General features: G+C 44.9%; 1 protein-coding gene across 1 annotated transcript; it reads left to right on the plus strand.

The window, feature by feature from the left end:
- Positions 1 to 31904: 31904 nt before the first annotated feature.
- Positions 31905 to 86825, plus strand: LOC141085801 (ranaspumin-like). The gene is made up of 15 exons (XM_073571366.1): positions 31905 to 32061; positions 32152 to 32201; positions 32415 to 32471; positions 36524 to 36580; positions 40635 to 40685; positions 42105 to 42170; positions 44280 to 44327; positions 46829 to 46873; positions 47510 to 47557; positions 57300 to 57344; positions 58903 to 58953; positions 75695 to 75763; positions 78290 to 78331; positions 85577 to 85676; positions 86666 to 86825. Exons 1-14 carry the CDS (start codon positions 32013 to 32015, stop codon positions 85640 to 85642), a joined length of 744 nt encoding a protein of 247 aa, XP_073427467.1. The 5' UTR covers positions 31905 to 32012; the 3' UTR covers positions 85643 to 85676; positions 86666 to 86825.
- The last annotated feature ends 57354 nt before the right edge of the window (positions 86826 to 144179 follow it).

The raw sequence follows: 144179 nt of genomic DNA on the forward strand, positions 1-144179 counted from the left end.
CAGAGGACCCGAATACAGCGCACAGCCAGGCAGGGACACGGCAGACCAAGCCAGGAAGCACAACAATAATCAGGCACCTCCCATAGGAAGAGGTAGCCTGATATAGCACATGATCACTAGGGCTTCCGGGTCAAGTCCTCCAATACCATAGAGAGGACGGACCTGGAGACAGAGCTGAGAGGAGAGCGCGTGCGCACACAGAACATGGTGCAAACATGAACCTAAGTATGAGAGGTGCGCGTGCGCACCCGGCGGGACCCCCGGAGCGGCCGCGGCTCCGGAAGAGATGACGTCGAGACCGAGGTCCTGCCCCCAGGTGAACGCGGCGTGACAGGCGGCGTGACAGTACCCCCCTTTACGCCCCCTCTTTCTAAAGCTGGAGAGGAACTTAGACAAAATCTGGGGTGCGTGGATATTTTCCCTGGGTTCCCATGACCTTTCCTCAGGGCCAAAACCCCTCCAATCAATCAAGAACATGGTTCTCCCTCTTACCTTCTTCATGGCCAAAATGTCATTCACCTCAAACTCATCCCCCATGCCAACAGGCTGGGGTGTGTTGCCTGGAGAAGGATGAAACCGGTTAAGTACCACAGGTTTAAGGAGAGACACATGGAAGGAATTGGGAATGCGGAGCGAAGGAGGTAACTTCAGTTTGTATGCAACATCATTAATACGCCTGAGGACCTCAAAAGGACCAATGTAACGGGGACCCAGTTTGTAAGATGGTACCTTAAGGGGGATGTATTTGGAGGAAAGCCACACCTTGTCACCAGGGAGATATGGAGGAACATCCAGGCGCCTCTTGTCAGCCTGTAATCTCATTCTGTCCCGTGCTTTCTCGAGAGCGGTTTTGGTCTCCTGCCATACCGTGGAGAACTCCACAGACAGAGAATCGGCAGCAGGTACCCCCGAGATAGGAAGTACCAGTAGAGGCACACTGGGATGCTGTCCAAAGACGATGAAGAAAGGAAACTTGGTGGACGATTCACTGGAGTGATTATTGTAGGCGAACTCAGCCCAAGGAAGTAGACTGACCCAGTGTTAAGGACGGCGGAGCGCACTAATAAATAAATAATAAGTACGTTCGCTGCCCGGGGTCCACCGTGCAGTAGGTGTGTTACACCGCTGCTAGATAATTGCAGACGCACAATATGGCGGTATATCGCACACGGGTTGACCGTCACCCAGTGTGCACAGAGCGCAGGTCTGTTATCTCCACAGAGTCGCTTGGAACATAAACGTGAATACCGAGCTTGTTGACCTCACAGGACTCGGTGGTGTGCACACACGGTAATCAGTCACAAGACTAGGCCCTAGGTTCTGGGTCAAAGTCCTTCTTGACCTACCGTGAGTGCGGCGTCGCTACCACGAACGCCCCAAGTGCTGCTGACTGCAGCGTGGCGAGTAAACTAGCCGCAATACGACAATGCCCGGACAGGCGCACTTAGCCACTGGAGTGGCTTGCTGCAGGGCAGTCTGCGCTGCTATTGCTGACCCAGAGGTGGCAACAACAACCAGTCCTACAGAGCTGGTCTGAGCAGAGCGCCTGTGATGCTGTGCAGGCTCCTGAGCGGTCGGAGAATGGGACACCGCAGGATGCAAGGCTCTGGATTCCTGCTGTGCAACTGCAGGAACCCGACGCCTAACATTACCCCCCCCTAGGGCTCCCTCCCCTCTGAGCCTCGGCACACTCAAACACCGCGATCAAGAGCGGGGCGTGGATGTTCTCCACTGGCTCCCAGGTCCAGGCCTCCGGACCATGACCCTTCCAGTCCACCAAATAAATTTTTTTGCCACGCACAATCCTGTGTCCCACAATGGCGTTGACCTCAAACTCATCCGAGGACAGGTCTGATGTCCAGGCAGATGACTCGGAAAACCGAGCCATATGAACAGGCTTGAGAAGGGACACGTGGAAGACGTCAGAGATGGCCAAGTGTGGTGGAAGAGCCAGACGGTAGACCACTGAGCTCATGCACTCAAGGACCTTAAAGGGACCAATGTATCGCGGAGCGAACTTGGAGGACTCGGCCCGCAGCTTGATATTACGCGCAGAGAGCCACACCAAGTCGCCAGGGGCAAAAGTTGGAGCGGGATGCCGATGTGTGTCAGCTGACGCTCTCATTCTCTCTTTAGAGGCTCCAATAGCATCCTGGGTGTGATCCCAGATGTCGCAAGCCTCCACTGCCCAGTCTGCCACCCTGGAATCAGTGGAAGACACTGGCATCGGGACAGGGACGCACGGATGCTGGCCGTAATTGAGAAGGAACGGCGTCTGACCAGTGGAATCAGTCACTGCGTTATTCAGGGCAAATTCAGCCCACGGTAGTAAGGATGTCCAGTCATCCTGCCTGGCAGAGACAAAATGTCGCAGGTATGTGACCAGAGTTTGATTGGCTCTCTCAACCAACCCACTCGTCTTGGGATGATATGTGGAGGACAAATTGAGCTTGATACTGAGTAGACTGCAGAGCTCCCTCCAAAATTGAGACGCAAACTGGGGACATCGGTCACTGACTATTTTGTCTGGCATACCGTGCAAATGAAATACATGCTTTATGAACAGTGCGGCGAGACCACGAGCGGAAGGCAGCCGCGCGAGTGGCACCAGATGCACCATTTTAGAGAAATGATCGGTGACCACCCAGGTGACCGTGCTGCCACCAGATTTGGGCAGGCCAACAAGAAAGTCCATGCCGACCATCTCCCAGGGTCTGTCTGCGGGATACAGTAACCCAGCCGGCCTCTGCCTAGAGGACCTGTTCCGAGCACAAGAGACGCATGCTTGAATGTACTCTTTTGTGTCCCGAGCCATGTCGGCCACCAATAAGACCTTGTCAAGAGTTCTGTGGTTCGCTTAATGCCAAAGTGACCACCTACCCTGGACGGGTGTGCCCACGCGAGGACCTCCGGCCGCAGGCGAGGAGGGACAAAGGTCTTGCCCGGCGGAACTGCCTCAAGAGCGACCGGAGCCACGGTCCTCAGGCTCTCCGTGGGGACAATTAGCCGAGGCTCAGCCTCCTCTTCCTCCGCTGAGACCACCGAGCGAGAAAAAGCATCCGCACGGACGTTCTTCTCTCCAGACAGGTAATGCAAGGTGAAGCGGAAGCGGGAGAAGAAGAGCGACCACCTAGCTTGATGAGAGTTCAAGCGCCTGGGCCGTTTGCAAATAGACCAGGTTTTTTGGTCAGTGTACACCTGGAAGGGAAACCAGGCTCCCTCCAGGAGATTTCTCCACTCAGAAAAGGACAATTTCATGGCCAGCAATTCCCTGTCCCTGATGGAGTAGTTTCTCTCCGCCGGTGATAAGGTCTTAGAGAAGAAGAAGCAGGGATGCTTCTGACCTTGAGCATCCTTCTGGAAAAGGAGTGCTCCTGCTCCAACGGACGAGACATCTACCTCTAGGATAAAGGGTTTATCCATATCGGGACGGTGGAGGATGGGAGCGCCAGCAAAATGGGTTTTCAGAGACGAAAAGGCCGTGGAGACCTGCTCTGACCAAACCTTTGGATTGGCTCCTTTCTTGGTGAGAGCGACCAAAGGAGCTACCAGTGTGGAGAAGTGGGGAATGAACTGGCGGTAATAGTTAACGAACCCCAAAAAACGCTGCACCGCTTTTAGAGAATGGGGCTCCTGCCAGTCCATTACCACTTGCAATTTGGCAGGATCCATAGCCAACCCCTGGGCCGAGATGATATAGCCCAGGAACGGCAAGGACTCCTGCTCAAACTGGCACTTCTCCAGCTTGGCAAAGAGGGCAAACAGTCGAAGACCTTGCAGACGTCTCTCCGGTGAGAGGCCATATCTGGAGAAAAGATGAGGATGTCATCCAGATAGACCACCACCGAGGTAGAGAGCATATCACAAAAGACGTCATTTACGAAGTCCTGGAAGACAGCAGGCACATTACAGAGGCCAAAGGGCATGACTAGATACTCATAGTGGCCATCCCTGGTATTAAAGGCTGTCTTCCACTCGTCTCCTTCGCGTATGCGGATCAGGTTGTACGCCCCCCGTAGATCTAATTTCATAAAGAACCGGGCCCCTTGCAGCCTGTCAAACAACTCAGAGATCAAAGGAAGAGGGTATTTGTTTTTTACGGTAATGGCGTTGAGACCTCTGTAGTCAATGCAGGGGCACAACTCCCCACTCTTCTTCTGCAAGAAGAAGAACCCTGCACCAGCCGGCGACACCGATTTTCGGATAAACCCTCTTGCCAGGTTCTCCCGGATATATTGTGACATGGCCTCTGTCTCCGGGAGAGATACAGGGTACACGCGGCCTCTAGGAGGCTCCCCGCCTGGCAATAGGTCTATCGGGCAATCGTAAGGACGGTGCGGCGGAAGCGTCTCCGCTGATTTTTTGGAGAAGACATCCGCGTACTGCCGGTAGTGTCCAGGGAGCGTGGAAAGATCCACGGGCACCTCCGTGGATGCCACTTGAACATTGCCCCTCATGCACCTTCCCTCACAGTCCTTGCTTTTATAGCCGTACGGGACCTTCCAGATCTCTGGGATGGACCAATCAGATCAGGAGAAGGACCTGAGCACGTGACTCCTGATCTCCAATGGGAGATTGTCTCGTGAGCATGCCCAGTAGCATGATGAGAGGACTTAGCCACTGGAGTGGCTTGCTGCAAGGCAGCCTGCGCTGCTATTGCTGACCCAGAGGTGGCAGCAACAACCAGTCCTACAGAGCTGGTCTGAGCAGAGCGACTGTGATGCCGAGATTGCTGTGCAGGCTCCTGAGCGGTCGGAGAAGAATGGGAGACCGCAGGATACAAGGCTCTGGATTCCCGCTGTGCAGCTGCAGGAACCCGACGCCTAAAGGACCTGTCACACTAAGCGATATCACTAGCAATATCGCTATAACTTGTGACGTTATAGCGATATTGCTGTGTCTGATACTCACCTACGACCCGCTCCCCCGTTGGTTATCACTGATCGCGCGAGAACGTCCAGGACTGTTTCTCGTCGTCAGCTTCCTGCGGCGCTTCCTGTGGAGCATGGAGCCAGGCGGGAGGACATCAGGATCGCCTAGTGTGACAAGTAAGTAGTGACCCCTGTCCCCAGCGATGTCACTGGTGAGATCTGCCTGTGTGGCAGCTCACTAGTGACCACTTAGCGATGTACCAGCGATCCTGACCGTGTCATATCGCTGGTCGGGATCGCTGGTGCATCGCTAAGTGTGACAGTACCTTAACACCCAGTCATTCTGATGAGCATTTGAAAAGTGCCGGGTGTAGGATGTAAGGATCTGGTTGGTACGTTCCACCTGCCCACTGGTTTTGGGGTGATAGGCGGAAGAGAAATCCAATGACACTTTCATGAGTCCACATAGAGCTCTCCAGAACCGGGAGGTGAATTGGACCCCTCTCTCCGACGCGATGTGCAGAGGGAAGCCGTGACTTCTGAAGTTATGAGAAATGAAGATCTTCGCCAAGTCAGGAGCAGAGGGTAGTCCGCGAAGAGGAATGAAGTGGGCCATCTTCGAGAATCGGTCTACAACCACTAAGACCACAGTACAACCAGAAGAACGAGGCAGATCAGTAATGAAATCCATGGCTATGTGCTGCCATGGAGCCGACGGTACGGGAAGCGGGAGTAGAAGACCGGAGGGTGGTTGTCTGGGTATCTTGTTCTGGGCACAGGAAGGGCAAGATGCCACAAAGTCTTTAACATCCTGGGAAAGGGAAGGCCACCAATAGGAGCAAGAGATTAAGCAAAAAGACTTTTTGACACCTATGTGGCCGGCAATCATGGACGAATGTCCCCAGTTTAACACTCATTTTCGGTTATTCTTAGCCACAAAGGTTCTTCCCGGAGGTAAGGTGGTTAACTTGATAGGAGCCACACTAATTACTTTGGACGGGTCAATGATATGAGAAGGTTCTTCCTCTGTATCAGAAGACAGGAATGATCTTGACAACGCATCCGCTCTAACGTTTTTATCGCCTGGCCGAAAATGTAGTTCAAAGTCAAAGCGGGTGAAGAATAGGGACCACCTGACTTGCCGAGGGTTGAGCCTCTGTGTGGACTGGATGTACGCCAGGTTCTTATGGTCCGTGAAGATCTTGAATGGATGTATGGCACCTTCCAGTAAGTATCTCCATTCCTCCAAGGCCAATTTAATGGCCAATAGCTCTTTGTCGCCAGTGGAGTAGTTCTGCTCAGTGGAGAATACTTTAGAAAAGAAGCCACAGGTGACGAAACGCCCAGAAGAAGATTTCTGCAGAAGGACTGCACCAGCCCCGGAAGAGGATGGGTCCACCTCAAGAGTGAAAGGTCTACTAACTTCAGGACGATGAAGCGCTGAAGCAGAGGCGAAGGCTTGTTTCAGCGACTGGAAGGCGTCTTCAGCCTCAGAGGGCCAAGCCTTTGGGTTAGCTCCTTTGCAGATAAGGGACGAGATAGGGCGAACCAACAAGGAGAAATGGGGAACGAACTGTCGGTAGTAGTTCGCAAAACCCAGGAAGCGTTGGATTGCCTTCACCCCATGGGGCCGTGGCCAATCGAGAACGGCGGACACCTTTTCCGGATCCATGCGTAGACCAGAGTCCGAGATAATGTACCCTGAGAATGACAAGGATGTTTGCTCGAAGGCACATTTCTCGAGCTTGGCAAAAAGACGGTTCTCCCTCAGGCGCTGGAGGACTTGACGCACGTTCTTTCTGTGGGCCGAGAGGTCTGGAGAAAAAATGAGGATGTCATCCAAATAGACTACCACGCAGGAGTACAGCATATCCCGGAAGACATCATTCACAAACTCCTGGAACACCGCTGGGGCATTGCAGAGGCCGAAGGGCATGACCAAGTACTCGTAGTGACCGTCTTGGGTGTTAAAGGCGGTCTTCCACTCATCACCGGACCGAATGCGGATCAAGTTGTAGGCCCCACGAAGATCCAGAATGGTGAAAATTCGAGCTCCTCTAAGCTGGTCAAAGAGCTCTGGGATCAGTGGCAATGGGTACTTCTTCTTGACCGTGATATTGTTTAGCCCTTGGTAGTCTATGCAGGGACGGAGGGAGCCGTCCTTTTTGACAAAGAAAAATCCCGCTCCTGCGGGTGAGGAGGACTTATGGATAAAACCTCTAGCAAGGTTCTCCTGGATATACTCAGACATTGCTTGGGTTTCAGCGGGGATAGCGGATATATTCTACCCCTGGGTGGCGTAGAACCAGGAACGAGGTCAATTGGACAGTCGTATGGCCGATGGAGGGGCAGAGTCTCGGCCTCCTTCTTGTCGAAGACATCTGCAAAGGACCAGTAAGCCGACGGCAGACCTGTAGGTGCCGAAGACGGACAGGCAAATTTCATTGGATGGACGTGCAACAGGCACTTCTCCTGACAGAACGGTCCCCAGCAGAGTATATCGCCTGACCGCCAGTCCAGGGTTGGCTCATGAGTCCGTAACCAAGGGAGACCTAGAAGAAGCGTGTGAGACATAGTAGACAAGACGTGGAAGGGGATCTTCTCTTCCGGGTTCAGGGCTCCGATCTGCAGCTGGATCTCTTCGGTGGCCTGGGTAACGATCTCCTGCAAGGATGTACCATTGACCGAAACTATCGACCGAGGAGTCTCCAGGGATCTGACAGGAATCCGGTATTTTTTAACCGCCTCGAGTGTGATAAAATTCCCAGCCGCACCAGAATCTAGAAAAGCCTCCTCTGAATAACGCTTGGTACCCAGATTCAGTAACACGGACACGACCAGGGAGGGAGAGGAGTCACGTACACCTAGGGAGGCCTCTCCTAACAATCCTAGGCGGAGAAGTTTCCTAGCTTCTTGGGACAGGAATGAAGGAGATGAGAGGGACTCCCACAGTAAAGGCAGAGGCCAAGAGTAAGTCTCTCCTCGCGACGCTGTTCGTCCGACTTGCAACGGTCCACCTCCACAGGCTCTGAAACGGATGTCGCAGAAGGTACGGGGCGCGAGTGGAGAGGTCTGCGGGTATTCGACGGGAGACGAGAAGGCCTTCTTTCTCTGGCTGATTCACGGGCACGCTCCTGGAACCGCAGGTCTATGCGTGTCGCCAGAGAGATCAGATCCTCTAAAGAGGTGGGAGTATCCTGGCCCGCCAGTTCATCTTTGATCTGACCGGACAGGCCACGCCAAAAAAACCCTACGAGGGCTTCGTTGATCCAACCGAGTTCAGAGGACAAGGTACGAAAATGGATGGCATACTGCCACACCGATAGGGTACCCTGATGGAGGTTAAAGAGGGACTCGGTGGTAGAAGCCAGACGACCCGGCTCGTCGAACACCTTGCGGAAGGTGTCCAAAAAGGTGGAAAGCTGAGAGACGAGTGGATCATTGCGCTCTCAGAGGGGATTCACCATTGCTAATGCCTCCCCCTCTAAGTGGTAAACAATAAAGTCAATTTTGGCACGCTCGGTGGGGTAGTGCTGCGGCAAAAGCTCAAAATGTAACCGGCACTGGTTAAAAATACTCCACAAAACTTAGGGTCACCACTATATCGGTATGGCTTGCAAAAGCGCAGCAGCGGGTGCGGGACAGAGGATTGGGCAGAAACAGATTGTATGGAAAGGAGCCGATTATCTACCGACGCCATATAGTTGAGGATATGGGCCTGGGTGTCTCGTTGCTGCGTGAGTTCTTCCTGGAGGCTGGCCAACTGGGAAGCATTCCCAGGGTCAGAGGACTGTAAGGCAGATAAACGGGACTCCATGGACTTAAGAAATGACAAAATCCTAGTCTGGTTTTCCCGGAGGAACACCAGCTCCTTTTGGACGGGAGCCGCGGTACCAGCGGGGTCCATGGCCTGATTATACTGTGACGACTCCTGGAGTGGACCCTCTGGGTCATGGCACCAACCCTCCCGGGGCGAGCTGACCTAGTGAGGACCACCCCTATACAGGGAGTGTCAGGGGCAAGCCCAAGGCGGTAAGGTACCACGACTGTTGGCACCAGGTGGCCGGCTCGCAGGAGACACGAGTGAGTGTGTCTGCAGGAACGTGGAAAGCGTGGACACAGGGACACGTGGAGTACAGGACAGTACAGGGTGAGTGTAACTGCAGGAACATGTAAAGCGTGGGCGCGAGAGTGTGCTAGATACAGTGTAGTACCAGACGGGCACACTAGAGCACGTATGGCGTGCAGTGACTAGTACGTCCGGGTGTGAGCAAAGCAGGATGCATGCAAAGGAGCATGCCAGAGTACTGAGTTAGGCAGCAGGAGTGCCAGGAGGTGCAACAGAGTACAGGAACAGAGTGTGTGCCAGGAGGCACAACTGAGCACATGTGAGAGTACAGGATCAGAGCGTGTGCCAAGGGGCACAACTGAGCATAAGACAGAGCACAGGATCAGAGCGTGTGCCAGGAGGCACAACTGAGCATAAGACAGAGCACAGGATCAGAGTGTGTGCCAGGAGGCACAACTGAGCATAAGACAGAGCACAAGATCAGAGCGTGTGCCAGGAGGCACAACAGAGTACAAGGCATAGTGCAGGTTCAGAGCATGTGCCAAGAGGCACAACAAAGTACAAGACAGAGTGCTGGTTCAGAGCGTGTGCCAAGAGGCACAGCGGAGTACAAGACAGAGGACCCGAATACAGTGCACAGCCAGGCAGGGACACGGCAGACCAAGCCAGGAAGCACAACAATAATCAGGCACCTCCCATAGGAAGAGGTAGCCTGATATAGCACATGATCACTAGGGCTTCCGGGTCAAGTCCTCCAATACCATAGAGAGGACGGACCTGGAGACAGAGCTGAGAGGAGCGCGCGTGCGCACACAGAACATGGTGCAAACATAAACCTAAGTGCGAGAGGTGCGCATGTGCACCCGGTGTGACCCACGGAGTGGCCGCGGCTCTGGAAGAGATGACGTCGAGACCGAGGTCCTGCCCCCAGGTGAGCGCGGCATGTTTGTCTTAACTGAGACTTGGCACTTACACGTTTCTCTGGAGGAAGATCGTAGATCCACTGGGGGTCCTTTTGTTCTGTTGCAGTGTAGAATCTCAATAACTGGTTATACAGTTGGTCTTCCATGGTTGTCAAAATTGGAAAACTTATTTTGGTGTTGGGGGATGTTGCAAAATCACTTTACATATCTTATCAGGATAGAATAGGAACTCACACTGGAGAAAAGAGTGCATATCATAGAGAGCAGAGAGAAACATACACATAGCAAGTTACAATACAACATAACATTATCTATGCACTGATGGAAGAGAGCCATCTGCTGTCAGTGTAATGCAACTCCTCCAACACATACTGTAAGTGTAGCCCTACTTTCTGCCTTTGTAGTTATTCTGTAGAACAACTACAATAGGAAAAAACACACCAATATTCGGGCTTGGAGAGGTATAGTTTAGCCTAGGCTAGAATATACCCGGGGTATACTTTGGCCTACGCCTGTCAGGACTCTGAACATTTTTACCTTTTTGCATTACTGCCCTTTTCCAAGATGGTGTCCTTGGTCTCATGTGCATTGTGTCCTCCTGCTATAAAACTCCACCCCAGCCTTCAGTCTGTGCTTGAGTATTCTGCCTTGCATCCAGCTCCTGACCGCTGATTGCTCCCTGGCTATATACCGGCTCCTGTGAACCTGTGTGGTGATCCTGCTGCTCTGCTCTGAGTTCCTGCTGCATACTCCAGTTTCCAGAACTCTTCTTCCTCTGCTGCTCATGTTTCACTTCCATCTGCATTTGCTGGACATGTAAGCTGTTCCTGCTCTGCAAGAGCCTGAGACTATTTTCCTGGTCAAGCTAAGATAAGATTTGAACTGCCTTTTAAGCTTACCTATCTGTGTCTGGACTAAGACAAGGATTTATTCATGCCAAGTATCCTCAAGAAATAACTGTGCGTCATAGACTTTTTGCTTGATTGCATCTTCCTCTAAGTTCCTATAGACTGCTAAGCTGCTTCTTATAATTTCTCCAAGTGTTATGGACTTGAGTTTCTTTCTGCATCTGTTGTATCACCGTGTGTTAATATAGACTTTATCACTTATAAAGCTGTGTCCTGTAGTCATCTTGTTCCATGCACAGAGACTCCTGAGTTATCCACTATAATTATTACAACGCCACTTTAACCCCATGCATAGTCTGGCCCAGGCTATTTTGCTTGGACGGGTAAAGTTTAGCCTAAGCTAGAATATAAGTGGGGTATACTCTGGCCTAGGCCACTTTAACCCTGGGCATAGTCTGGGACAAGGTATATTCTGGCCTGTTACACCGGGATACCACAAACTGTACCTTCTATGTGGTGCACTTTTACATGTTTATTTGTCCAGAAGCGTTTTTGTTACCAAATTTCCTGCATCATTATCGCCTGTAAAAAAAATTGTAACACTTTTTAATCATTTTTTGTTGGCACAGCCCCCTGAGGAGGCCCAAGCGAAACGTGCGTTGGGGCTGCACGGTGTGACCTGTTACGTGGATCTATTTGGGTGAGATTTTTTTTCTTAGCAGTAGATTATTAGTTCAGTTCCAATTGTGGGTATATAGGCTATAGTGGTAACATGTTGTGAGTTTTCTTAATTTATCCCATATGGTCTCTGATGATGTACAGTTGTGGCCAAAAGTATTGACACCCCTGCAATTCTGTCAGATAGTACTCAGTTTCTTCCTGAAAATGATTGCAAACACAAATTCTTTGGTATTATTATCTTCATTTAATTTGTCTTAAATGAAAAAACACAAAAGAGAATGAAGCAAAAAGCAAAACTTTGATCATTTCACACAAAACTCCAAAAATGGGCCAGACAAAAGTATTGGCACCCTCAGCCTAATACTTGGTTGCACAACCTGTAGCCAAAATAACTGCGACCAACCGCTTCCAGTAACCATCAATGAGTTTCTTACAATGCTCTGCTGAAATGTTAGACCATTCTTCTTTGGCAAACTGCTCCAGGTCCCTGATATTTGAAGGGTGCCTTCTCCAAACTGCCATTTTTAGATCTCTCCACAGGTGTTCTATGGGATTCAGGTCTGGACTCATTGCTGGCCACCTTAGAAGTCTCCAGTGCTTTCTCTCAAACCATTTTCTAGTGCTTTTTGAAGTGTGTTTTGGGTCATTGTCCTGCTGGAAGACCCATGACCTCTGAGGGAGACCCAGCTTTCTCACACTGGGCCCTACATTATGCTGCAAAATTTGTTGGTAGTCTTCAGACTTCATAATGCCATGCACAAGGTCAAGCAGTCCAGTGCCAGAGGCAGCAAAGCAACCCCAAAACATCAGGAAACCTCTGCCATGTTTGACTGTAGGGACCGTGTTCTTTTCTTTGAATGCCTCTTTTTTTTCTCTTGTAAACTCTATGTTGATGCCTTTGCCCAAAAAGCTCTACTTTTGTCTCATCTGACCAGAGAACATTCTTCCAAAACGTTTTAGGCTTTTTCAGGTAAGTTTTGGCAAACTCCAGCCTGGCTTTTTTATGTCTCGAGGTAAGAAGTGGGGTCTTCCTGGGTCTCCTACCATACAGTCCCTTTTCATTCAGACGCCGACGGATAGTACGGGCTGACACTGTTGTACCCTCGGACTGCAGGGCAGCTTGAACTTGTTTGGATGTTAGTCGATGTTCTTTATCCAACATCCGCACAATCTTGCATTGAAATCTCTTGTCAATTTTTCTTATCCGTCCACATCTTGGGAGGTTAGCCACAGTGCGATGGGCTTTAAACTTCTTGATGACACTGCGCATGGTAGACACAGGAACATTCAGGTCTTTGGAGATGGACTTGTAGCCTTGAGATTGCTCATGCTTCCTCACAATTTGGTTTCTCAAGTCCTCAGACAGTTCTTTGGTCTTCTTTCTTTTCTCCATGCTCAATGTGGTACACACAAGGACACAGGACAGAGGTTGAGTCAACTTTAATCCATGTCAACTGGCTGCAAGTGTGATTTAGTTATTGCCAACACCTGTTAGGTGCCACAGGTAAGTTATAGGTGCTGTTAATTACACAAATTAGAGAAGCATCACATGATTTTTTCGAACAGTTCCAAAACTTTTGTCCACCCTCTTTTTTATGTTTGGTGTGGAATTATATCCAATTTGGCTTTAGGACAATTCTTTTTGTGTTTTTTCATTTAAGACAAATTAAATGAAGATAATAATACCAAAGAATTTGTGTTTGCAATCATTTTCAGGAAGAAACTGAGTATTTGTGTACATATATTCCCTTAAAAAACTTTTATTGATAATTTGAATAAAAAACACCTATTCCCGTGTAATCCACAAAGACAAAAAGCCCTAATCAAGGACTACAATAACCTATCTAGACACCTTCCTAGCCGTGGAGGTTGGCACCCTAGAATAAGTCGATTATTTGGCGCCCCCACTCGGATGTCGCCTGTCCCTATCTCCCCTAGCTTACCCTGAATAAAAAGGTGAGAAAACAATAAATGAAAGGAATGAGATGAAGGAAGGGAAAAAAAGGTTATATATAGAATATATATATTAATGGGCAAGAAACATCTTATATCATATTTGGAGTGACCCTAAAGAAGGTACTAATCTCAATAAGAGACCAACAGAAACCGCATACAGCAATGTTATTGCACCCAAAGTACAAGTGCTGATAGAATGAAATATGGATATAAAATCCAAAGGTGCATCACAATGCGGTTAATAAACAAAAAAACTATTTTTCTCCATGAAAAAAACAAACATGGCCTACATATATAATGCTCATATGAGATAACATATGGATATAATTAATCCAAAAAAAAGAAAGAGCATGTATGACCATGCAGTTACTTATCAGAGAGAGTAGAAAATCGCCTCAACGCGTTTCCCCGTTGTTGCGGTTCCTCAGGAGGCCTATAACTTTAGTACCATCAATGCTGGATATGTTCTATGATGCCCCAGATACCATGATGAAAAAGGCATAGGGGCGGTCTCAAAAGAAGGGGGTTAAATAGCCCTCATAGTAAACAATCTGTCAGCACGCCCAATCAGCATGTCTCACACTAAAAGCAGTCCCAGGAAATATAACCGCTCACTTGCCTCACCAATCAGCCATTGCTTAAGAGGTAAAAGATCCCTCTGCGTTCCATCCATAGTCGGCGTGCGTGTCAGCCCAACTGCGCATGTGTGGAAATGTCATATTCCTCCTACTCAAAGCGCCAGCTTCAAACTGCGCAAGCGCAGGGGCCGCATAGATCCGAGATCCATCAGATCAACAGCGCATGTCCGAAATGAATGCCAAAGATATTACTCATAAAGATAAGGCCTACTACGCATGCCCAGAAGTAATATAATAAGTAATTCAAGAAAAAAGAGCTTCAAACCGCGCTGGCGCAGGACACCATTAGAGGTAGATCATTATATCCAAAGCGCTTGCACAAATGTATAGAAAAGATATATAGAAAAAATATTATAGAGCCCGGGGATTTTAACCCCTTACAAATCTGGACAAATATGCTAAGCCTCAAAAATTGATATAGCAAGCAACAAAGGGGTAGAAGTAAGCTTAAATCAGAATAAAAAGATATAAATGACAAAATTAGATACATAATAATGATATTCCTCATAATTGAGCTAGTGTGCCAATAATAACACACTACTTGTAATAAGCTAGCTAAGTCCTTTCAAAACTACCAAAACCCGTTGAAAAAACAAAGGAAAACCAAATAAATCAAAATAAATAAGCATAAAAAGCAAGTATAGGATAGACATTCATTAAGGCCTTTAGGAGAGAGGGATTGGAGCCTATATATCCATTCAACTTCTCTTCTCTGTATAATTTTGTCCAAATCCCCCCTCTGGGTTTTGGTCTAAACAGCTCTATAATGCCAAATGTGATCTCCCTAAGAGATCCACCATGAACCTCATTCATGTGTCGGGCGACGGGTTTATCTCTCTTATTCTTAACCCCTTCACCCCCAAGGGTGGTTTGCACGTTCATGACTGGGCCAATTTTTACAATTCTGACCACTGTACCTTTATGAGGTCATAACTCTGGAACGCTTCCATGGATCCCGGTGATTATGACATTGTCTTCTCGTGACATATTGTACTTCATGTTAGTGGTAAAATTTCATTCAAATAACTTGCGTTTATTTGTGAGAAAAACGGAAATTTGGCGAAAATTTTGAAAATTTCGCAATTTTCCAACTTTGAATTTTTATGCTCTTAAATCACAGAGATATGGCACGCAAACAACTTGATAACTAACATTTCCCACATGTTTACTTTACATCAGCACAATTTTGGAACCAAAATTTTTTTTTGTTAGGAAGTTATAAGGGTTAAAAGTTGACCAGCGATTTCTCATTTTTACAACACCATTTTATTTTTAGGACCACATCACATTTGAAGCCACTTTGAGGGGTCTATATGATAGAAAATACCCAAAAGTGACACCATTCTAAAAACTGCACCCCTTAAGGTGCTCAAAACCACATTCAAGAAGTTTATTAACCCTTTAGGTGCGTCACAGGAATTTTTTTGAATATTTAAAAAAAAATGAACATCTAACTTTTTTTCACAAAAAAAATACTTCAGGTTCAATTTTTTTTATTTTACCAAGGGTAACAGGAGAAATTGGACTGCAAAAGTTATTGTGCAATTTGTCTTGAGTACGCTGATACCTGATATGTGGGGGGGAACGACTGTTTCGGCGCATGGCAGAGCTCAGAATGGAAGGAGCGCCGTTTGACTTTTTCAATGCAAAATTGGCTGGAATTCAGATCGGACGCCATGTCACGTTTGGAGAGTCCCTGATGTACCTAAACAGTGGAAACCCCCTACAAGTGACCCCATTTTGGAAACTAGACCCCCAAGGAACTTATCTAGATATGTGGTTAGAACTTTGAACCCACAAGGGCTTTACAGAAGTTTATAACGTACAGCGGTACAATTAAAAAATCATATTTTTTCCACAAAAATGATTTTTTCACCCCAATTTTTATTTTCCCAAGGGTATCAGGACCCTAAAAGTTATTGTGCAATTTGTCCTGAGTATGCTGATACCCCACATGTGGGGGTAAACCACTATTTGGGCGCATGGCAGAGCTCAGAAGGGAAGCAGCGCCATTTGACGTTTTTGGCTGGAATTGAGATCGGACATCATGTCGCGATTGGAAAACCCCTGATGTACCAAAACAGTGGAAACCCCCCACAAATGACACCATTTTGGAAACTAGACCCCCTAAGGAACTTATCTAGATGTGTGGTGAGCACTTTGAACCCCCCAGTGCTTCACAGAACTTTATAACGCCCGGGCGTGAAAATAAAAAATTTGTGTTTTTTCCACAAACATGATCTTTTAGTCACCATTTTTTTATTTTGCCAAGGGTACCAGGAGAAATTGGACACCAAATGTTGTTGTCCAATTTGTCCTGAGTATGCTGATACCCCATATGTGGGAGAAAACTACTGTATGGGCACACGTCGGGGCTCGGAAGGGAAGTAGTGACGTTTTGGAATGCAGACTTTGATGGAATGGTCTGCGGGTGTCATGTTGCCTTTGGAGAGCCCCTAATGTACCTAAACAGTGGAAACCCCCCACAAATGACCCCATTTTGAAAACTAGACCCCCTAAGGAACTTATCTAGATGTGAGGTGAGCACTTTGAACCCCCAAGGGCTTCACAGAAGTTTATAATGCCAGGGCATGAAAATAAAAAAAATTGTATTTTTTCCACAAACATGATCAATTAGTCCCCAATTTTTTTATTTTCCCAAGGGTTACAGGAAAAATTGAACCCGAAAAGTTGTTGTCCAATTTGTCCTGAGTACGCTGATGCCCCATATGTGGGAGAAAACTACTGTATGGACACACGTCGGGGCTCGGAAGGGAAGCAGTGACGTTTTGGAATGCAGACTTTGATGGAATGGTCTGCGGGTGTCATGTGCGTTTGGAGAGCCCCTGCTGTACCTAAACTATTGAAACTCCCCACAAGTGACCCCATTTTGGACACTAGACCCCCCACGGAACTTATCTAGATGTGTGGTGAGCACTTTGAACCCCCAAGTGCTTCACAGAAGTTTATAACGCTCGGACGTGAAAATAAAAAAATCATTTTTTTCCAAAAAAATGATATTTTTGCCCCCAATTTTTTATTTTCCTAAGGGTAACAGGAGAAATTGAACCCCAAAAATTGTTTTGCAATTTGTCCTGAGTAGGCTGATACCCTACATGTGGGGGGTAAAACACTGTTTGGGCGCATGGCAGAGCTTGGAAGGGAAGGAGCACCATTTGACTTTTTCAACTCAAAATTGGCTGGAATTGAGATCAGACACCATGTTGCATTTGGAGAGCCCCTGATGTGCCCAAACAGTGGAAACCCCCAATTCTAACTCCAACCCGAACCCCAACACACCCCTAACCCTAATCTCAGCCCTAACCCTAACCCTAGCCCTAACCCTTGCCCTAGCCCTAACCCTTGCCCTAGCCCTAACCCTAGCCCTAACCCTACCCTAGCCCTAGCCCTAACCCTAGCCCTAACCCTAACCCTAGCGCTAACCCTAACCCTAATGGAAAAATGGAAATAAATACATTTTTTAAATTTTATTATTTTTCCCTAACTAAGGGGGTGATAACGGGGGGTTTGATTTACTATTGATGGCGGTTTTTATATTTGGCAGCTGTCGCACGCTAAAAGACGCTTTTTATTGTAAAAATAGTTTTTGCATCACCACATATTGAGAGCTATAATTTTTCCGTATTTTGACCCACCGAGTAATGTGAGGTCTTATTTTTTGCGGGACGAGTTGACATTTTTATTGGTACCATTTTCTGGCACGTGACATTTTTTAATCGCTTTTTATTCCGATTTTTGGGACGCAGAATGAACAAAAACCAGCGTTTCATGAATTTCTTTTGGGGGGGTGCGTTTACACCGTTCCACGTGCGGTAAAATTGATAAAGCGGTTTTATTCTTCGGGTCAGTACGGTTACAGCGATACCTCATTTAGGTTGTTTTTTTATGTTTTGTCGGTTTTATGCAATGAAAACTATTTTATATAAAAAATAATTATTTTTGCATCGCTTTATTCTGCGAGCTATAACTTTTTTATTTTTTCACTGATGATGCTGTGTGGCAGCTCGTTTTTTGCGGGACAAGATGACGTTTTCAGAGGTACCATGGATATTTATATGCGTCTTTTTGATCGCGCGTTATTATACTTTTTGTTTGGCGGTATGATAATAAATCATTATTTTTTGCTTCGTTTTTTATTTTTTAAGGGGTTCGCTAAAGGGGTTAACTAATGGGACAGTTTTATAGGGAGGGTCATTACGGACGCGGCGATACCTAATATGTGTACTTTTATTGTTTTTTTTTTTATTTCCAAAAAATGGATTTATTTGGGGGAATATTTTTTTTTTTTTTTTTTTTACTAATTTATTTGGCGATTTTTTTAAAATTATTTTAACACTTTTTTTATTTTTTTTTTTAACTTTATTAAATAGTCCCAGGTGGGACATCACTGTCCTGTGACAGATCGCTGATCTGTCACATCACAGATCACTGTGACAGATCAGCGATCTGTCACAGGCAGTGCAGAAGGCTTCCTCATGCCTGCGCTTTGCAGGCACTGAGGAAGCCAGCTTCCTGCAGGCCCCCGAAGGCCCCCGTTGCCATCTTGGATTCGGGGGCCTGCAGGAAAGGAGCCCCCCGCAGCAGCGCTGCACATTGCGCTGCCATCGGGGGCTCAGGGAAGCACGGAGGGAGCCCCCTCCCTGCCGATGCTTCCCTTTAACCCCTGGTACACCGCGATCATGTTTGATCGCGGTGTGCAAGGGGTTAACGTGTCGGGGGCGGTCCGTGACCGCCCCTGACACATTGTGCCGGGTGTCAGCTGTGATAATCAGCTAACACCCGGCCGCGATCAGCGGTGCTCACCACGTGGGCGCCGCTGATCGCGATAGACGTACTATCCCGTCCATGGGCATAGGGGCCCGGGTCCCATGGACGGGATAGTATGTCGGATGTCAGGAAGGGATTAATATCATTTAAATGTTCACCCACCCTAACTCTGAGCTCTCTAATTGTCTTCCCAACATAATCAAGCGGGCATGTGCATGTTGCTTTGTAAACCATACCAGAAGATCTACAATTCCCAAAATCTCTAATATAATATACCTTAGCGTCCACTGAACTACAGAATGTTTTTGACTGGAACATAACTTCACATCTAGAACAATTACCACACCTAAAAAAACCTTGCGGTCTACAATCCAGCCAAGTACCCTCCTTTTTTGGTCTCTGATAAAAGCTATGGGCCAAATGGTCCCCAAGAGATCTACCTCTTCTGTAGGTAATACTAGGCATAGGAGCAATAAAGTCTTTTAAATCAGGATCAGCTAAGAGAATACCCCAATGCCTTTTAAAGATTTGATAGACTCTCTCAGCCTGACTGTCATAGGTACCTATCATCCTAGTTATATCCTTATCATCCTTTTTGTCCTTAATTCCCAAAAGGGACGATCTGTCAACAGATAGAGCTTCCTTATAAGATCTCCTCAGAACATATTCTGGATAACCTCTCGCTTTAAACCTACAGTACAGATCGTCAGCTTGGTTCTTAAAAGTATCCAAATCTGAGCAGTTTCTCCTAAGACGGAAAAACTGCCCTTTTGGTATACCTCTTTTTAGGGGAATAGGGTGATGGCTGGTCCACCTAAGTAGATTATTTGTGGATGTCGGTTTGCGATAAGTGCAAGTCTCAATATTCCCATTCTGCTTCTTCGTGATAGTTAAGTCAAGAAAATTAATACTCCTATACTGACACTCTGACGTAAAGCGCAACCCAATTTCATTCTTATTTATACTTTCCATAAAGTGGTGGAACTCACTCTCAGTGCCAGACCAAAATACCAAAATATAGTCAATATATCTGGCCCATAGAGCGATATAGGAGTTCCACCACATATCCTCATCACCAAAAATGAGTGTTTCCTCCCACCAGCCCAGGAATACATTAGCATACGTAGGGGCAGAGGGGCTCCCCATCGCTGTACCCCTGAGCTGGTGGAAGTACTTCCCATCAAAAAGAAAGTAGTTATGAGTCAAAGTAAATAATAGAAGCTCCTCAACAAAGATATTGTGGTCCCCACATTCCACTGCTCTTGACTGAAGAAAGTGACCAATGGCTCTCATACCACATTTATGTGGAATGCTGCTATAAAGCGCTTCTGCATCAATCGATGCCAAGATTGTCTTCTCCTCGATTGATATGCCTTCCAGCAAATTAAGCAAATGCGATGTATCTCGTACAAAGGAGGGAAGCGATGTCGCAAATGGTCTTAAAACCTTATCTAGGTATATACCAACGTTCTGCGTTAAAGATTCTATGCCTGCTACAATAGGTCTACCTTTTAAGGGATTTAAACCTTTATGTATCTTGGGCAGTGCATAGAACGTAGGTATAACCGGCTTGTTAGGCAGCATAAATTTAAGTTCATTCAAAGAAATGAGACCCATCACCTTAGCTTTAGTCAAAATGTCAGTCAAAGCAGCTAGATATATTTTAGTGGGATCTCCACTCAGTACCTCATAGGTACCGTGCTCATATAACAGAGAATGACACATGTCTAAGTAATTTTTGTGGTCCATTATAACCAGATTACCACCCTTATCTGAGGATTTTATTATGATTTCCTTACTATTTTCAAGTGCACAAAGGGAATCTCTTTCCCCCTGAGAAAGATTACCCACACCTTTATTGTAATCATTCTTAATTTTACACAAATCCATTTCCACCATTTTCATAAAGATATCAACACTGGTAGTATTTATGATTGGTGGCATACGGGTACTCCTATTCCTCAAGTCAGTAAAGGGACCTTTACCACGTACTTGATTATTCTCCCCCAAAAGGGATGTTAATACTTGAAAGGTATCGAAATCCTCCTCTAAAATACCCAGTCTTTTACATTCATCTCTATTATGCTGTTGAAAAAAAGAGTTTCCATTTCAAATTACGTCCAAATAGATTTAAATCCTTAACCCACCTAAAGCAATCAAAACAAGAGGTGGGCACAAAATTCAAACCTTTCTGCAACAAAAGGTAATTATTTCCAGAGAGTTCACAAGATGACAAATTAATGATCTGACCCTGATTTATACTTGTCTTCTCCTCAAATCATAACCCATTATTGGGCCCCTGTCCAAAAAAGACTGCGGTAATAATGAGGAAGGTCCAGATGATGTAGAGGGAGAATTTCTCAAATCCCTCCCATTTCCCTTCTGCCTGTGTTGATTTCTTGGCATACGCCATTTGCCCCGATTTTGTCTACCCCTTCCACGATAATAATCTGAACGTTCAGTGTCTGAGGTATCTAAGTTTGATGAGGACACTTCCGTAGCTGATTTTGTTTGGTATTCAAAAGCTTTATTATCCTTGAATTCAGCAAAGTCCCGCACAAACTGTGCGTGTTTTCTATCCTTCAACCTTGTTTGAAATTTTTCTACTGACGTTTGAAGGATATTTTCCCGTCTCGAAAAATCGGGATCAGTTTTAAACTTTTGAACTCTTTCAATAGCACTATTGAGCTTTTTAATAGATTCCTCAAACAATTTCTTTTCTTCCACAAGAATCAATTGCATGAATCTGGTGGAGGCCTCAACAGACTCCCTTGTCCAGGCTGCCAGCAGAAGGGGATTAGCTGTATGAGGTGAGGGTTGTAGATTAATTCTTAACCCTTTGGGTACTATTTTATTCTTTATATAATTTTCAAGACCCTTCACCTCCCACCAAGACCGTATATTCTCTTTATAGCACTGATACACTTCATTAAAGAGAGTTTTCAGGGAAGGATTGTCAATACTTTCTGGAGTAGTACTGGTAGAAAAAACTAAATTGGCATCCTGTGCCCATAATTCAACATTGATGGGGTTTGAAAGGAAGCTAGCCATATTACGCAAATTTCAAAACATAACAAACTCTTTAAATAAGCAAAGGAATAAATCCATATTATTTGTGTACATATATTCCCTTAAAAAACTTTTATTGATAATTTGAATAAAAAACAAACACCTATTCCCGTGTAATCCACAAAGACAAAAAGCCCTAATCAAGGACTACAATAACCTATCTAGACACCTTCCTAGCCATGGAGGTTGGCACCCTAGAAGAAGTCGATTATTTGGCGCCCCCACTCGGACGTCGTCTGTCCCTATCTCCCCTAGCTCACCCTGAATAAAAAGGTGAGAAAACAATAAATGAAAGGAATGAGATGAAGGAAGGGAAAAAAAGGTTATATGTAGAATATATATATTAATGGGCAAGAAACATCTTATATCATATTTGGAGTGACCCTAAAGAAGGTACTAATCTCAATAAGAGACCAACAGAAACCACATACAGCAATGTTATTGCACCCAAAGTACAAGTGCTGATAGAATGAAATATGGATAGAAAATCCAAAGGTGCATCACAATGCGGTTCCTAAACAAAAAAACTATTTTTCTCCATGAAAAAGACAAACATGGCCTACATATATAATGCTCATATGAGATAACATATGGATATAATTAATCCAAAAAAATGAAAGAGCATGTATGACCATGCAGTTACTTATCAGAGAGAGTAGAAAATCGCCTCGACTCGTTTCCCCGTTGTTGCGGTTCCTCAGGAGGCCTATAACTTTAGTACCATCAATGCTGGATATGTTCTATGATGCCCCAGATACCATGATGAAAAAGGCATAGGGGCGGTCTCAAAAGAAGGGGGTTAAATAGCCCTCATAGTAAACAATCTGTCAGCACGCCCAATCAGCATGTCTCACACTAAAAGCAGTCACAGGAAATATAACCGCTCACTTGCCTCACCAATCAGCCATTGCTTAAGAGGTAAAAGATCCCTCTGCGTTCCATCCATAGTCGGCGTGCGTGTCAGCCCAACTGCGCATGTGTGGAAATGTCATATTCCTCCTACTCAACGCGCCAGCTTCAAACTGAGCAAGCGCAGGGGCCGCATAGATCCGAGATCCATCAGATCAACAGCGCATGTCCGAAATGAATGCCAAAGATATTACTCATAAAGATAAGGCCTACTACGCATGCCCAGAAGTAATATAATAAGTAATTCAAGAAAAAAGAGCTTCAAACCGCACAGGCGCAGGACACCATTAGAGGTAGATCATTATATCCAAAGCGCTTGCACAAATGTATAGAAAAGATATATAGAAAAAATATTATAGAGCCTGGGGATTTTAACCCCTTACAAATCTGGACAAATATGCTATGCTATGCATTCGCTCCCCATACTGTCTGCACCAATCCCCCATACTGTTTCCTCATACATACTCTATTTTGTGTCCTCAAATCTCCCCACACATTAAATCCCCCCATCCCCAATCCCCCACACACATTAAGTACCCCCCATCCCCACTCCAAATCCCCCCACACATTAAATAACCCCCCATCCCCACTCCAAATCCCCCCACACATTAACCCAATCCCCACTCATTAACCCCCATCAGCACTCCAAATCCCCCACCCCCACTCCAAATCCCCCCACACATTAACCCCAACCCCACTCATTAACGCCCCCACACATTAACCCTCATCCCCATTCATTAACCCCCGTACACATTAACCCAATCCCCACTCCAAATCCCCCCACACATTAAATAACCATCTCCACTCCAAATACCCCCACACATTAACCCCATCCCCGCTCATTAACCCCCACACACATTAACCCCAATCCCCATTCATTAACCCCACACACATTAACCCCCATCCCCACTCATTAACCCCCATCCCCATTCATTAACCCCCGCACACATTAACCCAATCCCCACTCATTAACCCCCATCACATTAAATAACCCCCATCTCCACTCCAAATCCCCCCACACTTTAACCCCATGGCATCCCCACTCATTAACCCCCACACACATTAACCCCCATCCCCACTCTAAATATCCCCACACATTAACCGCCATCCCCTCTACAAATCCCCCCCATCTCCACTCATTAACTCCCCCTCATCTCCCATCTTCGGTGGTTCTTCAGCTCCACAGAGGAGCACACTTACCACCAACGTTTGCTTTGGGCGCCGGGGAGTGACGTCAGCAGCGTGATCACATGACCTGATCACGATGCTGACGTCGCTCTGGCCCGGCGGTCAGAGCTCCATTTGTACTGGCGTCTGTATAGACACCAGTACAATTGTTCCCTGGGAGCCGGCACGCGCTCCTTCTCTGCGCCGGCTGTCAGCTTAACAGCTGACACAGAGAACCGCCGACTCTCAGGCCGGGGGGTGCGGCAGAACGCAGCCGCCAAGGAGGACACTGCAGACCGCTGCATTAGGTGGCCCGACTGCGCCCCCCTGCTGGCTGCGCCCGGGGCAACTGCCCCGGCTGCCCCCCCTAGATACGCCACTGGTGCTGACAGAGGTGCTGGACGGCTGCAGCAGCAATTGTACGTAAATCAAACTATCTCCTCATCCCTCCCTTCTCCCCCTGTTAACGATGCCAGGGGCATATACATCCACTGCCCTTACCCCTATTTATGCCCCTGTGTGAGAGGGGGAGCATCTGGAGTGTACATAGAAATCATGAGGCCCCATAGCAGAAGTTCTCATTGGGCCCCTTCTCCCCCCCAAAAAAAGCACAACAAACTTGATATTCAGCTGGGTCCCAGAAGAGCATATCTCACAACTTTGCAGCCCTTACAAAGTAATTCTCCTCCTATAGAAGCCCGTAGATTTCCCTTTCATTTCCCTCATAAAGTATGATGCCAACAATAATGTGCCCCCCCCAAACACAGTATGATACCCCCACAGTGATTTCTTCCACAGTACCCTCCACACACACGGTATGATGACCCTACTGTACCACCCTTCACTCATTCCTTCTCTGGCAAAGTATGGTGACGCCAACTTAGTATGATGCCCCAACTGTGATTGCCAAATGGCCCTCCATACAGTATAATAGCCCCACACTTCTCCACTCAGTATGATAGACCTATCACAATCATCCACACTGTATAATGGCATCCACTAGCCCTTCAAACAGCATACTGGCTCCTACACAGCCATCTACACAGGATGGACCCCAAAAAAACTTTTACATGTATAATTGCTTGCATACAGTATAATGGCCCCCACACTGCTCCCCAACCAGTATAATGACCCCCATATAGCCTTGAAAACAGTATAATGGCCAGTCTTCACACAATCTGGTCTTTTTTCCACCTTCCTCTTCTTTCACACATCCTCACCACTCAGCTGTCCCTCACCACTCAGCTGTCCCTCACCATGCACCTGCCTCTGGTCCTCTGTACACTGCCGCCTATTTTTTCCGCCGTCCTCTTTTTTTCTGATATCTTGTTGTTTACTCTGTGCTGAGGCTTTGGAGCAGACTAAAGGCCCTTTTACATTTAGCGATGCACCAGCGATCCGACCAGCGATCCGACCCGGTCAGGATCGCTGGTGCATCGCTAAATGATCGCTAGTGAGCTTTCATACAGAAAGATCTCACAGCGATGCAGCAGCGACGCAGCGCACGATACTTACCATTCACACACAGCGATCCTGACGTCCTTCCGCCCGCATCCACGCGTCGCTCGTCGTCACAGCAGGAAGTCTCAGCAGGAAGCAGACGACGAGAAATGGAGCCGGACATTCTCGCGCGATCAGCGATGGACAGCGGGGGAGCCGGTTGGAGGTAAGTATCACACATAGCGATATCGCTAGCAATATCACTATAACGTCACAAAACCAGTGACGTTTTAGCGATATTGCTAGCGATATCGCTTAGTGTAAAACCCCCTTTAGTCCCAGATGGCGCAAACACGTCAGGACATGATACGAGATTTCACACATGCCATCATAACACCCATTGGGACATCACAACATGCACTGTGACGTCAATGGCCTAGTTGGTACCATAAATCATGGGACAATTTTAACCCCTTCATGACTGAAGGTATTTTCGTTATTTGCTCCCCTTCTTCCCAGACCCATAACTTTTTTATTTTTCCGTCAATATGGCCACGTGAGGGCTTGTATTTGCAGGAAAGTTGTACTTTTCAATGACACCATTGGTTTTACCATGTCGTGTACTGGAAAATGGGAAAAAAAATCCAAGTGCGGTGAAATTGTAAAAAAAGTGAAATCCCACACTTGTTTTTTGTTTTGCTTTTTCACTAGGTTAACTAAATGCTAAAACTGACCTGCCATTACGATTCTCCTTGTCATTACAAGTTTATAGTCACCAAACATGTATAGGTTTTTTTTTTTATTTAAGAAGTGAAAAAAATTCCAAACTTTATAAAAAAAAATTGTGCCATTTTCCAAGACCCGTGGCGTCGCCATTTTTTGTGATCTCGGGTTGAGTGAGGGCTTATTTTTTGCATGCTGAGCTGATGTTTTTAATTGTATCATTTTGGTGCAGACACGATCTTTTGATTACCCTTTATTGCATTTTAATGCAATGTAGCGGCAACCAAAAAAAGTAATTCTGGCGTTTTTACTTTTTTCTCACTACACCGTTTAGCGATCGTGTTAATCCCTTTTTATTGATACATCAAGCGATTCTGAACAAGCCGATACCAAATATGTATATGTTTGATTTTTTTAATGTTTTATTTTGAATGGGGCGAAAGGGGGGTGTTTTGAACTTTTATATATATTTTTTAAATATTTTAAAATATTTTTTTTTTTTACTTTTGGCATGCTTCTATAGCCTCCATGGGAGACTAGAAGCTGCCATAACCTGATCGGCTCTGCTACATACAGGCGATAATCAGTTCGCCTGTATGCAGCTGAACTACTCACTTGCCATGAGTGCCGACCACCTTGCTCACAGTAAGCCGGCACTGACAACCATAGATGTCTCCAGGAGACCTTTGGTTGTCATGCAAACCCACCAGTGACTCACGATCACATGGTTGGTGTCATCGGTGGGCGGATTTCCGGCATGGTTACTGGAAGCACATGTTAAATGCCACTGACAGCTTTTGACAGCAGCATTTAACAGGATAAAAGCCACAGGTGGATCGCGATTCCACCCGCGGCTATTCCAGGCACATGTCAGCTGTTCAAAACAGCTGACATGACCCCGGAAAGATGTGGGCTCACTGCCGGAGCCCACATCAAAGGGAGGATGTCCGACATCGGTGTACTATTACACCCGATGTCGGAAAGGGGTTCATGTCAATTGAATTTTTCTACCAAATTCAAGTGATGTGGTGAAATCGAATCTCAACAGATTCGCTCCTCTACAGCCACAACGAACAAGTGCATGCTCGTATTTCACATTCACTATACAGTAAGTGGACTTCTTTGCTCTCAAATGTTCAAGACTGAATTCCAGTCTCAGCTCGACAAATCATGGGTGTAGTTTAGATTTAATGAAAAATCATTAAACTTTGTCATTAATAAGAACAAACCAGAAACATTGATGTCGAACACATGAGCAGCTTTACAATGAAATAAAGATGTAGATAGAAAACAGCACCATCTGCTGGGTAAACTTGTAGAGTCATACAGTAGTTGAAGTTTTTGTTGGGTAACTTCCATTGCCTCTGTTTGATAAGGTTCAATTAATTAAAAGTTTGTGTTATCCCACAACATGTTTGCCTGTTTGGGAGGTTAATACTAACCTGTACAGGAAATAGCCATTTTTTTTGCTTTTGTTTTTTTCTTTTCCACCAACTAAACCACATTTTTTCTTTTAATTTTTCTGTCAACATGTTGACTTTGTTAACTTTGTTCTACTTCTCAGCACAGTTATGTTGTATATCAATGTCTCTAGTACCAAATACCAAATGTATAAAACTTTTTGTATATGCAGCCGTATGATATTCTGAGAATCAAAACTTTGTTTTTTTTCTTGGTCAATGTACAGTAGTTATAAAAAGTGTTTGTATTGAGATGAGATGTAGGTTCTGTTGGTACCAAATTTAGGTGCACATTATGTTTTGATTAGCTTTTGTTACATATTTTACATAAAAAAAAAACAGAAAATCTGGTATTTTGATTATTTTAAGTCATTCACTATTACGTATCTCCCTCGGCTCAGTAGGGCTCCACGACGTTCCCCTATGGCTGCTGCCCTCTGCTGTGCTCCACATCAGTTTTTACAAGTGTCCCGGCATGCTCCAATGACTCTTAGTGCTGTTTTTTTTTCTCTTGGTCTGGATCTGCCTGCGCTGTTTTGGACTTTCCTACATCCTGTCTGCCTGTGGCCTCCAGTGTTCCAAGTCCTCGTTCCACACATGGCTTCCTACTGTTATATCAGGCCCGAGATCTGCGTGCCCACCCGGACCTGAGGCTTAGAAGACCCAACTCGCCTGATGAGCCTAACATTCACTGTGCAGGATAAATTCTAATTTTACTATTTTGGAATGTTATCGACTAGGCTACACCCAATATGCTCCTTTTTCTTATATTGAACTTGTTTTTTGTTTACAAAGTTCACAATAAAAAATATTTTCTTTGGTTTTTCATCCAGTAAGAAACTTGAACCTGTTATCACTTGTACTATACACCTACACTTCTATGAAGACATGCATGAGAGCTTTGATCACAGCAGTTACAGGCTGATGTCTGCTGTATAACACAGCCAGTACCAGCCTCCTGAGCCTTTCTGCACACATATACTGTACATTTAGGGCAGACAGGGTCGGACTAGGTTGTCTGGGGATCACAGGGGGAATTGACCCAAGGGACCCACCCTACAGCTATATGCAAATACCTGTAAGCCGTTATCCCTGTTATAGTGGAGCATCGACTGTAAAACACAGGAGGCTCCTGCACATCTACTGTGCGCCACCATATCTGGGATGTACAATTACGGTAGTTTACATTAAAAGGGTTCTTTGGTTAAAAGCAAGTTATAACCGATCCATGGGCTCTACAGGATAGGTGATCACTTAGGTCCAAGCATTAGAAACTGCACTGATTGGAAGAATGAGAAAGTGTTATGCCTGACAGGACACTTATCCCCATTTTAAAATGCAGCGGCAGGTGGAATGTCTGGAGCAGGTGGATCAGTGGTCAAGTCGCACATGTCACTCCAGTCTAATAGGGATAAAAACTTTACATTCTGATGATTGCGTCCAAACAGTCAAACCTCCACCAATCAATACGATATTGCTTATCTTGTGGACAGGTGATTACATTTTGTATGTACAGGTAATACGGTGATCACCAGTGATATTATACACAGGAGCTCTGTATGTAGTGTATAGTGTACAGGTAGCACAGCATTCATCAGTGACATTATACACAGGAGCTCTGTATTTAGTGCATAGTGTACAGGTAATACAGTGATCAACGGTGACAATATATACAGGAGCTCTGTATATAATGTCAGTGCACAAGTAATACATTGATCACCAGTGACATTATACACAGGAACTGTGTACATAGTATATAGTGTATAGTGTGCGTGTCCATGTAATACACTGACTCACCAGTGACGTCTGTAGTTGAAGTCCTTCATCTTCGCTTTTCTACTTCATCTGACACAGACCGCCATCACTTCTTCCAACCAGGACTTGTCTCTGCAAAAAAAATAACACAGTCATCAATAGCTGAACGCTTCCAGAGCACATTCCCCACTTTTTCCCTGACTTCTTCACTAAGTCTCATGAAGAAAAAAAGCCCCGCTTTGCACAGTAACAGAACCCCCCTTTTGTTCCCTCCATGGAAAACAGTTTCCTAAAAAGTAAATTATATCAAAGTAGTAATAATGTCCCTAATTGGACCCTAAAGAAATTATATTCCACACTTGTCACAATAAACTAATATAGCATGTTCCTCATTCTAGCCCCCAAACAGTAATTAAGTCCCCTATTCTGGCCCCCTTATTTAATAATATCGCCAGCCTAGCATCTTTTATTTTATAATATGCCCCATCCTGTTCCCTTGTCCTGGCCCCTCTCTATCCATCCTGCTCCCCCATATATCCATCCTGGCCCCTTCATATATCCATCCTGGCTCCCCCATATATCCATCATGGCCCCTTCGTATATCCATCCTGGCTCCCCCATATATCCATCATGGCCCCTTCCTATATCCATCCTGGCTCCCCATATATCCATCCTGGCCACTCCATATATTCCATATATCCATCGTGCCCCCCCATATATCCATCCTGCCTCTACATATATCCATCATGGCCCCTTCGTATATCCATCCTTGCTCCCCATATATTTATTCTGGCCCCCTCTACATATCCATCCTGGCTCCCCCATATATCCATCCTGGCTCCCCCATATATCCATCCTAGCCCCCCATATATATGTATCTTGGTCCTTTGTCCTGGCCCCCCATATATCCATCCTGGTCCTTTGTCCTGGCACCCCATATATCCATCCTGGTCCTTTGTCCTGCCCCCCATATATCCATCCTGCCCCCCCATATATATGCATCCTGGCTCCCCCATATATCCATCCTGGCCCTCCATATATATACTTCCTTGCCCCCAATTATACGCATCCTGGCCCACCATATATCCCATATGGTCCCTTGTCCTGGCCCCCCTCATATATTCATCCTGCGCCCCAAATATCAATCATGACCCCAATATATGTGCATCCTGGCCCCCACATGTGTATGCATCCTGGCCCCCATATATATATTTGTACCAAGGACTGTGACAAGAACAAGGGTGCATTCTCTTCGTTTGGAGGAGAGACAATTTCTGCACCAGCATAGAAGAGGGTTCTTCACGGTAAGAGCAGTGAGGCTCTGGAATTCTCTTCCTGAGGAAGTGGTGATGGCCAACTCACTGAATGAATTTAAGAAAGGAATGGATGCTTTTCTTGTGAGTAACAGTATAGAAGGTTACGAATAACAGAATATTATAGGTAGATGGTTGACCCAGCTTAGGGGAAGGAATTTTTTTCCCTATGGAGAAAATTGGCTTCTACTCTGTGGGTTTTTTGCCTTCCCCAGGATCAACAATGCAGAACAGCTGCACTAAAAATAGGCTGAACTAGATGGGCATAAGGTCTTCCTTCAGCCTTCAAAACTATGTTATTTACAATAATAGAAATTCATTGGTGAAAATACTTTATTTCACAACATACAAAATCACGGTAACAACGTGCGCTATTGGTGTATTCAACATATACAGAAAAAACAGGTCACAATTGAATCCAGAAATGAAAATAATTACAAATAAATGTAAAGGCCATAAAACCGAGGACAGCGTGAATCAGGTCCTGGCTGAACAGTTGCATCCGGGTATATTTTTCTGTGAAATGCTCTTCTGACGTTTCAGGGAAAAATATAGCTAGAAGTTCCGGCTGAGGACCAAAGCCGGAGATGAGACTAATCTGGCACTGTCCCTGGCCGACTCTTCCCTGCACCGGTTCAGATGATTGAAAAGGTCTCTTGCTATGGTAGACATCTGTCAATCACCTTTAGGATACCTGTGCGAAGAAAAAAACATTACTAAAAGTAATGCAGAAATTGCAGCTCCGTCTCCATATGCCAATATGAATCATGGATGTTTGCAGCTGTTTGCCATTGAACAATAACACTGTCTTATCAGATCTCATCGGATGAGAGTAGGGCGATATTTACCCACAGACCATTGGTCCATGTATAAGATCGCTCTTTTGCTCTAGCACTATGACTTTCGCTGGTCAGTGTGCTGTCCTTGGTAATGGATGGCACACTGACTGATAAGATGTTCATGTGAGCAAACTCTACAGCTAGGTTTACAGGCACAGAATTTGCCCATCAGACCAATCCTTTAGAAGATAAAGTTGCATTACCTGGATGTTAAGACTTAGACAGATTTCAGGGTTTCCTACTGTAGTTTGCAATAATGCATTTATCAAATTACATAACAGCAAAATCTGGCAGACAGAAAAGCTAAAGCGTAAAACAGCATCATGGTATATTAATGTTTACATTTAGCGCAGGATGTGAAATATTGGCAAATGTTAAATGATGTCTTAGCTAAACCAATAAACTTGATTGAAATAGTTCTAGCATCAAAGTTACCACCTTCTAGGACAGTTTCCAATGTGCGTAGGGCCATATTGTGTGTTGAGCGTTGCCACCCATTTTTGGGCTATAAAAGAAGGGCACTGGCTGGTGCTTTTCATGCCTTGAGCTCCACTATCTGCAGAATGAAGATGATCATATTCCTTGTTCTGGCTGGTCTCAGCCTCGCTGCAGGTATGTAGATAGATTGTGACATTGTGTTGCAACCTTGATTATATTGATGCATTCTGAAATAACTTGTCTGTGTTTGCTCGATTTGTGAAGGAGATACAGATCCTGGATCCAGATGGCAATGCTTGTTTGATGGACTAGAGGTAAGATTCCTGAAGTGAAAAATGTCAATAATTAATTTCACACTCAAATTTGAACACATCTATAATAATAAACGCTAAGTTGTTTTTATTCAAACATAATTTCTGTATAGTAGCAGCGGTACACTGTATAGTACATACTGTATGTTCATTTGATTGTACCAACATTATTACGCCTACACTGACTGATCATGTTGATTGTCTTCTCTCAATTAGACGACGCCAACAGCCCTGCAAAAATTGGCTGAATTTATTTGTAAATATAGAGGCAAAGTAAGTACAATATATCTCATTATGTCAGTCTTCATTAATGATGATAAAATAAATTCACTGCATTTTAAAAATATGAGCATCAATTAGCAAAAACTCTGTTCCTGCTAGTGTTCAGAGCTTACTGTGCTTTTTTTATTATAAAAAAAGTTCAACCTATAGTGTAAAAATACCAGAGCCCTAATAGAACCCCCCAAAAATGATAGTATTTGTTAGAAAATGGATTCAGCATTGTTGATATCATTATACGCAAAATCCATGATCTAGTGTGAGCAGAGTCATTAGCAGCCTGTTCCTATATTGTACTTGTGTTCTACTTCACACTTGAGATAGTGTGCCTCCTCTCTCCCGTCCTGTAGATGAGTTAGAAAAGAAAGTATGAAGGAAAACTGACGTGTTATTGCTGTCAGTCATTAATATTCCCTATAGTGAATGCTGTAAAAATGGTAGAGATTATTCTACATATAACTATTACTCCTTTATAGAAGTTTAAGAAGAAGTTATAAACCTCAAAGACAAATCATCCCGCTATACAATACTACACCATGATAGTACAAGAATGATAACTTGTTACCAGCACACTGAGTAACTTTTTTACGCATTAAATGTATGTGTCTATACATCTAATGTAGTGTGAGTGTATTAATATCCTCTATAAAAAGGCCAAAAATCAAACAAAGGTATAAAAATGGTCCAATCTCACCCATTTGTTTTCACGCAGATTCAGCGTGGAGAAATGACTCAGGGTCTTGGGGGTATGGGAAATGTGCTAGGTCCCCTCTTGTGCGCTCTCGATGGCTCCCGCCCTGACGAGTGCAGTACCCTGCGCAGCACTCTACACCGCCACTGTGGGGATTCCTGTCACTACAGGACTCCGCATCGTAACCATGTTGTAACTCTATCATTACACCACAGGGGATCTAGCACGTTTCCCATACCCCCAAGCTCCTGAATTGAATCTCTATGACAATAAATAACTGAGCTCAGACCATTTTAATATACACTGTTGTGTTGAGCACCCTTGTTTGAAATTTTTGACCTTTTTATAGGGTCTCGTTTGGTTTATGGTTTGTTTGTCAGATAACTTAACTCCTCTTAATGGCTGTAATAAAAGTTTATTTTTAGGAATACAAAAATTATTCTCTCTCCTCGCTATTTCTCTGTACTAATTTTTGAGAGATTGGTACTGCTAGTATTAGAACAGAAAACACGTCACTCCGTAGCAATGGTGCGGGGTGCACAGAACAGGATACCAGTCCAGATTCAAATGCAAAAGAAAATATCCGGCACTCCCAGATGCTAAAAAATAATCTATTTTTATTAACAATTTATAAGTCCACAAGATTCACATTCAATTGTTTGTGTTTGTAACGTTTCGGTCACTATCCAGACCTTCTTCAGACAATGTGAACACTTGGACCTATATGAATCACTCAAATGCGAGGACTAGAAAGCAATAAGAAGGCAGTGATGGACATTTAGCAGTTGATCCCGCTCCGGATGAAAGGCGAGCGCTGCAAGGAGTGTGCCAACGGGCTGTGAGCAGAGGTGGGATCGACTGCTAAATGTGCACCACTGCCTTCTTATTGCTTTCTAGTCCTCGCATTTGAGTGATTCATATAGGTCCAAGTGTTCACATTGTCTGAAGAAGGTCTGGATAGTGACCAAAACGTTACAAACACAAACAATTAAATGTGAATCTTGTGGACTGATGAATTGTTAATAAAAATAGATTTTTTCGCATCTGGGATATTTTCTTTTGGTCCTGCTAGTATTGGCTGGGACCTAGTGCTGGTTAAAGTATTAATATACTTACCTACCGCCGCTTTCTCCGGTGTCCAGCACCGCTCTTCTCTGCTTCTCTGTGATATCACCGCTCTGCAGACTCTCCAGCTCACGCTGCGCTCTGCATAACCCGAAAGTCTCTTTACAATGAAAACCTATGGAGCATCAGAACGAGACTTTTATAGGCTTTCATTATAATCACGCAGACCGCAAGGAGTGAGCCGGCTAGTCGCAATTATTGTGGTGACATCACTGAGAAGCAGAGAACGGGGCTGGACACCGGAGAAAGCAGCGGAAGGTGAGTATATTAATCCAAAAAAGGGCCACTAGATGGGGCACTGAGCTCAACTAGTGAGAAGACTGTTAGGAGGGAACCTGAGAGGAGTGGCCAGTGAGAGCCAAAAAGGAGAGCATTTTCCCTCATGGGGAGTTGAGCCGGGGTTAGCTGGACTGGACAGAAGTGAACACAGCGAATGCCTACAGCAGTAGCCAGCACGTAGCAGTGCTGGAGGTCCTGTAGATAGAGACTGGGAACTGCAGGACTAGGGAGACCGAAGAAGGAGTCTCAGTAGTCAAGTCAGCTAGCAAGGAAGAGCTGAAGTGACAACCAGCCAGTCTATTGAAACCAGCCCGTGTCTGGGGTTTTGCAAGCCAAGGAGGTCAGTGTGAGCCCCTGTGGAAGTAGCAGCTGGAGTACGGGAGCTTTGTGAAGAGTCTTGTGCACTGTGAACCTAGGACACGAACAGGAGCAACAGTGCCGTAAAGGGGTGAGCTGTAACGGATAAGTCAGGTACCTTCGTGGGCTGAAGTCGGGCTCTGGAAGAAGGGAAGTGTTCCGTGTTCATTGTGCTTCATGTGACGAGTCAGCTTGTCTGTGTGGTTCATACATGTGAAGTGAAGGAAGAAGTGAAGTACTGCTGTAGATGAAGATGTATTGCTGTTACCGGGTAAAGAGTCCTGTAGCCGTTGTGGACATGCTGTGCCCTGAATAAAATAAAGTTGAACTGTTTAAGTTGTTTCCAGCCTCTGTCTGCAGTCATTTGGGTCCCCAAAGTGGACAGCCTACCGGAGTTGAAACAGCCTCCAGCACAGTGAGTACTGGAGCGGCTGCAGAAGCTACCCCCCGACGGCCATGGTATTACACATGTACAGACACATTTAATGCATAAAAAAGTAAGTGTAAGTACTTATTTAAAGAGTAGCCATCATTTTAATTTATATTTCATAAATCAATAGTACACATCAAAATAAGAAATTTTGTAAATATATCTTATCAGAGAAACCTGTTTATTTCTCCTCCTGGACTTTTCTTTCATTCAAAACATTCACAGTTAATGGATGAAATCTGTATCCAGTGATTTAGTGAAGGCAGATTTATAAATTACTAAGATAGGAGACGACAGCTGGTGCTCATAATGTTCTATGGAGAAAGGAGGAGGAGCTAGAGGCCAACACAGTCATTCTGCTGCAAATTCACTGACTATAATCTCATATCTCAGTAATGGGAAAGTCTATAATTACTGAAGACAGATTTTACCTGTGAACTGAGAATGAAGATTAGTCCAGGAGAAGAAAACAGCAAATTTCTCTGGTAAGATATATTACAAAGTTTGTTATTTTCGCATGCATTACTGATTAACGGAGAAAAAAAATAAAATGACGGTTACTGTTTGAACTCATGGCCATTTCTGCCAAACCATATTGTGTTTGACTTTACTACGTGATCTTACCTAATTGGAAAACAGTATAAAGGAGTAAAGGGGTGCATGTAATTGCATATTAATTTAACCTATTTTATATTTTGTCATTGAAATTTTCAAAACGTCGCTTTCTTGTCATTGAGTGTAAACATTTGCTGAAACCTTGGCCAATCATTTGCTAATCACAGAAACGTCAATATTTCAGTATGAGCAGGAATAAGGCATAGGCGGCTTATTCTCCGAAGCAATGTATAATGCGTATAGTAACAAAGACCCAGACGTTCACATGTGCCGTCCTCAAGACTTCAGCTGCACCAACCTGACCTACAGAACGCATTAGGGCCTTTCACTACCGATTTAGTATTGCCCACCAGCCTTATGGGCCAGGGAAACTTCCAAAGCTTAGATCAAAGATATCCATAAGCTCCCATTAACTTGACAAAGGCTAAAACCTTATAACCTCCGACAGGGGAGTGTGCTGTATAGTGGGAATACCTCTTAGCTGATCAGTTGATAATGTAATTTTACATACATTTAATTATAGATATTTTGTCAATTCTTATTTCACAGTTTGACGGCAATGTAGAAAACTATAAAAATGCCTTTGCTGAAGTGAAAGACACATTGGTAAGAAATACACAATAACAGTCTGTTGTTGAATGTGAAGATATAGTGCTCTCACATTAATGATAGTGTAACCCTTTAAGATCCTGTACATATAAGGACATATAAAGGAATCAGGGCCTGGCTGCATGATTGCATCCAGGTATGTTTTTCTCAGAAACGTTGGGCGTTCCACTGAAACCATAACTTGAAAAGCCGACCGGGAGCTATAGAGAGAGACCCGCCTAGTCCGCTCCAAACCGGCTTCTGCTCGCACCACTGCAGGTGATTGATAGTTCTCTCTCTTGTGGGCACATAGTGAAAAACCTGTCAATCAACTATAGCTGGAGAAGGAGAAGCCGGAAAGGGGCTGCACTAGACAAGTAACGCTTTACCCTATGGTCCCCGGTCACCTCTTCAAACTTCAAACTATAGAGAGACATTTCAGAGGAAAACACACCTGTCTGGAGACCCACAGGCTCTGATTTATGTTACCTGTGGTTCGGACAGCATGAATCTAGTGACATATTTCTCTTAATACTGTAAGCCTATCATAATTCTCTAAATTCACTGAAGTTCTCTTTAAGCCACTTTCTTACCTTCCTAAAGGGATTGACCCATTTTCATGTACTGTACCTATTAGTGAATTCTGAGTTAATGTAGTTAACATCTTCATCTCCTGACAACAGTGGAGAGTGAGTAGAAAACTATCTCCTATGGCTCATGCAGATGTTTGTGCAAATCAGTCCGATCTTGGATTGCAATGCACACACTGGCTGCGGCTCCACCAACCTGAGCATCACAGCATCACGGAAATATATGAAGCGGTCATATTCCGGTCAGGAACCCACCGCCAGTCTATTGTGCTCAGAGATCACACCGATTTGCATGGACGTCTACATGAGCCCTTAGTCTAAGGATCTGTTCTGCATAACACTGATAGTTTAAAGATCTGAGTGGATGTTCATAAATGGCTATTTTTTGTCATGTTGGAACTATATCAATATCGCTTACATGCTGCCAGATTTACACTCCATGATCCGATCGTTTTGACTCAGTTTGGACAAGTCCTAAACTATATGTAGTTGACTGCATGCGGTTTTTACATAGATGACGGTGTTGACAGTGGGTTTTCTGACTGCGTGACACAAATGTAAAAGGGCAGATGAGGAACACCTCTGTAATATCCTGCTAAACAACCGGCTATCAGAAAATCTTGCTTGTCTATGCAAAAACTGCGCAGTTTCGGAGTGATCCACATAAAAAATAAATTATGTGGCTTTACCGTTAATAGATTTTATTATTCCAAAATTGCACACAGTTATCTTTATGCATACAGTGGGGCAAAAAAGTATTTAGTCAGTCAGCAATAGTGCAAGTTCCACCACTTAAAAAGATGAGAGGCGTCTGTAATTTACATCATAGGTAGACCTCAACTATGGGAGACAAACTGAGAAAAAAAAATCCAGAAAATCACATTGTCTGTTTTTTTTTTCATTTTATTTGCATATTATGGTGTAAAATAAGTATTTGGTCAGAAACAAGCAATCAAGATTTCTGGCTCTCACAGACCTGTAACTTCTTCTTTAAGAGTCTCCTCTTTCCTCCACTCATTACCTGTAGTAATGGCACCTGTTTAAACTTGTTATCAGTATAAAAAGACACCTGTGCACACCCTCAAACAGTCTGACTCCAAACTCCACTATGGTGAAGACCAAAGAGCTGTCAAAGGACACCAGAAACAAAATTGTAGCCCTGCACCAGGCTGGGAAGACTGAATCTGCAATAGCCAACCAGCTTGGAGTGAAGAAATCAACTGTGGGAGCAATAATTAGAAAATGGAAGACATACAAGACCACTGATAATCTCCCTCAATCTGGTGCTCCATGCAAAATCCCACCCCATGGGGTCAGAATGATCACAAGAACGGTGAGCAAAAATCTCAGAACCACGCGGGGGGACCTAGTGAATGAACTGCAGAGAGCTGGGACCAATGTAACAAAGCCTACCATAAGTAACACACTACGCCACCATGGACTCAGATCCTGCAGTGCCAGACGTGTCCCACTGCTTAAGCCTGTACATGTCCGGGCCCGTCTGAAGTTTGCTAGAGAGCATTTGGATGATCCAGAGGAGTTTTGGGAGAATGTCCTATGGTCTGATGAAACCAAACTGGAACTGTTTGGTAGAAACACAACTTGTCGTGTTTGGAGGAAAAAGAATATTGAGTTGCATCCATCAAAAACCATACCTACTGTAAAGCATGGTGGTGGAAACATCATGCTTTGGGGCTGTTTCTCTGCAAAGGGGCCAGGACGACTGATCCGGGTACATGAAAGAATGAATGGGGCCATGTATCGTGAGATTTTGAGTGAAAACCTCCTTCCATCAGCAAGGGCATTGAAGATGAAACGTGGCTGGGTCTTTCAACATGACAATGATCCAAAGCACACCGCCAGGGCAACGAAGGAGTGGCTTCGTAAGAAGCATTTCAAGGTCCTGGAGTGGCCTAGCCAGTCTCCAGATCTCAACCCTATAGAAAACCTTTGGAGGGAGTTGAAAGTCCGTGTTGCCAAGCGAAAAGCCAAAAACATCACTGCTCTAGAGGAGATCTGCATGGAGGAATGGGCCAACATACCAACAACAGTGTGTGGCAACCTTGTGAAGACTTACAGAAAACGTTTGACCTCTGTCATTGCCAACAAAGGATATATCACAAAGTATTGAGATGAAATTTTGTTTCTGACCAAATACTTATTTTCCACCATAATATGCAAATAAAATGAAAAAAAACCAGACAATGTGACTTTCTGGATTTTTTTTTCTCAGTTTGTCTCCCATAGTTGAGGTCTACCTATGATGTAAATTACAGACGCCTCTCATCTTTTTAAGTGGTGGAACTTGCACTATTGCTGACTGACTAAATACTTTTTTGCCCCACTGTAGATAAGCATGATTTTAATGGCGTCTGTTTAGTAGCAGGGGAATTACCCCAGGTGTCCCTCAAATAAATTGCCCTATTGAATATGGGTCATGCAGTAAAATAATACTGTAAAAACATCATGTTTACCTATGAAGAAGACCTCGAGCATAAGTGCCGCACTCACTATTACCACCCGCTATTTCCTTTGTGAGCCTCTATAGTTTCTCCTGTTTTCTCATGTGAGGAGTTTTTGTAGCTTTTTTTTACCTTAAGAGGTTTTGAATAATTCCAGGGAGGAAAATATAAATTGCATATCACTACAAGTACACAACATCAAAAAGTCACCAAAAACTCATTGTATGAACGTAGCCTAACAGCACACATGCAGATCCTGTGTGTCACTGACAAAGCCCTGAGATCCGCAGGCATTTCCCAGCAGTAAGGGTATGAGCACAAGACAACTTTTCCAGGTGGAGAATCCATCATGTTTTTCAAACAGAAGATGCTTCAGAAAACTCTGGTAGTTTCTTCCTGAAGAGTCTTTTCTGCAGTTTTTTTTCAGTTTCTTCAGCATTTTTCCAACGGTTTTGACCATTGCTGTTTTTTTCAGATGTTTTTTTCCATGGTTTTTGTAATGTCTTCTTAACAGTTGTTTTCCGGTCATCTTTTTTTCACTCTATTAAATAATGAAGAAACCGCTAGCATTTTCTTAAGTAACAAAATTATGGTAAAAAGCGCCAATTGACATCCAAGCGTCTGTGGGCATATTTTTAGCTTTCCCTATGATTTACATTATAAAGTACACAGCATCTTCCGAGGGGAGAAAATGGACGTCACCGCTTTTAACCGCGTGACATTTCTAGAAACCTGAAGCTGTGAAAAGCCTGAACACATGCACCGAAAGTCATTTATACATAAAAAATGCTTATGTTTATTCTTTTCAGGTTTTTCTAACAGGTTTTTGAGATGGTTTATATGGTGAATATCTGCCTGATAAAGACGTCGTCTTATGCTCAGACCCTAAGGATGGTTTCCTACTTGTAAAAAAAACTCCTGTCACAAATGAAGAAATAATACAACTAAAATACAATTATTTTCATTTAGATTCAAAGCTTGAACTTGACTTTATTTTTCTTTCTTCTAATCTCTTAATAGGAAAAGCTTACATGTCATCTTGATGAAGTACTTGGAACAGATGCAACAATTGTAAGACAACAGAAAACAAATTAAAATGTCACAGGATAATGTTCATAGTTTACACTGTGTTATACAGGGTAGCGTCTTCAGAAGATTCAGTTTCACTTCTTATTTAAGTAAAAAAAGTAAAAGATTGGAAAGAAAAATCTGCCTGGAAAAATAGTACAAGTAATACAGAATTTGAGTGTTATTCCCAGCTGTTTTGTTGGCATCAGCTGGGACTAAAATCTGTCTTGAGAAAGTGTATGCGAAAAGAGAAGCAAGAGGGAAAATCAAATCTTCAATTTTTGGAAATTTCAAATAAATAAATGGAGACACCGCTGCACGTACAGCCACCTCTCCACTGACCGCAATGCACGATAGCGCCCCCCGCCATTCCAGAGAGAGATACTTGTCTGCAAACTACTCTGCTAATACAAAGGTATTCCAATAGATTACATAATATAGGTATAAATGGCCGTCAAAAGCTCCTAAGTGGGACAAAAGACGTAAGAAATTATATATATATATATATATATATATATATATATATATATATACACACACGCAAACAAAAAAAGCAGAGCCTCAATTTTTCCCTCAATATATAATAACTTTAATTTTTAAAATGTTATAAACAGCATTATTTATTGAAATAATTAAAAAAACATCGTGGGGACCCCTCAATTTTAGAGAACCAACCTTGATGCAGCTGACAGCTGAGGGTCACAGCCCCCAGTTCTGTTTCGTCTGGTTGGTTCATAAAATGAAGGGGACCCCATGTCGGGTTTTCATTCATTCTTCTCTCCTGCTGGCAGAGCAGGAGAGAAGAATCACAGCCATGGTCAGCACCAGCCGCCGGGGACAGCGCTTACTGAAGTGCTTCTTCCCGGCGGCAGTCCGTGAGCACGGAGGACAGTGTAAACTGTTCTCCATGTGTCCATGTTAAAACGGACATGTCTCCGTGTTTTGCACGCGGACACATGGTCTGTGAAAACATGCTGACATCTGCATAGACCCATTCATTTGAGTGGGTCTATGTGTATCAGTGTCTCCGGTACGTGAGAAAACTGTCACTACACGTACCGGAGACACTGACGTGTGAAAGAGGCCTTATTGTGGATTCTACCACGCTTCTATAATATACCATGTGTATGTTCTCTACATCCTGTAATTGATAACACATCCAGTCCATTAAGAAAACAAAATTAAATAAAGCTTTAAACAATATGTTTTTGTTTTGCAAAATTGAAATCAATGCGTACGGTATACTTGTATTAACCCATAGAAAGAATTCCAAATCTAAATTATGAATCTGAAAGTCCGAATTTCATTTATGTATTCATGAAAGCTTTTATAGCTAAGTCAAATAATAAAATAATGATTAGAAAATCTATTTGTTAGTCTGAAATGACTGTAAAATATTTATACATTTGTATCCCACTACAGGAAGATATTGGTGGAGATGCAGCAAAGGCTGCAGAACATGCTGGCAGCGTTGTTCTCAGACTTACTGTAAGTTATTTATTTGTTTTTTTTTTGTTTTTTTAAATACTATGAATATGGATACATTTTAGTTTTTCAGTATAATTTTTCCAGTTTTACATAAAACAAGCAATAACATCTAATACATCTGATAAGTAAATGACTATTCATTGAGACATTTGCCAGCATAGACTTGGCTTGTGCTGAAAGGTGAATGCAACAAATAATGATGTCATCTAAACCAAAGGGCGCTAATACTTACACGATGTAACCCTGGGTGTAATCCTGGCGTTACACATAAGATAACTGCCCACTAGACGCCTGTCTACCCATAGAGAAGCCCTAAATTCCTTTGGGTTAATTTTTGCTGTATATGTATTGTGTTTTTATAACCCCAGTGTGATGTATTGTATAATAATTATAGGGCATTTTTGGTGCAGATCTGCCATGTTTAAAATTACATTTGCATACCCTCAAATATATAGGGTATGTCCTGTTATTTTGAGATGATTTACCAAAATTGCTTTGAAATGCTGGAAAATTTGTGAAACTTAAGAAAATCTACCGCATTTTGCTGTGAATTTGCAGCAGCCGCAACAATAAACAACAGCATGACCACTATATTAGAATATAACCTGAGGCCATTTCAGATTTGGCAGATTTGTTTCTAATCCGCACTGAGGCCGGGGTCAGAGGATCATATATTTGGATCCATTATGTTAATGACACTTTGCTCAAACTCTGCTTCAAGTTTCATCCGAGTGTCACCTTAGTGTGATCCAATTCTCTCGCATGAGAAAATCGCAGCACAGATGTAGAGAATATGGATTTAGTTTCTCCATCTTCTCCATTGTCTGAGTCTGCGGAAATGGGACTGCACTCGGAGGACATCTGAGTGCAGTCTGATGTTGTACACGCCCCCATAGACTTGAATGGGTGAGCGTGATCCGAATGGTGGATCTACTCGCAGCAAGCATGCGGTTTGAGAAAAAAATGCAGATCTGCAGTGCCGCATAGATTAATATTTGGCTGAGTGCTAACACCGGATACGCTCATGTTAGCGAGATCTAAGGCCCACAAAAAAATTCAGAAATTACATTGTTTTCCTTAACTGCAGCAAAGCAACTCTATTTTTGACACAATTTTAGAATCACAGCAAAACTGTGCCGTATGATCTGTGTCTTATGAAAATCACAGCAAACAATGTGCAGTATTGCAGCAATTGACAAATTATTACCATATCCTGCAAGGTTGGGGTGCAGCTGAGATATCTGAAGAATATGCCTGGAGCGCTTACCAGCATGCAGGGTCCAGTGGAAGAGCCTGACTGATAGATGGGCTTTCTGCCCGGCATGAAGCTGCTGTGTAAGAATCTAATTGGTTTTTTGCTTTATGCTGCTTAGGCCACATTCACATGTTCAGTAGAGTTGAGCAACTTTGGTCAGATCGGGTTTCATGAAACAAAATTTGTTTCAGATAAAACTGGTCCGACTAGGGCAAAAAAAGTCGGAGTTTCGTCCGAAACCCAACCCCAATGCAAGTCAATGGGAAATAAAAGTCGGCATTGAACGGATGATATTCCCCATGAAACAAATTTTGTTTCATGAAACCCAATCCGACCAAAGTCGCTCAACTCTAATGTTCAGTATTTGGTCAGTATTTTACATCAGTATTTGCAAGCCAAAAACAGGAGGAACAATCAGAGGAAAAGTATAAAAGAAACACGTCACCACTTCTGCATTTATCACCCACTCCTGGTTTTGGCTTACAAAATCCCATCTGCAGCTGCTGCATCCTCTATCGTTACATCACATTATTATCAATTGATATTAAGCTTCCAATACATTTTCCTTGGTTGCTGCTGATGAACTCTGCAATTTCCATCTGGCTCAGTAATCACAAGATTGGGATGAGCTTGAAATATATTCAGCATTAATAATCAGCATTCATATAGTAATAAACAATGACATTCAATCAGGATAAATTCTCCAGTTTTAGGAAATCTTTATACTATTGCCAACCTGATCTACTCGCTCTCTGTCAAATGTTTTATACATAAGATATATATACCGTATATATATATATATATATATATATATATATATATATAATCATTTTGTATGTTCTTTAACATTGCAGGGAGGACTAGGGTTAAATGAAGCTGCTACAGACCTGTTGTGCCAATTGGTAAGGACATAATTATACACGGAGACTGTATTTTTCTGGTATCATAAGTATTTTTTAACTAAACAGAAAAAAGGAGTGATGCAGCGTGTAATATATTGAAAGAATGTACTTAATGGGTCTGTGAACTTATTAATTGGAATTAAAGGGAACCTGTCAGCAGGATTGTGCACAGTAACCTACACACAGTGTCAGGTCGGCGCCGTTATACTGATTACAGTGATGCCTGGTGATGAAATCTGTTGTTGTCTAATCTTTATTTTCAGTTTTCAGTAAATGATAAGCTCGTATCCCGGGCGGCCTGTGGGGGGGTCTTCATGTGGTGCTCTGATTAGGTATTGTTGTGTATGGCTTATGACAGGACAATGATCCCTCACTGCCCTCTATTTTACATAATGAATATTATATATATTGTAAAAAAAAAAAAAAAATCACCTGCAGCAGGCAAGCGGCGGTGCCTGTGCTGCAGCCTGATCGCATGTGTAATGTGTTTTAAATTGTTTTATTTGATGATAGAAGTAAATTTAAAAATAAAAGTCTCCTAGATAGCGGCTATCTGCGATCGCTGATAGATGCTGCAGTGTAGGCGCGGACGGCGCCATCTTAGCGAAGACAATTTTTTTTTACGCTAGCAAGATGGTGCCACCGGCGCCTGCACAGTAGCATCTGCCGGCGATTGGCGATAGCTGATACCCAGCGGCACTATCTTAGAGGAGGCATTTTTTTTTTATTTATGAATTTACTTATATCATCAAATAAAACAATTTAAAGGGAACCTGTCACCCCCTCCAGGCGTTTTTACGTAAAAGAGCCACCTTGTGCAGCACTAACGCTGCCTTCTGTCAAGGTGGCTCTTTTATTTAGCGTCTCTTCCACCGCCAAAATAATCGTTTTTAAAATTGGTCAGACATACCTGATATTTGTCAGGAGGGCAGGTCTTTCCCCCCTGGACACAGACGCCTCAAATCCATCAGTCATGTCCAGCTTTTGAATTTGGTGCTGCCTCCTCAGCGTTCATTTATTTTTCTCGCACCTGCGCTGTAATATTCTTTTCAGTGGTGCAGCAGGACCTGTGATGATGTCAGCACCGTGTGACCAGTAGGGGCGGAGCTCAGCAAGCATTGGTGCCAGCAGGACCTGTGATGACGTCAGCACCATGTGACCAGTAGGGGCGGAGCTCAGTAGAGCAGTAGGTGCCAGCAGGACCTGTGATGACGTCAGCACCATGTGACCAGTAGGGGTGGAGCTAAGCAGGGCAGCAAAGCAGTAGGCACAAGAAAAAGAAATGAATGCTGAGGAGGCGGCGCCAAATTCTAAAGCTGGACATGACTGACGTATGTGAGGAGTCTGTGTCCAGGGGCGAAAGTTCTGCCCCCCTGACAAATATCAGGTATGTCTGACCAATTTTATAAATGATTATTTCTGCGGTGGAAGGGATGCTAAATAAAAGAGCCACCTTGACAGAATGCAGCATTAGTGCTGCACAAGGTGGCTATTTTACTTAAAAACTCTAGGGGGGTGACAGGTTCCCATTAATGTACATTACACATGCGATCATGTTGCTGCGCAGACACCGCCGCCTGCCTGCTGCAGGTGATTTCTTTTTTTACAATAAATATAATATTCATTATGTAAAATAGAGGGCAGTGAGGGATCAGTGACCTGTCATAAGCCATCAGTATGAATACCCAAGCAGAGCACCATATGAAGACCCCCACCAAAGGCTGCCCTGGAGCACGAGCATATCATTAACTCAAAACTGGAAATAAAGATTAAACAACAACCACAAGACGGATTTCCTCACCAGGTATCTCTGTAATCAGTATAACGCCGCCGACCTGACACTGTCTGCAGGTTACTGTGCACAATCCTGCTGACAGGTTCCCTTTAAAGGGGTGGAAGCACATTCTGGCCTCTGATTCATTGACTGTGTATGAACTGACAAAGATAGCGGAGTACATTATACATGTGTGGCCTCCACTCCATTCCACAGGGGCACCTCAGAGCACAGGACTCTCAGGATTAGGCCGGGATCACACATGCGAGGAAAACGGCCGTGTCTCGCATGTTAATACCCGGCAATGCCGCCAGCCTCGGGAGGAGCGGGTGGCCACATAGCAATACATGGAGCTGAACGCTCCGCTCCCGAGGCCGGCAGCAGTGCCAGGTATTAACATGCGAGACTCGGCCGTATTCCTCGCATGTGTGATCCCAGCCTTAGGGCGGTTTCCAGTTGTAGGCCCAGTGATCAAGAAGTTTTAACCTGTCCTGTGGATAGTTGATAACTTGCATAGATGGGAATAACTGTTTAATGATAAGAACATAATACAGAGGAATAAGATAAAGTAACATTATGCTAAAATATGTGAGTAACATTTTTTTCACATCTCTTTAAGTGTTCATGTATTATTCAAGTAGAGGAAAACCAAAAAAGAATGTTTATGTAAAATGCATCATTACTGGGAAAAAATGACATAATGATTGTTATGTTTTTCCTTTCACAGGCCGGAGGTGTTTTGACTTCAGACTGTTTGGCTGCAGCTATTGCGGTAATATCATTAATTACACATATATGAGCATATATAACAGTGTTAATAATGTACATATAAATGTATTTATAAATAAATATATGTAAATAAATAAATATAAAGAAAAAATACATATATATATTTCTACATATACAGAGAGATATGCATATATCTATATACAGGATTTCTAGATAGATCGTAGATATCTCTACATACATTCATTTATAGAAACATTGAAGTGTGCATTATTAACACTTTTTTTTATATGTTTATATATTAGTAGAACATATAACTTTCGATATTAACCTGCTCATCAACATATAATATGCTGAATATACTGTATTAGCCTATTATATTTATGCAGCAATGGGCAAAGCAAGTCTCTTGAGGATTGATGAAAACTAATTCATAACTGCGGTAAATTTATTTTCAACTCCCATATATCGAATTATAAAAAAAAACCCAGGATCAATGAAAATTCTTTTTTTTCACAGTTTTGTTTACTTTTTTAGTTTTTGTTTGCAAACAGAAATTGTTATTTGTGAAACCTTTTAGGATTCATATTATGTATTTCCCTTCACATTTATTTTCTAAACTCAAAATGAAAATGACTAATAACAATTTTTTGTTTGATTTTTTTTTTTCTTTAAATTGAAGACGAAACTTCCAGCCGTGATTACAGCTATAGACGATACATTTTGTAAGGTAAGAATGTGAATGGCATGAGGAAGAATAAGATTAAAGAAGTTACAATTTAGATTAGAAATTAGATTTAACAAATTAGCTAATCTGAGTTACACCTTTGAATTCCCCCCCCTTCTATATAGGTCATGTGATCCAAAGTCTGACCAGCAGTCCAGCACATACAGTATACTAAGGTCTTTTCCTGGCAGCTATTGTCTCTTTTTCCAGCCACCCAGCTTTGTCCTGCCTGACCTTTTATATGTCCTTACTACTGTCTAAAATAAAAACTGGCTTTCTGTCCAGAGTAACCAATCACAGAGCAGATTATGTTTTGCATTCTGCTCTTTAAAAATGAATAGTGCCCACAACAACCAATCGCAGCACAGCATTCAGTCTACAAGAATAGAAAAAAATGAAAGCTGTGCTGTGATTTATTAGAAGCAGCAAAGATATAATTACTTCTAAATAGTTTTTATTTTAAAAAGACTCACAAATCTGCCAATATAATGTGTGCCATTATATAAGAGAACAGTGATATCACTGATCTGCATCACATAGGAAACATTGTAGGAAACATTTTAATAGAGACACTGCTATATGCAGAATATAAGATACACTGCGAATGCTGTATACATCATATACGATACACTAAGACTCTGCTATATATATGACATATGATGAACTGAGACTGCTATATATACGACATAGGATACACTCCGATTCTGCTGTATACATCACATAGAATACATTGAGACGTTGCTGTATACATCATATAGGATACACCACTGAGACTCTGCTGTATACATCACATATGAAACACTGAGACAATTCTGTATACCTCACATATGAAGCAGACTATTCTGCATACATCACATATGATACACTGAGTCTCTGCTGTATACATGATATAGGATACCCTGAGACTCTGCTGTATGAATAGCACTGAGACTCTGCTGTATACATCATATAGGATAGAGTGAGACTCTGCTATATATATGACATATGATAAACTGAGACTCTGCTATATATATGACATAGGATACACTGCATTTCTGCTATATATATCACATAGAATAGCACTAGGAGACTCTGCTGTATATATCATATATGAAACACAAAGACTATTCTGTATATATCACATGATACACTGAGACTATTCTGTATACATCACATAGGATACACTGAGACTCTGTTGTATACATCAAATAGGATACACTGAGACTGAGACACTGCTATATACAACACATAGGATACACTGAGACTCTGCTGTATACATCACATAAGATACACTGAGACTCTGCTATATACAACACATAGGATAAACTGAGACTCTGCTGTATACATTAGAGGACAACAGTTCTATGTTACTGATCTGTCACTGGCAACCATTAGATGGCAGCAGGAACAATATGATGAGACCCATGCATTATTGGAATGTAGACTGAATTAGGCTGGGGATAGACATCGATTTTGACTGTGACACAGGTCATTGTACATTGTAGCACAATCAAGGTACACCATTTACTTGTATTGTGCCACAATATATGATAACACAATTTGTTACTGCCAAAGAGTTGCCATGCAGACCCAGCCAAAGGGAAACCATATCAGAGATTGAAAGAAGGAATCAAGATGACAGACAATCCAAACCTGGCACATCTACCAAAACATATATAAACAAGCCATTCACAAAAAGTACTACATTATTCTCTAAAGGGGTTTTGGGTTCTAGAAAACCCATGTCCTCTGGTTGCAATTTGTTTTCTAAAAACAAACTGTTCCTTTCTCACCTTTTCTCGCCCCCGTCACTGAAACCGGAATACTGCCGGTGGGAACAAAGTTCATTTTCTCCCAACAGCGTACGGCTAAGTGAGGGCACCGGGCAGGTTAGTAACACTATTAGCCTACAGATTTGCCCCATATTTCAGATTAATAGTGCTTTTTCTGGTGATAGGTTCCCTTTAACCAGATCGTCATATCACACAAAATACATAATGAATAACAGTTACCACATGTCTACTTTATATCTGCATCATTTTTGAAACATCATTTTTTTTGTTCGGACGTTAGATGGGTTAAAAGTTGATCAGCAATTTCTCATTTCTGCAACAAAATTTACAAAACCAATTTTTTGAGGGACCGCATCACATTTGAAGTTACTTTGAGGTGCCTGCATGACAGAAAATACCCAAAAGTTACATAATTTTATAATCTGCACTCCTGAAGGTGCTCAAAACCACATTTGAGAAGTGTATTAACCCTTCAGGTGCTTCACAGGAATTAAAGCAATGTAGAAGGAAAAAAATAACATTTTACTTTTCCCCACAAAAATGTTACTTCATTCACAAATTTTGCATTTTCACAAGGGTAACAGAATAAATTTCACCATACAATTTGTTATGCAACTTCTCCTGAGTATGGTGATATTCCATGTTACAGAACCACTCAGCACCCAGAATATGTTGTGCAGTTATATGTATATATAATAGGTTCCATGTGAGATGCATGTCCCTAATGTATCAGCATGTCCGCCCTCCCCCCACCTTTGTAGTTCCCACAGTAAACATCTGCAGGCTCCGGCCACCTGCGGCTTTTGTAATGCATGTCTGGCCTGACGCTTGTCTATTGGCCGGCCCTCTGTATCTGTGTGATATATTCTGTGTCCTGTGAGTAAAGTGTGTTCAGACTGGAAATACATGGAGAAGCAGTGATCTTTTATATGCGCCCATGCACTCAGAGGAATTCCAGCCAGCGTCCTTCATTCAGACTCCAGCCAATGCAGAGTGGACCTCCGAAAACACGGGGTGGTACTGAAAGAGGTACCCCAGCTTGGATGACCCGTTACACCAGTGGCAGCCATCGGGACTTGATACCCCTTCTACAGGAGGAAAGGAATGAATGGAAAATAATTACCAGAAGTTAAGAGGACTACATTAAAAGACCTGGTGGAAGCCCGAGGGTTGATCGCCAGCAACAAAACAAAAGCGGATTTGATAGCAGCCATCATGGAACACGACAGTGCAGCGCCCCCCAATGTGAATGTGGAGGAGACCGAATTCCAGAGGGAGGTAAAGGACAGACTGGCGTTCTATGGCCCAAACCCTGCAGTAGAGATCATACGAGAGGTGATGGCTGATGTGCGTACTGATCTTAAGGAAAAGATGGCCCGAGCGGACCAGGATAGAGCTAGCCAAGATGGAGACGGCAGAGCGGATCAAAGTGGAGCTGGCCAAGATGGAGATGGCAGAGCGGAGAGAGGAGAGTCAGCGAGCAGGGGGAGCTCTGGCCTTCGACCAGGTACCTTCAACAGTAAGCCACAAAAAGATCCAGTACAATGCCTTCCGACAGTTGGGGGAGGCAGAGGAAGACATTGATGGCTTTCTGCAGGACTTTGAGCGGCAGTGTGCCCTTCATCAAGTAAAGCCGGAGGAACGGGTTCAGATTCTGGCCAGCAAGCTGACAGGCCGGGCAGCGGACGCCTATCGCACGGTACCTGATGAGGACTGTATGGACTATGAGTGGATCAAAGAAGTGATCTTGGCCCGGTATGCGCTGACACCAGAGGCATACCGCCAAAAGTTCTGCGGACTTATAAAATGCGTAACCGATACCCACGCTGAATGGGCCTGTAAATTACGGCGGTCACTGCTACAGTGGGTACAAGGGAGCCAAGCAACCACTAAGGAGGACGTCCTCCAGCTCTTCCTGTTAGAACGATTCTTTAATGGACTAAACCCCGAGACACAGGAACGGCTTCGGGACAGGCGGCCAACGACTCTTGAGGAAGCCGCTCGTCTGGCCGATGAACATCATGATGCCAGGAGGCCACAGATGTCCGGATCAAAGGTGGTCACTATGGGCCCGCCCATGGACCTGGAGGGCCTCAAACCACCGAAGATTGTAGGGGGACCAGCTAGAAACCTACCACAGTCCCCCTGGGGCGCGATGCCACACCTGTCGTCAGCTGGGCCACCTGCAAAGACAATGCCCCAACCGGACTCAGCATACCCAGTGGCCAAAGGCGGGAACAGCTACCTTCAGCCGGTCTGCTGTACACTGCTACCAAGGCAAAGCTGACCCGGCATTGGGAGCTACGATTAACCAAGGGGTGGAAGAGATGGAGGAAGTGCTGCATGAAGTAGACCCCGTGCAGGCAGCCCGGGCAGATAATCGACAACAGCATCGACAGGTTGTGTGGGTTAATGGGAAACGTATGCAGGGACTAAGATTCCGGGGCAGCTTTGACCCTTGTGAAGCCTCATCTCGTCCGGGACGAAGAGAAGATGGACCGGACAGTGGCAGTCTGTGTAGCAGGGGGAGCCATACATCGACTACCCACTGCCAGGATTCACCTGAACTGGGGAGTCGGGGATGGCCTTGTTGAGGTCGGCTTGATGGAGGATTTGCCTGCAGACGTCTTGCTGGGAAATGACTTGGGGCCCATGTTGTCTGCATTCTCGGTGGCCCCTCTGGCTGAGACATATCCTGTGACCACCCGGAGACCAGCTCGAGCTGCGGAGGCGGAATCACACTCAGAGGCCCAGGTAAGACATTCCAGCCCTACACGTATTCCCATAGCCAGACACATTTCTTGGGCCACCCCAGATGAATTTAAGAGGGAGTTACTTCAGGATCCTTCATTAGAGGAATATCGTGGGAAGGCACAGGAGGGGAGAGGGGTACTGGAAGGGGAACAGTTTGTATGGAAGCAGGGACTCCTCTACCGGATCACAGAGCAGCACCACACAGGGACGAGCCCCACTATAAAACGACAGCTGTTAGTTCCCAAGAAGTATAGGCAGGAGTTGCTGCGAATCTCATGATATACCCTTGGCCGGGCACTTCGGCGTCAGTCGCACCAGGCATCGTCTGACACAAAACTTCTTTTGGCTGGGGGTAACCTATGATGTTCATCAGTACTGCCAGACCTGTGACAGTTGCCAGCGCATTGGCAAGAGGGGGGATCGATGCAAGGCCAAATTACGCCCCCTCCCCATTGTGGAGGAACCATTTAGCCGAGTAGCGGTCGATCTGATAGGGCCGTTAGCCAAACCCAGTCCATCAGGGAAAAGGTATATATTGACAGTGGTAGATTATGCCACACGGTATCCAGAGGTGGTTGCGCTACCTAACATACTGGCAGAGACTGTGGCGGCCGCCCTGCTCCAGGTTTTCTCACGGGTTGGATTTCCCCGGGAGATTATCTCGGACCAGGGTACCCAGTTTACAGCAGAGGTGACCAACCAACTGTGGAAGCTGTGCAGCGTAAAGTCCATTAGAAGCGCCCCGTACCACCCGCAAACCAATGGGTTGTGTGAACGCTTTAACGGGACATTAAAACAGCTCATTGGGACTTTTACCAGGACCTACAGGGACTGGGAGAAATTCTTGCCACACCTCCTGTTTGCCTATCGGGAGGTGCCCCAAGAATCCACGGGGTTCTCCCCGTTCAAGCTGGTATACGGGAGACGGGTAAGGGGACCCCTAGACTTAGTGCTGGAACACTGGGAAGGGGAGGGCCTCATAGAAGGGGTACCTATTGTACCCTATGTGCTGGAATTCCGGGACCGCCTACAGGAGCTGACCCAGGTTGTACATGAGAACCTGCAGGTGACCCAGCGGCGCCAGCATGTATGGTACGATCGGAGGGCCAGAGAGCGCACCTTGGAAATAGGACAGAAGGTCCTGGTGTTAGAGCCCACTAAGCAGAACAAGTTACAAGCTGCATGGCAGCGGCCCTACCGGGTAGTGGGGAAAATAGCCGACACAACCTATAATGTCACCGATTGTGACGACCCCAGGGTTATCTGCATGTTCCACGTGAATATGTTGAAGCCCTACCGGGAGTGCCCTGCAGAGGTAGTGGCCATCTGTGCACCTGAAGCAGAGGATTTAGCCGGACTTCCCTTGCCGGATGTTTTAGGGGAAAGGACTCAGTCTAAAACATGGGACCAGGTACACTTGGGTGAAGACCTAGGCCCCCGGGAGAGACAGCAGGCGGAGGTGTTGTTGGGGCTGCGGCAGAGGATGTTTTCAGAGAGACCGGGGTACACTCGCCTGGCACAACACAAGGTTGAGACCCAGGATCAGACCCCCCTGCGACAAAACCCCTTCCGCGTCCCTGAGTCTGTACGAGAGGAGATGCGACAAGAGATACAAGAGATGTTGCGTTTAGGTGTCATTGAAGAATCAGATAGTCCCTGGGCATCCCCCGTAGTGTTAGTGCCCAAGAAGGATGGGACTACATGGTTTTGTGTAGACTATCGTAAGCTCAATGAGAAAACAGTGACGGATGCATATCCCATGCCGCATGTGGATGAGTTGTTAGACCGGCTGGCGGGGGCAAAGTATTTGACCACCATCGATCTATGCAAAGGCTACTGGCAGATTCCCCTTAGTCCTGACGCTATTCCCAAGTCGGCATTTGTCACCCCGTTCGGCTTATTCCAGTTTCAAGTTATGCCATTCGGGATGAAGAATGCCCCGGCGACCTTCCAAAGGCTGGCTGACCGGCTTCTGGATGGTCTCCAGGACTATGCTTGTGCCTACCTGGACGACATCGCCATCTACAGTGCGACATGGGAAGAGCATCTAAATCACCTAGAGACAGTATTGGACAGGATCCACCAGGCCGGAATCACCCTGAACCAAAACAAGTGTCACGTGGGCAAAGCAGAGGTTCAGTATTTAGGGCATTGGGTGGGAAGTGGGAAACAGCGACCAGAACCAGCCAAGATTGAGGCCATAGCCAAGTGGCCCATCCCATGCACTAAAACCCAGGTCATGGCGTTTTTAGGGACAGCGGGGTATTACAGGAAATTTGTTCCCAATTACAGCAGCGTAGCCAAGCCCCTCACTGATTTGACCCGTAAGAACCAACCCCACCAGGTAACCTGGACCCCAGAGTGTGAGGAAGCCTTCCACCAACTAAAGGACGCCCTCACCAATACCCCTGTATTGGCTGCACCCGATCCAACTAAACGTTTCCTGGTTCACACAGACGCTTCTATGTTTGGATTGGGGGCAGTACTGAGCCAAGTCGGGCCGGACGGCCAAGAACACCCGGTAGCTTACCTGAGTCGGAAACTACTGCCCCGTGAAGTAAGCTATGCGGCAATCGAGAAGGAGTGCCTGGCGGTACTATGGGCACTCAAGAAGTTGCAACCATATTTGTATGGACGACAGTTTTCCCTCCTAACGGACCATAATCCCCTAGTCTGGCTTAATCGGGACTCCGAAAACAACGCCAGATTGCTGCGGTGGAGTTTAGCCCTACAACCTCTGGACTTCACCATCCACCACAGACCCGGCAAACAAAATGGTAACGCCGATGGACTAAGTCGACAAACGGAACTTGTACCAACCCCATACACTTCGGTCATCCCCAAACCGATCCATTGAGGATTAGACTGTGCATGCCGATCGCGTCGCTGAAAAGGGGGAGCCGTGTTACAGAACCACTCAGCACCCAGAATATGTTGTGCAGTTATATGTATATATAATAGGTTCCATGTGAGATGCATGTCCCTAATGTATCAGCAGTGTCCGCCCTCCCCCCACCTTTGTAGTTCCCACAGTAAACATCCGCAGGCTCCGGCCACCTGCGGCTTTTGTAATGCATGTCTGGCCTGACGCTTGTCTATTGGCCGGCCCTCTGTATCTGTGTGATATATTCTGTGAGTAAAGTGTGTTCAGACTGGAAATACATGGAGAAGCAGTGATCTTTTATATGCACCCATGCACTCAGAGGAATTCCAGCCAGCGTCCTTCATTCAGACTCCAGCCAATGCAGAGTGGACCTCCGAAAACATGGGGTGGTACTGAAAGAGGTACCCCAGCTTGGATGACCCCGTTACACTCCATACTGGTGGAAAACTAATGTTTGGGCGGACGGCAGGAATGGAAGGAGCACCATTAGTCTTTTGGAATGCAAAATTGGCTGGAGTAGATACCATGTCATGTTTGCAGAGCCCCTGATGTGCCTAAACAGTGGAAACCCCCCACAAGTGACCCAATTTGAAAACTACACCCCTAAAGGAATTCATATAGATGTGTGGTAAGCACCTTGAACCACAGGTGCTTCACATAATTTAATAAAGTTCAGCCGTTAAAATAAATAGAGTATGCTGATACACCATATGTCTTGGAAAACTGCTCTTAAGGTGCACAGCGGGGCTCGGAAGAGAAGGAGCACCATTTGACTTTTGAAGCTCAAAATTGGCTGGAATAGGTTGCGAAAGCCATGTGTGAGGTAGCGCTGTCATTTAAGTAGGGGATCACTCGCTTGGCAGCCACAAAATCAGATCCGGCACAGGTTTTCCATAAACTCAGAACAGTCCATGCGGTTTATTAAACATCATAAACCATGACCAGCAATATATAAACAGCATAGCGTACATGACAGAGCTTCACTCTGTCAGCAATGTCCAATACGCAGGCTTTTCAGCCTCACAGTTATATCTCACCCCGTCAGGGTTCTCTCATGGCTGCTTCTCCATACTGCAGACATTCATTCCCTCCAGGGAACTCTTAGGCACTTGCAGCCATTAAACACAACGTCCACACGTGCTGTCAGGCAGGAAGCCCCATCCCAGCGGGACCTTCCACACTGGACCAACCAGGTCCCAGCATTCACCCCCATGTGACCTACCCTGGCCACATTATATGGTCCATAGCCACGCCCACCGGGTCACATGACTCTGACCTCATCACAGGTCCTTCAAGCCTTTACACACTCTTTACAATAGTGCTTTAAACACACCCCCTGGGTGGGTTTGTAGATAACCAGGTCTGCCCATCTCTCTAGTTAACTGGAGACTTCTCCCTTACACATTGAAACAACACTTCAGCAGTATCACTGCTGATTAAAACATAAGTCTCCATCCCAAAGCCACCCACTTTGAGATACATAACGGCCATTCAGTATTCTGCCATTCATCCTTTCTCCTAGGACATCCACACAGTGCCCCCTAGTGGACTCAGTGGTTACTACACCACACATGTTACAGTTGAAGAGCCGCTGACATACCAAAACTTTAGAAACCCCCACAAGTGACCCATTTTGGAAACTACACCTCTCGTGAATTTCATCTAGAACAGTAGTGAGTATTGTAATGCATGAGAACTGTCAGTTGCACACTGGCAGATTGCCTGTTAGACCCTGCTGCTGTCTGAGTGTAACAGGCTACAGTAGCAAGCAGACCCGGAGATCATCATTTGGCCTCCGGCTGCCATCACAACTCTCGGCTCCCCTGTGATCACGTTACGGAGGTGTCAGCGGGGTGAGAGAAGTAACCCTCTCCCTTTAAAATTCTTCTAAATGTCGGGATCGCCATTGATCGTGGCATCTAGAAGATAATACAGGGTTAACATAATCTGTATCTGAGCCAATCAGGTCCCGATGATTTTGCTAGTCAGTGTTATCGCTCTGCATCGGAATCCCAGCGCTTGCAGGACTGTGAGTTTCTGAGCGTTGGAAGACCGCCGACGGTAGAGGAATGTCGGCACTGCACAAAGCTCAGCAAAGACCGCTGTTTATTTACTGTCGGTGGTCGGGAAGTGGTTAAGATGTGTTATCTTCTTTATTAGGGGCTTTGTTAGGAGCCGCTGTTGAAGATACTGGACAGAATAGCACAGTGTGCTGTACTAGTTTGTCTGGCAAAGTGATTGACTCCCTAGCAGAAACCGGACAGACCTCATTTTGATGAATAAGTCTGAGAGCTCACTGTAATTTAACTTGTTACTTTTTGTTCATCATTTCTAGCCCTATCAGGATGCTGCACCTGTAAGGAAAGTCATTGATTTCTTGGTAAGTTTGTCATTTTTTAAATTAATTTATATTTAATAAGTAACAACTTGTTTAAAGCACCAAAGAATCGGCATGATTTGGTAAATAAGTAATGTTTAGTATTTGCCAGCTCGCCCCACCCTGTGACGGTTGGTCATCATGACAAACATTGACATCGAACAAGTGTCTCTTAATGAATTAGGCTCGACTGATTCCTCATCATCAATACCGGAGTGAACAAAGTATTTATAGCAGACAACTGACATAAGTAGGCTGACGATTCTCCAACTCCTCTACCTCCCTTTACACGGCACATGATAAAACTCTCTCCCTGCAGCCACTATTGGGAGAGCTCAGATTTCCATTAACTAAGGTCGCCTTTGTGGTGACTGCAGGAAATCACTAATGCTATATGGCTCCCAGGAGTGGAGCGGCCGCCTCTGGTGAGTATGGCATGAAACAGATATATAATAAATAAGAGAACAGCTGCTGATGGATTCACCAATCAATGCAAAAATAGACCTGGAGCAGACAGAAAATTACTTTTACACATAAAGGATCAATTACAACAAGTGACACATGCCCAAAATAATATATTAGGGTAAGTGATCAGATGTTCTTTAATTTTCACAATTGTCTGGAGACTCCATTGCTTATTCCATCAAATTTCATTAGAAGAATTGATCTACATGCATACTGAATGGTATAAGAGAGCCTGCAGCCAGAGAAAAAAATGTAAAGTGCATAGTGTCCTATACGGGTTATGCAGTGTAAGAAAACATATGGTATGCTCACCTGGGGGGTTCTGTGTGACACAACCACTAGTAGCGTGAAGATAACAGCCACTGTAGCATCCACAAGAACTAAATGCACCAATAAACCAGAAGGAGTGTATTTGATCTGTGCTGGTGGAATGTCAAAGACAGGATCCGATGACCACCGGTAGAAAAAAGTGGTTTACCGTCAATGTGTTTCACAGTCAAACAGACTCCTTTTCAGGACAACCACATGTAAAGTGAGCAGTAAAGTTGGATTGGCTATGTACCCTTGGTCCTCTCAGCCTGTCTATGACATTCTAGCAGCGCAGATCAAATCCACTCCTCCTTGTATATCTATAAACATGCAACAATGGAATCTGTCAGGTGGTAATGGTATCTGTAACTTGACAAATCCATCACTGTACTGTTTTTGTATTAAAGGCAAACTATGGCAAGTGTGAACAGAGTCATAGTATTACTATAAGATTCTTACTACTTCAAATGCATGGTGGCTCAGTGGTTAACAGCACTGTTGATTTTCAGTACCGGGATCCTGGGTTCAAATTCCACCAAGGACATCTGTACGGAGTGTGTTCTCCCCATATTTATGTGGGTTTCCTCTGGGTACTCTGATTTCTACCACACTACAAAGACATACAAGTACTTACAGGGAAGTTAGATTGTGAGCTGAAATGGGGACAGCAATGATGATGTCTGTAAAGCGCTGTGGAATTAATGGCGCTGTATAAATGAGTAGCATGCAGGAATAGCGTGGAATGTTTACGGAAATGCTAGAAATATGTTATTTACTTTTATTTCAGATAAAGATTGCTTGCTTAGCGGGTGATATTACTGGATCCGGAGAAACAGTGGTATGAAAATATGTCCTCATTTTGTTCTTAAGATGTCTGTAAATAAAGCCTAAAAGAGCATATCAATTGGTTTAATAACAGATGTGTCACATATATATTAGACAATGAATTCTGGTAATGTCCTTTGATCTGTGCAGTTATCATTGTGCAGAGAAGGAGGGAGGTTGTGACTATTATTAATTGTGGTGATAGTGACATGACTTCTGAGATTTTACAGTGAAGACAAGTTATCATCTATCCACAAGATAGAGCATTGTTGTGAGTTCATTTTCCCCTTCACTATTGAGGCCCGAGGAACTCCCTCTTCTGGTAGAGAAAGGTAGTGAGCCTGATTATCAAACACCTGAGTTTGATGATGATGACTGGCTGAGTGGAGTTACTGACTGGATATAAGGCTGCCGACGCCCTTCTGCCCTGCGGGTGATTTCTCTGTGGGATCCTTGGAGACCAGTCTGAATTCCTGCTCTTCTAAAGCTAAGTTTTCTGCTCGGCTTTTTGCATTGGTGCTTTGACTTTGTTTTGCTTTGTTTTTCTGGATTTCTGCCATTCCCTGCTGGGGTGAGCTGAATTCCTTTAGCTCTGTCTTCTGAAAATACCTGAGTGCTGATTTAGTTTTTGAAGCCTAGCTGCTTCAGGGTCTTTTTCCATATCAGCTGTTGGCTTATGTCTTTGATAGGGTTTTGGCAGATTGCAGACAGCAACCTTCCTTTCCTGTTTAGTTAGCTTGGGCCCCATCGTTTGCTCAGCCTATCTTTCTATCTGTGTGAGTGTTTTTTCATCTTGCTTCACCGTCATTATATGTTGGGGGCTGCCTTTTACTTTGGGGTCTGCTCTGGGGCAGTTTAGATTTCCTTTTCTGTCTTTAGGCTATTTAGCGCTCCGGCTGTGATCGAGGGGTCTAGGGCATCGTAGGAACCCCCCACGGCTACTGCTAGTTGTGTTGATAGGTTCAGGGGTCTGCAATCTGATAGTTGCCAACTTCTCTGGTTTTCTGGACGTAGCTTCTATTTTTGTGTCGGCCTCCTACGGTGACTCATTCATAACAGAATCACCCGCCATACCGCAGATCCTAGGGTACTCAATAGCAGGAAAGAATTGTAAAAAAAAAAAAAAAAAAAGTGTATATTTCTTCCTCTATATCTCTGAGGCCGTAGGGGGAATTTTTTTTTCTCTCAATGGAGATAAAGCAATTGTCTGATCGTGTGGAGCAGCTCGCTGCGAAAGTGCGGGGAATTTCCGCCTACCTTGCTCATTCACATGCTGCTGAACCAAAGATTCCTACACCTGATGTATTTTTTGGGGATCAGTCTAAATTTTTGAATTTCAAAAATTGTAAATTTTTTTTTGCATTGAAGCCTAACTCGTCGGAGCTCCGCGCAGCAGGTTAAAATTGTCATCTCTTTGCTGCGTGGTGATCCCCAGGATTGGGTGTTTTCTTTGAAACCAGATGATCCTATTCTGACTAATGTGAACGCATTTTTTCAGGCCTTGGGGTTGTTGTATGACGAACCTAATGCCATTGATCAGGCTGAAAAGACCCTGCTGGCATTGAACCAGGGTCGTGATTCTGCAGAATTGTACTGTCAAAAATTCCGAAAGTGGGCAGTACTTACTACCTGGAATGATAATGCCTTGGCTGCTCTCTTTCGGAAGGGGTTGTCAGAAGCCGTAAAAGATACTATGGTGGGATTTCATGTTCCCTCTGGTCTTGACGATTCTATGTCATTAGCCATTCAGGTTGATCGGCGTTTGCGCGAACGCAAAGCTGCACGAGAGGTGTTGCCACCTGTTGAACAAATGTCTGAACCTATGCAATGTGATAGAGTTTTTTCCAGAGAGCAGCGTCAGGAGTTCAGAAGGCGTAATAAGTTGTGTTTTTTCTGTGGAGATGCCTCGCATATTATTTCTGTCTGTCCTAAACGAGAGAAACGCTTTGCACACACGTTTTCTGTTGGTGGTGTTCAACCTAAGTTTCTTCTGGCTATTACTCTGATCTGCTCCCTGTCCACATTTTCCGCCAAGGCTTTTGTGGATTCGGGAGCAGCCCTAAACCTAATGGACTTGGATTTTGCTAAACGTTGTGGATTTCCGATGACACCTCTGCAGACGCCTATCCCTTTGAGGGGGATTGATGCTACTCCTTTGGCTAAAAATAAACCTCAGTTTTGGACCCAGGTGGTAATGCGGGTTGCCCCAGACCATCAAGAAAATTGCAGATTTTTGGTGTTGCATAATCTGCATGATACTATTGTTCTGTGGTTTCCCTGGTTACAAATTCATAATCCAGTTTTGGATTGGAAATCTGTGTCTGTGGTGAGTTGGGGTTGTCGGTGTGCCTTTAGTGAGGCTCCGGTGTTTTCCACCTCTCCTCAGTCGCATGATGTTCCTGATTATTTGGCGGACTTTTATGATGTATTTAGTGAGAATGAGTCTGCGTCTCTGCCTCCTCATAGGAGTTATGACTGTGCAATTGAACTGAGCCCGGGGTGTAAATTTCCCAAGGGTCAGCTCTTCAATTTATCTGTACCCGAGCATGAGGCTATGCGATCCTATATTAAGGAGGCGTTGGAGAAGGGTCATATTAGACCATCCTCGTCACCCTTAGGTGCCGGTTTTTTTTTTGTAGCCAAAAAGGATGGATCATTAAGACCTTGTATTGATTATCGTGCCCTCAACAAAATTACTGTTAAATATCAGTATCCGTTACCCCTGATTTCTGATCTATTCTCCAGAGTTAAAGGTGCTTGCTGGTTTACCAAGCTTGACCTCAGGGGGCGTATAATCTTATTCGCATTAAGCATGGGGATGAATGGAAGACGGCGTTTAATACTCCGGAGGGACATTTTGAGTACCTGGTGATGCCTTTTGGGCTCAATAATGCCCCTTCTGTCTTCCAGTGCTTCATGAACGATATTTTCTGAGATTTTGTCGATAAATTTTTGATTATCTATCTGGATGATATTTTGATCTTCTCCAAGGATTGGGATTCTCATGTGGAACATATTCGGACTGTGTTACGGATCTTGAGGGAGAATTCCCTGTATGTCAAAGGATCTAAATGCCTTTTTGGAGTACAGAGGATTTCTTTTTTGGGATTTATTTTGTCCCCGTCTACTATTGAAATGGACCCGGCCAAGGTACAGGCCATTTACGATTGGGTTCAGCCCACTTCTTTGAAGGCCCTCCAGAAGTTTTTGGGTTTTGCTAATTTTTATCGGAAATTTATAGCAAAATTTTCTAGTATTGCCAAGCCATTGACTGATTTGACTAAGAAGGGTGCTGATGTGTTAAATTGGTCTCCGGAGGCTGTTTCTTCCTTTCAGGAGCTGAAGCGAAGATTCACCTCCGCCCCGGTTTTGCGGCAACCTGATGCTTCTGAGATTGGTGCAGGAGCTGTTTTGTCCCAAAAGGATCCTGTAACATCTAAAATGAATCCCTGTGCTTTCTTTTCCCAAAAGTTCTCTCCATCTGAACGTAACTATGATGTGGGGAATCGGGAACTGTTGGCCATGAAATGGGCATTTGAGGAGTGGAGACATTGGTTGGAGGGAGCTAAGCATCAAGTCGTGGTCCTCACTGACCACAAGAATTTGATTTACCTAGAGTCGGCTAAGCGCTTGAACCCTAGACAGGCTAGGTGGGCCTTGTTTTTTACACGTTTTGATTTTGTGGTTTCTTTTCTTCCTGGAACTAAGAATGTCAAGGCAGACGCCCTCTCTAGGAGCTTCTTTGCTGATTCTCCCGTGGTGACCAAGCCTGCTACCATCTTAGGCGAAGGGGTGGTTCTTTCTGCCATCTCGCCCGATTTGAGATGTGCTCTGGAAGAGTTCCAGGAGGACAAACCTGAGCGTTGTCCCAGTGGAAAGTTGTATGTTCCTGACCAGTGGAAGAAGTGAGTGATGTCTGAAGTTCATTGCTCTGCTTTGGCTGGTCATCCAGGTATTTTTGGTACTAGAGATCTGGTGAGTCGGTCTTTTTGGTGGCCCTCCTTGTCTCGTGATGTCAGGAATTTTGTGCAGTCCTGTGGGACGTGCTCCCGGTCTAAATCGTGTTCTCGCTCTAGTGGGTTGTTGATGCCTTTGCCTGTCCCCACGAGGCCATGGACCCATATTTCAATGGATTTCATCTCTGATATACCTGTCTCTCAAAGGATGACTGTTACTTGGGTGATTTGTGATAGGTTCTCTAAGATGGTTCATCTTGTACCACTCCCTAAGTTGCCGCCTTCCTCTGAGTTGGTGCCCCTGTTTTTACAACAGGTGGTTCGCTTGCACGGGATTCCTGAGAACATTGTATCTGACAGAGGAGTCCAGTTTGTGTCTAGATTTTGGAGAACTTTCTGTTCCAAGCTGGGAATTCAGTTGTCCTTCTCCTCTGCTTTTCACCCTCAGACCAATGGGCAGACAGAGAGAACAAACCAGACCTTGGAGTCATATTTGAGATGTTTTATTTCTGCTGATCAGGATGATTGGGTTTCATTTTTGCCCTTGGCCGAATTTGCTTTAAATAATAGAGCTAGTTCTGCCACCTTGATGTCACCTTTTTTTTGTAACTTTGGGTTTCATCCTCGATTTTCTTCAGGGCAGGTGGAGCCCTCTGCCTGCCCAGGTGTTGACACTGTGGTGGAGAGAATGCACCAGATCTGGGACCAAGTGGTGGATAAGTTATCTCTCTCCCAGGAAAAGGCCCAGCGGTTTTCCAACCGACATAGGACCATTGGTCCCCAGTTTAAGGTTGGTGATATGGTGTGGTTATCATCAAAAAATATTGCTATGAAGGTGGCTTCTCCTAAGTTTAAGCCTAGATTCATTAGACCTTACAAGATTTTGGAGATTATTAATCCGGTCTCTTTTCGTTTGGCTCTTCCTGTCACATTTAAAATCCATAATGTGTTCCATAAATCTTTGTTGAAGAGGTTTGTTGAACCTGTTGTTCCGGGGGTGGCACCTCCAGACCCCGTATTGGTTGAAGGTAACATGGAATATGAGGTAGAGAAAGTACTGGATTCCCGTCTGGCTAGACGGAGACTCCAGTATTTGGTTAAGTGGAAGGGTTATGGTCAGGAGGATAATTCCTGGGTCTCTGCCTCTGATATTCATGCCAAAAGATTGGTGCGTGCCTTTCATCGGGCTCACCCTGATCGCCCTGGTGGCGTGGTTGAGGGTTCGGTGACCCCTCCTCAAGGGGGAGGTACTGTTGTGAGTTAATTTTCCCCTTCACTACTGAGGCCCGAGGAACTCCCTCTTCTGGTAGAGAAAGGTAGTGAGCCTGATTATCAAACACCTGAGTTTGATGATGATGACTGGCTGAGTGGAGTTACTGACTGGATATAAGGCTGCCGACGCCCTTCTGCCCTGCGGGTGATTTCTCTGTGGGATCCTTGGAGACCAGTCTGAATTCCTGCTCTTCTAAAGCTAAGTTTTCTGCTCGGCTTTTTGCATTGGTGCTTTGACTTTGTTTTGCTTTGTTTTTCTGGATTTCTGCCATTCCCTGCTGGGGTGAGCTGAATTCCTTTAGCTCTGTCTTCTGAAAATACCTGAGTGCTGATTTAGTTTTTGAAGCCTAGCTGCTTCAGGGTCTTTTTCCATATCAGCTGTTGGCTTATGTCTTTGATAGGGTTTTGGCAGATTGCAGATAGCAACCTTCCTTTCCTTTTCTGTTTAGTTAGCTTGGGCCCCATCGTTTGCTCAGCCTATCTTTCTATCTGTGAGAGTGTTTTTTCATCTTGCTTCACCGTCATTATATGTTGGGGGCTGCCTTTTACTTTGGGATCTGCTCTGGGGCAGTTTAGATTTCCTTTTCTGTCTTTAGGCTATTTAGCGCTCCGGCTGTGATCGAGGGGTCTAGGGCATCGTAGGAACCCCCCACGGCTACTGCTAGTTGTGTTGATAGGTTCAGGGGTCTGCAATCTGATAGTTGCCAACTTCTCTGATTTTCTGGACGTAGCTTCTATTTTTGTGTCTGCCTCCTACGGTGACTCATTCATAACAGAGCATAACTTGTTGATCGGTGAGGTTCCGATCAATGAGACCTTCACTGACTGGCAGATCAAGGCACTTTTATCCCTGTTATATTGGGGTGGTAGAATAAATGCTCAATTACCTCTCCATTCATTCCCTCTGGGGCTTCCAAGTGTTAGGGTTCATGGACACAACAATTTAAACTGAACGATTGCTATCCGGGGATTTCATGCAGGCTCGGACTGGCCCACCGGAAAACCGGAGGATTCTCCGGTGGGCTGAGGCACTGATACTTGCTGGCATACTGGCCAGCACCTGCCTAGGGCCCTCACTGCTCCAAGGGCCCCCACTGCTCCAAGGGCCCCCAGGCAGTGGCTATGAGGCCCCTGAGTCAAGGGGGCCCACCCTGTGCCAGCATAGCAGCAGCTGGAGACCTGTCCCTGCTGCTAAAGGAAAATGGATATTCACGCTTCTCCACACCCCTATGGGCGTGGAGAGGTGTGAATACCATTTTTCTAATAGCGAGCAGCGTTAGCCGCAGGCCGCAGCTAATACTGCCCGCATGTAAAGCCCCACTACCGTACCACACACAAAGCACCTCACCACATACACACACACACAAAGCACCGCACCACATACACACACGCAGGCACTCAGACACACAGCGCAGGCACACAGACACAGCGCAGCACATCCTAGCGTCCTGCTTCCTGCCCGGCGCATCCTGTCTGAGAGAGCCCAGCTGGATAATGTCATCATCCAGCATGCTGTCTCAGGCAGAAAGCTTCTGGCAAGGAAGAGGCTGCTGGGATGTGCTGCTGCTGCGGGGAGCTGTGCTGTGTGTCTGTGTGCCTGCGTGTGTGTATGTGGTGCATTGCTTTGTGTGTGTGTGAGAGAGGGGTGGTGGGGAAGGACAATGATATTGGTTGGGGAGGCAATGAAGGAGGTGATGGACAATGATGGTGGGAGAGGCAATGATGCAGGTGATGGGCAATGATGGTGGGGGAGGCAATAATGGAGGTGGACAATGATGGTTGGGGAGGCAATGATGGAGGTGATGGGCAATGATGGTGGTGGTGAGGCAATAATGGAGGTGATGGGCAATGATGGCGGTGGGGGGAGGCAATGATGGAGGTGATGGGCAATGAGGTTCGTGGGGGAGGTAATGATGGAGGTGATGAAATGGACAATGATGGTGGTGGGGAGGAGGCAATGATTGAGATGATGGAATGGGCAGTGATGGGGTGGTGGGGGAGAAGGCAATGATGGAGGTGGTGATGAGGACAATGATGGGGTGGAGAGGAGCTGCATTATATTCTGTTGGGGGGACTGCATCATTCTAAGGGTACTACAATATATTCTGGGGGGCTACATCATGCTATATGAGGGGGCTACAGTATACTCTATGGGGGGCTGCATTATATTCTGTGGTGGGGCTGCATTATTCTCTCAGGGGACTACATTATATTCTGGGGGGCTACATATTACTATATGAGGGGGCTGCAGTATACTCTATGGGGGCTGCATTATATTCTTTGGTGGGGCTGCATTATTCTCTCAGGGGACTATATTATATTCTAGGGGGGGCTACATCATACTCTATGAGGGGGGCAGCATTATGCCCTATGAGGGGGCTACATTATACTCTATGGGGGCTGCATTATATTCTGTGGTGTGGCTGCATTATACCCTATGAGTGTGCTACATTATATTCTATGGTGGAGACTGCGTTATACCTTATGAGGGGATTGCATTATATTCTATGAGAGGGGGCTGCATTATATTTTACGAGGGGGCTACATTATTTTTTCAGGGGGGCTATATTATATTCTGTGTGGAAGGCTACATTATATTCTGTGAGGGGGCTACATTATATTCTATGAAGGGGCTAACCCTCTATAATTCTATGATTCTACCCCAACCCCTGCTACATAATTAAGACGTGAACTACCTTATATTATACCCTGATATTAGCGTGTTTTACCACACAATTGGTGGTCTTGTATTTATTTCTATACAGCTACATAGTGGGCCCCAAGAATGATTTTCTCTGGTGGGCCCAAGGTGCTCCAGTCCGACACTGATTTCATGGATAGCACTTATACCATATTTTTCTCTGGGACTGTGCACATGTCCATTTTTTTTCCTCCGACCACTCGGTGACATGCCCGATTTTGATCTGAGTGTCAGATGTGAATGGGCCTGTGGAAAACATCGGACCACACACTGATGACGATCGAGTGCGGTCCGATCTTCAAGGACTGACTGATTTTTTTTTTTCTTTTTTTCTTTCCCCCTCTAAGAAAAACAAATCCCACACTGATCAAACTCTGATTAGCATAATCGGACTGTTTTTCTCAGATCGAGAGAAAATAGTCACATTCACCTGCCCATCCACTCAGATTTTTCTGGCAGCCTCATAGAAGGTGAATGGAGCAGTGTTTGAGCATCTGACCTGTCACTCCATTTTGTAACGGGAATAAAAATTCACCTTTCTGCCAATCGGTGCAGATCCCACACTAACGGTAAGTCACCATCTATCCAACATATAGGTGAGAACTTGTTTTTCACCGGATAACCCCTTTAATTTCCATAAAACAAAGTGTCAGCCAGTTATGAATCTCAGTTGCTAGAGTGAAACCTCCTGTATTTCAAGACTTTTTTTTTTTTAGAGATTCTGACATGGAAAAAACGTATTAAAATTGTTGTTCAAAAGTAAGGAAATGCTGATTGTCAAGGTTCCCAGCATTTTTGAGATTTGTGGGGGTTCCATTGATGAGACCACCCACAATAAGAGAGCTATCATGTGAATAGGTGTTAACTAGAGTTGAGCGAAACGGGCCGAACAATTTCAAAAGTCGCCGACTTTTGGCAAAGTCGGGTTTCATGAAACGAAACCCGACCCTAGGATGAGGTCGGCCACGAGGTCGGCGACTTACGCGCCAAAGTCGCATTTCAAAAGTTTGTTTAGCGCTCTTTTTCAGCCAATCAGGATCCACGGACACTGTGGGCAACGTGATGACATAGGCAGGGGTCACCACCATCTTTCAGAAGGGCATGCAAGTGGTTGGCTTGCTTTGGTGGGCGTCACAGGGGTTATAAAAGGGCGTGCACGCCGACCGCCATCTTACTTCTGCCGATCTTAGCATAGGGAGAGGTTGCTGATTCTGTAGGGAGAGCGTTAGGCAGGGAAGAAGAAAGAAAAACTGCTTCTGCTGCTAGCGATTTTGCCTGTGCAACACACCAGTCACTGTGTGTGCAGTGCAAGGGGAGGCTATATTGTGGTGGATCAGCGGTGTTGGTTGATAGGCTGCCTTCTAAGGCTTCCTGACAGCTGCATTGCTGTTTCCCCACTGCTCTGCAAACTGCTTTTTTAAAAGCAATCCCAATTTTTTTTTTGTCCTGCTGAGGTACTGAGCGTGCATTTATTCACACCATACAGCGGTGTACGCTCCTCACACAGTACCGTGTAACGGCTGTTATCACAGCCACAGTGAATCTATCTGTGTGTCACTGTGGAAGGATAAGTGGAGGACTTGTTCCGTTCGTACAGACCTACACTCTAGGGAGATTCCTATTTTGCCCAATTCTACAATTCACTTTTTTCACACCTGTGCCATCGAGCCTGTGACATAGCGCTCTGATATTCAGTGGGCCTCACACAATCCAAAAGTGTCCAGTGTCCACAAGTGTCTGCAGAAATTCAAAATCTCCCTTATCCTGTAGTCACTTTTTTCACACCTGTGCCATCGAGCCTGTGACATAGCGCTCTGATATTCAGTGGGCCTCACACAATCCAAAAGTGTCCAGTGTCCACAAGTGTCTGCAGAAATTCAAAATCTCCCTTATCCTGTAGTCACTTTTTTCACACCTGTGCCATCGAGCCTGTGACATAGCGTTCTGATATTCAGTGGGCCTCACACAATCCAAGTGTCCAGTGTCCACAAGTGTCTGCAGAAAATCTAAATCTCCCCTGTCTTATAGACACCTTGTACCTTGTTTTACATTACTATATAGTTTGTTGGATTTTGTCTACATTTCTACCAAAAATGAGGAAGGCTGGTGCAATTGGGCGGGGGTTGGCAGCTGGTAATGATGGTGTTGGTGGTGGATCTGATGGTAGTGGCAAAAGCAAAATAGGACCGAATGCAGGAGGTGTTGAGCCTGCGTCATCGTCTGGCTCCATAAGACTTCGAAGGCTTAGTTTTCTAGGAGTTGGCAAACCGCTTTTAACGCCAGAGCATCAGGAAAAAGTTTTGTCTTACATTGCTGACTCAGCCTCCAGCTCTATCGCCTCCTCTTCTGAAGTTGTAAAAAGTAAAAGCACTGAGTCGTCATTGGAGGCTCATGTTCATGAACCACACCTTTCCTTGTGTCCTTCACCCCAACCCAGATTGAAGGATGACGCAGGCCATACTACTGATTACTCCATGGAGCTGTTTTCACAAACCATGCCTGGATTATCAAGTGAAATGGTGAATTACCCAGGCCAAGATGAATCTGACATGGTGTGCACTGATGCACAGCCGCTGATAGATGATTCTGCTGGTACATTCACTCAGAGCACTACATTGTCCTCGCGGTGTACAGAGCCAGATTCTGACCCTGATGAGACTCAGGTGCCCCTTCCCGCACACTATACCACCATACACGGTGACACTGAGGAAGGTGCACATGACATTGAAGAGGAGGTGATGGATGACCCAGTTGTTGACCCAGATTGGCATCCATTGGGGGAAGAGGGTGCTGCTTCCAATAGCTCAGAAGAGGAGCATCCACAGCAGACATCGACATCGCAACAGCTGTTATCTGGCAGGCCCGGAGCACTCCAAAGACAGGTTCCAAAAATCAAAAGAGTTGCTGGACAGCTTGACCAGAGGGTCAAAACATCACAGCGTGCTAGGCCGCAAAATGTCTGCCAAAGTAGGAAGAGTGCAGTGTGGCACTTTTTTGAACAAAATCCTCATGATCAGGCCAAGGTTATCTGTAAGAAGTGCGCAAAGACCTTTAGCCGAGGGAAAAATCTGAAAAATTTGAATACCAGTTGCATGCTTAGACATTTATCCACCATGCACTTGCAAGCGTGGACACAACACCAAATCTCAAGTGCCACATGTGCAACTGATCACAAAGAAGGTAGTCAGCAACGCTACATTGTTTCCCCCACTGTAAGCCCACCGGTTAGCACAGCAGCAAATGTTGAGGTGTCATTGCAAGGCCACAGCAGTCAGCGAATCCCACTGTTATATCAACGAAATACTGAATCTAGGCCATCAGAAAGAACACCAACTCCATCACCATCATCAACCCTCTCTCAGTCCGCCCTGTCCACCGCTACTTCTACCATATGCAGCTCTCAAGTCCAGCTCACCCTCCCAGACACTATGAGTAGGTCAAGAAAGTACTCAGTCTCTCATCCGCGTACACTGGGTTTGAACGCCCACATTGCCAAACTAATCTCGTTTGAGATGATGCCCTATCGGTTGGTGGAAAGCGCAGCTTTCCGCGAACTCATGGCCTATGCAGTACCACGCTATGACCTACCCAGTCGCCACTTCTTCTTTCGCAAAGCCATCCCAGCCCTCCACCATCATGTGAAAGACTGCATTGTCCATGCACTCAAGCAGTCAGTGAGCGGAAAGGTGCACCTCACAACTGATGCATGGTCCAGTCGGCATGGCCAGGGCCGTTACGTGTCCATCACTGCGCACTGGGTTAATGTGGTGGATGCAGGGTCCACAGGGGACAGCGGTGGTGGGACAGTGCTGCCTAGCCCACGGTATAGGAAACAGTTGGCTGTAAGCGTTCCACCCTCCTCCTCCTCCTCCTCCTCCAGAAGCGAAAGCTCGTCCACAGAGCGCAGTCGTTAGAGCACTCCATCTGCAGCTGCCACTGTTGCACATGAGGTGTCCCCCTATCGAGCAGCTAGTGGAAAGCGTCAGCAGGCTGTGTTGCAGATGATGTGTTTGGGCGACAGACACACCGCCGAGGTGCTGGCCGAGTACTTGAAGCGACAAACTGAGTCATGGCTGGGCAGTGTACATCTTGAGGCAGGCAAGGTAGTTAGTGATAACGGCCGTAATTTTGTGGCAGCCATAGCCCTTTCAAAACTCAGCCACATATCTTGCTTGGCTCACACCTTGAACCTGGTGGTGCAGTGCTTCCTCAAAAATTATCCGGAGTTAACAGCCCTGCTCCATAAGGTGCGAAGACTGTGCGCGCACATCCGCCGGTCGCCTGTACACTCCGTTCGTATGCAGAAGCTGCAGCGATTGCTCCACCTTCCCAACCACCGCCTCATTATCGACATTGCAAGAAGGTGGAACTCCACCCTGCACATGGTGGAGCGGCTGTGCGAGCAGAGGCAGGCCATAATGCATTTGTGGGAGGATACACGGCCAGGCACTTTGAGAGCAGACATGGAGTTGACAGGTGTGCAGTGGTCGAAGCTGAAAGACCTCTGTAAAGTCCTTCAGTGTTTTGAGGAATGCACACGGCTGGTAAGCGCAGACGACGCCATCCTAAGCATGAGCATCCCACTTATGCGTCTGCTCATGCAAACTTTGACGCACCTTAAGGAGCAGGCTTCTGCAGCCAATGTTGATGAGGAGGAAGAGGTGGAGGGAATCGTTGATGACATTCAGCCATTGTCTGCTCAGGGACCTCTCCTGGACGAGTTGGAGGAAGAAGAGGAGGAGGAGGATGATGATGGGGATGATTACTTAGGGGAGGAGGATGCATCTCGTGGGGCAAATGAAAATGTTGGCGTGGCAAGGTCTGGTACAGGGTTTGTGCGTGACTGGAGGGATGTGGATTTGCCAGAAAGTGCTCCTCCAACCAGCACTCGCAGTGCATCATTGACACCGGGAACATTGGCACACATGTCAGATTATGCCTTGCGGATCCTAAAAAGGGACCCCCGCATTGCCAAAATGATGAAAGATGACGACTACTGGTTGGCTAGCATCCTGGATCCACGCTATAAAGGCAAATTACAAAACATCATGCCACAGGAGAACCTTGACCTAATATTGGCTAATAAACAAGCAACTCTGGTAAATCGGTTGCTTGAGGCATTCCCAGCACACAGCAGCGGTGATGGTTCTCACACGAGCCGTACGGGCCGGGGGCAGCTTGGCAGAGGTGTTCATGGTGCACACAGCAGAAGTGGCGTTGGAGACAGGGGTTTCATGACAATGTTGTGGACTGATTTTTCAAGTACCGCTCACACAACTGGTAATACAGCATCGATGGAAAGTGACAGGAGACAGCAGTTGTCAACTATGGTTACAAACTACTTTTCCTCCCATATCGATGTTCTCCCACACAGGTCATTCCCCTTTGACTATTGGGCTGCTAAACTGGACACCTGGCCTGAATTGGCACAATATGCCTTACAGGAGCTCGCTTGCCCAGCTGCAAGTGTGCTATCGGAAAGAGTCTTCAGTACAGCTGGATCAATCCTGACAGAAAAAAGGACCCGTCTGTCAACCCAAAATGTGGATGATCTAACCTTCATTAAAATGAACCATGCATGGGTTTCCAAGGATTTTGTCCCACCTTCCCCTGATGACACATAGGGTGACAGAAAAAAGGCTTGCTTTGGTCCACCTCTTCCTGGGACTTGACCTATTTCGCCTTTTGCATCAGCTGAATGTCCAACATCAACATATGCCACTTTCTAAAACTCCCTAACTGTGCTGCCTCCCCCCCATGGCCGGGGTCACCACCTAGCGCACGACACCGTGCGAGTGCCGTTGCCCTGGACAGGTGGGTAGGCCGACTCTTGGGCGCGGGCACTGGCACAGGGTCCCTCATAGTGCAATCAAGTGTCTCTGACGGTGGTGGTGCACACCCGCCGTCAGACACACCGCCGTACTATGAGGGGCCAGTGCCAGTACCGACGCCCACGAGTGGGCCCCCCTTGCTTGGGCAGGGCCCCAGCATTTGCAATCTTTACCTCTCCCTGCTCCTCCGCTGTGTAGTCTGGGCCGTCAAATCCATACTGTGCCTGACACCGTCTGAGCCTGCCTCCTGATGTATAGACATATCTTTTGAATGTGTACGCTATCCATACATGTTATCCGGGGATACGGTACCCTTTCTCACCTTTGTGCAATCACGTGCAAGCTATACTGGGCCTAACACCGTCTGAGCCTGCCTCCTGATGTATAGACATATCTTTTGAATGTGTACGCTATCCATACATGTTATCCGGGGATACGGTACCCTTTCTCACCTTTGTGCAATCACGTGTAATCCATACTGGGCCTGAGAACGGCTGGCGAGCTGTTAAGCAAGCTACAGCACCTGTGGTTTGCACAGGTAAGTTTTTCATTTTTTCAGGAATGACGGTTAGGCCTAATTCCGGAACTGCGGTTGACCTGCACTTACTGGGAAATCATCGTTCGCGAGTAATAATTGTAATCAGTGATCCCCATCACTAACTTTGTTCAGCGGGTTATCTGCACCTGTAAGCGACAAACGCTGGCCTTTTCAGTGTAGCGCACATGCAGCCACGGACATGTAAGGGAATGACACACCAGTTATTGGCCAATCTCATGTGCCAGAGCCTCACGTGTCCCTCTAGTAAGCCGGACTCAGACCGCGGGGCATGACGGAGTCTCGTTCGTTAACGGAATTAAGCTTGCAATGTGTGCATCTGTTCTGTAGCTGGCATGGTTGAGGTTGCCCGTGTTGAGTCAAATTACGCCGTAGGCTCCACTCCTGGTGTTGCCCTTCTGGACATTCCTTTAAGGTTCAGCTTTGCAACCATACTGCCCACGTAAAACAAACACTTTGCCTTCATGAACGCTGTTTGGAGGGTCATGACTCGTGGGAATAACGCCGCCCAATCAGTTAACCTGCTAGAGAGATCCTTCGTTGCTCCCAAGCATGACATCACACTCCCTAGGAGGAAGGTAATGCCACTGTGGCGACCGTACTCCTGGGGGCGACACAAGTGCAGTGATGCCCAGCCACTGCTCGATGAATCTGCTGGTACATTGACCCAGACCACTACATTCCCCTCGCACGCTACCCGGCCTGAATCTGACCCTGATGAAACTCAAGTTACCCTTCCCATATACAGTTCCATCTTACACGGTGACAAAGAGGAAGCTGCAGATGAAAGTGCAGGTTCTGCCCACCCGCCATCAGACACACCACCGTACTATCAGGGGCTCTGTGCCAGTGCCGTCGCCAACGATTGGGCCCCCCCCTGCTTGCTCAGGATCACAGCACTTGCAAGGTTGAAATACTGTGCAGTGAGATGGAAGATGGGGACGACGAGGAGTCCAGACTAGTACAGGGATTCCCTAGCGAGGAGACTTATTTCATTGTTTTCAATGTTGGGACAGCAATTTTTGGGGAGCACTATACTCTGGAGAATGATAGATGGGGCCCACCATACACTGGAACATTCCAAAGGTGGACATCAGACACTGGAGCAGCATTTACAGGGCCCATTATACACTAGAGCATTAGAAATGGGGCCCATTATGTTTGGAGCATTATTTGGGCCCATAAGACAGTGGAGCTTCATCCATGGGGACCAACATATACTGTAGCATTATGTGGAGCGCATTATATACTGTTTCAAACATTATATGGGACCAATGATTCTGTATGGAGAAATAGATGGGCCTCGTCATGAGATGTAAAAAGTGAAGTATTTTTCATTGTACTATACCACTATTTCTCTGCCGTATCGGAGCATGATGAGTTGTGGTATGTGTTAAAGGGGCACTCTTTCACCCAGGGCACAAGAAAACCTGAAGCCAGCCCTACCCCCCCACAACTTTAGCCAAATAACCCCCATTTTTCAGTGCGTAACTTGTATTATGAAGTTAATTAAGGTTGACCAGCTTAAGTAAGAAGAATTGATGCTTTTGGCATTCAAATGAGCACTGTAGGTGTGTTTCCTGTCCTCCTCTCACTGCCGACTTTTATTCCCCATTGACTTACATTGGGTTTCGTGTTTCGGGACGACCCCGACTTTTCCCTATAATCGTCCGATCTTGCTCGACCCGACTTTTGGAAAAGTTGGGTTTCACGAAACGAAACTCGACCATAAAAAACCAAAAGTCGCTCAGCTCTAGTGTTAACTTTAAAATCTCATCATAAAACTTTATAAAGATTTATAGAATATCACATTATCTTCAAAGTCACAGAATGTATAGGAGCTGTGCTGGGACATTTTGCAATTGATTCCACCTTAAAGCTGTGATCTCTTGATCACTTACATAATGCTTTTGTACTATTAGTACTCCATAGTGTAAAGCTACGTTCCCACGATGAGCTTATGGTGAGTTTTTGAAGCTGCATATTTTCAATGCCTAAAAAATGAAGCGTCACACAAACAGACCGCATGTGAGTTTACGCAGCAGTAAAAAGAAGAACCGTGGGCATTACGTTTCTATAAATAACATCCACTTTGCTGGAACTGTAAGATGTTGTGTTTGACACCGCAAAAACACAGCGTCAAAAAAGGAACCAAAAGCTCACTGTGGGAATGTAGCCTCACTGCTTGTCAATATATTATAGGAAGACAACCTTCTTAGGCTATGCCTCTCCTAGACCACTATTTCTTCTTAGTCAGCTCCTTATTATTCCTCCTGACATATTTGTAATAGAGCAAATTGGTTAAAAATCTCTTACAGTTTTGTGCCTATAGCTGATTTGCTGTTGCCACCTGCGTTTTTGCCAATCTACCAAATTTACGTTAGAAAGATGTAGACGACAGAGAGAAACTAAACATCTAACATGACAAGTTTTTACAGGAAAATTTGGTTACCAATCTTGGGAAATCCCTTGAAGATCTACTAAAACCAATTATTGGTACCTTGAAAGTAAGTATTTCTCAAATTACTGATCTATGCAAACCTTCTTATAATATATGTCTCTATATTTACTCACTTAGGTAATTAATGCATTGTCAAATAATACGTAAGATGATTTTGGCTATTTTGTGGCAAGAGATGGTATATTTATGTTCCACTGTTTCTGGTGTCACACGGAAAGATGGGAAGCAGGCTATGGAGGGACGTCATTTGGATTTCAGTGTAAAGGAAGGGGCCATTACATAATATGGGCTTGATTGGTGTTGTGCAGTATTGCCTGTAGAATTGCTGCATATATAATTTCCCAGAGGAGCATTGCAAGGCTTAAAAGCCTCCTCACCTTAGCATGTCAGGCTAGGCATGTCACTATCTACAAGGAGAAAAGTTACCCCTTGGATCCCAGTCAGAAACCTCCCACCTAGACCAACCAGATCTCGTACTTTACACTGATGAGGGGTTACACCTTGAAACACCTTGTCTGCAAATTGAGCGTCTGGTTTGGCTTTCATCCAAAGTCATGTGGCAAGGCTCATTAAAGGGACAATATTGACTTTTAGGATTGCTACTTCAAATACGTGACACTAGAGTTTAAGTCTTTTTCTCTGAAGAGGCAGTTTGCTTGCAAAGTATTGCCTGTAACACAGTGGGAAGGGAGAGGCTGCTGAAATGAATTTGACTAGATCATTTCTGTAGACAGGGTAGGTAGATGAACAGTTTTCGGTAGGTACGGGGTAAAGTAAATGATTACTCCAGATTTGGAAAGGCTTGTTCATATACTGCATTTTTGCCGCAGAAAAACCCCCAAAGTGTTTTACAGTAAAAGCAAAGTGAATGAGGTTTGTGAAATCTCATTGCAGACGCTGTCAATTTTTTCCTTGCATATTATAACCATCAAAGCATTTTTTTCTCTAATCTGTAGCATGTCAACTCTTTCAGTGTTTTTGTAGTGTTTTTTTACTCATTCAAATAAATAAGAAAATCGCATAAAAAATGCACACAAAAAGAAGTACATTTTACACAGGATCTTTTCTGCCAACACTCTGGTTATTACTCTACAAAAATCTGCTGCAAAAGCTCAGCATGTGCACAAACCCTAATTCAGACAGGACTTTTAAACAATATATAATTTAGCAAGATCTGGTAAAATACAGCGTGAAGAGCAGAAATGGCTCCAGGAATAGGACTCTCGAACGTAAATAAGACCGCTATTCTATAACTGACCAGTACTGGCAGTCACATCTTAACCAATCAATTATGATCTGTCTCTTCAAGTCATTTTTACTTAACTTTTTTATTGCAAGAAGATTTTCACTTATGATCCAACATCGAGTTTTATCCTCAGCGACACACAGTATGCCTGCAGCTGATATCCTGTAATGTATTCCAGAAATACAAGAAAAAGTACGACTGTAGGGAATGCACACCACAATACTATATAAAAAGGCAAAACTTTATTAACAAAAACAGTTTAAAACATCCTTAAAACCAAAGCAGAGCTCACCCCATGCATGATATAATAATCACAGGCAATAATGCAATGCAATAAACAGACCCTGGACCCTGGATTGTAACATGCAAATATCAAAAAATAGAAAAATAATAAATCCAAACCATGAATAACAAGTTATGAAAATGTACAATCACAATCTAATTTAATCTGTCCCCAAAAGTGCTCTGCAACAAGAATGCCAAAATTGTAAGTTCCTCAAAATATGAGTGCCACTTAAATAGTTGTCCAGGGGCCGTTTATTGCATTGCATTATTGCCTGTGATTATTATATCACGCATGGGGGGAGCTCTGCTTTGGTTTTAAGGATGTTTTAAACTGTTTTTGTTAATAAAGTTTTGCCTTTTTGTATAGCATTGTGGTGTGCATTCCCTACAGTGGTACTTTTTCTTGTATTATCCATTTTGTCTGCCACTGGCATTGCACCCGCCTATAAATAGTCCAACCCTCATCAGTAGTGCACCTAGGCTTCACTATTGTAATGTATACCATATACACACTTTTTTCCTGCCTCGTCCCCCCGAGATCTCGGGTCCTGAGATATCAATATGCGCATGCGGCCATTTTCCCTAAGTCTGCCAAAGTGAAAAGGATGGGAAGTGCGGGGACTCCTGACATTTTGTAAAAGCCCGGCTCCCGCCGCAGTCTTGCACCTCCGAACACACTTTCCTCCCTGCTCAGGGCCCGCAGCATCATCCCACCCTGCCAGCCAGCTTCCTGCAACAGCGACCCTGCCTCCTGGGACCCCACTCCACTGTAGCCGCCCCCGCGGTAAGCTACCATAAAAGACACTCTACCATTTTCTTGAAATTTTTTTTTCTCCTGTTTTCCTCCCGAAAATTTGGGGTGCATCTTATAGTTCGGAAAATACGCAAACTTGTTCAGAAGTATTTAGCTGAATAATTAGATTTTACATTTTCATTAATAGTGCAAATAATAAAACATAATAAAAATAATAATTTACCTGGAAACTCATAGAGTAGTAAACTATACTGAATATCATCCAATGTAACAATGTTATTTTACAGGATCTTGACAGAGAGTTGCTAAGTGGGCTTACATGCAGCGTGGTAAGTTTTATTCTATACAGATTGTTACTAGATCAAAGCTCATTGCTGTTATATATCTTTCCCCTCCTTTACCATCGCTACAAATGATTAATTATAGAGATTAGCATTGTACAAAAAAATGAAAACAAAGAATTTCCAATATGTATTGTGTTGCTTATAATTAAAGATGAGCGAATATGTTCGAAAAACGATCGCCAAACATAAATTCAACACGAATATGGCACATTCAGATTCGTGATCAGAACCACAAGCAAATTTTTATAAAATCGGAAAAAAATCGATAACATTCATTAGAAAGTGTGGGAAAATATTTGCGTTGCCGCTAAAGTATTTTGATCACTTTGGCTACGATAGTGGTGGTGTATAATGAGCATGGGGAACGTGTTTGATGAGGGTAGGGGGTAGAGAGAGCGTAGAGGAGAGTCATGCTTAAGTTGTAAAAAAAAATTTCCCAACTTTATGTGTGCACATTGCGGCTAGCCAATCAGGGCAGAGGAAACATCCACAATTTCCTGACACAACAGCTTGTGTCATTGGCTGGACATCTTGTTTTAGTGCCATTTTGTCACTAGCACAGCACAGAAAGGCTGCTCCTGATGCTGGGCCTGGGTGCTGATAGATTTTAGCTAGTTAACAAGGTGGTTGTTTCTAAGTCAGATAGTTTACATAACTAGTGTCCTGTGTGGCTGTAAATTCGACCTTCCAGCAGATTTTTTTTGTGCCATTAGTGACGTCCACAGGTAAAGACAGCAGGGCACCTTTTATAGAAGTATGTTGTGCACTGCTTCTATTCTGCTCCGTGCATGAGTAGGCCTTTCAAAATCGTATTTTTTCAGTTGCTAAGCGTGACACAGAACGCCAAATCCCACCTTGTCATTTAGTAGCAGTGAAATTGTTCTGTGATTTGACCTGTTTCCCAGTAGAAAAAAAAAACAACTTTTTTTGCAGCAGCTAACGTGATTCAGCCTGCCATATCTCACCCTGTCATTTAGTGGGGGTGAAATTCATCTTTCTGAACAGCTGTTGCAAAGTAAAAAAAAAATTTCAGTAACTAAACGCAATACAGCTCTCCATATCCCACCTTGTCATTTAGTGGTGGTGAAATTCATCTTTCAGCACAGCTGCTGCACAGTAAAAAAACGCAAATGCTTTCTCGTGATACAGTCCGCCATATCCCAACTTGTGATTTTGTGGCGGTGAAACTGTTCTGTGTGCAGAGCTGTTACACAGTAAAAAAAATATATTTTTGACAGTTACTAACGTGATTCAGCACGCCATATCTCACCCTGTAATTTAGTGGCAGTGAAATTCATCTTTCAGCACAGCTGTTGCACAGTAAAAAAAAATTCTGTAGCTAAACGTGATACAGCCTGCCATATCCCAAATTATAATTTTGTGGCTTTGAAACTGTTCTGTGTGCAGAGCTGTTGCACAGTAAGAAAATATATTTTTTGCAGTTGCTAACGTGATTCAGCACGCCATATCTCACCCTGTCATTTAGTGGCGGGAAATTCATCTTTCTGTACAGCTGTTGCAAGTAAAAAAAATAAACATTTTTTTCGGTTACAAACGTGATACAGCACGCCATATCCCACCTGGTCATTTAGTGGCGGTGAAATTCAGATGTGTGCAGAGATCATGCAGAGTAAAAAAATATGTTGTTTTCTGTACCATACATGATAAAGCAGGCTAGATCTGAGTTTTAAATTTTTTTGAGCATATATATTCTATTGCATATAGGCCTCATCCACAGTAAAAGAAATACTTTCTTCTGTTAAGATAAAAGCCCTCCCTTGACCCATCCTCTTTGCCTAGCTATCGCCCCATCTCACTTCTCCCCTATGCCTCCAAACTACTGGAACATCCATTTTGAACTGTCCTCCCACTTCTCGTCTTGCTACCTCTTTGACCACTTACAATATGGCTTCCGACTGCACAATTCCACTGAAACTGCCCTGACTAAAGTCACCAACGACCTACTTACTGAAAAATCCGAGAGACGCTAGTTTCTTCTTCTCCTTCTCCTGGACCTGGCATCTGCCTTTGATACAGTGGACCATTCCCTCTTGCTACATACTTTCTGATGTAACAAAAAACACAAATATCCTAAAATAAAAAAGTAAAAAATAAACTGCAAATAATGCATAAAGGTAATAATAATAATAAGGGTATTTAGTAAACATAATTTTGATCAAAATAATGTATTATTTCATTGTACATTCAGTGCATGTATGGGTGTGACCGCCCTCTTTCTGAGCTGGGAAAACCATCCTGTCTGGCCTATGCTTTTACTCGTGGTTCAGCCGCTCGATCCTTGTTCACATTCACGTCACTTAGCAAGTGAAAAGGTTTTAAATACTAGAGTAGGACTGTCCCACAAGGGTTGCCGTGATGTGGCGGGATGGCTTGTACATTATTTTGATCAAAATTATGTTTACTAAATACCATTATTATTATTACCTTTATGCATTATTTGCAGTTTATTTTTTACTTTAGGATATTTGTGTTTTTTGCTTTTTGTTTTCTCCGGTTAATGGTCATGTGTTAATATGCACTTACATTGTGCATACACATTTACTTACTTTCTCAGTTCAGACTCCAGTTTTTTATACTTTCTGATGTATTGCCATTAAAGACTTGGCCCTTTGTTGGATCTCCTCGTACCTAACAGGCAGGACATTCAGTGTCTCCCACTCACACTCCACACGTACCTGTGTATGCTCTTCTGTCCATCAACTGGTTTAGCCCGCACCTGCCAGAGCCTCTCTCTCTAACACTTGGTCCAGCCCGCACCTGCCAGTGCCCACCTATCTAAAACCTCGTCCAGTCCACACCGGCCAGTGCTCTCCTGTTCCTCAGCTGGCCCAGTCTGCACCTGCCAGTGTTCATCTCTTTAAATGCTGGTCTAGATTGCACCCGCCAGGCCCATCTGTCTAACATCCGGTCCAGCCCACATCTTCCAGTGCCCATCTGTGTAACACCCGGTTCAACCCTCACCTGCCAGTGCACATCTGTGTAACACCTGGTCCAATCCGCACCTGCCAGTGCCCATCTGTCTAACACCCAGTCCAGCGTGAACCTGCTATTGGCAATCTGTGTAACACCTGGTTCAGTCCGCAGCTCCCATGCCCATCTGTCTAACACCCGGTCCAGCCCGCACCCGCTAATGCATTTCTGATCCTCAGCTGGTCCCATCTGCACCCATGGTTCCAGTGTCCCTACATTGCCTGCCTGTATTCTTCATCCCTCCTTCAGGACGTACCAGCCTACCCGCTCTAGGGAGTTAGCTGCCACTGTTCTGCCTTCTTCTACGTATGATGTTGTGTGGATTCCAGCATATGGCTTAACCTTTCATCCACTCCCAGAAACAAGACTGTATGGGTGCTTAAGTATATTATTTATTGGGATGATATGGACAATGATGGGAGATGATAACAGATGGATAATTCGGCAGATTGTTGTACAAAATGTGGATGATTCAGGTAAAACTACAAAAGACAGATAATACAGCATATCAGTACTAGTAGACAGCATACAATACACGAATACTGGCAGGTAATAGCAATGCAGGTATTATCACAGTACCAATGATACAGGAAGCTGTTATCATGCATTATATAAGGCTGAGTTCACACGTGGCGTTTTTTTCGCGTTTCCGCGGCAGTTTTAACCGCACGATTTTGCCACGAATACGCAAAAAATAAGCATCCCATGCATTCCTATGGGATTCCGCAATGCTGTGCTAATGCTGCGGTTTTTACCGCGGCGGAATCGCTTCGCAGTAAAAAACGCAGCATGCTCATTAATTTGCGGAATCGCGGCGATCCCGCACCCATAGGAATGCATTGTTCCGCTTACTTTCCGCATGTGGCTGTGCACACCATGCGGAAAGTAAGCAGAACAATTGCGGATGGTACCCACGGTCCGGAGGAGAGGAGACTGTCCTCCGGGCTTTGGGTACCATATCCCTGTAAAAAATAGAATTTAAAATAAAAAATATTGTTATTCTCTCCTTCCGGTGTCCCGCGCAGCATTCCCGCCTCTCTCCACGCTCCCGGTCCCAGTAATCCTTTGCGAAAATGCCCACGATGGTGTCCATTCTCGCGGGATTGCGATGTCTCGCTGTCATTCGCGTGACGTCATCGCGAATTACCGTGAGACATAGCAATCCCGCGAGAACGGACGTCATCGCGGGCATTTTCGCAAAGGATTACTGGGAACGGATGCGCGGGACGTCGGAAGGTGAGAATAACACCATTTTTTTTTACATTCTATCTTTTACTACTGAGGCCGCATAGGCGGCCTCAGTAGTAAAAAGTTGGTCACACTCGTCAAACACTATGTTTGACGAGTGTGACCAACCTGTCAATCAGTTCTCCAAGCGATGCTACAGATCGCATGGAAAACGCTAGTATTTTGCAAGCTAAATACGCTTGCAAAATGCTAGTTTTTCCGCGGGAAAATCGCGGGAATTTAAAATGCGATTTTCCCGCGGAATGGAATTCTGGAATTCTCATGGTAATTTCCGCGAGAGTTCCGGTACGTGTGCACTTAGCCTTCGAGCTGGGCAATATAACCTACACAGCAGCAAAGGAGAAAGAAATATCAAACACAACTAGTGTCTGCCAGCTTTACACTCACTGAACAGAGGATGCATAACTAGAGGATGCTTATAACAAACATGCAGTGAAAAAACACCACAGGAGCTGAGCATGCATTGCAAACATCATGGGGGGCTGCATTATGGCTTCTAACACAGATGCATAACTCATAATTGCATTATCCTTACCAGAATCTGCTTGTTAAGGCTATGTGCCCACGTAGCGTTTTTCAAGCGTTTTTTCTTGAGCAGAAACGCATGCCCTTGCCAGGGAAAATGCATGCGCTTTTTGACACGCGTTTATGACCCGATTGTCAAGCGCTTTGACATGCGTTTTCCTATGCGTTTTTGCAATTGCAGTGTATGTGTGCGGAATCACATGCGATTCCGCACAATTAATGAACATGCTGCATTTTTTTCCGCTAAGCGTTTCCGCAGCGGAAAAAAACGCACCATTAGCACAACATGTGCATTTTCCATTCTATTACATTAGATGCTTTTCTTAAGCGTTTCCGCAGCAGAAACGCTTGTATAAAAGCGCTGCAGAAACGCTTAAAAAACGCAACGTGGGCACACAGCCAATGGTTTTTCAAAGAGCTGAGCTAAACATGTGGGCTGCTCAGGAGATGCTGGAGAATGGATACATGTTGTTGACCAAGACTAGAAGAAGGGGCGGTTCTGAACAATTAACCATTCGGGGAACAGAAAATTCCAAACACATAAATAAAAGAAGAGCAACTTATGACACCTACTGGCGATAGCTGGAACAGCACTTAAAAATATCTAGCTGCACAAAATGGGCACAACAGCCTCCCTCTGTAAGTTAGCCCTGGAGTAGCACCTGGTGCCACCTCCTTGGCCCTCCTTGGGTCGCAGTTTTCGCCTGCTGCCGCTTATCTGAGGTCGTACTTGGTAGGCCACATATTTACACCCCTCCAGGCTTTCCGATGGCTACGGCACAGTGGTTCCACAACTTTGCCTGTTACAGTCTCCATCTGCTGGGTTGGCTGTAGTGGAAGAGGTGTCGGTCCCCATTATACTAGTTCTACTTTGGTGAAATTGATGCCACTTTGGTAATGTCTGCCACTAATTTTTGGAAATGTGTTGATTTCTGGTTGGGTTTCCTTCATATGTTTTGCCTGTAGCAGTAGGCCTCCAAAACCTGCAGCCCTCACTTCCTTCAAATCAACTACCCGTGTTACTATCCGTACATTAGTCTGATAATAGTAGTGTAGGAAACTGATATTTGTGCCACCTGAGTGTGGCTGAGTATAAAAGCAGGTTGAGCTGTTGCATGTGGCATCAGGGCTTCCAGGAAAGCAGGCCTTCACCGATCCCTCACCCACCTCATCTTAATTTGAAGTTCAATTGAAAGCTGTAAATGCTGGCCGACACCCTGATACCTCATGCCTGGCTGATTGGTGTCATGCCATTCTAAAATTTGCACTGTGGGTGAATTGAGGCCACTTTCCTGGTGTCTGCGCCTAATTTGATGTGTTTTGGCAGCTTTTGAGCCCTTTGAAGGTATTGTGTATGCATTTATTTTTGCCTCCCATTGACTCCAATGGCGTTCGGCCATGTTTGGCGAATATTCGACGAATAAATCATCGAATATTGCAAAAACGGTGACAGGAATCCGAACCAAACATTGAAATATTCGCTCACCTCTACTTATAATGTCATCTCTCAGGACATGTCTGGTTTTGGTACTATAAGTATTCTGCATAATATAACAATTCTGGAAAATCTCAGACCTCTGCATTGTCCCATTCTTCTATTAATGCTCCTAGAAATGTATAACTACATTTCCACTGAGCGCTATCAGTTGGGTGTCTCCATTCACTTTCTAACATAGTCCAATGAATAACACTGGTCTTGATGACGGGTCGTGTTGCAGTCAGACAGATGCTCCTGACTCAATATAAGTCACACACCTCTTAGTGAATGGGGTGTGAGTGAAAAGTGGCGACTGCCTTGATGTATCTTGCCACAAATCTTACTTCACTTGGGGACTGGAATAAGATTTCTGGCGTAAGGTATGCCACAGCTCATCATGAATTTGACAAGCTGTGGTGTCGTGTCCCCATCCCACCCCATCTCTGCCCGTTTTGGTGGAACTGGGCATAACTTCTGTGAAAACATTAAAAGTTACATTTTTGAATAATATCTAGTTGGGCAAATATTTTACAACTTATTAAAATGTGTCTCATCAGTTTTGTGGCAGAAACACCTTAATGAATTGGGGCTCTTGTATATTATGCAGATTTCTGCGATCATAGCATTAATAGCCTATCCTCTGCATACACCTGTATGGTGGAGAAATTGATGCACTTGTTTTCCCCTTAAGACAAAAGTATCCAAATATGAAGTGATAGATATTTATTATGGAGTTGATGTAAATGCAATTCCTGGACATGTAATCAGCTCCTGAATGATTATTTATTGCTATTAATTAGAAGTAATGTAGAAAGTGAAATAACTTTGCTTCTGTCACATGAAAATCTTCCACAGAAAATGTAATTGTTAGAAATTCATGTAAAAGTTGGGCTTTGTGACAAATTACTAGTATTTATCTTATAATTATCTTTGCATTGTTTTCGTTAAATATTTTGTCCTTGTTTCCAATGTGCCTAATTTTTATTTAGGTCAATAGTCTCAGTGGAGAAAGTAGCATAGCAGCCTTTCTCGCTGGAGTCCGTCCCTTTGGCTAAGTTAAGGTTTAATCCTACCTAACAAAGAAATCTGGTAAGTTGTGATAAAATGCAAATAATCCTCATTATGAACATTTAACACATCATTCTATTAGGAAATTAAACATTCCCCATCACTTAAGTGGTAATGCCAAGAAGGAAAAGTCGTGGAATTACGAAGATCACAGAATGGATAGACATGTTCATTATATGCAAAAATTATGAAAAGATGGAGGCAACTTTTTCAGAGCATCACAATTTATTCCGTATTACATACGAGCGCTGCACATAGAAATCCTCGATGTGATCACATGCCGTAAATTTACAATATGCGGTCAACATAGAATTTAAAGGAACTCATATTTTATTTCTTTTTCTAACCATTCCTGACAAATTCTCTGTATTTCATGTTTGCAATGCAGATCTGTGACAAAATCCATACCATTTCCCTACCTCTGGTAGCTACACATCACCCCATTACTCTACTTTTAATTTGGTGGTAGATCTTTTGTTGTGTGTCCGAAATGTGACATACCCTTTGCCAATTTCTCCCAACGATGTAGGTGTTGTCACCAGTTCTTTTAATTTTCAACACTTGCTATGGGTTCTGCAACTTCTTGAAAAGTTCATTTAAGGTGTGTCTACACGGGTCAGATACACAATGGATATTCTAGACAAGATTTTCCAGAAGGAAAATATGCTGCAAATCACAGGATTTTATCAAATCTCATCTACAGGTTGTGGAGAAAATCTGCAGGGTAAATTGACCGACAGGGTGGAATAGAAATCCGCAGTCTGTGACCTTAAGCTGCGGAAATTCAAACAGATTTCACAATTTGAGCTCCTACTTCATTATACAATAAAGGCCAGTCATAGGCATATAACACAGTAATAGTGCAAATAGTATGAGCCCACATGAGTGTACTTTATAAGCTAAATAATATTTGAACTTGTTTTTCTGAATAATTTGTACTAGAAAGCTGTAAGCATTTCTTAAATATATGAGGGCAATTCAATTTATTAATTATCTATTTTTTTTTCTAGGGTCATTGGACACAAACAGTAGAATAGAAGAAAACATGCAATAAAAAAGAAAAAAAAAGCATAAAATCATTTGATTCATTTTTTTGATTTTCATGATGAGTCATAAAACTTTCTATAAATCTTATGTTCCATTCAATCAATAAATAATCTAGAAATCTAAGTATCCGTGTGTTGTTTTAACAAGCTGTACTTATTGTCAGGCTGAGGTCTTAATGGACCAGAGAGATTTCTCCATCTATAATAAATGTAATAAGTAGATTTTCAAGGCCTAATTTAATATCAGGAGTAAGAAACCTGAGACTAGATTCATATTCCACTCAGGAGGTATGCGCCAGATGATGTGCACCGTCAGGATGGATGCCATGACATCCGTCCATCATAGGGACCCACTGTTAAAGGAAATCTATCACCAGGTTTTGCTCCTCCATCTGAGAGCAGCATTATGCAGGGGCAGAGACCCTGATTCCGGCGATTTGTTACTTAGTGGACGGCAGTCTATCATTGTGACAAAATCAATGTCTTATCTTCTGCAGATCTATCAGAGCACTTTATAGCCCAAAAAAGACTACTTCACTGCAGAGCTTTCCTATACAGTAAAAGAACGGCATGCAGGTGAACCCCAGCCACACTTTCAGCTTTCATCTGATGAATGGTCATCTATGGCATATGAAAAAGCTTCTAGACGTACACCGTAGGCTAGGTGCACAAACCTTAGATCTTGTGTTGTAGCTTTAGAGAGTCTTAAGATCTACTTGGTGTTAGGTTGTGATTGAACCTTGGGGCTAGTGTGAAAGTTATCATCGGTGGTGCTAGGATTGAAAGAATGGTGGCCTTGTGTGGATTGTACTTTTTAAATTCAGTTTAATGCAATAGAACAGACAGTAGAAAATTTTAGTGATAAGATGCAGTCCTAGGCAAAATACCATGATTACCAACATTGTTGTTGCCAAAATAGTCCATTATTGCCAATATTTAAATCCAGCCCCAAATCCTGCCAAGGAACGCCCCCAAACAGAGGAGAATCACCCACTTGTAGAAAGTATTTTTTAGAAAAAAAATCATGTACCAGTGAGCTGCTGCTTACAGTGACAGAAGGCTATGATGTTACGTTATGAATATGTGGAAGGAACCCAGGGACTTGTATCTCTTTAAGAGTTGAGCCGATCAATCCAATGCAAATCGACTGAGTTGAATGTTCTGACATTTTCAGATGTCGGCAAAATAAAACTATTTGCAATTCGATTTTCCCGGCGCCATTCCACACATTGCTGAAGAGTGAATCGGCCAGAAAATGGGCTCAAGACATCAAGACATCACCAAAATTCTTTGCAACTATAACATTACGTGAATTACCAAAAATGTTCAAATAGTAAATTAATGGTACTTCATATAATATATCACACACATACTCTGGTTAGATAAGATCATCCAGAATGCACAAGAGAACAATCAGGTCACGTGTACCCATCCTGTGTGACACGACCCGCAGACCGGTAAGGCCTCTTTCACACTTCAGTTTTTTGCCATCAGTCAAAATCCGCCAAAATTTGAAATTGGCGGATCCGCTTTTTCTTGTTGCGGATCCGCCAATTTCCCCATTGGGATACATTAGTGGCGGATGGTCGTCCGTTGCGTCCGATATTCGGCGGATCCGCAAAATTCTTTGCGGATTCTGTCTGAGGGGGACGGAGCATGTAACGTTTTTTTTCGCCGTCAAAATGGCGGATGACGGCGGATCCGCCGTCATCAGCCATGCAGTAGAATGGGGCCCTATGGGCGGCGGATCCGCCGGGATCCGCGATTTTGCCGAATCCGCCGGCAGGATCCGCAAAATCGCACTGCGCATGCCCAGAAAAAAAGATACTTTTCCAGACAGTCCCAAAACTATATAAGATGGGCTAATTGGGCCCAGACATGCAGTAGCAGCCAGACAGCAAGCCAGCCAGACCACCACCAAGCCTGCAAGACAGCCACCAAGCCTGCAAGACAGCCACCAAGCCTGCCAGACCACCCACCCAGCCTGCCAGACCACCCACCCAGCCAGCCAGACACCCACCAAGCCTGCAGCCACAGCTATCAAGAGGCCTGCCAGTACCAGCTTTACCAAGTGTGAGTATACCTATGACATTTCTGTGTATGGCCTGCAAGTGTGCAAGATATCCGACTCCAGCCTGCCTGACAGAAGATTCAACTAGAGCTATAAAACCTGTCTGCCCAACTGCAAGTCTACCACCTGCAAGACCCCTGGAGCGTGTGTGTGTGTGTGTGTGTGTGTGTGTGTGTGTGTGTGTGTGTGTGTGTGTGGTCTGCGAGTGTTGCATGTCTGTTTTTTTTTTTATATTTTTTTTTTCTGTTGCTTGTGTACTGCATTTTATTTTCATACAACTGTAATTATATTGTATTTTTTATGCTGTGATTGCTGCGATTGAGTGGTGTATGGTATGTGGTGTAATTGGGCCCAGACAATCCGGCACCAGCAACACTGAATACTCCAAGCAAGATATCCGACTCCAGCCTGCCTGACAGAAGATTCAACTAGAGCTATAAAACCTGTCTGCCCAGCTGCAAGTCTACCACCTGCAAGACCCCTGGAGCGTGTGTGTGTGTGTGTGTGTTGCATTTTTTTTTTTTTCCATCTTTTTTTTTTCTGTTGCATGTGTACTGCATGTTATTTTCATACAACTTTAATATTGTATTTCTTGCTGTGATTGTGTGGTGTAAGGCTGGTTTCATATTTGCACTTTATAGCGCAGTGATAACCTGCACACGTCCGCCACTAATCCCCGTCCCATCTGGTCATCACCGCCTACTAGCACACATGGACGCTTGCGATCTGCACACCCTATCTTTAGTATGGGGTGCGCAGATTGCAAGCGTTCATGTGCGCTAGTAGGTGGGGATTAGTGGCGGACGTGTGCAGGAAATAGCTGCGCTATAAAGTGCAAATGTGAAACCGGCCTAAATGGTATTGTATGTGGTGTTATTGGGCCCAGACATCTACATCAAACACCAGCCTGACTGTAACACGTCCGCCACAAATCCCCGCCTACTACCGCACATGAATGCTTGCGATCTGCGCACCCTATCTTTATCATAGGGTGCGCAGATGGTGCGCTGGCAGGATTTTACCGTGTGCTGCGCACTTTTGAAGGTGTGCCCTTGTGCGCCAAACGCAGCATGTTGCATTTTGGCGCGCACGGCACACCTTCAAAAGTGCGCAGCACACTGTAAAATCCTGCCAGCGCACCATCTGCGCACCCTATGATAAAGACAGGGTGCGCAGATCGCAAGCGTTCATGTGCGGTAGTAGGCGGGGACTAGTGGCGGATGTGTGCAGGCCATCGCTGCGCTATAAAGTGCAAATGTGAAACCGGCCTAAATGGTATTGTATGTGGTTTGGGCCCAGACATCTGGCAACAGCCACACTGAAGAAACCGAACCAGACATCAAACACCAGCCTGACTGATAGAATTTCAAACTCCGCTGCAAATCTTCCACCTGCAAGACACCTGGAGTGTGTAGCCTGGCTGTGTGTTATGCGTGTTTGCGTTTTTTCATGTATTGTGGTATTTAAAATAAAGAGCAGAGTAGCTCCTATTTTTTGGAAAAAAAAAAATAATAAAAAAAAAAATAAATAAATTGTTTTGAAAAAATCTCCTTTGTATCATTTTAAAAAAGGTAAAATTAAGTTACCATAAAGGTAATTGAAGTGTTCTGGTATACAAGTGTGGTTAAAAGTGAGATTGCAACATACCATGAAAAAATGGGTATACACAACTGAGTTTCAGGGAATTCAAAACCATGCAAACACAGTGGGTATACACAGAAATTAAACACCTTCAATCACTGGTTACATACTCTGTTGAGAGTTTCAGGGAATGCAAACACTGGTATACACAGCAATTACACACTACACGCCTTCAATCACTGGTTACACTCGGTGAGACCTTTAATCACTGGTTACACTCTCGGTGAGAGTTTCAGGGAATGCAAACTGGTATACACAGCAATTACACACCTTCAATTACTGGTTACACTCCGTTACAAAACACAAAGAAAGTAGGTTTACACAAAATATTACACACCTTCAATCACTGGTTACACTCTGAGATAAGGGAATGTAGACATGCAAACACTTAAAATTGCGTATAATTAGTTTCAGGGAATTACACATACAAAATGTGTTTGTTTTTTTTAAAACTTTCATATCATTTTCTTTCAGTTCACACAATGAAGCGCCACCATACCGGCAGATACGGCCAGCCCAACCGTAGCAGAGATTCAGACCGCAGCAGGGATCAACGCAGCAGACATGACCGGTCAGACCGCAGCAGAACCAACCCTGACCGCAGCAGAGAGGAACAGCCACACCGCGGCGTACAGGCAACCATTAGTTTCCCTGTAAGTATAAAGACCTGAAAGCTTATTATGATCCTTTGTATAGTAGCTTAACAAGTGTCTTTATACTTGCAGATCACTTCAAGCACTACCAGCAGGGTCGCAGCAGAGAGAGCAGCAGCAGAGAGAGCCAGCCAGGCTGTAGCAGAGAGGGCCAGCCAGACCGCAACAGAGACTGCCAGCCAGGCCGAAGCAGAGACTGCCAGCCAAACATTTTCCCTGTAAGTATAAAAGCCTGAAAGCTTATTATGATACTTTGTATAGTAGCTTAACAAGTGTGTTTATACTTGCAGATCAGTTCAGGAAGTAACACAGCTGCCCCAAGCCGTAATGTCTCCTCCTGAAAGCTCCCCCTCACATCATCAGCGAGCTGAGGTAAAAAAAAATTTTGGTTTTTTTTTATTTAAAATAATTTTTTTGTGGTTAAAAACACTATCCTATTATGTTTTAACAGGAAGCTGATTCAGAGGAGCTTCCAGGAGGAGACGTGCAGGGTGGAGAGACACACGGAGGGGGTGCGCAGATTGTAAGTTTAGCACATACACAGATACATAATGCTACACCCAACACAAACATTCATCACAGTGCACACACCATAACTATGCATCCATCCAAACATTTTTTTTTTCCCCCCCCACAGTCTTCAGAATCCGGTGCCCGCACTAGAGTGACTCCCAGGACATCCCAGGGTCGTGAAGGTGATGCCTCTGGTGGTCGGCAAACGGTAAGTAACCCTATTTTGATAATTGTTTAAATGAACATCATGTGTTTGAATATAATGTAATTTTTTGCTTTTTGTTTTGTTTTTTATCTTCACAGGTTTCACAGCGTGCTCCCCGCAGACATCAGGAGGAGGGTGTCATTATTGATACTGATGACCTCATCCATGAGGTGGAAATCCGGGAGCCGCTGTGGAACATGGCAAACCGTCTTCATGCCGACCAACCAACCACCCGACGGCTCTGGGATGAAGTCTGTTCTTCAGTTATTGACAACTGGGAGGAACTCAATGCGAGGGCCAGGGATTTTGTGCGTAAGTATTACAACTTCTGTAACTTATATTTCCAGCATGTGAAGTGTTGAATACTAAACGTTTTTTTTTTTTTGCTTCACAGGTGACAGGGTTATCACACGGTGGCGGTCGCTCCGGGATCACTTCAAGAGGGACTACAACAAAGAGATTCAGACCCCGAGTGGATCGTCGGGAGGACGCCGGGGACCCCAGTACAAAAACTACAAAGCCCTGGCGTTCCTGCGATCTACAATGGCGTGCAGAAGGTAAATATTCCCCAAACAATTCCTGTAGTAGAAATGTTTAACCAATTTTGTTTTCAGCAGACTTAAATTAAATATCAATATTTTTAATATACATTTTTTTCTTCTTTTTTTTTTTAGCACCATCTGCAGCACTCGGGAGTCTGCATCAGAGTTGCGTCCCTCTGGAGTGATCCCTAGTGAGACCGCCCCCGGTGACCACATCGAGGTATCCGACCCCTCTGTACCTACCCTCTTGTCTGATCCCTCTATCCCCTCCACCAGCACTGGAGCAGCAGGGCAGACTTCATCACATGAAGCTGCTGGTGATGACTTGTTCCCTGTTCCCCACCCCTCAGACACTGCCGCAACATCTCGATCAACTTTTGGTTCTGGCCGGCAGCGTCTGAGGAGTCAGGAAAGGCTGACCTTGTCTGACTGTTTGAGTCTAAACTCAACTGTTCAACACGGTTTCCACACTTATGGACAACGGTTATCTTCTGGGTTGACCATGATCAATCAAAGTATCATGGAACTCAGAAGATACATGGAACAGATGAGTTTAGAATCAAACCAGACACCGAGACATACCTTTTTTCAATCTGTTGTCCGGCAAATGGAAGGTTTAAGTACTCACCAGCAGATGCGTGTGATGCAAGCCTGTCAGAATGCTCTAGTGGAAGTGCTTGCTGAAGCATCTCTTCCTCCCCCTGTCCATCCTCCCCCTGTCTATCCTTCCACAGTCCATCCTCCCCCTGTCTATCCTTCCACAGTCCATCCTTCCCCCGTCCATCCTTCCACAACCATCCATCACACAGCCGTCCCTCCTCCTACCACTCCCTCTCCTTTCTCTAGTTCCCCATTCCATTCTTCCCAGTACCTACCTTCCCCATTGCATTATACCCCAATGCCCTCGCCATACCCACCCCCACATACACCTTCAATGTACCCACAAACCTCGTCTGTCCATCCACTCCCGTCCCAACCACATGTGTTAAACCCCCCTTCCACTTCTGGTCCTCACCAACTCCCTCCCCAGTCCCCTACCCCCCCCCTCGATGTGGTCAACCCTGTTAACCCCCCCTCCAATACTATCTCCACCCAACATTATCATAGTTTGTAATTTTTCTGTTGTAATATACCAAAAAAAAAATTAAAAAAAAGGTAATATACCAAAAAAAATTAAAAAAGGTAATATTATACCAAAAAAAAGTTACCAAAAAGGTAATATACCAAAAAAAGTTACAAAAAAAGTTAAGAAAAAAAAAAAAAAAAAAAAATACAGTTAATACAAATTGTCAGAAATAAACTGTTTTTTTTCAAAAAACTTTATTGTGATGTTTATTTTATGCTTCTTTATTCAAATTACACCAGTGGTGTAAAAGGTAAACACAACACTTGGTAACACAACACTTGTTAACACAACACACAACACTGGGTAATATTTCACAGTACACCGGTGGTGTACAAGGTACAAAAAAACACTTGGTAGCACAACATTTGATAACCAACACTTGTGAACATTTCAAAGTGTAAAACGCGTGGTACACAGCACTTGGTAACTTTACGCTTGGTACACAACACTTGGTAACTTTACGCTTGGTACCCAACAATTGGTAACACTGCAAAGTGTAAAACTAACCAAATCACATGGTAAAACACAATGCTTGTGCAAAGCAAACACTTGGTAAAATTTCAGATAAAAAAAAAAAAAAAAATTACTCACAATTGGTATGAAGAAAATTATATCATGTCCTCTTGCCAGTCCACTTGTCCCTCTGGTGTAACAAAATAATCTGCAAAGGTATCCCTAATTCTTGCCACTGAACCAGTACTCCGAAAAGTTTGCTGCTCATAATCCCACAAGGTGGTTTCATACACATTTTCATCGATGGAAACTGGTTCCTTTGAAAGGACAAAATTGTGCAGGATTACACAGGCCTTTACCACCTCATCCACAGTCTCTGTTTTCATTTTCATGGCCGTTAACAGTACTCTCCATTTGGCAGTTAAAATTCCAAACGTGCACTCCACCACTCTGCGTGCTCTGGTTAACCGATAGTTATAGATTCTTTTCTGGTGTGTTAATCCACGACTACCATATGGCTTCAGTAGGTGTTTTGAAAGTTGAAAAGCATCGTCGCCAACGCACACAAAAGGCATTGGTGGGCCTGTTGTTCCAGGGAGTGGTCTTGGAGGTGGGAAGTTAAAATTGTCTCCATACAAGCGACGGCCCATGGTGGAAATCTTGAATACCTGAGAGTCATTAGAACGACCGTATGCACCAATGTCCACGGCAATGAATTTGCAGTTTGCATCCGAAATGGCCATAAGCACAATAGAAAAGTATTTTTTATAGTTGTAAAACTGTGAACCAGATCCCATGGGTTTCACAATCCTGATATGCTTGCCATCCACGGCACCGATGCAGTTTGGAAACTGGCAGATTTCTTGAAACTTCTCTGCAATCTCCAGCCAACTCTCCTGTGTTGGCTCTGGGATGTATTCCTCCTGTAGAGAATCCCATAATGCCCGGCAGGTATGTTGTACAATTCCAGCAATAGTGGAAATCCCAATCCGGAACTGGAAATGGAGGGAGGTGAAGGATTCTCCAGTTGCCAGGAATCTTAAAAAAAAGGGAAAAAAGTAAAATTAATACAAACTACAAGCCATAACATAACAATAAAAGCCTGCAGAATCTGAAACATTTTAAAAGGTAGATAACTTACCGAAGGGTCACCATCAAACGCTCCGCCGGTGATCTAGAAAACCGCATGTAGGTGTCCCTTCTCCGGATTTGTTCTCCAACACGATCCACCAATATCTCAAAGAATTCCATCCGCATGCGCACGTAGTTGAAGAACTTGTCCGGATTCTCCCTCAATTCCAGGTAAGTGTGGAAAAAACGCCACGGGTGAACCTCTGCGCATTAATGGGATGAATCCACTGGCGCCGTCTCCTCATACGCAGGATTCGCAGTCTTCTTTTCTCCCTCTCGATAGCAATAATTGCCAACCGATTCAAGTGAAGATCCAATTCCACACAGAAGCTGTCAATACTCGCAATAACTCCTTCCAGACTCACACTAACTCCTTCCATCGCTGCCACTAGCTCTAAAACCTTTCAAAGAAATTGTATCACAACACCCTAGATTTATTTCTCCCTAGTTTCCAGCATCCAATCACATTTGAGAGCATTTTCCAAGAGCGAATCATATTTGGGAGCATCCCATTTTGGAGGAGTGGAAAAACGGATCCGCAAGAAAACGGATGACAAAACGGATGCAAACTGATGGAACGGATCCGTTTTGTTGAGGATCCGCAGTAAAATCGGTATGGCGGATCTTCAACAAAACGGATCCGTTCCATCAGTTTGCATCCGTTTTGTTTCCATTTTTTGCGGATCCGCCATTTTCAAATTTTGGCGGATTTTGACTGATGGCAAAAAACTGAAGTGTGAAAGAGGCCTAAGGCCTCTTTCACACTTCAGTTTTTTACCATCAGTCACAATCCGCCAGGTTTTGAAAAAAACGGATCCTCAATTTTCTTTTGAGGATCCGTTTTTTTTCTCCATTGACTTTCATTAATGGCGGATTGTGACGGATTGCTGTCCGTTGCATCCGTTTTTTTTGAGGATCCGCCAAAAGTTGCTGTCCGTCACCATCCTCAAAGATTTCAAAACGGAGCTTGCAACGTTTTTTTTTTTCTGGCGGATCCTCCACACACTCATTTAACCCGAAATTCTTTCTGGTTGCCGGAAAAAATTCTCTCTCATTCTCATTCTCTCTCATTCTCTCTCATTCTCATTCTCTCTCATTCTCATTCTCTCTCATTCTCATTCTCTCTCTCATTCTCTCTCTCATTCTCTCTCTCTCTCTCATTCTCTCTCTCTCTCTCATTCTCTCTCTCTCTCTCATTCTCTCTCTCTCATTCTCATTCTCTCTCTCTCATTCTCTCTCTCTCTCATTCTCTTTCTCTCTCTCATTCTCTTTCTCTCTCTCATTCTCTTTCTCTCTCTCATTCTCTCTCTCTCTCTCATTCTCTCTCTCTCTCTCATTCTCTCTCTCTCTCATTCTCTCTCTCTCTCATTCTCTCTCTCTCTCATTCTCTCTCTCTCATTCTCATTCTCTCTCTCTCATTCTCTCTCTCTCTCTCTCATTCTCTCTCTCTCTCTCTCATTCTCTCTCTCTCTCATTCTCTCTCTCTCTCTCATTCTCTCTCTCTCTCTCTCATTCTCTCTCTCTCTCTCTCATTCTCTCTCTCTCTCTCTCATTCTCTCTCTCTCTCATTCTCTCTCTCTCTCTCTCATTCTCTCTCTCTCTCATTCTCTCTCATTCTCTCTCTCATTCTCTCTCATTCTCTCTCTCATTCTCTCTCTCTCTCTCCTTTTCCAGGCCTGCGATTCCTTTCAAATTCTTCACTTTGCGGATCCGTCAAAAAAACGGATGGGTGGCATCCGTTGTCATCAGTTCTAAAACGGATCCAGCATCCGTCCTTTTGCCGGATTTTGACTGATGCAAAAAACTGAAGTGTGAAAGAGGCCTAACTGAAACAACAAGACAAAGGGGAAGGGAAAACGGTTACAACGGTGGGCCCTGCAATAGGGTATGGGGATGTGGAGACCTCCTGCACTCCCCTGAGGCAGTATCCCTGAACACTCCTAGCGTTCCCTATACAGGCTCCTCACCTGTCGCCGAGCAGGATACCTGTGTCCCTCACTCACCCTACACCTTCTAAGGAATTGGGTGATAGAGACACTGGTCCCCACCGCTGTACTAATACACACCAAGGAAAATATACAAACAGGGGAAAACACCAAAAACACTTATCTTGCTCTGCTGCAGCACCGGTCAACAGAGTGCATCACCGGATTAACTTTTCACAGTGGCTCGACACCTCAGCCAGCTGCCACCTTCACCATCTCACACTGCTGTGGACACCGGACAGGCAGAGTTCAACACCAGTTTCAGCAGTGGCTCTACACCTCAGAGCCAGCTGCTCCCTTCACCGTGGTTGGAATCCAACTAAGGAAAAGCTGCTATCACCAACACTTGCTGATAGACCAGCTGACCTCATATAGCAAAGGAGGAGCGGTCACATGAGCAGGGACCAAAAACATGTAATAACCCCAGTGACCACCGGGGGGCAAAAGGTAAAACAAAGAAACCTATCAGGCTGTAATGACACTTGTGGCCACCGGGGGCAAAAACCCATGTTAAACCCAAATGCCTGAAAGGAAAAAAAAAAGGTTTAAACTGAGGGAATCAGGATCTTACACAGATCCAAGAATTGGACTGTGACACATAATTAAAATCAATCTTTAGAAGAAAATCAATTTAAAAATAAAATTCACAGAGTACCTAGTTAGAGGGATGCCGCTGTATTATTTAGTAAATGTCCACTGACTCCACATAAAAATGTGTCACAATGATCACATCCAATTCAATCAGATCATAAGGAATTCTATCTTTAGAATATAACAATGAATCAAGTAATATCAATAGCGAAAGAGAAAAGGAATCCAACTCAAAAATAATTAAAGGGCAAGAGAAACTCTTTGCAAACATTGCCATAACAAAATCCCATAAACATAGACTATGCCACTGTAAGAAGCATATATCCTTATACACAAAAGTATAGTCCACACATAGAATTATACCTGTAAGGCCTCTTTCACACATCAGGTTTTCGCCGTCAGGCGCGATCCGGCGCTTTTGACAGAAACCGGATCCGGCGAAATGCAATGCCGGATCCGGTTTCCCCCCCATTGACTTGCATTTGCGCCGGATCGCGCCGGATGGCCATGCGTTTCATCCGGTTTTCGCCGGATCCGGCAATGTGTCGCGATCCGGCGTCTGGAAAAAACGGCTACTGTAACGTTTTTTGTCTCCGGCGAAAAAGCCGGACACGCCGGATCCGGCGCGTCCGGCTTTTTCACACAATGAAAGCCTATGAGCGCCGCAATGCGCCTGATCCGGCGAAAGCCGGATCCGGTGGCCGGATCCGTTTTTTTTGGTCTGAGCATGCTCAGTAGCTCTGCCCACAAGACATATATAAAAGCAAGACAGTAGGACCCACAGCCACACCCAACATGCCACCCAAGCCAAGAACCAGGAGAAGGCAGCAGACATCTGCAGCACCATCAGCACCACCACCACCCCAAATGGAGCAGCAAATGGAACATGCTGAGGAGGGGAGTCCAGAAGCAGATGAGAGACGGTAATTATCAAATCCCCCATTCCTCCAAACTAGGGCCATGGAATATCAAGATATTCATTGGCCCTTTGTTTCTCTTTATTCAACAGCCGCCAAAGAGATGCAGCAGCAGCAGAAATGGCATCACTGGCAGCAGCAACAGCAGCAATACCCACAGCCATGGAGTCTGGCCATCAACAGGACAGCACATCTTCTTCTGGGAGCCCTCCCTCGCATCGTCAGCGTTTGACGGTAAGTTTTTATTTCCAAAATCCATCATCTCTGTAATATATGTCTATTCATTGCCTTTTATTTCAAAACAGGAATCACAAGATGAAGAGGAGCTCCCAGAAGAAGAAGGAAGGGGTGGACAGACACCTGGAGTGGGCTCACAATTGGTAAGTTTTTTGCATCAAACGCAGAAACACAACATCACACTACACACAACACATAGAAAACAATGTTCTGCAGACCACACACAGCAAACAAATGCCTACATCCAAAGACATAACATTTTTTGTTTTCTTCTCTAGTCTTCCCAATCTGGTGCTCGGCCAAGAGGTCCTCGCAGTGCCTCCCAGGGTCGTCGGCGACAGCAACGCGGCGGTCACCAGCGTGTAAGTATAAATATTTTTGCTTTGTTTTTTTGCACTTTTTATTTCATTTCTTTTGTGGAGGCTAATTATGTTATTTTTGTCTTTTTCTTTAACAGCCTTCACAGCGTGCTCCCGACTCTGACGGTGAGGATGGAGGACTCGATGTGGACCACCTCATCGATCTCGTCAGAGAAAGGGAGCCGCTCTGGAATATGGCTGACCGCCGCCACGCTGACCTTATCGTTACCCGACGACTCTGGGAGGAAATCTGTTCACTCCTTGTGGGCCGCTGGGAGGACCTCGATGTTCGGGCCCAGATTAAAGAGCGTAAGTATATACAGTACCGGTTGCTTGATGTAAACCAGTGTTTCCCGAACTCCAGTCCTCGTGGTCCCCACGGATCATGTGTTCAGGATTTCTATTTACTATGGAAATCCTGAAAACATGACCCCTGGGGACCATGAGGACTGGAGTTTGGGAAACACTGATGTTGTATACTAACCACTCCTTTCTCGTTTCAGGGAACAGAATTGTGAATCGGTGGCGGTCTGTGAGGGATCGTTTCAAGAAGGAGTTCAATAAAGAGATGCGGGCCCCGAGTGGATCTGGAGGACGCAGGAGCAAGTACAAGTACGCACAAGCCCTGTTGTTCCTCCGGGAGACAATGCTCACCAGAAGGTAAATATTACACACCACATGTGACAAAAAAATGTTTAGATGTAACTTTTTTTTTTCAGCCAGGGCCATACCATGTCACTATTTTAATTGTTTTTTTTTCTCTTTATTCCACAGCACGGTGAGCAGCACTCGGGAGCCTGCACGATTGGACCCTTCTGAGGCGATCCCTGAGGAGACCGGCACCGAGGGACACTTCGACCGCCCCGGTACATCTGCACCTTCCCAGCCTTCCCACACATTCGACCCATCTGTCCCATCCACCAGCACAGGAGCATCGTGGCCGCCTACATTACATGAAGCTGCTGGTGAGGAGATCGCTTTCCCTTTACCCCACCCTTCTGCCCCTGCCACCTCTAGTACACCTGCAGGTACTGGGCGACAGCGGCAGAGGGGGCAGGAAAAGAGTTATGCGCAAGAGTTCTTGCATCTGAATGCATCTTTCCAGAACTGTCTAAAAGTCTTGTCAGAGCAAATCTCCGCAGGCTTTCAGCAGATCAACTCCAGCATTCTGGAGGTGAAGACACTTCTGCAAACCATACATTCAGAAGCAAGATCTTCGCCAAACCACACCTTTTTCAGGTCTGTTGTGGAGCGCATGGCAACACTATCTCCAACCCAGCAGATGCATGTAATGCATTCGTGCCACGGTGCTCTACAGCAGGTTACCTCCCAACCTCCACCTCCCACCACTGTAGTTCCTCCACCTGCACCCCCTCCAGCCACTTTCCATCCTCCCCCTCCTATTACATCTGCACCCCCTCCAGCCACTTTCCATCCTCCCCCTCCTATTACATACCAGCAACCTCCCCAGTACCAGACATCTCCCCACTTCCAGCAACCTGCCCCGTACCAAACTCCTTCCCCGTACCAAACTCCTTCCCCGTACAACTTTCCATCAACATCATCTGCTCCTACAGTCCCTGCCCAACCCTCCACTCCACCGCCCACCACCTCTTCTGCCTCCCACATGTCCACCCATTCTGTAGATTTTTCCACACCTTCACCTCTAACTGTTCCTTCCCCACCACGATCCCAGTCCTCTCTCCACACACCCAGTGTCGAAGTGTCCCGCAGCCCCTCCAGCAGTATTTCCACCCCACACTACACAGATTTGTAATGTGTGTTTTTTAATAAAAATGCCCATTGGGTTTAAAACCTTTATTAAAAAAAGTTTTTTTGCACTTTAAAAACATTTTACAAAAAAAAAAAAATTTTAAATAAAAGTTAAATTATCGTTTCACAATGGTTGTCTATCATTTCTTTCTGCGGCGAACTATGTTTAAAAAAAAGGTTAAATACAGGGTATTTCAAAGGTAAAAAGGTATTCAAAACCAGGTATATAACTGTGGGTAAATTTTAGCTTTTTGCCACAGTTGTGTTCCTGGTTGTGTTTGAAGCAAAGTATTTCACCTAAAAAGTTGTGTTTATTGTTGGTGATTTCCTAACAATGTACACAACTTTTGTTACAAGGTGAAGTACTTTGCATAAAACACAACCAGGTACACACCTGTGGCCTAAAGGTAAAAATAGTAAGACCATGACAAGATAGTCAACTTTGGTTGGCAAAGGTATATACTGTTGGTCCAGAAGGTACACAAGTTTGGTTAGGGCACAAATCTTTCACACTCTGTCATCCTGCCAGTGTACTCTGCCTTGAGGTGACATAAAGTATAGTGCAAAATTGTCCCTCATTACTGAAACCGTCACAGAACTTCTAGTGGTAATGTCATGGTAATCTTGCAAGGTGGTTTCTTCAGAGGTGTCCTCAATGGAAATGGGTTCCTTGCAGATAACAAAATTGTGGAGTACCACGCATGCTTTGATCACCTCGTCCACAGTTTCTGTCTTGAGGTTCATCGCAGTCAATAGGACCCGCCATTTGGCTGTCAGAATACCAAAGGTACATTCAACCATTCTTCTTGCTCTTGTGAGGCGGTAATTAAAAATGCGTTTTGGTCTTGTCAATCCTCTGCTAGAGTACGGTTTCAAAAGGTGTTCTGACAGCTGGAAGGCTTCATCCCCTACACAGACAAATGGCATAGGTGGACCAGATGTTTGCGGCAGCGGTCTAGGTGGTGGGAACTGGAAGGTGTTTCCATACAGTTTACGCCCCATGGCAGACAGTTTGAAAACTTGAGAGTCATTGGAGCGGCCATAGGCCCCAATATCAACCGCAATAAATTTGTATTCCGCGTCAGCGATGGCCATGAGGACAATTGAAAAATATTTCTTGTAATTGAAATATTCCGATCCCGATCCAGCTGGCTTTACAATGCGGATATGTTTCCCGTCCACAGCGCCCAAGCAGTTGGGAAACTGACATATCTGTTGAAACTTGTCAGCAATTTCAATCCACCTCTCTGTTGTGGGCTCTGGTAAAAACTCTTCAGCTAAGGAGTCCCACAGTGCACGGCATGTGTACTTCACAATTCCAGATATGGTGGAAATCCCGAGTCTGTACTGGAAATGCAGTGACGAAAGGGATTCTCCAGTTGCAAGAAATCTGTGGGGAATTAAAAAACAATAAATTAGTTTTAAATCACAGCATTACATACCAAAACTGAGCTATAACACTTGGAGATACAAACTACCACCAACAAGATTGCAGTGAAAGTGTGCTCTGATGCGATCACATCCAATAAATGTGGCTTACCTTAAAGTCACCATCAGACGCTCTGCGGGTGAAACAGAGAAGCGGCAATAGGTGTCCGCTTTTCTTATGAGGTGTGCAATGCGCTCCACCAAGTAATCAAAATTCTCCATTTTCATCCGAACATATCCAAAAAATTTATCCGGGTTTCGTCGAAGGTCCATGCAGAGTGTAGAATAGACCCCACGCGTCATTCTCTTGGCTGTGATGGGGTGGATCCACAAACGTCGTCTACGATGCCTGATGCGCTGCTGTCTCGCTCTCTCCTTCTCCAGAACAATCACCCTCAAATGATTCGCCTCCGCTGTAAAATCCGCCAAATTCTTCAAAATATTTCCAATGACAACATCCATCTTCGCCAGTAACTTGCTCTTCTCTCCAACCTGCACTTTCTCCTCTACAACCTGTCAAAGAAGGGCTGTAGGAACACGCTATATATAGTTTTCCAGTAGCCAATCCCGTTCGGAAGGCCACAAGGGTCAATTTTAAAAACCGGATCCGGCGTAATCCGTCGAAAAACGGATAGAAAAACGGATGTACCGGATGAGACGGATCCGGTTTTGTCTGTCAAGAAAAAGACGGATCCGGCAGAAAACCGGATCCGTCACATCCGGTTTTACGAAACATTTGCCGGATCCGGCGTTCCGGCACGACGCCGGATCGCGCCTGACGCCGAAAACCTGATGTGTGAAAGTAGCCTAAGGAGATGATACTAGAAAGGCAGCAGAGGTCAGGAAGAATGGATGTGGTGTGCCCCCACACCCAAATTACTAACCCAGTAAAAAAAAAAAACACACCCACAAAAAAATACTTTTTTTAAAAACTGATTTAATCATCCATCAAATGCCTCTAGCAGTCGCTGATGGATCACTGACAGTGGCATTTAACACTCGTCAAAAGGAAAGCCTCACTGATCCCACTTCTGATCGTAGGGTGTCGATAGGTTGTCATGAAAGTCGAGGGTCACCGAAGCTAGCGTTCAGAGGGGATTGTCAGAGGAGATTGTGATTTCTGTGATGTATAGCAGAGCTGATGCACTGCTATGTATAGCACAAGCGATCGGTTGATTGTGATTGCAACTTTGAGTCTCATAAAGGGACTATTGGATACAAGTAAAAAAAATATTAAAAAGCAAAACACAAAAGTTCTAATCACCACCCTTTTCCCCATTAAAAATAAAACTATAAAAAATACACATATTTGGTATTGCAGCATTCAGAATTGTCCAATCTATCAAAATATAAAATAAATTAATCTGATCAGTAAAAAACGTAGTGAGAAAAAAATAAAAAACACCAGAATTATGCTTTTTTGGTCGCCGCAACATTGCAATAAAATGCAACAAGAGGCGATCAAAACATCATATCTACCTCAAAATGGTATCAGTAAAAATGTCAGCTCAGGTGCAAAAAATAAACCCTCACACAGCATGAGATCCTGAAAAATGAGAACGTTACTGGTCAATTATTTTTCACCACTTAACAAAAAGAAAAAACAATACATTTCTAATCTGCATACTTGTACTGACCATGGGAATTTTGTTGCCAGGTCATTTTTACCATATATTGAACATGGTAAATGAAACAACAAAAAATTGTAGAATTTCAGGGGGGTTTTTTTTGCAATTTCTCGGCGCTTGGAATTTTATTCCTGTTTTCCAGTACACTATGTGGCAGAATGATTGATGTTATTCAAAAGTACAACTCATCCAGAAAAAAAACAAGCCCTCGTACGAATATATGGCTAGAAAAATAAAAAAATTATTGCTCTTGGAAGAAATGGAATAAAAAACAAAAACTGAAAATTGCCCGCGGGTGAAGGGGATAAGAATATGTGGTATGAGGGTTTAATAATTGTTTTAACTGCATGACATTTTTTCTTATTCAAAATATGTATTGTATGACTTTTTTACATATATACATATTGCACCAAAATATAAAAATATGGATATAATTTTGAGTCAATCTGACAGTCAGTCTGTTTGAAGGTTAACAGTAGAGATGAGCCACTTTGCCTTTTTTCGGGTCGAGTCGGGTTTCATGAAACCCGACTTTCTCAAAAGTCGGGTCAAACGAAATCGGCCAACTATAGGGAAAAGTCGGAGTCCGACTGAAACACGAAACCCAATGCAAGTCAATGGGGAAGCAAAGTCGGCAGGGAGTGGAGGACAGTAAACACATCTACAGTGCCCATTTCAATGCCAACAACATCAATTCTTATTACTTAAGCTTGTCAACCTTAATTTACTTCATAATAATAGTTACGAATTGAAAACTGGGGGTTATTTGGCTAAAGATGTGGGGGGTAGGGCTGGCACCAGGTTTTCGTGTGCCCTGGGCCAAAGAGTGTCAGTGCGCCCTTTTAACACATACCACAATTCATGATGCCCCGATACGGCACAGAAATATAGGTATAGTACAATGAAAAATACTTCACTGCTTACATGACATGACTGATATCTATTTTAAATTCTACAATAGTTCAAAAAACGGACAGTATATTACTCCATACAGTATTATGGCCACCACCTAGTGCGCCATACAGAATAATGAGCCCCATATATTTCTCCATACAGAATAATTGGTCCCATATAATGTTCCATACAGTATATGATGAGCTCCACATAATGCTACAGTATATGATGGTCTCCATGGACGATGCTCTAGTGTGTTATGGGCCCAAATAATGCTCCATATATAATGGGCCCCATTTCTAATGCTCCAGTGTATAATGGGCCCTGTAAATGCTGCTCCAGTGTCTGATGTCCCCCATTTGGAATGCTCCAGTATATGATGGGCCTCATGGATGATGCTCCAGTGTCTTATGGGCCCAAATAATGCTCCATATATAATGGGCCCCATTTCTAATGCTCCAGTGTATAATGGGCCCTGTAAATGCTGCTCCAATGTCTGATGACTCCCATTTAGAATGCTCTAGTATATGATGGGCCTCATGGATGATGCTCCAGTGTATGATGGGCCCGATATATCATTCTCCAGTGTATATTGCTCCCCAAAAAATGCTCCCAACATTTAAAAAAATTAAATACCTCTCGCTGGGCACTGCTCTACTCTGGACTCCTCAGCATTGCCATCTTCCAGCTCTCTGCACTTGTACTGTTTCGGTAGAGGGCATACAGACGTGATGTAATCGCGCTCTCTGACCTGAATGTCACTGTCAGGAAACACGGAAGATGTCACAGCGGTGGAGCAGGGAGAGGTAAGTATTGCAAATGCTGTGGCCCTAAGCAAGCATGGGGGGCACACTCGTGGGCGACGGCACTGGCACAGGGCCCCACATAATACGACGGTATGTCTGATGGCGAGTGGGCCCTCCCACTGGCAGAGACACTTTTGCGCGCTATGAGGGGCCCTGTGCCAGTGCTGTCGCCCATAAGTATGACCCCCCCACCTGCTCAGGGAATCGGCACTTTCATCTGCACCTTCCTCTGTGTCACCATGTAAGGTGGTATAGTATGCGGGAAGGGGCACCTGAGTTTCATCAGGGTCTGATTCAGGCTCAGTAGACTGCGAGGGCAATGTAGTGCTGTGGGTGAATGTACCAGCAGAATCATCTAGCAGTTGCTGTGCATCAGTGCACTCTATGTCAGAATCATCTTGGACTGGGGAATTCAGGATTTGACTTGATAACCCAGGAATGGTATGTGAAAAGCGCTCCATGGAGTAATCTGAAGTGTGGGCTGCCGCATTCTTCACTTTTGGTGTGGGTGAAGGACACAAGGAAAGGTGTTGTTCCTGACCAGAAGCCTGCACTGACGACTCTGTGCTTGCAGTTTTTGTAACTTCAGAAGGGGAGGCAATAGAGCTGGAGGCAGTTTCGGCAATGTAAGCCAAAACCTGTTCCTGATGCTCCGGCTTTAAAAGCGGTTTACCTACTTCCAGAAAAGGGAACCTTAAAGGTCTTCTTGTGCCAGACGGTGATGCAGGCTCAACACCTCCTGCCTTAGCTGCTATTGTGCTTTTGCCAGAACCAGCCGATGCACCACCACCACCATCAGTACCAGCTGCGCCCCCCCGCCCACGTCCACGGCTTCTTCCACCATACTTCCTCATGTTTTGGAAAATGTACAAAAAATACCAGCAGAGAAATGGTACTGTATGAGGAGCATACAGCTGTGTAAGTTGTATGTAAAAATTTAAATCTCTGTATATATTTTGTTAGTCACAGACGCTCACCCAGTATGTATTTCACCGTAATCCAACAAGCAGATATACGGTACTGTATCAGAAGTGTACAGCTGTATACGTTGTTGGTGAAACTGTCAATCTCCGTATATGTATTTACGGAGTGTCAAACACACATGCTGACTCTGTATAGTTGTAATCGTAACAAGAACAGCAGATATACAATACTGTTTGAGAATCAGACAGCTCCATATGGTGTATGGCGAAATGGAAATGTCCGTATATGTATTTACGGAGTGTCACACACACGCTGACTCTGTATAGATGTGACAGTAATAACAACAGAAGATATCCAATACTGTTTGAGAATCGAATAGCTCAATACGGTGTATGGAGAAATGGTAATGTCTGTATATGTATTTATGGAGTATCACACACATGCTGACTCTGTATAAATGTGACCATAATAAGAACAGCAGATATACAATACTGTTTGAGAATCGGACAGCTCAATATGGTGTATGGAGAAATGGCAATGTCCGTATATATGTATTTACGGAGTATCACACACACGCTGACTCTGTATAGATGTGACTGTAATAACAACAGCAGATATACAATACTGTTTGAGAATCAGACAGCTCAATACGGTGTATGGAGAAAGGAAATGTCCGTATATGTATTTACGGAGTGTCACACACACACACGCTGACTCTGTATAGATGTGACCGTAATAAGAACACCAGATACTGTTTGAGAATCGGACAGCTCAATACGGTGTATAGAGAAATGGCAATGTCCGTATATATATTTACGGAGTGTCTCACACACACGCTGACTCTGATTAGATGTGGCTGTAATAAGAACAGCAGATATACGATACTGTTTGAGAAGCGGACTACTGTGCAGAAAAAAAGGAATAAAAGTATTTTTGCTTTGAAAAAAGCAGTCTGCACAGCAGTGTGCACACAGCAGTGCAGCTATCAGGTAGCCTTATAAGTAGTGTTGAGCGATACTGTTCGATACGAAAAAAATATCGGGTATCGCCGATTCCGATACCGGAAGTCCCATTCAAGTCAATGGGACTTCCGGTATCGGAATTAAAAAAAGCCCTTTATTTCCTTGTTGGCTAATTCTACATAATTGAAAACAAATAAGAATCATGTAGAATGTATTGTGGGAGGTGGAGGAGACATTAAAAGCATAGTGGTTTATTCAAATCACATGGCATAGCATTAATTCCAAATTTTTTTTTCAGTACGTTCGGAGTTAAAAAGATATTGACTATGTTAACCTTTTTTATATTTTGTCAGATATGTATGTTTCACAACTTCCCTGCTCTTCACGTTCTTTTGTACTTCTCCCACACTTTCTCCTTCACGATCCGCAGCAGTAGCATTTTTTTCATCAACTTTTTCTTCACCTTATTCATCTTCTTCTTCTTCTTCATCTTCTTCCCATTAATTTTTTTTTCCATTCTTCATATTCTTCTTATTCAGCTATTATCAATTTTAATATGCTATTTCTTCATCTTCTTCCTATTCTTCTTTGTCTTCATTTTCTTATGGTGACAGGCATTCCTGTAGTACTTATCTATAAAAGTTATAAGATTACACCTTACGTTCTGCCTGTCACTAAAGATTTACAACAGGATTTGTCCGCGTTCAGTTTGGCCTGCAGCAGCAGGCATTTTCCAGGGGCACCACGAGGAGGAATGGACTCACCCCCATTTACTGCTTAGTCTTCTTCTGCTTATAATTTTGATTTCTTCTATGCTGATTTTTAGTCTTATGCTTAATGTTCTTCTGCTTTCTGTTCTTTCTGCTTTCTGTTCTTCTGCTTTTGCTTCTTCTGCTTCTTGTTCTTCTGTCTTTTGTTCTGTATCTTGGTGGTTGTCTTCATGTTCTTTGTCCTCTTGGTCTTATTATTTAGGGTCATATTTCTGGTCTTCTTTGGTGTGGTCTTCAGGGTCGTCGTCATGGAGATCAATAAGGATTACCAAAGACAATTTCAAAAAGCTTGATCTTGGAAATGTAGCAGAAGGTACAAGAAGGCTGAGAAACTGGCGAGAACCAGCTGGCACCCGGATGGGTAGCAGAAGGAACAAGAGCCAATGGCACTACCGAGGACCAACTGACGGTGCTGGACCACGGTTACTAAGCAGAAGGTACCTGTGCTAAAAAGCACTACCAAGGACCAGCTGACGGTGCTGGACCTCGGATACCGAGATGGAGGCACCTAGGCCAAAGGCTCTGGCGAGAACCAGCAGACAGTGCTGGAACCCAGGTGGGTAGCAGCAGGTACCCATTCAAAGCAAAGTAGCCAGGCCGCAAGCCGGCCGCAGTTACCGAAACCCACAGTACTACAGGGGGTCCATGTACCATTGGCACTACGGATCCAGCCTTCAGTGCCAGTTCCCGCAGCCCACATAGGAGTCACCTAAACTGCAGGCACCGTAGAGTCGGCTAACCCGGCCGCAAGACGACAGGACAACGGATTGGTGGCATAGTGACCTTGACACTACCCGGAAACAGCAGGCGTGCTGGAACCAGGCTGGGCAACAGGGAGTCCCCGTGCCCAAGACACTGCCGAGAACCAGCTGACGGTGCTGGAACCCAGATGGGTAGCAAAAGCTACAAGAGCCAATGGCACTACCGAGGAACAGCTGACGGTGCTGGACCACGGTTACTAGGCAGGAGGTACTTGTGCTAGAAAGCACTACCAAGGACCAGCTGACGGTGCTGGACCTCGGATACCGAGATGGAGGCACCTAGGAAAAAGGCTGTGGCGAGAACCAGCAGACAGTGCTGGCACCCGGATGGGTAGCAGAAGGAACAAGAGCCAATGGCACTACCGAGGACCAACTGACGGTGCTGGACCACAGTTACTAAGCAGAAGGTACCTGTGCTAAAAAGCACTACCAAGGACCAGCTGACGGTGCTGGACCTCGGATACCGAGCTGGAGGCACCTAGGCCAAAGGCTGTGGCGAGAACCAGCAGACAGTGCTGGAACCCGGGTGGGTAGCAGAAGGTACCCAATCAAAGCAAAGTAGCCAGGCCACAAGCCGGCCGCAGTTACCCACAGTCCTACAGGGGGTCCATGTCCCATTGGCACTACGGATCCAGCCTTCAGTGCCAGTTCCCGCAGCCCACATAGGAGTCACCTAAACTGCAGGCACCGTAGAGTCGGCTAACCCGGCCGCAAGACGACAGGACAACGGATTGGTGGCATAGTGACCTTGACACTACCCAGAAACAGCAGGCATGCTGGAACCAGGCTGGGCAACAGGGAGTCCCCGTGCCAAAGACACTGCCGAGCACCAACTGGCGTTGTTGGAGCCCAGGGACAATCATGGTGTAGGCCGAGGCCTACTTGGTGGTAGTTTTAGATTGTTTGTAGGCTACAACAGACTGTCAACGTGCTCCAATTAGGCATCTGTCTCCACTCTGTTTCCAGGATTTCACGTGACTACCAACACCGCCAGTTTATGCGTACAGTAGCCGTCTGCCCAATCCACACGTGTTCCTGTGTTACTGGTGTTCTGTAATGTCAGCAGATCCCCTGATGTTTGTCTGCCAATGTCTCCTGCTCTGTCCACATTCCCACCACTCGCAGTGGGAAGGTGGACAGCGCAGGAGACAGTGCCGGACACACATTGGGGGATCAGCTCATGTTACAGAACACCAGGAACACAGGAACAAGTGTGGAATGCGTGGACGGCAACTGTGAGCAGGAACTGGCGGTGTTGGAGGTCAGGGGAAATACTAGAGACAGAGTGGAGACAGAGGCCAAATCAGAGAATGTTTAAATCTGAAGTAGTTACAATTTGGAGGCAGCAGCAGTTTGCCCTCCACACAGCAGGGGGATCAGCTGACGTTACCGAACCCCACTTTCACATGAACGAGTGTGTTTTTCTGTGTGGACAGCACTTCCGAGCACCAACTGGCGTTGTTGGAGCCCAGGGACAATCATGGTGCAGGCCGAGGCCTACTAGGAGCCAGGTGTAAAGCTGAGGTATTTTGACTTTGGAGGGAGCAGGACACTTTGCCCTACACACAGCAGGGGATCAGCTGACATTACCGAATCCCACTTTCACATGAACGAGTGTTTTTCTGTGTGGACAGCACTTCCGAGCACCAACTAGCGTTGTTGGAGCCCAGGGAGAACCAGGGTGCAGGCCGAGGCCTACTTGGTGGCAGTTTTAGATTGTTTGTAGGCTACAACAGACTGTCAACGTGCTCCAATTAGGCATCTGTCTCCACTCTGTTTCCAGGATTTCACGTGACCACCAACACCGCCAGTTTATGCGTACAGTAGCCGTCTGCCCAATCCACACGTGTTCCTGTGTTACTGGGATTCTGTAATGTCAGCAGATCCCCTGATGTGTGTCTGCCACTGTCTCCTGCTCTGTCCACATTCCCACCGCTTGCAGTGGGAAGGTGGACAGCACAGGAGACAGTGGCGGACACACATTGGGGGATCTGCGGACGTAACAGAACCCCAGTAACACAGGAACACGTGTGGAATGCGTGGACGGCAACTGTGAGCAGGAACTGGCGGTGTTGGAGGTCAGGGGAAATACTAGAGACAGAGTGGAGACAGAGGCCAAATCAGAGAATGTTTAAATCTGAAGTAGCTAAAATTTGGAGGCAGCAGCAGTTTGCCCTCCACACAGCAGGGGATCAGCTGACGTTACCGAACCCCACTTTCACATGAACGAGTGTGTTTTTCTGTGTGGACAGCACTTCCGAGCACCAACTGGCGTTGTCGGAGCCCAGGGAAAATGAGGTAGTAGGCCGAGGCCTACTTGGAGCCAGGTGTAAATCTGAGGTTGTTTGACTGTGGAGGGAGCAGGACACTTTGCCATACACACAGCAGGGGATCAGCTGACGTTACCGAACCCCACTTACACATGACCGAGTGTTTTGTCTGTGCGGACAGCACTTCTGAGCACCAACTGGCGGTGTCGGAGCCCAGGGAAAATCAGGTAGTAGGCCGAGGCTTACTTGGTGGCAGTTTGCGATTGTTTCTAGACTACTACTAACTGTCAACGTACTCCAATTAGGCCTCTGTCGTCACTCTGTTTCGAGTATTTCCACTGGCTTCCAACCACGCCAGTTGCTGCTCTGAAATGCCGTCTGCACAACCCACACTTGTTCCTGTGTTACTGGGGTTCTGTAACAGCAGCTTCTCCCTAGAGGTGAGTCAGGCAATGTCTCCTGCTCTGTCCACATTTCCACTACAAGTAGTGGGAATGTAGACAAAGCAGGAGACATTGCCGTGCTCAACTCTGGAGATGAGTAGATGTTACAGGACCCAGGTACCACAGGAACAAGTGTGGATTGTGCAGACGGCACTTGAGAGCAGAAACAGGCGGTGTTGTAGGCCGGAGGAAATACTCAAAACAGAGTGGAGACAGAGGGCAAATCAGAGAACATATTAAATCAGAGGTAGTCAGAAGTTGTAGGCAGCAGGAGAGTTTGCCGTACACACAGCAGGGGATCAGCTGACGTTACCGAACCCCACTTACACATGAGCGAGTGTTTTGTCTGTGTGGACAGCACTTCTGAGCAACAACGGGCGTTGCTGTAGCCCAGGAAATAAAGTTCAGGTCATAGAAACATGAACACAACAGGAGACCTGGATCCTGTTGCCAGCCAATTATTTATTCTGGAAGAGGACTGGCAAATTCAGGTGAGATCCAGGCCTTGTTCATTTTCACAAAAGTAAGCCGGTCAACATTATCGGCGGATAGTCGCGTGCGACGGTCTGTTACCACACCACCTGCAGCACTAAAGACACGTTCCGATAATACACTGGCAGCAGGGCAAGCCAGCACCTCCAATGCATACTGGCTAAGCTCTGGCCATGTATCCAGCTTAGAGACCCAATACTTGAATGGGGAAGAGCCGTCTGGGAGAACACTAACAGGGCACGACAAGTAGTCTGTCACCATCTGACGGAAACGTTGCCTCCTGCTGACTGGAGCCGTCTGTGATGGTGCAGCCGTTTGTGGCGGTCCCACAAAACTTTTCCACATTTGGGCCATACTGGCCTTGCCTTGTCCTGCGGCACTGCCTCTGCTACCTCTTTGTGCAGAGCTTCCTCCACTGCCTCTACCCACATGGCTGCTTTGAAAAGCACTACCGGCAACACTTGTGGGGGGAATGGAGAACATGATGGCCTGCACAAGTGTTTCTTGGTACTCCCGCATTTTTCACTCCCGGTTCAACTGTGGTATGAGGCTTTGTAAGTTGTCCCGGTAGCGAGGATCTAGGAGGGTGTACACCCAATAATCAGCCGTGTGGAGAATGTTGGTGATGCGGCGGTCATTTAACAAGCACTGCAGCATGAAATCAACCATGTGCTGCAGACTGCCAACTGGACCGGAAACGCTGTCCCCAGCTTGAGGCAGCATCTCTGCCTGCTCAGCATCACCCCACCCTCGCTGTACACACTGACTACTAGAGCCTTGTGTACCTCCCTCCTCTGGAGAGATGTGTTCCTCCTCCTCCATTGACTCCTCGTCATCCTCCTCACTAAGTGTCCCCTGCCTGGGCCTTTGTGTGGAAGCACGTTGCGCAGACTTGCCAGAAGCAGATGGCATTTCTGACTGCTCATCCTCGACCTCTTCAAAAACCTCCTCACTTAGTGCTTGTAAGGTTTTTTGAAGCAGACAGATGAGGGGGACAGTCATGCTGATTAGTGCATCATCTGCACTGGCCATCCGCGTGGAGTCATCGAAGGCACGCAAAACTTGGCAGATGTCCTTCATAGTGGCCCACTCAGTGGTGGTGAAGTGTGTCCGGCGCACAGTGCGACTTGTTTGCGCCTGATGCAGCTGGTACTCCATTACTGCTGCCTGCTGCTCACACAACCGCTCCAACATATGTAACGTTGAATTCCACCTGGTGGGGAGGTCACATATGATGCGATGTTCTGGCAGGCGGAATCGGCGTTGCAGAGATGCAATGCGCGATCTTGCCATGCTGGAACGCCGCAAGTGAGCACACTCTAGGCGAACCTTGTGCAGCAGTGCATCAAGATCCGGATAGTCCATCAGAAAGCTCTGCACGACCAAATTGAGCACGTGTGCCAGACATGGTATGTGAGTGAGGTTGCCTAGGCCCAGAGCTGCCACTAGATTTCAGCCATTGTCACTCACTACCAAACCTGGCTGGAGATTCGCTGGCACAAACCACACATCGCTCTCCTGCTTGATGGCATTCCAGAGCTCCTGTGCTGTGTGGCTCCAATTCCCCAAAGAAATTAATTTAAGGACGGCCTGTTGACGTTTGGCCACACCTGTGCTCATATCTGGCCTAACAGGCTCACGCAGTGCTGATTCCGAGGAACTAGAGTAGGAGGAGGACTCAATATGTACAGACTGCATTCCTGCAATCCTTGGAGTTGGCAGAATACGTACAGAGCCACTCTCCAGATCTGTACCCGGCTCCACAACATTGACCCAATGGGCAGTGAGGGAAAGGTATCGTCCCTGTCCATGGCTACTGGTCCACGCATCGGTGGTCAGGTGGACCTTGCTACTGACGGCATTTAGTAACGCATTTTTAATTTTTCCCTCCACATGCTTTTGCAGGGCAGGGACAGCTTGCCTGCTGAAATAAAAGCAGCTGGGCACATTGTATTGTGGAACTGCCAGTGACAAAGTTCCGGAAGGTGTCAGTCTCCACCAGCCTGAATGACAGCATCTCAAGGGCCAGTAGTTTGGCAATGCCGGCATTCAGAGCCAGTGCTCGGGGATGGTTTGCCGAGTATGGCCGCTTTTTCTCCCATGCCTGTGCTACAGATAGCTGGTGAGTGGCCTGGGAGTGTGCTGATGACTGCGAACGTGGTTCAGTGGGTGGAATTTCACTGGGTCTCTGGACAACAGTGGCAGTGGTTCTTCCATGGCGTTCCAGTGAGGAAGCCGAACCAGCTGTGTGTGAGCTGGAGGAAGAGGCCCCAACACGAGCTGAAGAGGTGGTAGGTGCTGCTGAAGGTTGGCCTACATCTTCAGTGTGTCTGTGTAACTCCACCTCGTGCTTGGTACGCACATGTTTCCACATATTTGTGGTATTGAGGTTGGTCACATTTTTCCCTCGTTTCACTTTCTGATGACACAGCTTGCATTTGACAAAGCAAATGTCATCTGCAACTGTGTCAAAAAAAGACCACGCACTGCAAGTCCTGGGAGCGCCCGTTTTGTGTTTTGGAAGAGGATTGCTCCTCACGGGTGCCAAAGTGGAGGCTACAGGCAACCAAGTCTGCCCCCGCCGTCTGCCTCCTCTTTTGGCCTTTCGGGGAATCTCTTCCTCAGAGCTGCTCCCACCACCTTCCTGTGGCTGACGCCATGATGGGTCAAGGACCTCATCATCTCCACTCCCCTCTTCAAGCACCGGCTGGTCCTGGGTTGTCTCGCCAGCACCGTATGCACCAGAAATTGGCAACTGAGTTTCATCATCATCTGATGCATACTGAGGTGTGCTGACCATAGGCACTGGCCCACCCGCCTCTTCAGATTCAGAGGGACAAAGCAGTTGCGCATCACTGCATACTCCCTCTTCTTCACACTCTAGAATGCTGCTTGGCTGGCCACCTCTTTCCAAGCCAACAGATTCTGAGAACAGAAGTAAAGATTGAGATAGCTCCTGTCCAGGGCTCTCAGACTACCTGGGCAATTTGGCAGGTGGTGAAGAGATAGATGGTTGCTCTTCAGTGCTCTGGCCTTGGGAGGATGCGGAAGTCATTGAAGTGGATGCGTTAGCTGCCATCCATCCGACAACGGCTTCAATTTGTTCGTCACGCAGCAGTGGGGTACGGCGAGGTCCTACAAAGCTGCGCATGAAGGACTGTTGCCTGGTAAAAGTGGGGGATGCCAGGTCACTGGTGGCCGCAGCAGACACCGAATCCCCACGTCCTCTCCCTGCTGAATCCCCCCGTCCTCTCCCTGCTGAAACTCCACGGCCACGACCAGGTGCCTTACTCCCTGTCTTCTTCATCTTGGTAGACTGATAAAGATAGGCAGAAAAGTAAAAAAGGGGTGGCTTAGTGTTCTTATTCCTGAACACCTGCTAACCAGTATAAGAAACCCTAATTTGGCTAAGAGTGTGTGTACTACACTTTAATATGATCTAATGTGGCCTAGACAACTGTAAAGTGGAGTGTTTGGTGAACTTTATTTCCTTCTTTTTTGGGTGGGGGGAAAGGAAAGGATGTGACCAAAGTTTGAAAGCTATAGTATCACAAACTTTTTGGAGCGATTACAATGCAGGAAGCTAACCTACAATGCAATTGATGAGGCTCCAAAAATAGGGTGATACTAGCCTGGCTGGCCCTGAAGGGCACAAGCCAGCAAAAAGGCTTCTCTATCTAATCCTATATAGTGTTTGCAACCAACCAATGACAATGGATGCGGTTGGAAGCACACTAATATAGGAGCAAAAATCTGGCTAAATTAGCTGCAAAAAAAGGACTATGTATGAGGCAGTGACGCACGCTGAGCGGACTACAGCTAGCGGTGGCTGTAGAACACACTGCAACGTGAGCTGCACTCACACAGAGAGACCTATCAGACAGCCAAAAACAGTGCAGAGAAATGGGCTATAGCACTGAAAGGCTGCTGAAAGGCTCCGCTGTCCACTCCTTTAGTGTTTGCAACCAACGTATATGGATACGTATGGAAGCACACTATACAGGAGAAAAAAAAAGCAGCAATAAAAGAAAAATGTGTATGAGGCAGAGACACACGCTGGCCGGCCTACAAGCAGACGTGCCTGCAGGACACACTACACAGCGTGGGTCTGCACTCACACAGCCCTTGCAGACAGCTGTGAAAACAGCGCTGCTAGGGAAAAGCAAGCTACAGTGGTGGTTTATGTAGCCTGGGTTAAGCACTATATGTTTTGTGGAATCGCTATTTCTAACTGTCCCTCACAGTCTTCAACAGCAGCCTGTCCCTAACTGAATTCACAGCAGAGTGACCAGAAATGGCGGCTGCAGCGCTTTTTATAGTGCATCGTGACATCATTTCAGCAGCCAATCACAGCCATGCCAGTAGTTAACATGCCTACATGCCTAACAGGATATGCCCACACTTCTGAGGATCCCCATTGGCTGAATCAAATCGAGCGGGCTCCTAGCATTATGGGAACTTCCGATTCCGGTATTCGATATGAAAAAAATATCGGAACTAAGTATCGGAATTCCGATACAGCTAATATCGGCCGATACCCGATACTTGCGGTATCGGAATGCTCAACACTACTTATAAGGCAGCCTAATAAACACCATTGCTGCTGCACACAAAAGTGTGAAAAAATGAACGCTTGGTAACTGTTCAGAGAAAAAGAATAAAAGTATTTTTGCTTTTAAAAAAGCACTCTGCACAGCAGTGTGCAAACAGCAATGCAGCTATCAGGAAGCCTAATAAGGCAGCCTAATAACCAACAGAGCTGCTGCACACAAATGTATGCTCCCCTGTCACTGCACACTTTATTGTTGTGTTGTACAGTGAAAATCGCTATCAGCAGAAGCACTTTTTTTTTTCCTGCCTAAACACTCTCCCTATTGAGAATGAGCAGCAGCAGCCTCTCCTTATGCTAAGATCAGCAGAAGTAAGATGGCTGTCGGCGGTCACGGCCTTTTATAGCCACTGTGACGCCACACAAAGTCAGCCAATCACTTGAATGCCCTTTTCTAAGATGGTGGGGGCTGCTGCCTATGTAATCGCGTTGCCCACAGTGTGCGTCCTTGATCATTGGCTGAGAAAAGGCGCTGGAAACATTATGGGAAACGCGACTTTGGCGCTCAAGTCGGCGACCTCATGGTCGATCTCACGCTATGGTCGGGTTTCGATCGTCGACTTCTGAATTTGGCCAACCCGTTTCGCTCAACTCTAGTTAACAGCTTTTAATAATATCAGTTTGTGTAAACAGAATTTCAAATCAGGAAAAACAATATACAATAGGAAAGGATTAGGGGTAGAAAACAGAGGGAAACATTAGAGGGAAATGAAGATGATTTTCAGCTAGAAGTTCAAGTTTCTCTATACTATTCCTCACTATTTCCCTAAAATAGTGAGAAAAAAAATTCAAACACCCGAAATTCATTTTTTTCGTCGCCGCGACAATGCATTAAAATGCAATAACTGGCGATCAAAAGATCGTATCTGCACCAAAATGGTATCATTAAAAATGTCAGCTCAGCACACAAAAAATAAGGCCTCACCCAGCACGAGATCACGAAAAAGGAGACGCTACGGGTATCGGAAAATGGCGCAATTTTTTTTAAGCAACGTATGGAATTTTTTTTTCACCACTTAAATAAAAAAGAACCTCGACGTGTTTGGTCTCTATAAACTCATAATAACCTGAAGAATCATAGTGGCAGGTCAGTTTTAGCATTTAGTGAACCTAGCCAAAAATCCAAACAGAAAACAAGTGTGGGACTGCAATTTTTTGGCAATTTCACCGCACATGGAAATTTTTCCTGTTTTCTAGTACACGACATGGTAAAACCAATGGTGTCGTTAAAAAGTATAACTTGTCCCGCAAAAAACAAGCCCTCACAAGGCCATATTGACAGAAAAATAAAACAGTTATGGCTCTGGGAAGAAGGGGAGCGAAAAATGAAAACGCAAACCCAAAAAAGCTCCGCTCATTAAGGGGTTAAAGAGTCTGCATACCTAGAGGAGAAGCCGTTGGGCTGCGCTTCTCCTCTAGGTATACAGACTCTTTAACCCCTTAATGACCGGAGCTTTTTTGGGTTTGCATTTTCGTTTTTCGCTCTCACCAATTTTAAGGTCTTTAATCACCTCTAAGACCTCCTCCCTGTTAAAGCCTGACTCTAGATCTAGGTAATATGATTTGTCCAAGGGGAGGGCAACGGAGTCCAGATATTCCATAATATGTTGGTGTTTATCTCCTCCAGAAATGCTTTCTCTGTCTTTGTGATATAGGAAGAGTAGTAGAGTCTAAATTCTTCTAATATATCCAAAGGAGAGTGAACCAGGCCTTTAGAATGAGAATTAATAGACATAACATGCGTCGAGAAAAGGCGGGGTTAGAGTGCCCGAGAAATACATCTGCCACATTTATTACCATATTCAAAATAACCCTTATGGATTCTATCTTGTATACACAATGATTTACGATCCAATATTTGGAGAATCTGTCTTTGTGTATTAGATATCTCAGCTTTAGTAACATCAGATGGATTATTTTTATTTAAGGCTTCCATTGAGAATAAAGAATACAAAAGTGATTTAAGGGTTTTGAATTTTTTTTTAATTCTAGAACCAGGAACAATAATGATGCCCCTTCATATACATTTCAATGTTTCCCATGTAATGGTAGCACTAGTATTGTTGTTTTTGTGGACTTCAATAAATGTGGATATGGCTTCCTCAATTTCTTTAGCACAAAGATGGTCTCCTAAAAGGTGATCGAAAAGTCTCCAAGAGAAATTTCTAGAAGGTTGTAGAAATAAATTGAGCTCTCCCAGGACTGGTGCATGATCTGACCATATAACCAGGACCAAGGAAGTGGCGGGGGAGGTGTCCTAGAGATTGTGTGAGACAAGTAGCTAGTCTATACAACTGTATGTATTGTGTATGAGGGAATGGTGGCTGTAGATTTTCTGGCCAGGGTGGAGAACCCGCCATAGGTCAACCAGATGGCGTTGCTGCAGGTTCTTTTTTATTTTATGGACTGGGAAAGAGGGGACAGTTGACCTACCTACTGATGAGTCAGTAGTGGGTTCCAAGGGAGCATTAAAGTCAACATCTAGGATGAAACAGGTTCCCTCCTCGAAATCGTCCAAAATCTGCATAACATTTGCACCGCAAGACCCCTGTTATAAATTGGGAAAATAAACATTAGCAATGATAAAGGTCTTATTAGTAGTACATCTTTTAAAGAAGATAAATCTGCCTTCAGGATCTATCTTTTGGTCAATAAAATTGAATATCTATGGATTTATTAAAGGCAATAGACACCCCTTTACTTTAATTATGGGGTTAGTGGAATGCTACCAAGCCGTGTAGTACCTCCAAGATCAAAGCTAAACTTACAATTCCAGACAGGAAACTAATGGAAAACCTAAATATTAGGTCCAAAAGTGGGAAGGAGGAAGCCATGACAGGTATAGGCATCCTTATATAACTTATTAGTCATAACACAAGAGTTATACCAAACAGCAGGAAATGGGAAGAAAGGAGAAAAAGAAAAGAGAGAGAAAAAAGGGAAGGGGAAGAAGGGGGAGTACAACAAAGTTATCTCAGAGATAAATGAACAAATCAGTAAATCATCCTGGAAAAGACATCATGTCCCTGCGATGGGTAAAAACATTGAGCTCCGGGCGGTCAAACCATTTCCCGATCCGCACGAGGAATGAGTGGAGGGACCACACGGAGTGACAGCCACTCTGGAAGAGCAATCTGAGGTAAATCAAAACTTGCACTCAATGCGGGATATCCCCTAAGTTCTTGAGTACAGCAGAGCGTCCATATTTCCCTTCAATTAATTGAAATGGATATTCCCAGCGGTATGCAATGCCTTGTTCTTGGAGAGATTGTGTAAGAGGCTATGTGGCTCTTTGTAGTTGGAGAGTGCATTGTGCCAGATCTGGCAGTATGAGAATGTCACAGCCCATGAATTGAACGTCTCTTTTGGCTCCGGTAGCCTGCAGATTGGTTTCTTTTTCTTTAAAGGGAACCTGTCACCCCCCTGGCGGTTTTAAGTAAAAGAGCCACCTTGTGCAGCACTAATGCTGCATTGTGTCAAGGTGGCTCTTTTATTTATCGCCCCTTCCACCGCAGAAATAATCATTTTTAAAAGTTGTCAGACATACCTGTTTCTTGACTGGTGGGCAGGTCTTTCCCCCTCTGACAGAGACACCTCACATCCGTCACTCATTTCTTCCTGCATTGTTTGCTCCGCCTCCTCATCGTTCTTTTGAAATCCTGGTGCCTGCGCTGTACTATATTTTCTTGGGCATGCGCAGTTAGCGCTGCCCGTTCTCTCTCATCATATCCTGGCCTTCCTATCGCGCCTGTGTGGACGCGCGGCCAGAGATCCCGCCCTGCAGTCGCTTATGATATATTCACACTGCGGGACTGGGAATCTTGGGCATGCACAGTAGGAGAGCACTGTAGGAAAGAGGAGGGATTTCAGGGAGTTGGAGAGCCGCAGATAACTACTGCGCATGCCCAAGATTCCCAGCCCCGCAGTGTGAATAAATCATAAGCGACTGCGGGGCGGGATCTCTGGCGGGGTGGAATATCGTCCACATATATCAGAACATATATCCATCTGTCTGTAAGTCTCTTTGTATATAGACAAGGATCCACTTTGCTTCTTTGAAAATGTTCATTTATGAGTACTCCTGTGATTTTATCATTCCATGCTTTAGCGGCTTGTTTTAAACCATATATACTTTTCCGAAGCTTACAAACCATGTTTGGTTTCCTTTTTTCCTGGAATCCTGGGGGTTGTTCCATGTAAATGTCTTCTGTTAAGTCTCCAACTGCAGCTGCATTTGTTTCGTTGCTGCAACTGCAAGCAAAGTTCTGATTGTGGTGTGTTTGACAACTGGAGCAAATGTCTCATCATAGTCTTCTCCATATTTCTGAGAATAGCCTTTAGCTACGAGTCTGGCTTGGTATCGATCAGCTGTGCCGTCTGCTTGGTATTTTACTTTAAAAACCCATGACTTTTGGATATAGGGTGGACCCCCACTCCATCTTAAAACAACCATAACTACAGTAAACCTAGGCACTAAAATAAATACACAAAACACAAGACTAAAACAACAGTAGGAGTCAGGTGAAGTGCTTGTACATTGGGATTCACAAGTACTGTGATATCCCCAGCTGTCTGACATATAACAGCAGGACAGACAGCCATAAAAGGGGTGGCATGCCCTGGCTTGCCATTCAAGCATAACCAGTAAACTTTCAGGGCACCAATGACCCTATTATCCTCACTCCTGTCATGATCCATGCTGGATCAGGACATATAAAAAGCACAGGTAACATTTTTTTTTTTTTTTTTTGCTGTGCTTAAGGTTGGTTTTTGCCCCCGGTGGCCATTAGGATTATTGCACTGTGGTGTCGTTTGTTCTAAGTTTGCCCCCGGTGGTGGTGAGCGTCATTGCACTCTAGTTTCTTTAGTTAAGTGCACATGATTATTATGCAGGTGTGACTGCTGGCTCTGCTATAAAAGAGTCACAGGTGTTGCAATCAGTGTTGGTGATAGTGTTCATTTCAACCATCCTTGGTGGAGGAAGGAGCTGGAGAGCGTTCCTTGCGGCACTGTCTTAGCCTGGTGTGAAAGGAGTCATATGGGATTTCCTTGTAGGTCTGACAGAGCTTGGTGGCAGCGATTCAGGAGGAGAGCTGCATGCTGTTGGTGGACTGTTGCCAGAAGCAAGTGCAACAAGAGTAAAGATAAGTGGTGTCTCCCTGTTTGTGTTTTTCCTTAGTGTGTATTAGTACAGCGGTGGGGCCAGTGCCTGTGCCACCTAGTTCCCTAGCAAGGGATAGGTGTAGGGTGTGCTAGGGCGACAGGTTCCTGATCTGCGCCCGGTGCGGAACCGGCATAGGGAACATTAGGAGCGTTAGAGACACTGACTCAGGGGAGTGCAGGAGGTCTCCACATCCCCTTTCCCTATCGCAGGGCCCACCATTGTATCTGTTTCCCTACCCTTGTCTTGTTGTTTTAGTTACCGGCCTGCGAGCCGTGTCACACAGGACAGTATCACGTGCCGTGTCCTGTTCTAGTTACCGGCCTGCTGGTCACGTCACACAGGACGGGTCCACGTGACAACTCCTGTGCTTAACCACTGTGCCTGCCCCTGATTGACGCTTCCATTACAACATCATTGAGGCTGGCCACTAAAGCCAAGCCTGTTCACCACCATGAGGTTTTACATCCTCTATTAGTTAAAATGAGTCCACCTTAACTTGTCTGCAACTTCCACCTGCCTCCTAAAGCACCACCAATAAGGCCATTTGACACCTTAAATGTACTCAACCACCATCAACCATTTCTACATGCCATGGAAAGACTGTGCCTACAAGTAACAATTCCAGAGCTCCAACAGAATAATTTGATAAATGCAACTCTACCAAATTATGATCAATAATACTGTAACTAAAGCAAAATAACAGTCACTAGACATCCTGTACTGAGAATCCCATAGTAGTAAGGGGGAGGGATGTCTCATCAAAAAGAAATCTGACAGGAGCCCCGCCCACTTTCAAATTGATTTCAAATTGATATTAAAGTGCTTGAAATAGATATCATGCATCTATCGTAGTGTATGAAAGGGAATTAGATATTGTGCGACTATCGTAGTGAAGGGAAATAAATAGATATCGTACGGCTATCGCAGTGAAGTGTATTAAATTGGTTACTGACACGAATTCCAGTGGGATGGATACGTTAATTGTTTCATTGTGCCTATTATTTTATAGGGACAATAATTCTATAGGTTTTTTGATACAGCTATTATTTCTATAGGCTCTATTATGTATAGCGCCGATATTATGTATCGTCTTTTATTGACAATTTGATACACTAAACAGTCCTGAGTAAAATAAAGAATGAGAGTCGCGTTTTTCAGATAAAAGTTATAATGTTTATTGAACAAAATCAGTGACATTTTATAAAGACGCATGAATAAATTTCATTGTTCAGTTAGATTCAATCAGTTCCATCACATTTCTAGAAATCCACAATACACTGCAATTAAACAAATCTTTTTCAGCACAATCATATAGATGAAAACATAATATTTCTTACATAAATAATTTATAGCGATGCAATTGATAACTGTTACATATTGAGCCACGTGGATTGTAGTAGCGGCGTTACTCTTTTTCTACAGTAAGTCTCCATGGTCCTTGAGCAATACCTAGTGGGGAGGATTGTAAAGAACGGAACTCACGGCGTGATATGAATAGAGTTCGTGGCTTAGATGTTCCATCAGTTTCATTCACAGGAATTTTAATCGATCTAATTGTTGTCTAGTAGTGGAATTACCCACAACAGTGGAGGGCGCATTTAATTCCGCCATAGCATGCATAAACGTATCCCAGTCCCTTGGCAAATTCCTTCTGGACATGGCATAACTCTGAGTTGTGTTACATACCAAATCCAGCATGTTAGAGCCGGGAATTACAGTTCCTTTGTGTCAGGGTCCTGACAGTGCCGGCATACAGCCTACGCTAAGCAGGGACTCACCCGCACCGTAGGGACCCCTGGGGACAAGAACAGCCGGAAAATAAAGATGCACGGGACCTGAATGTAGAAGTTAGAAAGCCAGCACAGGACCTACGGTCATGTGAACAGTCATGTGACTGAAAGGGGGCAGGGCTTAGCGTCCTCCTTTCAGAGAAGGTAGAGAACTCAGTGTCAGGCAAAGCGGGGGTCATGCACAGTACAATCAAACGAGGTACAGGAGGGATGAACAGACGGGAGGTCAGACAGAGCCAAAGGTCATACACAAGATATCAGTATAGTATCAGGAATGAGACAGAACGGAAGTCAGGGCCAAGCAGAGATCAGAACCATACAAGCATAGAAGGTACCAGGCAGAATCCAAAGCGATACCCAGAGAACAGACCGAGTCATACACAGAGAATCAAGCAACCAGAACACAGCACTAACACACTCAGGAGTCACCACACAATGCCAAGGGCGAAAGTATAACTGACAGGGATGGGAGCGTCCTGAGGCTATACGAAGCCTCCCCCAGAACCAGGGAGAGGCCACAATGATAGCCCCAGGTGTGCAGGTAAGCCTGCACCGGGATCACAACCATTAACCCCAGAAATGCCAGTCATCAGCACTGGTTCCCAGCATTAACCCCACGTGTGCGAGTCAAACCCACACTGACATCATGACACTTTGAATATAAATTCACTTTTGTCATTCCACGTTGTAATATTTTGGTTCTCTAACAGTCTGCTTAGTAAAAATTCTGCATTCTTTTTATATCGCGGATTTACATGACTTACAATTTCAATAACATCGGTATTTTTATCAGGAACTGAATTTGACAATTGTTGGTGATCAGATTCGGTAATGCTAATGATCCTTAAAGTTGATAGTTCCTCAGCATCGTGTTTAACATGAGTCAAGTATCTCTGTAGTACATTACTATATTTTTTCATTTTCACATCTTCTGGTATATCACGTCGTTGTAAAATCTCAGCAATTTCTCCATCGAGACGTTGGATAAGACTCTGGTGTATGCTGGTTGTAATAGTGGGTCTTAGTTTAATTAGTTTCTGATTGGGAACAAGATATATTTTCTTGGTATGTTCCATTAATTACCCCTGAGTAGACTTGTTAATATCAGAATCACAAAACCTAAAAGAGGCCCTATAAAGCCTCCGGTCTGCTTTAGTAGATGCTTCTTTCTCTTTATGCTGTGGGATTTATTACTCATGGTTCTTATAGTTTTACTCCACTTTTTTAGTATATTATTTTGTCGCTCTTTCAGAGGAATTCGTCCTTTTCAGATATTTAAAGCGATTTCTCGCTGTAATTAAATCGTGGCTGGTATTGCACAAAATAGATTTTCTGACAGGAGATGCCTTCACCAGTGTTTTTAAGAGGTCCCAATTACAGCGTATTCTCTCAGACATCTTTACATTACTACGGCCAGTGTAGAATGTCTGATTTTGTGTAAATTCTCTTTTTAGCGGGATTTTTCTTTTGAACATACACAGCTGGAAAAGCTGGAGGAAACAGGCCCGTCCTCAGGTGAAGTTCCTCAGGGGTATCAGCTCTTAAGTCAAGCATCAAATACCCATAAGGTTCACACGTGGCATCCTCAAAAGCTTCTAAGAAAAAGCGAGTTTTTCCCAGGTACATTTGTTGCGCTAGCGTTACAATTTGGGGAGACACAGAAAAAAGAGCAACTCGAATTTGCGGTCCAAAAAAGAGGTCAGTAAATGTACTAAATGTATAAAAAAATACGTATAAAAAATACAAGATAAAATATGTAAATTAAAAAAATGACCTTTATTTAGACTTAATTGGTACACAGTAATACTAAAAACAGAACGTGCCTGTACTTGAATTCATGTGAGTAGAGAGGAGAGAATCAGTCTTAAGAAACTTCAAGGTTTGGATAACATAGTCTTCAAACCAGCAGATAAGGGTGGAAATTTGGTGGTTTGGCCAAAAACTCTATATGAGACTGAGGTACTTTGACAGCTGAGAAATGCCACGTGTTATAAAAAATTGACATTCAATCCTCTCAGCAAATTCCAGGCGGAGTTACTAATTATTCTTCAATCAGCCAGAGATAACAGGATTATCTTGAAAGAATTATGTATAGCACTCCAGGTAGTCGAACCATCCATTCCCACCGTCTACTTACTACCAAAAATACATAAAAATTTAACAGTACCCCCAGGTAGACCAATAATTTCAGGTTGCTGTAATTATTTGGAACATGTCAACAGATTTGTTTACTCTAAATTGCAACCATTCATGGAATCCTTACCCTCTTTTATTAACCCCTTCACTACCAAGGGTGGTTTGCACGTTAACTCCCGGGCCAATTTTTACAATTCTGACCACTGTACCTTTATGAGGTCATAACTCTGGAACTCTTTCATGGATCCTGGTGATTCTGACATTGTTTTCTCGTGACATATTGTACTTCATGGTAGTGGTAAAATTGCATTCAAATAACTTGCGTTTATTTGTGAAAAAAATGGAAATTTGGCGAAAATTTTGAAAATTTCGCAATTTTCCAACTTTGAATTTTTATGCCCTTAAATCACAGCGATACGGCACACAAAAAACTTAATACATAACATTTCCCACATGTTTACTTTACATCAGCACAATTTTGGAACCAAAATTTTTTTTTGTTAGGAAGTTATAAGGGTTAAAAATTGACCAGCGATTTCTCATTTTTGCAACACCATTTTATTTTTAGGGACCACTTCACATTTGAAGCCACTTTGAGGGGGTCTATATGATAGAAAATACCCAAAAGTGACACCATTCTAAAAACTGGACCCCTTAAGGTGCTTAAAACCACATTCAAGAAGTTTATTAACCCTTTAGGTGCGTCACAGGAATTTTTTGAATATTAAAAAAAAAATGAACATTTAACTTTTTTTCACAAAAAAAATACTTCAGGTTCAATTTTCTTTATTTTACCAAGGGTAACAGGAGAAATTGGACTTCAAAAGTTATTGTGCAATTTGTCCTGAGTACGCTGATACCTGATATGTGGGGGGAACCACTGTTTCGGCGCATGGCAGACCTCAGTAGGGAAGGAGCGCTGTTTGACTTTTTCAATGCAAAATTGGCTGGAATTCAGATCGGACGCCATGTCGCGTTTGGAGAGCCCCTGATGTACCTAAACAGTGGAAACCCCCCAAGTGACCCCATTTTGGAAACTAGACCCCCCAAGGAACTTATCTAGATATGTGGTGAGAACTTTGAACCCACAAGGGCTTCACAGAAGTTTATAACGTACAGCGGTACAATTAAAAAATCATATTTTTTCCACAAAAATGATCTTTTCACCCTCAATTTTTATTTTTCCAAGGGTAACAGGACCCTAAAAGTTATTGTGCAATTTGTCCTGAGTACGCTGATACCCCATATGTGGGTGTAAATGACTATTTGGGCGCATAGCAGAGCTCGGAAGGGAAGCAGCGCCATTTGACGTTTTTGGCTAGAATTGAGATCGGACACCATGTCGCGATTGGAAAACCCCTGATGTACCAAAACAGTGGAAACCCCCCACAAATGACACCATTTTGGAATCTAGACCCCCCAAGGAACTTATCTAGATGTGTGGTGAGAACTTTGAACCCCCAAGGGCTTCACAGAAGTTTATAACGTACAGCAGTACAATTAAAAAATCATATTTTTTCCACAAAAATGATCTTTTCACCCTCAATTCTTATTTTTCCAAAAGTAACAGGACCCTAAAAGATATTGTGCAATTTATCCTGAGTACGCTGATACCCCACATGTGGGTGTAAACCACTATTTGGGCGCATGGCAGAGCTCGGAAGGGAAGCAGCGCCATTTGACGTTTTTGGCTGGAATTGAGATCGGACACCATGTCGCGTTAGGAAAGCCCCTGATGTACCAAAACAGTAGAAACCCCCCACAAATGACACCATTTTGGAAACTAGACCCCCCAAGGAACTTATCTAGATGTGTGGTGAGCACTTTGAACCCCCCAGTGCTTCACTGAAGTTTATAACGTCCGGGCGTGAAAATAAAAAAAATCGTATTTTTTCCACAAACATGATCTTTTAGTCCCCATTTTTTTATTTTCCCAAGGGTAACAGGAGAAATTGGACCACAAAAGTTGTTGTCCAATTTGTCCTGAGTACGCTGATACCTCATATGTGGGAGAAAACTACTGTATGGGCACACGTCGGGGCTCGGAAGGGAAGTAGTGACGTTTTGGAATGCAGACTTTGATGGATTGGTCTGCGGGTGTCATGTGCGTTTGGAGAGCCCCTGATGTACCTAAACAGTGGAAACCCCCCACAAGTGACCCCATTTTGGAAACTAGACCCCCCACGGAGCTTATCTAGATGTGTGGAGAGCACTTTGAACCCCCAAGTGCTTCACAGAAGTTTATAACGCCTGGGCGTGAAAATAAAAAAACATTTTTTTCCGCAAAATTATATTTTTGCCCCCAATTTTTTATTTTCCTAAGGGTAACAGGAGAAATTGGACCCCAAAAGTTGTTTTGTAATTTGTCCTGAGTAGGCTGATACCCTACATGTGGGGGTAAAACACTCTTTGGGCACATGGCAGAGCTTGGAAGGGAAGGAGCACCATTTGACTTTTTCAACGCAGAATTGGCTGGAATTGAGATCAGACGCCATGTTGCCTTTGGAGAGCACCTGATGTGCCCAAACAGTGGAAACCCCCAATTATAACTCCAACCCTAACCTCAACACACCCCTAACCCTAATCTGAGCCCTAGCCCTAACCCTAGCCATAACCCTAGCCCTAACCCTAGCCCTAACCCTAGCCCTAACCCTAGCCCTAACCCTAGCCCTAACCCTAACCCTAGCCCTAACCCTAACCCTACCCTAACCCTAACCCTAGCGGGAAAATGGAAATAAATACATTTTCTTTTAGTTTTATTATTTTTCCCTAACTAAGGGGGTGATAACGGGGGGTTTGATTTACGATTTATGGCGGTTTTTATGTTTGGCGGCTGTCGCACGCTAAAAGACGCTTTTTATTGTAAAAATAGTTTTTGCATCACCACATATTGTGAGCTATAATTTTTCCGTATTTTGACCCACCGAGTCATGTGAGGTCTTATTTTTTGCGGGACGAGTTGACGTTTTTATTGGTACCATTTTCGGGCACGTGACATTTTTTGATCGCTTTTTATTCCGATTTTTGGGGCGCAGAATGAACAAAAACCAGCGTTTCATGAATTTCTTTTGGGGGGGTGCGTTTACACCGTTCCGCATGTGGTAAAATTGATAACGCGTTTTTATTCTTCGGGTCAGTACGGTTACAACGATACCTCATTTAGGTCTTTTTTTATGTTTTGTCGGTTTTTTGCAATGAAAACAATTTTATATAAAAAATAATTATTTTTGTATCGCTTTATTCTGCGAGCTATAACTTTTTTATTTTTTTGCGGATGATGCTGTATGGCGGCTCGTTTTTTGCGGGACAAGATGACGTTTTCAGCGGTACCATGCATATTTATATGCGTCTTTTTGATCGCGCGTTATTGCACTTTTTGTTCGGTGGTATGATTTTTATGATATTTTTTAAGGGGTTCGCTAAAGAGGTTAACTAATGGGACAGTTTTATAGGGCAGGTCATTACGGACGCGGCGATACCAAATATGTGTACTTTTATTGTTTTTGGTTTTTTTTATTTTGAAAAAATGGATTTATTGGGGAATATTTTTTTTTTTTTTTACTAATTTATTTAGCGATTTTTTTTTAATTATTTTTAACACTTTTTTTTTTTTTTTTTTTACTTTATTACCTTGTCCCAGGTGGGACATCACTGTCCTGTGACAGATCGCTGATCTGTGACATCACAGATCACTGTGACAGATCAGCGATCTGACACAGGCACTGCTGAAGGCTTCCTCATGCCTGCGCTTTGCAGGCACTGAGGAAGCCAGCTTCCTCAGGCCCCCGAAGGCCCCCGTCGCCATCTTGGATTCGGGGGCCTGGAGGAAAGGAGCCCCCCGCAGCAGCGCTGCACATTGCGCTGCCGTGGGGCGCTCAGGGAAGCACGGAGGGAGCCCCCTCCCTGCCGATGCTTCCCTTTAACCCCCGGTACACCGCGATCGCGTTTGATCGCGGTGTGCAAGGGGTTAACGTGTCGGGGGCGGTCCGTGACCGCCCCTGACACATTGTGCCGGGTGTCAGCTATGATAATTAGCTGACACTCGGCCGTGATCAGCGGCGCTCACCACGTGGGCGCCGCTGATCGCGATGACGTAATATTCCATCCATGGTAATTAGGTCCATGGTCACATGGACGGAATATTACGTCAATTGTAGGTAAGGGGTTAAGGATACCAATGAGTTTCTTAAGAAAGTGGATGGCTTATATATTGGTGAAGAAACCCTTTTGGCAACCTGCGACATAGAGACGCTATACACCAATATACGTTACACGGATGGGGTATGTGCAGCTGAATTTTTCTTGAAAGCCTCAAGTGTTTCCTCAACTATGGGCCGGTTTGTTGAACAACTCCTATCCTTCACTTTAACACACAATTTCTTTCTTTTCAAGGGGTCCTTCTACCTGCAGCTCCAGGGCACTGCCATGGGTGCTTCGTTTGCACCCTCTTATGCCAACTTATTCCTGGGGCTGTGGGAGAGGGACCTTTTCTTGTCAGATCGTCTGTCATCAATGGACCGCGTCCTCTTCTGGGCACGGTACATTGATGACATTTTCTTGATCTGGCAAGGTTCGGTGGAATCATTACAGGAATTTATCTTTCATCTCAATCAAAATTCCCTCAATATAAACCGTACATACCAACATAGTAAGGACACTATTGATTTTTTAGACGTTAGTGTGAAAAGGGAGAAGGAGAATTGTATCCAAACAGACCTGTTTCGTAAACCAACTGCGGTTAACTCATTTTTGCATGCGTCCTCCTTGCACCCTCCGGCCCTAATACTTTCCATACCAATTGGGCAGTTTCTGTGGTTACACAGGATATGTTCCAACGATGAAGACTTTTATAAGCAAGCTGAGGATCTCAAACAGAGATTTCTCAGCCGGGGGTTCAGCCGTCGGTCTGTGAAGAGAGCCTTCAATCGTGCTAAGAACATCCCTCGCAATCAGGCCCTATACTCTACAAGACCTTCAACATCCAACAAAATAGTGTCCAATATCATGGACAGACAAATACAATGTTTCGTTGTCTGGAAAAATCTTGGTCTATTCTCCTGGCAGATCCTATTGTATCACAATATATTGGGCCGAAACCCAATATTACCTACAGGAGATCTGCAAATTTGGGAGACAAATTGGTGAAGAGTCATTATTCAACTAACTCCATCCTTCCGACTTTTTTGTCAGACACCAAACAACCTTGGGGATGTAAGCCATGTGGAAAATGTGTGGCATGTCCAAATATTTCAAAAGCCCAAACATTTTCAAGCTCAGACGGCACTAAAACATATAACATCACATACCCAATAACATTTTCTACAAGGGCTATGAAACTCCTAAACCCTTCATCCAATTTGAATGTGGATACCCTCAAATGAAAGCTGAAAGTCTGAACTTCAACTGCATCTGAATTGTTTTGTTTAAAATTCATTGTGGTAATTAAAGATGAGCGACTTTGCCTTTTTTCGGGTCGAGTTGGGTTTCGCGAAACCCGACTTTCACAAAAGTCGGGTCGAACGAAATCGGCCGACTATAGGGAAAAGTCGGGGGTCCGACTGAAACCCAATGTAAGTCAATGGGGAAGAAAAGTCGGCAGTGAGAGGACAGGAAACACACAGTGCCCATTTGAATGCCAAAAGCATAAATTCTTATTACTGAAGCTTGACACCCTTTATTTACTTCAAAATACTAGTTACGCACTGAAAAATGGGGGTTATTTGGCTAAAGTTGTGGTGGGGTAGGGCTGGCTCCAGGGTTTCATGTGCCCTGGGCGAAAGAGCGCCCCTTTAACACATACCACAACTCATGCTGCTCTGATACGGCAAAGAAATAGTGGTATATAGAGTTGAGCGACTTTTGGTTTTTTAGGGTCGCATTTCGTTTCGTGAAACCCGACTTTTCCAAAAGTCGGGTCGAGCAAGATCGTCCGATTATAGGGAAAAGTCGGGGTCGTCCCGAAACACGAAACCCAATGTAAGTCAATGGGGATTAAAAGTCGGCAGTGAGAGGAGGACAGGAAACACACCTACAGTGCCCATTTGAATGCCAAAAGCATCAATTCTTCTTACTTAAGCTTGTCAACCTTAATTAACTTCATAATACAAGTTACGCACTGAAAAATGGGGGTTATTTGGCTAAAGTTGTGGGGGGGAGGGCTGGCTGCAGGTTTTCATGTGCCCTGGGCGAAAGAGCGCCCCTTTAACACATACCACAACTCATCATGCTCCGATACGGCAGAGAAATAGCGGTATAGTACAATGAAAAATACCTCACTTTTTACATCTCATGACGAGGCCCATCTATTTCTCCATACAGAATCATTGGTCCCATATAATGTTTGAAACAGTATATGATGAGCTCCACATAATGCTACAGTATATGTTGGTCCCCATGGATGAAGCTCCACTGTCTTATGGGCCCAAATAATGCTCCAAACATAATGGGCCCCATTTCTAATGCTCTAGTGTATAATGGGCCCTGTAAATGCTGCTCCAGTGTCTGATGTCCACCTTTGGAATGTTCCAGTGTATGGTGGGCCCCATCTATCATTCTCCAGAGTATAGTGCTCCCCAAAAATTGCTGTCCCAACATTGAAAACAATCAAATAAGTCTCCTCGCTAGGGAATCCCTGTACTTGTCTGGACAGGTGCTGTAGCTTGCTTAACAGCCCGCCAGCCGTTCTCACGCCCAGTATGGATTACACGTGATTGCACAAAGGTGAGAAAGGGTACCGTATCCCCAGATAACATGTATGGATAGCGTACACATTCAAAATATATGTCTCAGGAGGCAGGCTCAGACGGTGTTAGGCCCAGTATGGATTGCACGTGATTGCACAAAGGTTAAAAAGGGTACCGTATCCCTGGATAACATGTATGGATAGCGTACACATTCAAAATATATGTCTATACAGCATGAGGCAGGCTCAGACGGTGTTAGGCCCAGTATGGATTGCACGTGATTGCACAAAGGTTAGAAAGGGTACCGTATCCCCGGATAACATGTATGGATAGCGTACACATTCAAAATATATGTCTCAGGAGGCAGGCTCAGACGGTGTTAGGCCCAGTATGGATTGCACGTGATTGCACAAAGGTTAGAAAGGGTACCGTATCCCCGGATAACATGTATGGATAGCGTACACATTCAAAATATATGTCTATATAGCATGAGGCAGGCTCAGACGGTGTTAGGCCCAGTATGGATTGCACGTGATTGCACAAAGGTTAGAAAGGGTACCGTATCCCCGGATAACATGTATGGATAGCGTACACATTCAAAATATATGTCTATACAGCATGAGGCAGGCTCAGATGGTGTTAGGCCCAGTATGGATTGCACGTGATTGCATAAAGGTTAGAAAGGGTACCGTATCCCTGGATAACATGTATGGATAGCGTACATATTCAAAATATATGTCTATACAGCATGAGGCAGGCTCAGACGGTGTTAGGCTCAGTATGGATTGCACGTGATTGCACAAAGGTTAGAAAGGGTACCGTATACCTGGATAACATGTATGGATAGCGTACACATTCAAAATATATGTCTATACAGCATGAGGCAGGCTCAGACGGTGTTAGGCCCAGTATGGATTGCACGTGATTGCACAAAGGTAAGAAAGGGTACCGTATCCCCGGATAACATGTATGGATAGCGTACACATTCAAAATATATGTCTCAGGAGGCAGGCTCAGATGGTGTCAGGCACAGTATGGATTTGACGGCCCAGATTACACAGCGGAGGAGCAGGGAGAGGTAAAGATTGCAAATGCTGGGGCCCTGCCCAAGCAAGGGGGGCCCACTCGTGGGCATCGGTACTGGCACTGGGCCCCTCATAGTACAGCGGTGTGTCTGACGGCGGGTGTGCACCACCACCGTCAGAGACACTTGATTGCACTATGAGGGACCCTGTGCCAGTGCCCGCGCCCAAGAGTCGGCCTACCCACCTGTCCAGGGCAACGGCACTCGCACGGTGTTGTGCGCTAGGTGGTGACCCCGGCCATGGGGGGGGAGGCAGCACAGTTAGGGAGTTTTAGAAAGTGGCATATGTTAATGTTGGACATTCAGCTGATGCAAAAGGCGAAATAGGTGAAGTACCAGGAAGAGGTGGACCAAAGCAAGCCATTTTTCTGTCACCCTATGTGTCATCAGGGGAAGGTGGGACAAAATCCTTGGAAACCCATGCGTGGTTCATCTTAATGAAGGTTAGATCATCCACATTTTGGGTTGACAGACGGGTCCTTTTTTCTGTCAGGATTGATCCAGCTGCACTGAAGACTCTTTCCGATAGCACACTTGCAGCTGGGCAAGCGAGCTCCTGTAAGGCATATTGGGCCAATTCAGGCCAGGTGTCCAGTTTAGCGGCCCAATAGTCAAAGGGGAATGACCTGTGTGGGAGAACATCGATATGGGAGGAAAAGTAGTTTGTAACCATAGTTGACAACTGCTGTCTCCTGTCACTTTCCATCGATGCAGTATTACCAGTTGAGTGAGCGGTATTTGAAAAATCAGTCCACAACATTGTCATGAAACCCCTGTCTCCAACGCCACTTCTGCTGTGTGCACCACGAACACCTCTGCCAAGCTGCCCCCAGCCTGTACGGCTCGTGTGAGAACCATCACCACTGCTGTGTGCTGGGAATGCCTCAAGCAACCGATTTACCAGAGTTGCTTGTTTATTAGCCAATATTAGGTCAAGGTTCTCCTGTGGCATGATGTTTTGTAATTTGCCTTTATAGCGTGGATCCAGGATGCTGGCCAACCAGTAGTCGTCATCGTTCATCATTTTGGCAATGCGGGGGTCCCTTTTTAGGATCCGCAAGGCATAATCTGACATGTGGGCGAATGTTCCCGGTGTCAATGAAGCACTGCGAGTGCTGGGTGGAGGAGCACTTTCTGGCAAATCCACATCCCTCCAGTCACGCACAAACCCTGTACCAGACATTGCCACGCCAACATTTTCACTTGCCCCACGAGATGCATCCTCCTCCCCTAAGTAATCATCCCCATCATCCTCCTCCTCCTCCTCTTCTTCCTCCACCTCGTCCAGGAGAGGTCCCTGAGCAGACAATGGCTGAATGTCATCAAGGATTCCCTCCTCCTCTTCCTCCTCATCAACATTGGCTGCAGACGCCTGCTCCTTAAGGTGCGTCAAAGTTTGCATGAGCAGACGCATAAGTGGGATGCTCATGCTTAGGATGGCGTCGTCTGCGCTTACCAGCCGTGTGCATTCCTCAAAACACTGAAGGACTTTACAAAGGTCTTTCAGCTTCGACCACTGCACACCTGTCAACTCCATGTCTGCTCTCAAAGTGCCTGGCCGTGTATCCTCCCACAAATGCATTATGGCCTGCCTCTGCTCGCACAGCCGCTCCACCATGTGCAGGGTGGAGTTCCACCTTGTTGCAATGTCGATAATGAGGCGGTGGTTGGGAAGGTGGAGCAATCGCTGCAGCTTCTGCATACGACTGGAGTGTACGGGCGACCGGCGGATGTGCGAGCACAGTTTTTGAACCTTCTGGAGCAGGCCTGTTAACTTTGGATAATTATTGAGGAAGCACTGCACCACCAAGTTCAAGGTGTGAGCCAAGCAAGGTACGTGTCTGAGTTTTGAAAGGGCTATGGCAGCCACAAAATTACGGCCGTTATCGCTGACTACCTTGCCTGCCTCAAGATGTAGACTGCCCAGCCATGACTCAGTTTGTCGCTGAAAGTAGTGGGCCAGTACCTCTGCGGTGTGTCTGTCGCCCAAACACATCATCTTCAACACAGCCTGCTGATGCTTTCCACTAGCTGATCGATAGGTGGACACCTCGTGTGCAACACTGGCAGCTGCGGATGGAGTGCTGCTGCGACTGTGCTCTGGGGACGAGCTTTCGCTTCTAGAGGAGTAGGAGGAGGGTCGAACGCCTACAGCCAACTGTTTCCTATACCGTGGGCTAGGCAGCACTGTCCCACCACCGCTGTCCCCTGTGGACCCTGCATCCACCACATTAACCCAGTGCGCAGTGATGGACACGTAACGGCCCTGGCCATGCCTACTGGACCATGCATCAGTTGTGAGGTGCACCTTTCCACTCACTGATTGCTTGAGTGCATGGACAATGCGGTCCTTCACATGAAGGTGGAGGGCTGGGATGGCTTTGCTTTGCGAGAAAAGAAGTGGCGACTGGGTAGTTCATAGTGTGGTACTGCGTAGGCCATGAGTTCGCGGAAAGCTGTGCTTTCCACCAACCGATAGGGCATCATCTCTAACGAGATTAGTTTGGCAATGTGGGCGTTCAAACCCAGTGTACGCGGATGAGAGGATGAGTACTTTCTTGTCCTACTCATAGTCTCTGGCAAGGTGAGCTGGACTTGAGAGATGCCTATGGTGGAACTAGCGATGGACAGGGCGGACTGAGAGAGGGTTGATGATGGTGATGTAGTTGGTGTTCTTTCTGATGGCCTAGATTCAGTCTTTCGTTGATATAACATTGTGATTCCCTGACAGCTTTGGCCTTGCAACGACACCTCAACATTTGCTGCTGTGCTAACCGGTGGGCTTACAGTGGGGGAAACAATGTAGCGTTGCTGACTACCTGCTTTGGGAGCATTTGCACATGTGGTACTTGAGGTTTGGTGTTCCGTCCACGCTTGCAAGTGCATGGTGGTTAAATGTCTAAGCATGCAACTGGTATTAAAATTTTTCAGATTTTTCCCTTGGCTAAAGGTCTTCTTACAGATAACCTTTGCCTGGTCATTAGGATTTTGTTCAAAAAAGTGCCACACTGCACTCTTCCTACTATGGAAGACATTTTGCGTCCTTGCACGCTGTGCTATTTTGACCGTCTGGCCAAGCAGTCCAGCAACTTTTTGGCTTTTTGTAACCTGTTTTTGGACTGCTCCGTGCCTGCCAGATAACAGCTGTTGCGATGTCGATGCCTGCTGCGGATGCTCCTCCTCTTCGGAGCTATTGGCAGCGGCACCGTCTTCCCCCAATGGATGCCAATCTGGGTCAACAACTGGGTCATCCATCACCTCCTCTTCAATGTCATGTGCACCTTCCTCTGTGTCACCGTGTACGGTGGTATAGTATGCGGGAAGGGGCACCTGAGTTTCATCAGGGTCAGAATCTGGCTCAGTACACTGCGAGGACAATGTCGTGCTCTGAGCGAATGTACCAGCAGAATCATCTATCAGTGGCTGTGCATCAGTGCACTCCATGTCAGGTTCATCTTGGCCTGGGTAATTCACCATTTCACTTGATAACCCAGGCATGGTATGTGAAAACAGCTCCATGGAGTAATCTGTTGTGTGGCCTGCCGCATCCTTCAATTTTGGTTGGGGTGAAGGACACAAAGAAAGGTGTGGTTCATGACCATTAGCCTCCAAAGATGACTCAGTGCTTTTATTTTTTACAAGTTCAGAAGAGGAGGCGATAGAGCTGGAGGCCGAGTCAGCAATGTAGGCCAAAACTTGTTCCTGAAGCTCCGGCTTTAGGCTGAGTTCACACGTGGCGTTTTTTTCGCGTTTCCGCGGCAGTTTTAACCGCACGATTTTGCCGCGAAAACGCGAAAAATAAGCATCCCATGCATTCCTATGGGACTCCGCAATGCTGTGCTAATGCTGCGGTTTTTACCGCGGCGGAATCGCTTCGCGGTAAAAACCGCAGCATGCTCATTAATTTGCGGAATCGTGGTGATCCCGCACCCATAGGAATGCATTGTTCCGCTTACTTCCCGCAGGTGGCTGTGCACACCATGCGAAAAGTAAGCGGATGGTACCCACGGTCCGGAGGAGAGGAGACTGTCCTCCGGGCTTTGGATACCATATCCCTGTAAAAAAAAGAATTTAAAATAAAAAAATATTGTTATTCTCACCTTCCGGCAGCCTTCCCGCCTCTCTCCAAGCTCCTGTTCCCAGTAATCCTTTGCGAGAATGACCGCGATATCGTCGAGATCTCGCGGGATCGCGAAGTCTCGCGGTCATTCGCGCGACGTCATCGCGAATCACCGCGAGACGTCGCGATCCCGCGAGATCTCGACGCCATCGCGGGCATTTTCGCAAAGGATTACTGGGAACTCCTGCGCAGACGTCGGAAGGTAAGAATAACACCATTTTTTTTTTCATTTTATCTTTTACTACTGATGCTGCATAGGCGGCCTCAGTAGTAAAAAGTTGGTCACACTCGTCAAACACTATGTTTGACGAGTGTGACCAACCTGTCAATCAGTTCTCCAAGTGATGCTACAGATCGCTTGGAAAACGGTAGCATTTTGCAAGCTAATTACGCTTGCAAAATGCTAGTTTTTCCGCGGGAAAATCGCAGGAATTTAAAATGCGATTTTCTCGCGGAATGGAAATCCGGAATTCTCGCGGTAATTTCGCGAGAGTTCCGGTACGTGTGCACTTAGCCTTAAAAGCGGTTTACCTACTCCCAGAAAAGGGAGCCTTCGAGGCCTTTTGGAGCCAGACGATGACGCAGGCTTAACACCTCCTTCATTAGGTGTTATTTTGCTTTTGCCACTACCAGCAGATCCAACACCAACACCATCATTAACAACTGGCAACCCCCGCCCACTAACACGGGCTCTTACACCACACTTCCTCATTTTTTTGAAAAATGTACCCACAATTCCACCAACGATATGGAACTGTAAAACAAGGTACAAGGTGTATATAGGACAGGGGAGAATTTAATTCTCCTACCACTTCTTGACACTGATGTATTGTGTCAGGCCCAATGTATATCACACCGCTGTATGACAGGCTGAATTTGGCTGGTGTGTAAAATGTGATATAGGACAGGAGAAATGGAATGTCCTTACACACTTCTGGACACTGACGTATTGTGTCTGGCCCAGTGTATATCACACCGCTGTACGGTGTGAAAAAATGCACGCTCAGTATCAAGATTGCTTTTAAAAAAGCAGTTTGCAGAGCAGTGTGAAACCAGCAATGCAGCTATCAGGTAGCCTTATAAGCCTCCCCTTGCACTGCACAGTGACTGGTGTGTTGTACAGGCAAAATCGCTAGCAGCAGCAGCTGATTTTTTTTCTTCTTCCCTGCCTAACGCTCTCCCTACAGAATCTTCAGCAGCAGCAGCTAGCCCTATACTGAGATCAGCAGAAGTAAGATGGCGGTCGGCGTGCACGCCCTTTTATACCACCTGTGACACCCCCCAAAGCAAGCCAATCACTTGCATGCCCTTCTCAAAGATGGTGGGGACCGCTGCCTATGTCATCACGTTGCCCACAGTGTCCGTTCTTCCTCATTGGCTGAAAAAGGGCGCTGAAGCATCTTTTGAAACGCGACTTTGGCGATAAAGTCGCCGACCTCGTGGCCGACCTCACGCTGAGGTCGGGTTTCGTTTCATGAAACCCGACTTTGGGGAAAGTCGGCGACTTTTGAATTTTTTCAACCCGTTTCGCTCAACTCTAGTGGTAATGTCTAGAACCAAAATTAGAAAAATGTTTTCTCTGTCCAAATATATATGGACCTAACTGTATACAGTATATATACTACTGTATGTGATATATGGTATTTGCTCTTTTGGGTTGTTTTGGTACTTGTTAATTACTGTGTTTCACACAGGTTCTTCAGCCTAAAAAATGGACCTCAAAGCCAGGGAATTATCTTGGCAAGGACGAGTAAAAGAAGTCTTTGGTAACGGTAGTAATATTGGAACTATGATTATTGGTTCACAATATGATTCTATTTTTAATTCAATCAAAAATCTGACATATAAAAAAAACACGTTCCTGGTGGAACCGGGCATTCCTGGAAAATTATATTGATAAAAAAACTCATCCCAAGAGGTTTAAGAGTCCAGATGACTCCCTCATTTATAATCAGCAATGATGAATTCATCGTTAATTGGGAGAGCATTTGCAATGAAACATCCAGGAAGCTGATGGAATTACTAATTAAGTTGAATCTAAAATCAGTCATTGAAATTGATAAAGCCCTGGAGGAAGCATATGCAAAAGCTAAATCGAATCTTTCTATAGAACAACTCCAGTCAATTAATGTCCAATTGGACAAACACATTGACCAATGGACTAAGGATATTGTATCGAACCAAAGCAACAAGCTGATAAGGGATCAGAAGCAGAGGGCACGATGATGTGGTTTCTGCGTGCTGCGCCCCCTGCTGCCTGAATGTCACTGACAGAGGATGCGGCAGATAGCGGCGAGCAGCGATGGACCTGGGACAGGTGAATATCTCAGGTGCAGGGCAGGGCCGGTTTTAGGCAAAGTGGGGCCCCAAATGCTAATATATTGCACATCACACAGAAGCATTTCAGTTGTAGTTATATACGCTGAGTTCAGGCCGCTAAATGAGTGTGATCAACAATATTGAAGTCGTTCAACACTTGTTTTCCGGCCTTTTTCCACCATCTGAGAAAGAATGATGAGGACAGAACAATAACTAATGGATCACTAACAGATCACCATACAGTATCATGTTATCAGCAGCACATCTACAGTTTACACCCCATAGTCCTCCATATAATATAATGTGCCCGATAGTCCTCCATATAGTAAATACACTCCTCAGTCCTCCATTTAGTATAATGCACTTCTCATAGCCCTCCAAATAGTATAATACACTCCTCATAGCCCTATATATATTAAAATACACTGCTCAGTCCTCCATATAGTATAATACACTCCTCATAGTGCTCCATATAGTATAATGCACTGCCATAGAGTACAATTCACTTCCCATAGCATAATGCACCCCATAGTTCTTCATATAATGTATTCCCCATAGTTCTCGATACAGTAAAATGCAGCCCACATATAGTATAATGCAGCCACCCCATAGAGCATAGTGCAGCCACCCCACAGAGTATAATGCAGCCCCGCCATACAATATAATGTAACCCCCCATAGAATATCCTGCAGCCCCCCTCTTATAGTATAATGCAGCCACCCCTTAGAGCATAATGCAGCTACCCCACAGAGTATAATGCAGCCACTCCACAGAATATAATGTAACCTCCCATAGAATATAATGCAGCCCCCCTGATATAGTATAATGCAGCCCCTCCATAGAATATATGGCAGCCCCCTCATAGAGTATATTGCAGCCCCCCATATAATATAATGCAGCCCCTTATATAGTATAATGTAGCCCCTCCATAGAATACAATGTAGCCCTCCTCATAGAATAATGTATCCCCCCTCATAAATTATAATGAAGCCCCTATACAATATAATCTAGCCTCCCATAGAATATAATGCAGCCCCCATAAAATACAATGTAGCCTCCTCATATAGTTTAATGTAGCCCACTCATAGAGTATGATGCAATCACCCTCCATAGAATATAATAAATATAATACAGTCCCCCATAGAATATAATGTAGCCCCAAATAGAATGCAATACAGCCCACCTCCACCTTGGAATATAATGTAGCCCCCATATTATATAGCACAACCTCCCCCATAGAATATAATGTAAAATGTACACCCATGGTATATAACACAGCCACATAGTATATAGCCCAGCACCACATGATATATAGCCCAGCACCACATGGTATACAGCACAGCCCCACATGGTATATAGCACAGCCACACATGGTATGTAGCCCAGCACTACATGGTATACAACCCAGCACCACATGATATACAGCCCAGCCACATATGGTATATATAGCCCAGCACCACATGGTATATATATCCCAGCCACACATGGTATATATAGCCCAGCTACACATGGTATATATAGCCCAGCTACACATGGTATATATAACCCAGCTCCACTTGGTATATATAGCCCAGACACACATGGTATATAGCCCAGCCATATATGGTATATATAGCCCATCACAACATGGTATATATATCCCAGCCACACATGGTATATATAGCCCAGCTACACATGGTATATATAGCCCAGCTACACATGGTATATATAACCCAGCTCCACTTGGTATATATAGCCCAGACACACATGGTATATAGCCCAGCCATATATGGTATATATAGCCCATCACAACATGGTATATATATCCCAGCCACACATGGTATATATATCCCAGCCACACATGGTATATATAGCCCAGCTACACATGGTATATATAGCCCAGCTACACATGGTATATATAGCCCAGCTACACATGGTATATATAGCCCAGACACACATGGTATATAGCCCAGCCATATATGGTATATATAGCCCATCACAACATGGTATATATATCCCAGCCACACATGGTATATATAGCCCAGCTACACATGGTATATATAGCCCAGCTACACATGGTATATATAACCCAGCTCCACTTGGTATATATAGCCCAGACACACATGGTATATAGCCCAGCCATATATGGTATATATAGCCCATCACAACATGGTATATATATCCCAGCCACACATGGTATATATATCCCAGCCACACATGGTATATATAGCCCAGCTACACATGGTATATATAGCCCAGCTACACATGGTATATATAACCCAGCTCCACTTGGTATATATAGCCCAGACACACATGGTATATAGCCCAGCCATATATGGTATATATAGCCCATCACAACATGGTATATATATCCCAGCCACACATGGTATATATAGCCCAGCTACACATGGTATATATAGCCCAGCTACACATGGTATATATAACCCAGCTCCACTTGGTATATATAGCCCAGACACACATGGTATATAGCCCAGCCATATATGGTATATATAGCCCATCACAACATGGTATATATATCCCAGCCACACATGGTATATATATCCCAGCCACACATGGTATATATAGCCCAGCTACACATGGTATATATAGCCCAGCTACACATGGTATATATAGCCCAGCTACACATGGTATATATAGCCCAGCTACACATGGTATATATAGCCCAGCTACACATGGTATATATAGCCCAGCTACACATGGTATATATAGCCCAGCTACACATGGTATATATAGCCCAGCCACACATGGTATATATAGCCCAGCACCACATGGTATATAGCCTGCCACAAATGGTATATATAGCCCAGCTACATATGGTATATATAGACCAGCACCACATGGTATATATAGCCCAGCACCACATGGTATATATAGCCCAGCACCACATGGTATATATAGCCCAGCACCACATGGAATATAGCCAGCCATACATGGTATATATAGCCCAACTACACATGGTATATATAACCCAGCTGAGAGTGGCCCCACAGTCCAGCGCACACAGTGATATATTTAAAAAAAAAAAACACTATCCTCACCTCTTCTCCTCTTGCCCGTGCTGCTCCTGGCTCCTGCTCTTCCTGGCGCACAGTGAGAGCGTGATGACATCATCGCGCACCCGCTGTGTCAGAGGCAGAGCAGGGAATGATGGGAGAGGGAGCGTCAGCTGATGCTCTCTTCTCCATCATTGCTTTGAACTGTACTGGCATCTATGACGCTGGTATAGTTCAATGTGGTGGCTGGGGGAGTCGGTGCTGGGGGCAGGCGGATCCCCCTGCCCCACAGGGGCCCCATAGTGGCTGCGTGATGTACCGTTAGCTGGGGCCCCTGGGGGAGCGGGAGGCCTAGGCAGCTGCCTGATCTCCCTGCCCCTAACGCCAGCCCTGGTGTCTGGTCCTGAGCCAGCGGTGACACCGGCACCTGTCCCCCATAGCGCGCCAGTGTCGCCGCCTGCTCAAGAAGCGACACTTGGCCCCCAGTGACGAGAGGTGAGTATATCATTTTTTTTTAATTTGCAGCAGCATATGGGGTATAATTTATGGAGCAGCATATGGGGGCATAATATATGGAGCATCTTATGGGGGCAGCATATGGGGGCATAATACAGTATATGGAGCATCTTATGGGGGCAGCATATGGGGGCATAATATATGGAGCATATTATATGGGCAGCATATGGGGGCATAATATATGGAGCATTTTATGGGGGCAGCATATGGAGCATCTTATGGAGCAGCATATGGGGGCATAATCTATTGAACATCTTATGGGGGCAGCATATGGGGGCATAATCTATGGAGCATCTTATGGAGCAGCATATGGGGGCATAATCTATGGAGCATCTTATGGGGCAGCATATGGGACATAATCTATGGAGCATCTTATGGGGCCATAACCTTTATGGAGCAGCATATGGGGCATATTCTGTGGAACATCTTATGGGGCCATAACCTTTATGGAGGAGCATATAGGGCATATTATTCTATGGAGCATCTCAT

Source organism: Dendrobates tinctorius, unplaced genomic scaffold, assembly GCF_039654945.1.
Source record: "Dendrobates tinctorius isolate UK_male_01 unplaced genomic scaffold, ASM3965494v1 ptg000029l, whole genome shotgun sequence".
NCBI classification, from domain to species: domain Eukaryota; kingdom Metazoa; phylum Chordata; class Amphibia; order Anura; family Dendrobatidae; genus Dendrobates; species Dendrobates tinctorius.

Bases quoted from the DNA above. Each gene is read 5' to 3' on its own strand.
- LOC141085801 (XM_073571366.1), top strand. From the start codon at position 32,013: ATGAAGATGATCATATTCCTTGTTCTGGCTGGTCTCAGCCTCGCTGCA. The intron at 32,062-32,151 runs GTATGTAGATAG...CGATTTGTGAAG, and splicing joins TGGTCTCAGCCTCGCTGCAG to GAGATACAGATCCTGGATCC. The intron at 36,581-40,634 runs GTAAGAAATACA...ATCTCTTAATAG, and splicing joins CTGAAGTGAAAGACACATTG to GAAAAGCTTACATGTCATCT.